We start from the raw sequence: 142175 nt of genomic DNA, 5'->3' as shown, positions 1-142175 counted from the left end.
CTGTCAGAGTGTGTAAGTGTGATGGAAGTAAATATGCTTACAATCACATTTTTTTTTGTCCTGAACTCTGAAAAACTAAGAAAAGGAGGTTAGCCAATGTCTTGATGAGCATAATATGAACCCATGAAACATCTTTTACCTAAAGTAGTTGGAAATGCATCAAGCCACTGCTATAACGACCTAAATAGCTCCATAATGTTTGGGACAAAGACATATTTTTGCTCCGTACTCCACAATTTTAGAGCCAAATCAAGAATATGTCCTTGTACCAAACATACAGTATATACACAGTGAGACCCATAATGCTTGGGACAAACAAAGGCATATTTTTTCCCCTACATTGGCTTTGAGCTACAAAATGTTTGGGACAAAGAGATATTTTGGTCTGTACTCCACAATTTTAGATCAAAAAATTCACGAGCGCTTAAAATGCACACTCAGCTTTTATTAAAGGGTATTTTTATACATTTCGGTTTCACAAGCAAACAAGAGACGAGCCTGACATTTGGTCAGATGATTTATTGAAATGTGTAGACGTGGAGAATATGTGTATCAGCTCTCATATGAGGTAATGTCAGCCGCACATTTCTCCCTGCTTGACTTAGCGCCTTCGTCTTCTCTTTCGCAATGGCGTTCTATAAAAACGTCTCTTCTCGCTGGATTTATTATGATAGTCAAATATCGCACAAATCGTGACCGTGTCTGAAATAGCTTGCTATGAGTCAACTGTATAAAGCAGTTATTCAAACTGTAGATACGTTAAACCCATCCAATTTACTTCACTGAAGCGGCAGTTGCGTTTTTTTAGAACTTTAGCAGTAAAATAAAACGAACTGAACGCATAAACCTAGATTTTCTTTCTTTAGAGGCTAGCTTGCTAGCGGGTGACGTTACCCTGTCTCCAGCCCTCTCTTTGTTTGTATTCAGTAGGAGGGGCAACCTGTGACGGGCATCGTCTGATGCCCACCCATGGACCCTAAGTAGCCGCCTGCTGTAGTCCTTAGTAAAACAGGTACCTGGAGCATGCGCAGTAATTTGGGGCTGTATCTCTGCACTCACTCCAGTCAGAGAGCTGGATGAGAGCTCGTTTTAATCAGGAGGACAGCTACTCTCCTGCAAGCAAAAGTTCAGTTTACGATTGTACGATTGTTCAGTTTTTTCATTGTAGACCAGAACGTGTGTTACAGGCACCAGATTCACAGGTGCTTCATCGACCAATCCGGAGTATGCGTGATCCGAAAACGGCCATGATCCCGTCCCCCGTCGCCCCTGACGACCACCAACTGAACGCGAAAGGAAAGCCAGTGGAGGACCAGCTCCTTCCTGTTGTTCCTCACCAGTTTTGTCAGATTTATCACACATCAGACCCAGCGGGCAACTGTCCTGTTTCCACGAACAGCAGAGAGGTAAAAGATGTGCTTTTACACAGCGTAGGCTGCTGGCAGATGTTTTTTGTCGATATTTCATAAAAACGTCTGAAAACATCCAGAAACAAAAGCATTGTAAAAAGGAGTAACAGCTCTAGAGAGTAGGGAGAGAGAGAGCTGGCTGCAGTGTTTCAGTTGCAGTTCTTCTCTGTCACTCTTGGGACTGTTTACATCACATGGGTGTGTGGGTACATGGGCAGCCTGAGGAGGTTTGAGGGTGAGAGAGAGGGGGACAACAGAGAGAGAGAGATAGGGAAAACAGAGAGAGAGAGAGGACAGACAGAGGGGGAGGGAGAGACAGACAGAGCGGGGGGACTAGACTGGATACCAGCAGGGCTGTCAGGCGGGTGGAGGCGGGGCGGGGGGTTGGGCTCTACCCTGATTGCTTTTTTCCATCTCAGATTTCATTTTCTCACCCTTATACAGACAAATGAAAGAAGGGAAAGAGAGGAGATGGGCTGTGTAAGAGAGAGAGGAGATGACCTGCTAGGGGGCAGAGGTTTCACAGAACCCATGTATGTGTGCACTGGTGGGGTGTACCAGCAGGGGAGGGGGGGGGGGTGGCTGAAACACACTGCTTCTTTGCTTCAGAGCACAGTGGCTCTTTGCTGGAATCACTTTTCATCATAGTCCGATCATTTCTGTTTTCCTGCAGAGCACCCTTATTCTCTCTCTCTCTCTCTCTCTCTCTCTCTCTCACTCTCGCTCGCTCTCTCGCTCTCTCTCGTGATCTTCCCAGGAAACACGTGCAGAGCACTCATGGGCTTGGACAGTAAATATGCTTTTGAACGCTGATGTCACTGGGAGAGATGCACACTTCTTCTGTTTGTCTGCGGTGTGACTTTTGAATGTCGGCTTTTATATTACACTTTACTTCAATCTCGTGGGAAACCAGGTCGGGGTTATCCTTCTGCGGTTTTCTTTACCTTTTACTGTAAAATCATTCATTTCTCTGATGGATTTCTGATATTTTAGGCTCAAAAAATCCGGGGGAAAAAAGTTTTTTGAATTTGTCAAACTAATTTCAGGCATTCAGTTTGAAAAACTTACATTATATGAACAACTAGAGTAATGATGAGGCATTAGGCTGGCTTGTGTTTCTGAGAATATCTCTATTCTCAAGTTGAAGCAGACACAAGGAGACAGCATTTGCATTCAGGCAGTCTAGGCAGTAAGTGCTCCACTATTCACCGTTGTGGCAGTGCTATATGTGGATTGCATTGTTTATTTAAGGACTTTTAGATCTCTCTCTTTTTAAAAATTGTTTTAATGAAAAGATCTCGGCATTATGCTAAGAGGCAGCTTTGAAGTGTCTCTGAAGAGCTGTGGGAGAGGAGAGAATGGGAAGCACTCTGGAGCGCCTGTGCCTCTCTCTCTCTCTCTTTCTCTTTCTCGCTCTGTCTATCCAGCTCTTTCTCTCTCTCTTGCTCTATCTCTCACTCTCTCTCTCTCTTTCGCTTTGTCTCTCACTCTGTCTCTCTCTCTGTCTTTCCAGCTCTCTCTCTCTCTCTCTCCCTCTCAGGCCTGTAAGCTTCTCTCATCTCCTCTCAGGCTGTAAGCGTATTTCAGTGCTGGTTGAAGGCGACACGTGATTTCATGTTTGCCAAAACCTGCATCCTTCATTTTCCCCTGGAGCTGAGCCGCTTGAACACGCAGAGCTTTATGTCTCGGATCGGAGCGAAGCAGCAGCGCTCGCTGTGTGTGCAAATCACCCATCGACATCTTTCCTGGAGTGCAAAGGAAGGCCGTCTCCCTCCCTCTCTCTCTCCCCCTCTCTCTCTCTCGCTCTCCCCCCTCTCCCCTCGAGCCAACAGCAAGTCCTGTTCAGTGCAAATGGATGGACAGGTCCTCTGCTCTGGTGCTTTCTAGCTGAGCCGTCTGAAATGAGGATTAATCTACTGCAAGCCCCTGTAATGACAGCGAGGCGAACTCATCAAGCTCCACTAAGCAGAGAGCGCAGCACCATACTCAGCTTGCCCCTACTTAAGATGTTTCCTCAAGGAGAGGGGGGGGGGGTAAATTTAAGGTTAAGCTGAGTTTCTGTTCCAGGGAGGGGGGGTATTTAGTGTTTCCATGGTGATGCCCCCCTCCCCTACATTTTGGGTCCGATTAGGGCCTTTTAGGTGGTGAGGGTTGATGACTTTGCCAGCCGGTGCAGAAGGATGGCTTAAGCTGCAGTGATCTGAATCCCGGACAGTTAACCTTGCACTGCACGAGATGCGAAGCTACTTGAAACTTAAGTGAAATTTAAGAAATCCGTCAGTCACAATGATTTTTCCAAAAACCTCACCAATTCGACTCATTTAACGTCTCTCCAAACACAAAGCCACGTCTTCTCTTCCATGCTGTACAGTCTTAAATCCAAAGCACAGCCACACAGATGCTCACCAGCTTTACTTAAGGAGACTACAGTTACGCACTGTGGCTGCCGTGGTACCCATGTTGGCATTTGGCTTCAGCAGATAGATATATGCAGCCGCATAAACGCTGTTAGAATGTAAAGTACAAGCCGGCTGGAATCTACTAAAGCCGGTCAACGAGTAATGCGCCAGCTTGCTCACTGACTCTGGGTAGAAGACCTTTAGAAAGGGCATTGGATCCTGAAGAGTTGTGTCACAGCTTCACTGATGGTCCGATGGTGGCCCTAGAGGAAAGGTCATGGGGTCGCCAAAATCAATAGGACCCTCCCTCTTGGGAACATCAACGTGCAGAGCCGATTCCATGGGAATCTGTCTGTTACTTTTTCGATATATGTCAATCACAATTTGAAAGTTTGGCCTAATGGTGGTGCTAGAGGAAAAGCTATGGTGTCACCAAAATCAATAGGTTTCTTCCTCTTGGGAACATGAATGTTCTCTGCAAATTTCATGGCAATTCGTCCTCTGCTTTTCTAAATACGTCTGACACGGACTGAAAGATGGATGGACGGATGGACGGGGGTCATTACATAACCTGCTTGGTGGAGGCAACGATTAGGGTTAAAAAGAAGGTTGGAGATAAACGTGGCTCCTCAGTCTCAGCCCCCCCCCCCCCAACAGCCCTTTGACCTGTGGTATGTAAAGCTGTGTGGTAGTAATATCTGCCTTTCAGGAGCCGGGGTGAAGGAGAGTGTCAGAAGAGTTACCGCACACGACTCTGCCCACTCCCCACCCCGCCCTGGCACGAGCTCTCACCTGCCCATAAACCTGCAGCTCAGACACAAGCTGAGGGTCGCCTCACACCTGTCCGTTCGGCGTGTTCGGGTCTTAGTACCCGCAGCGCACGCAGACAGAGGGGACGGGGACCGTCTGCGGCCGCAGCCTCACCTTGTCTGCCGTGTGCGGTGTGGCTGCTAGGGCACCTGCGGTTATGAAAATCACGTCAGCGAGAGGCTCGTTCAGCCAGCTCTGGGTAGGATAATGGCTTAAAGACTCTGTGTCATTAGGCCATTATCCTACTCTTCTCGGGTCTCATACCTTTTAATACACTACACACTCCACTTTTAGTACACTACACACCCCACCTTTTAGTACACTACACACTCCACTTTTAGTACACTACACACCCCACCTTTTAGTACACTACACACTCCACTTTTAGTACACTACACACTCCACTTTTACTCAAACCTTTTAGTACAACAACTCCACTTTTAGTCCTCCCCCCCTTTTGTGAGTTATCACACTCACTTTTAAGTAACTACAACCCACTTTGAGTACACTAACACATCACTTTAGTACACTACACCCACCTTAGTTCACACTCCCTTTAGTATAATTCCAGTAATTGCCAAACTCAATGGAAGAGTGGCGGTTGGGGGATGCTTCCCCTGTTTGGTGGTGTAGTCGCGTGAGTGTGTGGTAATCAGAGAGGGTGAAACAAGACACAGTACCCCAACAAGTGTGGAGGGGCAGGGCTGGTCACGACGTGTGGTGTGTTGTTTCCTGTGGTAATGAGGATCCTGGCGCAGGTGCGAGTGGGCCGGAGGGGGGGTGTGGCGGTGCTCGCTTCACAATGAGCCCCACTGGGAGGACCCAAACGGGGCTGAGACGGGCTCCCAGGCCCACATAGACTTGTCACTGCCACCAATTAGGGACAGGCACCCTAGCCCTCAGCCCCCACCCCTTTTTTTTTCTGTTCAAATACATCACACATTTCCTGCAGTTTGCTAACAGATGACACTGTAGCCCACAGTGGAAGAACAAACAGTTAATTTTCTGACTGAGAGACAGAACATGTCCGAAAGGTGCTGATCCTGGATCAGCCTTCCGCTGTGTGAATCCAGTAGAATGCAGCTCAGGATAACAGGGAAGCTTATGGCTTGTCCGGGGCAGAATCCAGGAATACATTGATTCCTTTTGGCTGTGATGACAGAGTGCTGGCTAACATGATGCATATTCAGAAAAATCCCATCTCTCTGATGTTACCCCCCCGCCTGACTCCACCTCCCCCCTCCCCCCGTCCCTCTTTTGGGACCGGGGGCTGGGGGGGGGGGGGGAGAGCAGAAGGAACCAGAGAGGCTTCTGGGAGCTGTCACATACCGCATGTGCCACGGAATAATTTGCAAGCTGGCCAATTATTCAGGCAATTCCCCCCTCGCCCATGTAAATGACTGTTGCACACATGTCAACAGCTAATGCATTCACTGCTGGGTATGTACACAGCCCCGCCTGGCTCTGTACAACACCGTCGCCTGTCCTCACGGAGCATGTGTGAACCAGCCACCGCGCCCCCCCCCCCCCCCCAGCTCCTTTACACTCATCGCAAGCGTTCCGCTCCCTCCCTCTCTTCTCCTTTCGTCCTTCTCCTTCTTTCTCTATCACACTGTTTCTCTTTTTTCTTTCACTCATGCCTTCATACCCTCTCTCTCTCTCTCTGTCTTTCTCTCAGTGCCTTTTTTCTTTCTCTCTCCACTCATCCCACTGTCTTGGCGCTTCTCTCAGAAGCGCGCTTTCTCTCCCTCCGTGTCTCTCCTTCTCTCCCCCCCTCTCTTTCTCTTGCTGTCTCTTCTGTGGATAAAGCACTCATCCATCAGTGCAGAAAAGAGAGACACGCGTGCCCTCTAAAACTCCTCCTTTGAGGGGGATAATCGCGGTGGCCGCCTGTGCTCTGCCCTCATTGGTCAGGCAGGTTAGGAGGCAGCCTGTGCTCTGCCCTCATTGGTCAGGCAGGTTAGGAGGCAGCTGCTCATCCATCGATCCTGACGGTGATGAAGCGGCCTGGACAACAGTATTGAACGGTGAATGAAGTCATTTGACCAAAGTGAACATAGTTCGTTTTTTTATTTTTTATTTACGTGTTTTTTTTGCCGGCGAGGGGGGGTTGTCATAGCAACAGAGGAGCGGCAGTTGAAGCCAGACCTGGATCTTGTTCATAATTTCGCCGCTAATTACGTTCTGGTTTCGTGGCAGAAAAGTTTTCATTTTTGGTCTTTGTTATTATTACTGGACCATTCACAGAGTGGTTATAAATGCATGAAGATTGGAACAGCCACACTTTTAGTGTGCGTGTGTGTTAGTAACCAGTGAGTGATGTCAGTCACAATAAGATGCAATGTGCAGCGCAAAGTCGCTGACGAATGGCCCCGTCGTTTTGACGGACATTATTTCTATAAGGCATTGATAACTTACCCTCATTATTAATATGTTTACCTGATGTGGGCCATTAATACCTGTGCCAGGGGGTTATTGATTCGAACTCCCGGGTGAAATAAAGGAATTAGCCCCCTCCCGCCGCATCCATCTCGATGCGGATGGCCGTGGGTAATGAAGACATCGCTCACGCTCTGCGAAATCCCACAAAGCTTAGCTTTAAAGTCCTTTCCATCTTTTAACATGTCAGGGTTTCTTCATCATCAGCGAGCCGTAAATCCGCTCAGAGCTCAGGAATGGAGCCATAATTAATTTTTTGCGTGTAGCGCAGTTTTTCGGGGGGGGTGGGGCGGTGGGTGGGTCTTGCTCACAGAAAAGACTCAGGATAGTTATGGGCGTGTGCTGGACTCTGTAGGCTTCAGGAAAGATAGAGGCTCAGCCGTACAATCAGGAGACCGACCTTTAATGAGCCTTTTGTAACATTGCTGCGTGTGTGTGCGTGTGTATGTGAGTGTGTGCACACTCATGTGTGCGTGTATGTGTGTGCAAGTGTGTGTGTGTGTGTGCAAGTGTGTGTGCGCGAGTGTGCATGTGTGCGTGTGCATGCATGCGTGTTTGTGTGTGTGTGTGTGAGGGTGTGTGTGCGTGTACATACATGCGTGCATGTTTGTGTGTGTGTGAACATTTGTCCTTTAATAAAATTAAATGAAAGTGCTTATTCATTTTTCCTTCACAAGCGCAGTCTGTTGAGTTCCTTTCATTGATTGATAAGCTCACAAAACTGCTGTTCTGAAGAAAGACGATTGAAGAGTGAGGCTAAGTAGGGCTAATGATTGTTGAACTAGGCCTGTGTTAGGGGTCCTGTTATTGTCTGACATGTAACAGAATGAATGATGCTGTAGGCCAGGTCACTCTTCTCAAAGGGAGAGAGACCTTTAGAGTACAACTGAAGTGCAATTTGGATGAAAGCAGGGGCTTGCATGCAAAGCATTCATACATATTCAGATTTTTTTTTATTGCCGAGATCAAAATATGCATATCTGATAACGAAGTGGCGTATGCAGAAATATCTCTCGAAAGGTCGACAGGTTTGCCTTTTAAAATGCAGCAAATCTGGGGTTTGTAAAGAGTCCTCGTTTCCATTTCAGAGTGCTTTGGCTGCATTCATTCTTCCAGTTGCCAACACTGAGATTACACCTGCTCCACAACCAAGGCCAGGTAAGAGTGAGAAGCTGCTGTATGGCATCTTGCCTGCACTTTTTAAATGCTTGTGTGACCACCACGTCTTTGGTTGGGCTCATGATGTCAGTTCCTGTTTGAAAGGGAGTATGGGTAGAAGTCACATTTTTTCATTCGCGGCTGTAAAATCCTGTTAAGTTTGAGTGGGGAAGGCTTCTTCGCACTGAACAGCAATAACAGGCCTGGCACCAGTGACATTTTCATGACATCAGATTTGGCACCTTCATCTGACACTGGCTCTGTGAGAGAGAAGTAAAGGTCTGAATAAGTTCTGTATAGCACTGCATTACTTGTGTATAGTGTATAGTTCTGTATAGCACCACTGCGTTACCTGTGTATGTATATCTGTATAGCACTGCTTATGTGTATAGTATGTCGTATACCATGCATTAGTGTGTATACTGTTTCTGATAGCATGACATTCTGTTATGATGTATAGTTCTGTATAGCACTACTGCGTTACTTGTGTATAGTGTATAGTTCTGTATAGCACTACTGCGTTACTTGTGTATAGTGTATAGTTCTGTATAGCACTACTGCGTTACTTGTGTATAGTGTATAGTTCTGTAAAGCACTACTGCGTTACTTGTGTATATAGTTCTGTATAGCACTACTGCGTTACTCGTGTATAGTGTATAGTTCTGTAAAGCCCTACTGCGTTACTTGTGTATATAGTTCTGTATAGCACTACTGCGTTACTCGTGTATAGTGTATAGTTCTGTAAAGCCCTATGAAGTCGTTACTTTGTGTATGTATAGTTCTGTAAAGCTCTACTGCGTTACTTGTGTATATAGTTCTGTATAGCACTACTGCCTTACTCAGGCACATTTACATCATGACTTGTTCCACTTACATTCATTCATTTATTAATTCTGCAGATGCACATTCCAGTTGATTTTCACAGTTCATATTTGTACATGTTTTCCATTTATGTGTTTTATTACAGTTGGTCAGGGGGAGTGCAGACAAACATAGTGTCCCACTTGGGTCTCAAACCTGTCTCCTCCTGTTTCGCTGTGCCTGTAGGTGTTAGCAGACCTCAGCCCTGTCTGTGGCCGTAGGACAGTGGCTGCCTCACTCTGATGCGAACATAGATTGCAGGAGATAGAGGAGGGTGGATTAGATTGAGCTTCTTTCCATTTGTAGATGGGATGAATAAAGTGGATTTACGGAGGCTATTTCAAGCCGACTTCCGTCAGCAGAACAATAGGGCGTAGGTGGGGATGACTTAAAGGTCAATTCCCCGCTGTTATTGGGCAGTATTTTTCAGAGTTACTCATGCGTCAGATAGCTTTCCAGGATTCTGGTGGAAGCAGATACCCTAGGAGCATTCAAGACCAGGCGCGATACAATTCTGAATACTCTTTGGGCAGCGGGAGAAGCGATGAGCCTGGATGAGCTGTTAAACGACTTTTAAACTTCCGATTTTTGAAAGTGCTTCCCTGCGAGGCCAGCATTTAAATCTTTCTGGCGTTGGACTGCAGAAGGGAGAGGATTTGGAGAGGAGACCAGAAGCTCTGTGGGCTGTGTGATCTGGCCTAGCCATGGGGCAGGTGGGCGGGGAGAGAGGTGGCAAGACCTGTCAGTCACACTGCAGTAATCCAAGACGTCATCACGGCGGCCCTAGTCAGAGGAGGGGGAGGAGCCAGAGCTGTCGATCACACACTGCCAGGCTCTAAGACCTCGCTATAGGCCAACGCGCTCGCTATAAGGATAGTCATTATTATGGCCCTCAAAAGCAGAATCACTCAAGTTCTGCCGTGTTGCGGGAGGTGGCTCCATGTCTCCTGGCCACTGACAGATGAAATTTCCCCTCACATGTACAAATATACACACTCAGAATTGTCCGTACGCACACACAAACATGCACATGCCCACACACACAAGACAGGTAATCTAACAGGTGCAGGCAAGAGGAGGATCACAAAAACGTAAGGTATTCTAAATGCAAGGGTGCTAGAAGTTTTTTTCCTTTCACCAAAGTTTGCAACCTTTCTAGAGTAGCCTTGTTTCAATAAGCACGACATGTTTTGTGATTGTTACATCAGCATTAGAATGCTCAGCTCAGAACATTCTAATCATATATTTGTGGTCTGGCACCTTAAAGGGTTAAACCTGATTGCTCTTTACTCTAAACCAGCTGGGAAGGTCATGCCGACAGTTTCAGCACTGCCTTGTTCCGAGTGCCACTGCGGTCTCTTGCACCTCTTTATTGAGCACGGAATTAAAGGTTTGTTTTCTTCTTTCACAGTGTCTGGCCTGGCATTAAGGAGCAACACCTCCGAAAAAGACCCTTAATTACATCACCTTCAGGCCCGGCTCTACCGTTTCCATGACGATACCGCACGGCGCAGGGCCCGTCCAGAGGACCTCTCCGCACCTGTCGGCCGCCATGTCGCGGCTTTGTTTACCGTCGCCTGGATACCGCCTCTGCGTTTCCCGGCAGGGATCATCAAAGTCATGAGTCATCCGGTCTGAGACTCGTCCCGATCGACCGCCCTCTCTCTCTCTACCGCCAGAACATCACCTTCATCCCCGTTCAGGGCCGGGGAGCGTCCTGTGGGCGTGCCCGCATCCTGCACACCATCCTGCTGGTTCAGCCAATGCCAACGTGCCACGCCTTTCCTGGCCGCACAGCCAAATCCTGTACGCGTCCTCGTGAGTAGTTCACCCAAACTTTATGCCCTTCCCCCGTGAGCTCGGCTAAATGCTACACGCCCTAAATGCACGGCATAGTTCTACGTTTCACATTTACCCAGAATGCTGTGGCATACTCCGGAATGAAAGGCTGGAATAATGTCAGAATGCTGCTTTCATGTTTATCGTATATTTCATTCATGGCATGCACTGGCACCAGTCTTTTTCTCCAAAGCATAAACGAGAGTTTCCTGGGTGAGAACCTGCAGACCTCCCCCCCTCCACCCCCTCCCCCCCGTCTGGCTCCTCCCCCTTCCCCTACTGAATCCCGTACACGATAAGCAAAGTGGTTTTATCACCTCATCTCTCTTGTGCCGAGACAGCTTGCCATCCCTGTGTTGTGTGGTGGGCGTGGTGAGGAACAACCCGTGTCCTGTCAGCCCGAGAAGGAAATATACATTTTTCTTCCCCCACCCCCTCGCTCCCCCATAAATCAGCGGGCGATCAGGCAGGGAGGGAGGGGCAGGAGTAAACGTCGATCCGAGTCCAGAGCCAAATTACGGGAACGACTTTGGGGCGGGGCAAGGATGCGTGTGTTGTCGTGACAGCACTCAGGACAGAGGCGGGAGGAGGGAAGCCAAGGCTGTCAATCACACCGCCGGCATTGTGAGGTCATAAGCACTCTGCTTGGGCCGTCTATCAAAAAAAAAAAAAGAGGCTGTTGTGACCTGGCAGGAGTTCAAACCCAGTCTCTGCTGCGTATACAGAAACTGGGCAGAAACGGCCCAGATTCTCATCTGCCTGTTGTAGTCCTGGGTTTGTGGTTTAGCTGCACTCTCACACTAGCCTGTGCTAAATGGGTTTTTATGACCACTGCTCAGACCCCCCGTGCCCTAGCAGCACTCTTGTTTGACCTCGCTGTTCCTCGTGTTACCATTGGCTGACTCCTGTCCACCTACGCACCCGTTCCTGCCGCTTTCCCGGTTCGATTGGCTAATTCAGTCCAACACTGCCCCCTGGTGTAGGATGCGAGACACGGCATCCAGTGCAGAGTCATGCTGAACAGCCCGGGGTGGAACTGGTCTGGCTTTGTGTGACATGAACGTTTTTGGCTTTCGTTCGTCCCCTCCCTCCCCAGGCTGGGATAGATGGGACGCCCTGTTGGCGGAACACTCCGTCGGCCTGCCATGTTTGGCAAAAGCTCTGCTGAACCCTGAGCTTGTGCCACTGCCTTCCACAGCTGCTGGTGTGTCTCCTTCTCTGTCCCTCCAGTTATTAAAACAGGGGCAGCCCATACAGACTATATGGTATATTTAATTATATGGTGTGAAAAATTCTAAATCTATTTAAATATATTGTGTAATATATGTATGGAAAACATATTTAAATATATTTAATTATATTAAATTATATATCCATCCATCCATCCATTACCCATATACACTTATCATGACCGGGGGGTATTGGAGCCTATCCCAGCATGCATGGGGCGATAGACCCACCTAAACTCTCTCTGCGACCATCTGACTGCATTTCAAAACTTTTGAGTACGTTCTGTGAAATCCTTCATTTTAAGTTGTACGGTGTCAGCGACCTTGCTACCAGTCATCAGAAGCTTTGATTTCCAATAAATACATTTCTCAAGAGGCACCCTGAGTACTGGCTGAAATCAGTGTTTTAGGGCTCCTAGTATGGAGATCAGAGTCCGGGGGAAAACCCCGGCGGGGTCTGAAACCGCTGGGAAGCGAAAGTTGGCTAAGCCTCGTCAAGCGTTTCGGGAAGAACCCTGCAGGTTTTGTTTTTCAGTGGCCTTTTCATTTGAGAAGGACAGGTAGCTAGCTAGCAAGAACGTCAGTGACTCTAAAAGTTAATTCCAGGAGAGTATTTTTATTCATTCATTTGTTTATTTATTTATTTTATTTATTTTTAATTAATTCTTTTTTAATTAAAAAAAAAAAAAAAAACGACAGACCAGAGTGACTCTGATGGATGTAGCTTGCCGTCAGTGTGTCGGTGGATCTTACTAGCCCGAGGAAGAGGAGTCGGGAAAGCCAAAAGCATAAGGAAAAGTTTGAATTATTATTTTGAACAGGCTTTAATGAGCTTGTGAAATAGTAGCTTTTATTGCTTTTTATCACACCATAATTTCAAGGGATAACTCGGCCAGCAAGCTCAGTAGTGAATTCTGAGTTCTGTGTGATATTAGAGACTGCATCTTTATCATTGGTATTTTACTGAAATATCTTGGGTTTTATAAATTTTATTTATTGCTTAACTGATATTGTTTTTATCATAGTTTTCTGTTTGAAAATTAAGAATGAAATGATTGACACCCTTGATAAATATTTCAGAGTGCTGCTGTGAAAGAGCATGCACACTCAGTCAACCTAACCTGTGTAAATAAAGGTTGATAATATAAAACGCTAACCACGAGGCACTTCCTGCAGGGCGCTTGGTTCTTTAACCGTCTCCTCCATGCCTTCAACTTCGATACCGTACTCTGGCTGGTACTCGGTTTAATCCCTGACAGATTATTTACGGATGCCATGTTCACTTTCAGAGCAGGGGTTGTGTGGGCAAGTGATGGGAGGGGCACTCCTGTCATTCTCAGTTAGGTAACCAATCAAGGCAGGGCATAAAAACATGCCAAACATACCCAAAATGACATTTTGAGCTCCAAGGAAGTGAAACTCTCTGGATATGTTTTTTAAAAAATGTTTTGTAATTATTTTTTTTAAACAACATTAACATGTTTGGTAGATATTGTGGAATAATTAAAAATGGCCAAAAAAAATTGGTCCATTAATGCAGGGGTTTTTGTTTTGCTTGATCAAATGAGGATTACGGAGGGAACTGTATATTGGAATGCCTGTTAGAAAGGTATTGTAACTGTTTTTTTCCACTAGACTTGTCTCTAACAATCAATCATTTATCATCTTCTGGGAAAAACTAGGTGTCACTTCTTAAATGTTTTTTTTTTTAATTTTTATAATCCCTTTGAACAGCCTGAATGCATGTCGTATGCAGAAGCCAATGAGTCTTACATTAGTACAATACGGTAGCTGTGCTTGCTGGGATTTGTCATCTGTCTGCTCTGCTGTGGTCGCGCGCTAGCCGTTTGCGCCACCGCGAGCTGCAGTGAACTTATGAACGCTCCCGCCGCGCAGGTTACGGGAATCAGGTAAGCGTGACTCACCGACGTCTACGACCTCACGTTTCCGCGGGGCTGGTTGGAATTCATGTTCCTATCCGCTTAACGCGCTGGTTTTTTCCAGTTGCTTCAGCCAGTCGAGTAAAAATATTATCGGGAGGCGGAATGGCCCTTGGCGGCTGCATCACTGACAGGGCTGGGGAGCGCAAGCTGAGAAAGGTCTGAGGTGAGTCACAGTAAACAGTTTATAAACTGTGTGAAAAGTCACTCTTACCCTCCGTAGTCTGCTGAAACGCGCGCCACTGAATGTCAAACAGAACTGAGCGGAGCCCCAACAACACTTTCACTTAAGTGAATGGAGAAGACCTTTTACATACGGTGACATGTTTGTTAGTTTTGATTTCACGCACCCGTGAGCGGTGCATTTAAATACTGGGAACAGTAGCGGAATACAGAAGCAGCGGTGTGAGTCTAACGGACAATTAGAGGTATCATTTAACCAAAGTGAAACTAGAAGAGAAACGATATCCTAACTACATAATTAATGGTCACTGTCCAAAAGAGCTGCCCCTTCAACTGAACACCATATGTTGACAGGTTTCTGCCCTCTAGAGGATAAAGGTGGCATATAAATTGTAGAGACAAGTTCCATGAGAAAGGACTTCGAGAAATTTTGTGGCAAGCCTGTTTCAAATAAGAAAATTTCTGTTGGCTTATTTAAGCCCCATTTTGTAATAGAATTGTATTGAAGTCATAATTATTATAATTTAAGTCATAACTATTTAGGATGGCATCATTTATATAATCCTAAAATTATGATAATCAGTGTTTTTATTTGGTGTGTAAATTCAGCAAAACCACTGAATTAATTGTTTCACCTCCTTTTCTGATTTTTATCAGTGTCCCCAGCTCTGCTGGTTTTATTGGGAGTGATGAATGTAATTGATACTCTTGACTGTTTTAGACGGTGTAGAGGTGAAGTTTAAAGCTGGATGTGTATTACTGTGGGTGTTGTATTTTGACATATGTGCCAGGATGGGCACTTTCATAAGCAACCGGATACCTTGGGATTATGGGTAATTGCCCACATTAGCCCGGTTATGTGTGTGACTGCAGTGCAATGTGACACAGTACAGTAGGCCTGCTCTCTCTCTGTGCTCTGTATTCAGAAATGCAGGCTCATAACACAGAATACGTTCTTTATTAGTTTTTTTCTTTTTATTTTGTTGCATCATCATCATCATCATCATAATAATAATAATACATATCATTAGCAATGAAAGTATTCTTATTGTCATTATTAACAGTAATATACATTTTCTATTTTATTCACTTTTTAATTGATTTTTTTAAAATTTAGCATACACAATACCTTGGATAATGAACGGGGGGTAGAGGTGGGGATAAGAAAAACAAAAAAACCTAGTATATGATGACAGGGGACATTCAGACAGACAGATAGTTGACTGCGCAGATGGGCAGGCCGGCGGGGGGATAGAGCTGGCTGCGCAGACAGGCAGGCGAATAGAGCTGGCTGCGCAGACACAGTCGAGGGGATAGATCAGGGGTGCTCAACTCCAGTCCTGGAGGGCCGATGTGTGTCCTGGTCTTTGTTCCACCCCCAAAGCTCTATACACCACACTCCAATGCCAGACCACAGAAACATTCTCCCACGGATGCATGGAAAGTCCGCAGCTGTAGTTCATGATCTTACTAAAGACAGGGGGATAGATTTAGCTGCGCAGACAGACAGACAAGGGGATAGAGTTGGCTGCGCAGACAGACAGACAGATGGGGGATAGAGTTGGCTGCGCAGACAGACAGGGGGATAGAGTTAGCTGCGCAGACAGACAGAAAGGGCGATAGAGTTGGCTGCGCAGACAGACAGGGGGATAGAGTTGGCTGCACAGACAGACAGACAGGTGGGGGGATAGAGTTGGCTGTGCAGACAGACAGACAGACGGGGGATAGAGTTGGCTGCGCAGACAGACAGACAGACAGGGGGATAGAGTTGGCTACGCAGACAGACAGGGGGATAGATTTAGCTGCGCAGACAGACAGACAGACAGGGGGATAGAGTTGGCTGCGCAGACAGACAGACAGGGGGATAGAGTTGGCTGCGCAGACAGACAGACAGACAGGGGGATAGGGTTAGCTGCGCAGACAGACAGACAGGGGGATAGAGTTGGCTACACAGACAGACAGGGGGATAGAGTTGGCTGCGCAGACAGACAGGTGGGGGGATAGGGTTGGCACAGAGCTCGCCCACCGCAGGCAGGAAGGCAGTGTCATCATGTCTGTTAAATTTTTAGCAGGTGTGAAGAGACACACACTGTCATTTTTCCTTCATCTGTCCGTCAGTCTGGCTGTCTGTCTGCTGGGGGAGGGTTGTGTATGAGACAGAGAGCACAGTGACTCATAGCCCTGGGAAATGAAGAGTCTGGGTACACGCATGGAACAAACAAAATGAATGACATCATTGTTTGCGAACAAAGGACCGTCATGACCTTTTCACAAGATTTAGACAGTTGTGTTTATGTATTTGTTTTTATTACTTTAATTTGTGAGAGGAAGAGTATGACTGGAGGGGATGATTTCAGTGTTGTCCTAAAATACTTAATAACTGGATAGCTTCTGTCACACACACACACACACACACACACACACACACACACACAAACACACGCACTCACATGCACGCACACACACACTCTCTCTCTCACACACACACCACACACACGCACTCACATGCACACACACACACACACATTCTCACACAATTTCTCTCACACACACACACTCTCTCTCACACAATCTCTCTCTCTTCACACACACATGCACACACAAAATGTGGATGGTTTACACATGCACACACACACAGACACACACTCTCTCTCTCACACACACACCACACACACTCCCTCTCTCTCACACACAAACACGCACACACTTTCTCACACAATTTCTCTCTCTCACACACACACACACACACACACACTCTCTCTCTCTCTCTCTCTCTCTCTCTCTCACACACACAGACACACTCTCTCTCACACACACACCACACACACTCCCTCTCTCTCTCACACACACGCACACACTTTCTCACACAATCTCTCACACACACACACACACACACACTCTCTCACACACACACTCACACAATCTCTCTCTCTCACACACACAAACCCCTCCCTCTGGGTACCTTGTGCCAGCACCTTTCAGCAGCAGAGCTGTCCCTACCTCCAGAGAGGATCAAACGACTCCCCGATTCATAAAAACTACGGAACAGAGGGGAATTCTGGGATGGTGGAAAGTTCATTCATCTCTCTCTTCATTCATCCCTCTCTGTCTCTCTGTCTTCCCTCCTCCCCTGCACAGTACAGTACAGAGATATCAGACCTGTCCAGGGATATCACATAGTACCACTACCAGTGTATGTTAGTGTATGTTCCCCTCCCCTTTACATTCTTAAAGCTTCCTTAAAGGGGAATTACACTTTATTACACTTCTGCTTCTCATGACTGATATTGTCCTTCTAATGAATGTGTCACCCTTCATTTTTCGATGAGTTATATCATTATGTTAATATTTTTATGCTGTTTTGTTGGGTCGTCTGATTACATCCAGCCGTGTCTGGCACAAAGTTGCATCGCGTGGAAAACTATGAAAATGTGCTTTTAAGGTAAGTTTAACGGGGGCATTGTAACAACTGGGTACAATGCACCTCATTATTACACCGATATCGCTTTCAACGCTAAGTTAACGGAATGTTTTGCTTCACTTCTCGATTTTTCCGCGAAACGAAATTGAAGAAGAAGAGAAAACCGGAAACCGTACTACTATGTGGACTTGCGCGGAAAAAAAAAATAGGTCTTTCTTTCTAACGTTAGACATTTAAAATGAAATAACTAATCAAAAAATGAAGGGTGACACATTCATTAGAAGGACAATATCAGTCATGAGAAGCAGAAGGGTTATGAAGTGCAATTCCCCTTTAAAGCTACCATGAGGAGACACCAGTCCTGTCGAGCCATATCAACCAGCAGCGGTGTGCGGTGTGCCCAAAATGTTTAAGAGGGCACGAACTCAAACAAAATGATGGATGGTTAATGTCCTCATACAGGGAGTTAAGATTCCAAGAGCCCTGACTGACAGGAGCCTTGAAGAATACTAGAATACGCTTTTTTTAATCAGTTATTGAAATTGACATTGATAGAACATTTTGCTTAAAATGTACTTATGAAACTAACAGTTTCTTTTGTTTTTCATGTTTTTGGGGGAAAAAGTAACCACCTAGTCAGCCTCTGTGTCGTCCCTCATCTATTCACATTAAACAGTTTAGTCCTGAACTCTAAAACCTTCAACGGAACTTGCTAGTCGGGGACTTGAGAGTTAACACAAAGCATCACGGTGTCTCCTCCTGCTGTGAAATCAGGATTCCTGATATCATTTTTGTTCACAAAGGTAGGTTTATTGGTTCATGAATGGTGCAAATTAACACGTTAGCTAGCCTGATTCCAGTAGTGAAACAGGTCTGCTTGGCTACTTCATGTCTTCATGTCTTTTTTTCTCTTTTAGTCGAAAATGAATCAACACAGGCTATTTTTTTACCAAGTTGTTTGTACTAAATTAGTTGTCCCTGATGCCAGGGCCCAACAGATGCATCATCGGCTTCAGGCTCAGCCCCATACCCCACCCAGTGAACCGGCCCTGCTCCTAACTGACGGAGGTGAGCAGCATCGGATGAGTGCGTGCGTGCGTGCGTGCGTGCGTGCGTGCGTGCGTGCGTGCGTGCGTGCGTGCGTGTGTGTGTGTGTGTGCGTGCGTGTGCGCAGGAGTGTTTTGTGTGTGCGCTTCTTGCCCAACAGCCCTGCTCAGAGCTCAAGTTTTGTAGCTTGTGTTTTTTTTCCTCCATGCACATACACATACTCACATACACACACACACACACACTGCCTGCGCTCACAGAGAGAGGACGGGACTCTCTCACAGCACCAACACACACACACACACTGGCTGCGCTCACAGAGAGAGGACGGGACTCTCTCACAGCACCAACACACACACACACACACACACACTGGCTGCGCTCACAGAGAGAGGACGGGATTCTTTCACAGCACCAACACACACACACACACACACGCGCACACACACACACACACTGGCTGCGCTCACAGAGAGAGGACGGGATTCTCTCACAGCACCAACACACACACACACACACACACACACACACTGCCTGCGCTCACAGAGAGAGGATGGGATTCTCTCACAGCACCAGCATTCCTCAGGCATGAGGGGGGGGGGGAGCTGTACCCGTGCTGTACAAGGCCATAAACACATACCTACACTCAGGTACAGACAAACACGCATGCACGCACACACATGCACATATACACGCACACTGCTATACAGTTACGCACACACACACACACACACAGATCCACAAACACAGGTATACAGTTACACTCTAACACTCAGTTACACATACACACACACACGTGTACGTACACACACAAACACTGGTATACAGTTACACACACACACACACACACACACAGATCCACAAACACAGGTATACAGTTACACTCTAACACTCAGTTACACATATACGCACATACAGATGCACATTGACACACAGGTACACATTTGGTGCATCCCTTCCACACATACACAGCTGACACACACACCTGCACAAATACACACATACACGCTGCCCTTTTTGCATCGTTTGTGTCTTAAAAGATTAAAGGACACTTTAATCTGTTCTGTGAAATATTATCAGTCGTGCAGTAAACAGTTATTTTCATATTTAAAACAAGACCAGGTCAAAATCTAGTATATGGCTGGACCTAACACACTTCATCTGGCCGACCAATGGTGTAACTTCATCACTCAGTCACTCAGTCACTCAGTCACAGACATTCGCGTTTGTATGGTTGGCCCCGCTGTTGCGCTCCAGCCAAAAATCACATTTCAACCTGACGTGAGGCCTTACAGCACTTTATTTATCCTGTTATGTATCCTAATCTGAGCACCGTATTCAGAAACACACAGATAATGCATGGTCTCCAGCTTCTCCTCTTCCTGAGATGATGTTCAGAACATATTCAGAGGATTGCGGAAAAGGTGAACATTAAATGAAACACGAAATGTAGGTAATTTATCGCACACAATAAAACACGTTTTAATGCCTTTACTTGACACATTGACAGATGAATGTGTGAAATAACAGCGTAAAATCAACACACCCCCCCCCCCACTCCACCCCGCAGTCCACAGTTTGACTTTACTTCCCCTCCCCCACTTTTGAATGCAAATACAGATCTTTTTTTTTTTTTTGGTAAAACAAATACAGATAGTTTCTGCACACCTCTACTGGCCACACACACACACACACACATGCACGCATGCACACACACACGCACACACTTTCCATGCATTCGTAAACATGTGTGTTCGCAATAAAACTGCCCACAATGTGAGGAACACAGAAAATCAGTAAATCATTTTCTATAAGTTTGATTGGCCAGTGTTACGTTTGCCTCCAAAAAAAAAAGAAAAAACATGCAATCCCATAACTGACCGGCACAGATTGATGACTAATGGGCATTTTTACCCCCCCCCCCCCCCCTTGTGGGGGTGCGGGTTGTGAGAGTTATTTCATTCATTATGTTCTGCGCTGACAGGCTTGCCTAGAGAACGGAGGAATGTTGCCACCCATGGTAATTACGAGATGAAGGGGAGAGCGGGGCCTGTGCCGTTCCTGGGGGGGGGGGGGGGCGGGGAGGACCGGGGGGGGCGGGGGGTTAAGGTGCTGTGTTGTAACGCACGCATTATTCACACCCCAGAGTGGCAGGAGCAGAACAACCTGTCAGGCGCTCGAGTTACGGGAATAAAAGCTGAGCTTTTCATAACTCCCGATACACAACAACACGCTGGGTGCCCTGCCTCTGTGCAGCAGCAAAATCTCCCCGGAACGGGCTTTAAAGCACCAGTTACAAAAGCAGCATTTATGACTGAGGACTTAGGCTTTCAGCATTTGTCCTTACCTTTGACTTACAAACAACAGGGGCTTCTTTTTTTCTCCAGCATAAAGGCAAATATTGAATAAATTCAGACCTTGTTGAGATTAAAACAAGCTTCTTTTTCTTGATTGTCCACGCTTGCACACAATACCATTTCAAATGCAAGCTGTTTTCTAGAAGTTTGAGCATTTTTCGTGAACTATCCTGCTATAACATAAACATAAAACAACAAAATCTCTGGTGATATTTCAAATGAGGAAAGAAGCTGGCACGTTTCCGTTAAACTTTTTTTACTAGCGTAGCGATGTTTTTTTTAGCTACGATTACTCTTTCAGAACCAGTCATTCAAAATAAAAGAAAAAAAGGAAGGGTCAGGTGTTCTGAGAGAGTGACAGTGCTCCGTGCTGACAGACTCGCGCAGGTGAGCTCCTTTCCCCTCCGGAACGCCGCGGTCTCTGCCCCGCATTCCCGCCTCACCTGCGCCGCTCTCCCCGAGCGTTCCGGCCCGCGTCGTCTCTTTCAAAAGCTGCGCTTGTTTCAGCGCCGCTACCGCGCACGCACAGGAGCGTAAACAGGTCCTCCAGCTCGCGCTGCGGCCCGCTCAAGGCCTTTGATGGTGGCGCTTTCAAGTGTTTCTCTTTCTGTCAGAAGCGGTTTTCAGTTTTTTTATTTTTCTGCTAACCGCTCGGAAGCGGAGCGTAAAAGTGTGACATGCGTTCCTCGCTGTCCCGAGCGTTGAGGCTGCGGGTGCCGTGTGCCGAGCGCGTTCTGTCTCTGTCCCCTGAACAGCCGTGAGAGCGACGCTCACGCTGTCTCGCGGCGCCTGGTGCGCCTGCCTGTCTGGCGTCCTTCCGGAACTCTCCGGAGCACGTGTGGGCCGGCTGTCAGTGCATGCTGAGGGACTGCTGGAACCCGGACCCCCCCTGCAGGTAGCCGAGCTGCCAGGCGAGGGGGGGCAGCGCGGGGTGGCAGTCCGCGAAGGCGTCCATGTGGTTCTGGTGACAGGTGGCCCGGGCCCCGAACTGGTAGCCGGACCCCGGCCCGCCGCCCCCGCCCCCGCCGCCGCCCCCCCCGGCGTAGATGGGGGGGCTGCGGAGCTCAGGGTATCGTTCGTGCGGGCCGAAGAGCGGGGCGTCGGCCGAGGCGCGGGGGCAGCGCGGCGAAGGAGGGCAGGGGGGCCCCGGGTGCCCCGCGGCGTCCGCTGGGTAGAGCTGGGGTTCGCCCGGCAGGATGTGGGCGGGGCCGTGGGCGTGGCCGTGGACGTGCAGGCCGGTCGGCTGGTGCCCGCACAGGTAGGGGTCGGGCAGCGCCCGGAAGCCGCACTCTTCCCGGGGCTCGGACCCGGGTTCGTCGGCGGGGCCGCGGCAGTCGGCACGGACGCAGGGCCGGCGCTGTTGCAGCGGGGGGGCGACGGCGGCGGCGGCGCAGGGGGCGGGCCCGGGGTTGGCGCGCAGGAAGACGGACAGCGAGGCGATGCGGTTGATGGCGCGGCGCAGCGTGGCGATCTTGGAGAGCCGCTTGCCGCTCAGGTCGTGCTTGAGCGCGGCACGCAGGGCGTTGAAGGCCTGGTTGTAGTCCAGGATGCGCTTGCGCTCCCGCACGTTGGCCGCCACCCGCCGGGCCTTGGACCGTGCCGGCCGGCTCCGCCTCTTCCCTTGGCCCTTGGCCCCCCCGGGCTCTCCGGGGGAGGCCCCGCCCGCCAAATCCTCGCTCTCGGGCGGGGGGGACGACCCCTTCCTGCCGCCGCCGCCGTCGTCGCTGCTGCTGTCCTCGAACCCGTCCCCGCATGGCGCGGTCCCGTCCAGCTCCTCCTCGGAGAGCTCCGACTCGGTGAAGCTGCCCCGGCCCGTCATGGATGCGGCCGTCCCGGAGCTCCTGGAATCTCCCAAAAAAATAACAGCCAGAGAGGGCTGTGGGGTGCTGTACTACGTCTGCTGCTTAGGGACGTTCAGAGTGTCCCTGCGCTAAGGCTACACAGTAAGAGCACCCGAAATAACAGCCTGGCCTCCCTGTCCCGTCGTCCCGCGACTCAGTCGCCTGGCGCAGCAGCTCTGACTCCCCCTCGCCAGGTGAGCGGCTTTTTAAAGGCGGCTCCTTGTTGTGTCACATGACCCGGGCCTGCCTCTGAGGGAAAAGTGTGCTCTCTCTCTCTTTTTTTTTTTTTTTTTTTTTACGGTAGCGCCTCGGGGGAAACGCAGACAAGCATCACTCCGCTGCTCGGCCCCGCCCACTTTTTTTTATTTTCCCCCTTGTCTGCTTGAGTGGGTTATTAACGGGATCAGTGTCAAAACCGAGCGCACGTGGGACACACAATGTATGCGCACCAAAGCTCCCCGCGTTCCAAAACCCTGAAAAAAAAACCTTTTATGGGCATGAAACGCACCGTGACTATGACAGCGACCGATTTGTGGCATTATCATGTTTTGTGTCGGTTTGAATGTGTAAAGGTGCCATTTTCTTTGTTCATTTAGGAAAAATATTTAAAACTGCTCCTGATGTGTTGAGAATCTGTGTGAATTCTCCCATATACAACCTTCATAAGAAACGCTGATAGTGAACAATGTTTCATGACTAACTCCTTTTCCCCTGACTCATCAGCTTACCTAATGATGTGTAAATAGTGCAAGAGTGCAAATGTACTTTAACACTGCTAATGTACTTTAGTCAAATTGCACATGTACTTTAGTACCAGTGATAATGTACTTTCATGGTGTACTTTAGTAACAGTGATAATGTACTTTCATAGTGTACTTTAGTAACAGTGCAAAATGTGCTTTAGTAACAGTGCAAAATGTACTTTAGTAACAGTGCAAAATGTTCTTTAGTAACAGTGCAAAATGTACTTTAGTAACAGTGCAAAATGTGCTTTAGTAACAGTGCTAATGTACTATAGGAGCAGTGCAAAATGTGCTTTAGTAACAGTGCTAATGTACTATAGGAGCAGTGCAAAATGTACTTTAGTAACAGTGCAAATGTACTTTAGTAACAGTGCAAAATGTACTTTAGTAACAGTGCAAATGTACTTTAGTAACAGTGCAAATGTACTTTAGTAACAGTGCAAATGTACTTTAGTAACAGTGCTAATGTACCAGTGACAGTGCAAATGTACTTTAATAGTGCAAGTGTACTTTAGTAACAGTGCAAATGTACTTTCATAGTGCAAATGTACTATAGGAACAGTGCAAATGTACTTTAGTACAGTGCAGTACTATAATAACAGTGCTAATGTACTTTAGTAACAGTGCAGATGTACTTTAGTAACAGTGCAAATGTACTTTAATAGTGCAAATGTACTTTAGTAACAGTGCAAATGTACTTTAGTACACATGTACAAAAAGTGTACTTTAGTAACAGTGCAAGTATTCATAGTGCAATGTACTTTAGTAACAGTGCACATGTACTATAACAGTGCTAATATACTATAGTAAAAGTGCAAATGAACTTCAGTAACAGTGCACACGTACTTTAGTAACAGTGCTAATGTACTTTAGTAACAGTGCACATGTACTTTAGGTCTCAGACCTTATGCAGGTGAAGTTACCAATATAAAAATGATAGTGTTCAGGCAGGAAAAGCATTTGTTAATTCAACATAGTGATGCTGCTCTTGCCAGCACAACTTTTTAATGCAATGGCAAGCTGTCGGTTGTAGTTGAGCAAAAGTTTCCAAATGTGGCATTGCCATTGGATCTTTAGGAGAGGAGCTTAAACCAAAATGACTTCAGTAAACGAGTTGTGAAATATGATATATGTCTGTTATAAGCTGTTTAAGCCTCTATGGGTGAAGAGTGTCCTCTAAGCACATGAGCATCATAAATAACCTAAAGACAATTCTGCTCTCTGAAGATGAAAACAAAGTTTTGAAAACTGTCAACTGCCATATATTCAGTTGTTCTTATATTTGCTCCAGGCTTCTGCTTTTTTCCTACTTCTTCTCTGTGGCAGAAAAAGTTTGCATCCTGGATCTTGGGTGTTCTGTGTAAAAAAAATTGGCCGAGGACCTTCATGACAAATTGTGCCTTTATCAGATAACAACCCTTTTATACACATTTCCCTTTACACCTTATCCCTGAGAAAAAAAAAAGAAAAAAAGGACACTTGTCTCCTCTCCATGTAAGCTGAACACATCGCCACGGCTACAATTAGCGGGGGTCCCGTGGGTCGGTTAGCCCTTCCGCGTAGCTGCAGCGAAGGACAGCGTAATTTCGGGTGTCTGCGTCGAGGCCGTGTTATAAATCAGCACCCCCGAACGCCCCCCTCCTCCCCCCCCAGGACAGGAACAGACAAGGGGCCCGGACTTCAAAGACGAGGAAGAGGAACGCAAATGTTTTACAATTATCACCTGCGAATGGTGGCTGTTTGCTGGAGCGCTCAGCTCCCTCCGTGGCCCGAGAGCGGATCCGTTTGTCCAAATTAATGGATCACGGCTCGGCCCCAAATAATAGGAAACTATGCGGCTATGATTTAGCGACCAGCCAGCTTCTGCAAGGTGCCACTTATCTCTCGAAGATCTGTCATCTTCTCTCAGATTCCTGCACTGATACATGCATAAATATGCAGCGTGCATATGTGTGCGTATGGGTACATTGTGTGTGTCGTGCTTTCTTCTCTTTAATATTTCCATGTGCCATCAGAGCTTCGGCATTCTTGCGAGTGACGTTTTTGGCAGATTGCCAAATGATTCGTTTAAAGGAGCGTCAATTTTTTTTTTCCCCTCTCAAGTCAAAAGTGAAAAAAATCTTTTCTGTTCTCATTACTAAGGAAAAAAAGAAAAGCGTGCCAGAGTGGTTTATCTTCTTCTAGCAGAGGGACATTCTTTCATAGGTTAACATTGTAAACATTATCCTGCAGCAAGGATTTGAACCTGCAACCACTCTTTTGCAAGTCTGGTTCCACGCTGCCAAACCACAATACCATTTTTCTCGTGACAACACGGCTCTCATTCTACTGCCATTATCGCATATTATACTGATCCTGGATCAGACATTAACAATAAACAGAGCCTTAGTTTGTTCCACATGCTTTTGTGGTTTTAATACACTTTTACTAACAAAACACAAAAAACAAAACAAAAAAAAAAAAGTCATCTACCTGTCTAACTGACTTATTTCCTCTGTTTTTCTCTTTTTTTCTTTCTTTCACTTCTAAAGCATCGTCATTAAAACTGAGGATTCCTTCTTTCAAGGAGCATTAACGGAAAAAAAAAAATTTATGACCTGACTCCAAAGAGCATAGCTCTGAGCCATTTTTTGGGAAACGGCCCTCCGTCCCCAAGACCGAAGTTTGAAGCGATTATGCTATCTTGGGCTGTTGCTGCCCCCGCCCCTAAGCGCAAAGCACGGCTGATGGTCGTTTTGTAGCGGGCAGCGGTGGACGTGTAGAGCGCAGCAGGCCCTCCAGCCAGTCCTTCCCCATGATGGTATCAGCAGAGAGGGTGGCGGTGTCATTACCATCACACGGTGAATGGGAGGTCATCGTGGCCGTCCTTCTCTTCCTGCCCCGCTTTATGGCACCACTTTCAGCGGTTACAAGGTGTCCGTTCCACTTCTGCCCGTTAGTAAAATCTAAACTGGAAAAAAGGAAAAAAAGGAGGAAAAAAAAACACATCCTGATGACAGATTGTGATCTCCTGACTAAGTCCATTGACCCTTTGAAGAGCGGGTCTTTTGAAATGTTTTTCAAAATTCTAAGTCGGTGTTCTAGAACTCTCCATTGCCTTCAGTTACCAGCAGCAATTGTTGCATCAGCATTAGAATGTTCATGTAAGAACGTTCTAATCACACGTTTGCGATTTTACACCTTAAAGCAGTGATTCTTAAGCTAAGGGTCAGGACTAATTTTTTTTTACAAATGATAATGAGCAAAACCTGCCAACCTGTGTTAACGCAATCTTGGGCTCTTCGTAATCAGCCAAATGAATAGTTTTAGTGGCCATGTGTCCACTCGCCGATGAGGAGCAAGATGATTCACTGCAGTGTTTAATTTGATCTGTTAAAAAATGTACCCCTCTTTGTCTAATCATCTGCAGTATGGCAGAATGTGAATATAGTGCTTTTGTTCTTTACAGCACGCATAGCTATTCCTGACATAATGTACCTCAAGAGGGTGAATCATCTCTCAAAACATGAGAAGTGTCATTAAGAATTTTTAATAGCTTGTTCAAATTCTGGGTTTGCAATTGTGGTTGGAAAGAAAATCAGCATGCACAGGGGTCCCCGGGACCGAGTTTGAGAACCACTGAACTACACTGTGTTAGTATGTGTACTTGACAGGTCCCTGAAAGGTACTAAAACTCTAATTCGGGTCCCAATAAGAACCAGTGCATTAAAGGGTTAGGGTTAAGTATAACCTCACTTTTCACATCTTCCCTTTTCAGCTGACACGTGAACTTGATAAGTTTGAAGGTTTTGTGAAGTTATTTTTCATGGGTGCCAGAGGTGGTGTTATTTTTCGTTTTTTCGTATGAAATAGCATTTTTTTCAGTCTTGTTACACTGGGTCTACTTTCCCATAATTCGTACAATAAGCTCTGTGCGCTTGTCTCGACCACACTTCACATGGTGAGCGGTACCATTCAGCACGTGAAGACCCAGGTCACAGTCCACCATAGCCTGCAAATGCTAAGACTCAGCCATGCCGTAGTGTGGCATTTCCATCCGCAGCTCAGCATTTCTCAATGACACCTGTTCTCCTGTCGCTGTTGTGGGGAGACAAAATGAGGACTTCTTTAAGACTGAGTGATACAATGACCTGTTAAAAAAAATTAAATTGACCAGTACCTGTTAAAGGGGGACACAGAACTTCCAAGTGAAGAGCTCGGACTACCAAGAAGAACGCACCGTTTTGTGATAAATATTGTTACTTTGGTTCTTTACTTCTGGCAAGTGCCACCATCATGTTAAATGCTTCAATGACACAGTCTTTTGGGTTTATATATATATATATATATATATATATATATATAAACAGACGGTTTAGTTTTTGTGACTTTAAGGGGGGTGTCTGACCATGTATGAAAACTAAGAATGCAGCCAGGAATGGGCCTAGATCTTAAAACACAGGCCAGGGGGCTACAGGTTCAAATCCCAAGGAGGATTACTGCTGCAGCCTTGCTTAGAATTGCGGTGTATGAAGGCATAAGGCCAAATTTCCCTGCATGAGGTTGTTTGCTAAGCATGTTTTTAAAAGCCTGAAATTTTAATTTTCTGACACGGTAAGCATTTTATATCCTTTCCATTTTTGCCCAAGGCATTGCCATTTGCATTTCAAAAAGTGATTGTGAACTTTAACAGAGACACAGAATTCACTGTAATGTCCGCAAGATGTTTCTAGGTTAAATTTTATCACATGCTAACGCATTAATGTATGGCTGTGGTCTGTGGAAACAAACACTCTTACTTTGAGTAATGGAAAAGTGTGGTACTTACATGCCTTCATTGAAACAGGCCGGCACCAATCAGAAACAAGGTGTTTTCCACAGTCTAACATGGCAGTAAAAAACAACTGTGTATTCTTTTTTTTTTGGAGGGAAAAAAGGGGCTGTTGCAGTGAACATTGCTACACAATACTGTTCTTCCCCTTTTTTTGTAATGCAATTAGAATGTAATTAGTAGGTTGGTTAAATACAGTTCCCCGCATTCCGTCATAGGGTCTTCTCTCTATAATTTGAAATTAGCTGTAAAAACCATAACCTTTGCTCGCTAATTGCAGGTTGTCTTTTCTGGGGCTGGGGGTGGGGGTGAAGGGTGGGGAGGAACTGGGAAAAAAAATATATAGCTAGAAATAATCAATTTTTCACCACAGGAAATACACCCAAGGAAACAAAACATTCCCATTGCCAAAGCCACTTTAAAATGCACCGTGCTTTCTTTTGCCCTCATTGCGCGACGGTATTTCAGAATGCTAAAGCGTTCAGCTCCTGTGGCACCTCCTTCTCGCCCTGCAGTCTCCAAGCCGTAAACCAAACGAGTCCCCCTGAGGTCAGAAGGAGATGGCCGCGTTGAAAACAAGAGAGACTGGGAGCCGCGTGCAGCTGCATGCAAAGCGGGGCATTGCTGGGGTGGCACAGTTAGGCTCTTTCATGCAGGATGGACAAACCGCCTGTTGGGTGGAATGCTCATGTTCCATTGTTTGTAGGAGAGTATAACTGGGGATGTCTGTGGCGTGCAGGGTGGAACAGTGGGGCTCTGGTGCATGCTGGGTAGTACTGTGAAGTCGTATCACACACAGGGTGGAGCAGTGATGTTCTGTTGCAGGTAGAGTATTACAGTGATTATTGTGCATGCAGAGTGGAGCACAGGTGTACTGCTGCATGCTGGGTGGAGAACTGGCTTAACATCCAGCACAGAAAGGTGATACACTACTGAATGTGGAACAGATGGACTGAACAGACTGTTTTCTGATCAACTCAATGATTCAGGGCCTCGTTGATTATTCATACATTACAAATTATTTCCATACATTATCCATTCACACATCTTTGTGTACATTATCTCCAGAAGCAAGTTTGCTTGAACACCTTATCTGGATGTAGTGACAGTACCCCTAACAGGACCTGAACCTACAACCTTCTGGTGGGTCACCCTACCCCATCCCACCACACACACCACACCATCATTGTTATTTATTTTGTTGTGTTTATACTGCTTGCTGTCAACTGTACCATTTCATCACATTTACTGTTGTATTGCGTTAATAATATATTGTATTCTAATATAACTAATATTTTTATTTGTGTGCTCTTTCTGCATCTCTTATGTCTTTTTTTACTTTCTTCTGTATCCTGCTTTGTCTGCAGGGCAGGTTATCCTTGCTGAAAAGCTGTTTTTAAACCCAATATCATAAACGGCAATATCATAAATAATGACCCATTTTGGTTCATTTCTACCTGCCCCATGATCCAATTGGGGCCCCATGTCCCGCTGCGTGGGTCCCGTCAGTGTCACCCCGTCCTGGGGATCAGGGGGAGCCCGGGCCCAAACCCCAGGTTGGGCGGGGCAGATCAGAGGGGTGCGGTGGCCCCTCGGCCAGCGTGCCTGCGTAATTACCTGTGCTTACCTGTGCTGAAAGCTCTTTTCCTCAGACAGGAGGGGGGCGGGGCCGGGGGAGGGGCCGGGGGCGGGCGCCTGTCTGCGGGCCAGGTACGCTAATTGAGGGCTTCGTTCTTGGGGGGGGACACGAGCGTGGGAACCCCAGGGCCTCGGAGAACCAGGGAGAGTGGGATTCCACAGACACCCCCCACTCCCCGAATCACGCAAAGCACAGGACTGTCCGGGTCCATGAAACGTCCGCTTCATTTTTATCTGCAGAAAGCAGTATCGTCTCTCTGCCACTGTAAGAAACACTCTGCTCTCGGGTGTTGTAAATCTTGTTATAATAGCAGCAGCGACCGCTCAATAATAACTTTGCTGGGATATATTTGAAACTTCCCTCATTTTCCCTTGTAATTAGTTTCACCATAACGGCTTAATTTTGTGAATATTTTGCGCAAATTAAAAGGCACTCCAGGTCAGCAGACCATCACTCTGTGATTCGACACACAGATGCAAGCCCAAGGTTTTCGTTTTCTGAGAAAATGTTTTGCATAAACAGGATGACCCCTGATGGCAAAGTAGCTGTACAGGTGGTGAGCGCTGCAGTATATTACATTACAGGCATTTAGCAGATGCCCTGATCCAGAGAGCGACTTACACAACTTTTACGTTGTATCCATTTATACATACATTTATACATGTATATATACTGAAGCAATGCAGGTTAAGTACCTTGCTCAAGGGTACAACGGCAATGTCCTGCCCAGGAATCGAACCTGTGACCTTTAGGTTACTAGACCAGTTCCTTACCCATTATACTACACTGCTGCACTGCACTGAGTGTGTAAAGCAGGCCGGGAAGGATACATACATGAGCAGCAGCCTCTCGCAGACTCATTTCACATGCATATTTTTATTACAGTTTGATTCATCAGCCAGATGGAGAACCTGTGTATAGAATAAGTGTGAAACGACATGCTTAAACGTGGACTTCAGTTAAAAATTGTGGGGAAAAGCACTAAACCAGTTAGAAAATTATAAGCCAAAATATACCTCTTGCTTAAGATATTCTATCTATAACTACCTTTGTCAAATACGCTTTGCTTTTATTATTTTAATATGTCCACCTTGAGCAGTGCAGTGTGGTGGAGCTGGGGCTAATGCTTTGACCTGCTGACGGACAGGTCAAATGTTAAAATTGCTACCCCCCCCCAGAGAAAGGCACTTTACCTGAAATTAGACCACTTAAAACTAGTGCAGTATAAATGGCTTCCAAACTGAGAGGCAATTTGAATGAAAGCGGCAGTTAAATGAAGGAGGGACAGTAATGGCGGTTCGCCTGATGCGCCAATTCCAAATTAAGGGGCAAAAAAAAAAAAGCAAAATCTATTTGAGTTTACGACAGGAAGTGCAGGTATAATGCTTCGCTTGAAAAGGACAGCCTGAGGTTGAGACGCGCGACTTTTTATTAAGCCGTTTACCGGAGCTGAGGCCTCGGGCGTTACCTCAGCTTCCGCCGACCTGCGGTCGGATCTTCCGCCAACCTGCGGTCGGGTCCCGCGGATCCGGGTCGGGTTCCTGTCCCGGGTGAGGCGTTTCATGTGGGTTTGGCTGCGCGCTGCGTCACTTTGGTTTAATTGCCGTTTTTTATCAGAACCTCGAGCGTTTTTTTTTTTCTGTGTGTGTGTGTCTCTTGCTTGTGTAATCGTAGGCAGGCCTACCAAAGTACGTAGTCCATATAACATTCACAATTTCGACACATGGCTCAGTTCTCACCCGTAAATAGTGGTTAGCGATAACTTCGTCAATTATTTTTTATTTTTTTATTTTTTTATAAATTTGCGTTGCTAACCCATACCGCAGTGTTGAGTAATGCTGTCCGGTGAGCAAGCAGCCTTCGTTCGGGCCGAGCTGATTTGCGACCGGGCTTTGACAGATTTATGGCTCGGCGAAGAAAGCTTGAAGTGTGTTGTTAGGGGCAACGAAGCCCCGGCCTTTTCACAGACAACAAGACACTAGTAATTATCAGTCGCCATGAATAAATCAAGGCCTTTATTGCTCCTTCAGTGACTTCCTTCAAGGTATAACCTTTTTTCTTTCTTTCTTTCTTTTTAAAGGCAGCGCAACTTGCCCAACCACACTTTCCTAAGCTTTTCTAAATCTCCTGTCCGAGCTCCAATAATGAGGGGTTGTTAGCCTGCTTTTATTAGAGGTCTCTGCCGTATTTTATAGATACATATTTCCACGGGGGCAATTAGGGTAATAAGTAAGCAGGGGTTTCGTGCGGTCCAGTACGTCGGCCGTGGCTGTGCAGTGGTATGTTAATACCTGCTCTCCACGCCGGGGGAAAATATGTGGAATCATCTCACCTCTCGGTGGAGCGCCTACAGTAATTAGGGGCTACGGCGTCTCTCGCTCTCTCTCTTTCCGCATATTTACAATCGATAGTGTTTCGCCGGAGCTTTGAAAGTCCCGTCTCGGGTGCGATCTTAACAGACAGGGGGAAATGACGTGTTGCTCAACCATCCGAATTTGTGCGAAAGGAATGTGCTCCTGCGTCGCGAGCCTGTTTTCACAGGCAGGAAGGGAAAGGGAATTACCTTGGTATTGTTGTGAAGTTGCATGTTTTTGTAAATATTCAAATGCTAATCAGACCGCGCATTTTAGAAGTAGATACGCATAGCCACAGAACCACACTGTCTGTTCACAACATTCCACATTGCATTTTACATATACAGCTGGATATTTATACTGATGCACCTGAAGGTTAAGTACCTTGCTCAAGGGTACAACGGCCGTGTCCTACCAAGGAATCGAACCCGTGACCTTTAGGTTACAAGACCAGTTCTTTACCCATTGAACTACACTGTTGAATGACTGTGAGGAGAATAGGAAACTTGTGTGAAACAGTTACCTGATTGGGCAGCAGCTCGGTGGAACCGTGAAGTCACCCCAGCTATGCTTGATGGTAAAGAATTTCCATGTTTCCAGGATTTTGTTGTCTTCATGTTAATGGTAGAGGAGACTGCCTTGCAATCCACAATGTCTTTCTACGCTCTCCATTCATCAGAGCCCACCACAGAGAAAAGAAGGAGACGCCAAAGAAGGAAAGAGTAAAACCAGTGTGCTCCATACACAAGCAGCTCCAGAGAGTGAGAATCAAAGACTCTGAAAGGCAAGTACTAAGTACCCTGCATGGTCTGCCAAGACCATAAACATTGGCTCCACTACTGTCCATGAATATGTCCACTGCGATGGTTGCATGAATCCAGGCAGCAGTACAAACGACTGCCATCACTGACACTCCTGTAACACCTGCAAGGGAAAACATCCTACATGTCTCCATAATGACGATTATATTAAGGAGGACAAACCAGTACCAGTCACAAACCAGAGTAGTACAAATGAAGCAGCTACTACAATGTCTCTTGGTGTGGAGACTGCGAGACCTACCTACCCACTTCACTCTAGTGTGTTTCTTTTGCACCTCTGCACCTTGAACTAATGCACTTGCTGTATGTCGCTCTGGATAAGAGCGACATACTAAATGCCTGCTAAATGCCTGTAATGTAATGTAATACAGCATACAATGACCTTCTACAGAATTGTGGGCTTCCAACTTTGTGAACAGTTTGGGAAGGCCCTTTCCTGTTTTAGCATGACAATGCTCCCGTACACAAAGCAAGTTCCATAAAGAAATGGTTTGCTGAGTTTGGTGGGAAAGAACTTGACTGGCCTGCACAGAGCCCTGACCTTTACCCATCAAACACCTTTGGAATGAACTGGAATGCCGACTGCGAGCCAGGCCTTACACCCAACATCAGTGCCCAACCTCACAACCTGCTCTTGTGGCTGAATGGAAGCGAATTCCCACGGCCATGTTCCAAAGTCTACTGGAAAGCCTTCCCAGAAGAGTGGAGGCTGTTTCAGAAACTAAGGGGAGGTCCAACTCCATATTAATGCCCATGGTTTAGGAATGAGATGTTCAACATACTTTTGGAAATGTAGTGTATATCCGATGTCCGATATTAAGGCACTATACTGAAAATAAGTTGCCAACTTGTCTGTTTAATTGAGCATTTTTCAACTGCAGTGCTTCTGATGAGCCAAGTGGTATCAGGCTGTTTTGTTCTGTGATTAAATAAATGTGGCATCAATCTCAGTCGGCCTTCAATAATTTTCTTTGTTGTATTCAGTGTTTGACGTAGAGACATTATTGCCTGTAGAAACAAAGCAGAAACAATTCCAAAAATGTCTATGAAACCGAAAGATTTTTTCTTGGCCTTTTGTTTACAGGTACTTCTTGGGCGTCAACCCAGAGAAGCGTTCAAAATCAAAGAAGAGGGTGGACTTCAACCAGAGAGTTCTTTTCTGAGAAAACTACTAGATTTTGAGCGGATGTCAGTGTAGACATAATTTTCTGACTGGACTGTATACTGTTTATACATTGGAGGTTTTATAACTGCATTGTTGTTTCACTTCCTCTGCACCAGAACTCATGTGTGGTGAGCGTTCTGGCACAAAATGACTGCCATGCATCACCCGGTTGGGAGCTACACATTGGTGTTGATTGAGATGAGTTTCCCCCTTATCACTGTAAAGTGCTTTGATTGTGAGAAAAGAGCTATAAAAATGCAATGAATAATAATAATTATTATTATTATTATTATTATTATTATATTATTATTATTATTACGAATTGCATTAAATTGTCAAATTTACAGTATTTAATATTTACTGCAATTTTATGGTATATTACTGGCTACTGAGTTTTATTTCTTTTACAGCTGATTTGTGAAAATGTTATTACTGTAATTCAGAAACAGTTGATTATTGGAATTCTACAGTAGTATCACAGTAATTCACAGTAATTAATGGTATTGTTTACTGTGACATCACAGCATAGAGTCATCATTTCATTGTAACTTACTGGGAATAGGTAAACAGTAAATTACTGAGAAGCTTACTGTAAAATTTAGTGTAATTTAAATTTACAGCCAATTGTTTTTTTTACAGTGTATGTGTGAATGAGGAAAACCATTACCTATTCCACATAATTGAACCCAGCAAAGTTGTGGGTTTCATGTGAGAAAGGGGCTTGTCGTATTGTCCAACACAATAAATTACATCATGCACTTTTCAAATTGCTTTTTTACAGAGCAGTCCAAATGATTTCTGAAAATTACTGTAATTCTTCCGGCAACCTGTAAATTCTTCAAAAGTGAGCCTGCTGTCAGTTCTGTATTTTTATGCCTCTAATTTGATTTGCTTCATATGATTTTTATTTTTTTTTAAGAATCATGGTGCATATGGGGCACCAATGGAATTACAGAGTATATCGTCCCCTTGTTCTGAGGAGTCTGTGCCTACCTGTGTCTGGGTCCAGCAGGTGGAGCTGATTGGGGACCTGATTACTGATGATGCGCACCTGTGTTCACCTGAGGGCCCAAATGAATGAGACCCAGAAGACTCTGCAGTTTGAGAGATTCCCTTTTGATTTTAGAGACTCTTTCAAATGGCGCCACGGTGCTGCAGTGGGTAACACCGTCGCCTCACAGCAAGATGGTTCTGGGTTGTGGAGTTTGCGTGTTCTCCCCGTGTCCGCGTGGGTTTTCTCCCACAGTCCAAAGGCATGCAGGCAGGCTAACTGGAGACTCAAAATTGCCCATAGGTATGGGTGGGTGTGTACCCTGCGATAGATGGCCTGTCCGGGGTGTGTTTCTGCCTCTCCCCCAGTGCACGCTGGGATAGGCTGCAGCACCCCCGTGACCCTGCCCTGGATAAGCGGGTGTAGGTAATGGTGGATCTCTGTCCACGCACGTTCTCCCCCGCCCTCTCGGCTCTAGCTCGCATCTCTGGTTTGCACTAGCTGGGCCAGTGATGTCATCATTTGGACCCAGGGCTTGTCTTGTCCGGGCGGGGTAAGGGAACACCCCCCTTGACTCACACCCGCCACCTCCCCCACCCGACGGCTGTCTGAGCTCACGGCTTCTGAAAGAGAGAGTGAGCAAGGCGACATGGAGGTGAGTCAGGATTGGCTAAGGGCATCTCTCGCTCTCTCTTTCTCTCTCTCTCTCGCTCTCTCGCTTTCCTGCGCTCTTGCTCTCTTTCTCTCTCTTGTGCTCTCACTCTCGCTCTCTCTCTCTCATGCTCTCTCTTAATTCAATTCAGTTTGCTTTATTGGCGTTACAGAACACTAAATTTTGTATTACCAAAGCGTACAGTATTGAATAAAACAGTTAACATTGAACAGTACTAAAGATTAGAAACAAATGAACAGTAAGCACACATGAACACAAGAACCTTTTCTTTGATTTGAGATTTTGAAATACTAATGAAAAATAATAAAGTACACGCAAAAAAGTATGATTATAGTAATAATGATGCTGAAGATGGAAAATGAAATCTATCTGACAATCTATCATCTATCTCTATCTTTCTGTCTATCTCACTTTTTTCTCTTTCTCTCTTAGCTCAGTTCAAATAAATCATACTTCCTGGTAAAACTACCAGATCAGTATTGCCAAACCATATACAAGATATGTATAGAAGATATATTAAAGCAGTAACAGTTGGTGCATTTAAAAAATATTTCCTCTTACGCTGAAATTTTGACGTGTTCAAAAAAAAATGTATTGCTTGTATTTTGTATTTGGAGTTTATGGCATTTATCATAAACAAAAGCATGCTAATACTCAACTTAGTCAGAGCTACTTTTACTTACTAGATGACGTAATATGTTTCAGCATAAGAAATGTGAGAACATTTTCTTTTGGAATGTACACATTAGTGCTAAGAAATATTTCATAATAGCTGGGTGGAATGGAATCTTGTATGACAAAAAAGAAATTGTTGAATCGTGCAAACTAGATAATGGTATTCCGTGAATGGACTTAAATGGTGTACTGGTTTTTTTCTCGCATTCATTCTCATCTACTTTTCTCCACTTAAAAGCCTTGTTACTAGGTGAAACTATAACAGATTTGTAGACATCATACAATAAGTGTATGATTGAAAATACATTAGCCAGTGTTAAAGTATTACATAATTAAAGTAGACCTATGCATGGGCAGTCAAAATCTGGACTGCATTATAAATGATGAGACTTTCAATTGATGTGGACTGTTGCAGAGGCTGAATCCAGTCTTAAAGTATTCTCTTTCTTTCTCAGTCTCTTTCTCTTTATTTCATTGTACTGTTAAGAGCCACCCATTTCCCAAATTCCAGATGGTGGCTAAATTGTGCCTAATACCAGTAATAAATAAAAAAAAGAGAGCCAATCTGACTGAACCTGGGTTCAAGAGTGTAATTAAATGTTGCTGCTGTGGGCTACTGTTAGAAAGCAATTTTTTAAATGACTGAACTGTTCTAGAAAGGCGTGATTGGATTGATCTATAGGTGCTTGTGTAGAATTCAAAGTGACCGAACTGTTCTAGAAACGTGCGATGGGATTGATCTCTATTGTGCTTGTGTAGAATTGTTCATCCTCTTTGACTTGCACCACTTATGGACATTGTAGGAACTTGAAGTCCAAATTGAGAAACTGAAGAAAATATATTTTTTGATTGGCAATTTGATTTCAACAAACATATCCATGAGTAGCCTCTAAACATTTTCTAACTTCTTAAATAGTTATTTTCTCAGTGTGTTATATATATATGGATATGTGCCCAATCAACAGTGTTTTTAATGTGAAAAAAAAATCTATTTTATCTGTTCAGTCCGGCCAGTTTTAATGAGTATTTCAGTCCAGGATATTTTGCAAGTTTCTGAAAATCTTTTGGATTTTAAATTTACCAGTATTTTTCCTTTTCTTTTTTCAAAAAACAAATCCTTCAAAAATGATGTATTGCTTGGTGCCTAGCCCCCAGAAAGCACAGAATTGCCTGTGATTAGCCTACATGCGTTGCCTACAATATCAGCGCTGGGTCCATAAAACATAAATGCACAAGTCCCCCAGGCCCCTATAGCAAGGGTGTAATGCTGACAATCTGACTGCCCATGTCTAAATTGTGTCTGTTAATCATCCAGTTGGGTAATGATGACTTCATCTTTCAGCCTGGAGTGGAGGCCATTAAAATAGTTGTTTTTGTGATGTGTTGGTCTCCATGGTGATTGTCCGCACAATCAGTTGGCAGGGGAGAGAATTTTGGTAATTCACATGGTGTTCTTTTGTTTCTCCCGAATGAAATAACGTTGTAAACTACTACAAAAACCGATAATGATTTATCTAGAGTTTCATGTTTTTCTTATTAAAAATGTTGGTGAGGGAATCTTAACCACAATGGCATAGTTTCTCTTAGATGGGCCTTGGGTGGTTCGCCGTAAAGTGATCGCTCTGGTCTATCTAGTGTTAAAGGAAACTCACTTGCTGTCTCTCTGCAGGTGTGTGTGTGTGTCTATTTGAGAAACTTGGTGCAGACCTCTGAGCAAATCACATCAAAGAGATGAGGAAAAAAAGATTGAATCCGAATAATATTGGCCAGACTCGGGAGGAGAAAACATTCTGGGAGAACGCATTATTTGAGTGTTGCCAGTTATATGGTATTTGTATTCGGCACCATCCCTACAATCCACAGAGAACAAGCAGGGAACTGGTGTTATGAGGACCACTACACTGACCTTATTCATATGTCATCATGGCCTTTTATGGAATATTCTGGAACAATGCCCGAGACACTGTTTTTCCTCTTCGGTCAACGAAGTTGCGAGCTGATTGACTTTGTCGCGGAAGAATGTTTACCTGCCTGCAGAATTCCGATACTGATTTCTGACTCTCTGTCATGTGGCACATACAGGCCATACTCACCTTATTCATACGTCCACAATTATTTATCCCCACCCCAAAGGCTTTATCAACTTCATCAGACGATTGCAGTGTATTAATTTTGTGTGATTATGTGTGCAAAGTTAGTTTCGATAGCACTTCATTGGGAAACTCAAATCAAAGTGCTGGTCATTCAGTTGCTATTAACTTACCCCTAATAACTGACTTTACAGTTGTTTCCATTCTTTTTACTACCTCTAAACAGTGACAGATACAGTATTTAAATAATTTCTTAGAATTTCAGCACATTAATTGAAGTGACTCTTAGGCAAATGAATTAATTGAAAAGGCCAGGAAACAAGTATCAACCAGAAGGGAAACAAAGTAGAAAATTATTCCTTGCCAACCAGAAAATTTGGAGAAGAAAACTGCAGGAAAACAGGGAACAGAGAGGGAAGAATGGGACAGAATTAAACATTTTTAATGAAAATTCCATCAGTTCAATACATAAACCCAGTCCAGTGTTTCACACAGCCACTTTCCTGACTGACAGCAGATCTGTTTTTTTTGTGTGTGTGTGTTAATCTGCACGAGCAAACAGCCTTTCCCCTGTCATTGGGCCAGCATGCAGAATTAACTCTTCAAGGCGTGAGATCACGAATATGTGATTTGAATGTTTTTAACTGAACATTCTATTGCTGATGTCACAATCACTCCTGGAGTTCTAGGACGCAGTGAGAGTCTGTCACAGGCGCAGGCCGCGCTCTTTCCGCGCATGCCCTCTCTGAGCAGAGGATCCCGCTGCAGTCACTCGTATCCCGCAGCATTAAGAGACCCGTCGTCCAACATAACCAGGGTCCCGCACCGTGCAATTAAACCCTGCAGCCTTTCGCTCAGAGGACGACAGCGCCAGACCCGCCGGTCGATGATTTACGCGCCCGGCCGACACCGTGGGACTGCGACGCTATGAGACGCATGGGCTGGGGATGCTCGCGGACACACCGCAGGAATCCGAGCTGAGCGCCCCAGCCCGTCCCCCTCAACCCCCACCACGCCCCCACCCCTGCTGCGGACTGCCCCAGATAGTTTGAGCAGGAGAGCTCTGTTTCGCAGGAAAGGAAGAACAATCTGTTTTGGGGCCCGGTAATGATACACACTGACATCTACCCATCTGTTTCTGGGTTTCATACCAGCTTCTGCTATTTAATTAGCCCACGGATTTACATAATCCCACTCCATGTACTTGCAAGCTCACGAATGATTGCTGAAGATCGTTCTCGTGTCCCTGTATGAAATAGTTTGCCATGGTCCAGTGTACGATTGAACCAGCGTCGGCGTACAAAGCCAGTTATTTCACTGAGACGAGGCTCAGTTGTATTCACTGAAGTCAAGCTGAGTTAATGACTTATGAAGGGAGTGAAAAAGCTTATTTATTTTCAGGATGAAGGATCTCTGTCTGCTCGAAGAAATCATTTTGACGTCGGGGCTGCTCATCCCGTGAAGGCACTTCCGTGCGGACAGGGCCCCGCGGTCCGGCATCGAACCCGGGACCGCGCCAGTGCCGACTGTGCCTCGCCGTGGCGTTGCCTGGAGGCTTCAGCCGGTGGGACGTCCATGTCCCTCACCAGCCACCTCCCGTTTGGCCCAATGAGTGCCCACAGTCTGCCCAACTCATTTCCTGTGTAGCTGAACTGGAGAACTCTGAAATGAATAAAAGCGGTGTTTCGTTGCTCCTTTCAGAAGATTACGCGTGCTTGTCCAAACCCTCCGGGGTTGACAAAAGGGGGCGCAGTGATTAATTAAAGTCATAATTAAACACATTCTGCATTAGGAGTGCTTTTTTTAACCACGTGCGTACGAAACGCCTGCAATCTAGCATGAGGCGGTGGAGCCTGGGGAGAAGGTTGGCACCACGAGTCTGCCAGTCTTCATACCATGACCTCTGAAAATTTTTTTAAAAACTCAGCCATTCCCTGCTCAAGAACACATCAGGAAAGCAGAGATTTTTTTTTTACGTATTTTGAGTTGAAAGCCGGCGTCCCCCTCCTTCCAAACGGCAGCGTGGCTCTTTGAAGCCGCATTCCGCTCGTCGGAGAAACCCTAATTACAGAGAGAGGGCGGGCGTCACGGGCCCTAACCGCCCCGCTCAGATCGGTGGTCAAGGTTAGGAGGTCTAGGGTTCGGCGGGCCGGTTCCCACGCGCAGCGCGGTGAGAACGGAGGGCCGCGGCTCCTGTGCAGCGCTGAAACAGCGTGATAACGGGAGACACGGCGGGAGGAGGCTCGCAGTTTCGCATCATGTCTGATTGCACAGCGAGAGTACAACAGAAAAGAAAATTTGTTTTTGTGGATTAGTGGTTCACATGCACATGTATTTGTGGCATAACTTGAAGATTGTCTTTATTATTATTATTATTATTATTATTATTATTATTATTAATAACAATAATTGTGTTGTTGTTACTGTTGTATCTCAAAGCCCAGTTCAATAGACAGTAAAGGGGGACTCACCTCTTCCACCCAATCTGTGTGGGCCCCATTAATGGTTGGGGGGGTGTACTATGAAGGAAGCTGAACATACCCAGAGTTTCTCTTTGCGTTTGCTGGCTTCACGAAACCTAACGACCACAATCGGGTTTAACCGGTATCGGTAGTGGTGGTTTTCCGTTAGCTAAGTGAAGGGACGGGTTTTGTTAATTAAGCTCTGTGTGCGTTCCCAGAAAAGGGGCGGAGTCTGCATCAACGATCCCATAGTGGTGCGGCATGGCGCGCCACCAACAAAGCCAGCTGATCAACCCCATCCAGTCTCCCATCCAAGTACAGTACTAACTGTGGCCCCACTTCGCTTCCGTAGGGACAGGATTTTGCCGATTATAATCAGGAAACGCTGACTTTTATCTCCTAAACGTCTCAGCCGGGGGCAGAGGGTCTGGATGTGCCATAAGCACACGCATCAAGAGCTTCTGTCAGCTCTGAGAGCCAGAGAGAATGTTCAGCAGTGGTGCTATTACTCCCTGGGAAATCAGCAGGGAAATCAGGGGGGAAATGGCTCCCTGTTGAACCATCAGTTAGAAAATGACAATGCCTTCACTGACCCCGACATCCAGCTGATTAGAAAATTAAATTAGAATGACTGGGCGGAACTAAAGCCAGGATGCACACCAACAGTCTAGAAATGGAGTTGGCCGTACTGAATAACTTCCTCGTCCTTTAGCAGCACCCACATACGTGGACGTAAACAAAAGGAAACAGAAAGCATACACTCGCAATACTTGTAACGTTTTAATCTGGGAGGTCAATATTACATTTGAGGCAGGCACTATATTAGCACACCTTGCTCATGAGCACACAGTGAATGGTGAGGCATGTTCAGGAGCACTACCCAGACCACAGTCTGCATGAAACTAGTCCACATAATATGACAATGTTATACTGAACCTGGAGCACCCTCTAGTGGTATGGGACCTTCACTGCAGAGCATTTAATTTGAATTCTTCAGAGGACATGAATTTACATAAATTGTCCTGGCCTGGCCAATGATGTTAATAATCAAGGTTACCAAGTCTGGTATTTTTAAAATAGAATGAATGAAAAGTATCCCAAATTAATTTTCCAGAGCCAGTTATTTTATGAGGAGAGGGCAGAGGTTGAGGTGGGAGGCAGGGCTGGATGTGAAGTAACTGAATCTGGATGATCTAAGAAGGAGAAATTATATGGGCATCTCCAACAGCTCCCTGAGCTGGGCTGCAAATTCTCTGCTTGCTTCCTGGGAAATGCTGCCCTCTATTGGCCAACCAACACTACTTCTAACCAGCACTAGGTTTTCCATCCGAGTACAGTACCAACCAAGCTTAGCTCCACTTCATAGCAGAATATAGTTCTCATGATTAATCAGGATATGCAGACTTTGGACAGTAAATGTCCCTGAATGTCGAGACACACCTTGAAAACCCTGAAAACCCTACTTACTTCCGGAGATCTCTACAGGGCACAGTAAGGTCAGTAAGAAGGGGCACGTGGCTGAAGCATCCTCTGATCCACAAAGCCAACACTGTCAAACAGGCTTTCTACTCACTGATCATCTGTTACCAGCGTGTCTTACATGCCACTTATCCCCATAATGTTGGTGAATCAGTTCAATACTGGGATAAGAGCTGGATTCTCAGATTGGGGTCTTTTTCCGATTTAATGCCAGCCCAACCAGCCAATTTCCACCCAGTTTACCCGAGCACCGCTTTGGGGTTACCCAGTTCCATCCATGTCATTGCTTGTGCCGGGTCCTCTTTACTAGGAGCTGCATTTGCACAGCAAGCCTGGCGAAACAGCACAGCATGCTGTTTCTGTGGCAACAGCGGTCCTGTTTACTTTGCATCTCCTGCACTTTTTTTTCCCTCCAGTGGGTTTTCCCCCAGGCCTACAGGTATATTTCATTCTGGTTTTGAGTGAGGCATAATGTGTGTTCATGAAATTAAAGTGCTTTAGCTAATGACATTCCTTATTACATCACAAAATTCCTTAAGATTGTAAGATTAACTTTTCCAAAAAACGTCCTTATTGAACAGTTTTGTGAATATTCCAGCTCCTTGTATCTGTTCCCCCTCTCCATTTTTCTCACATTTCAGAGCCTCCTCTCTCCTCTCCCAGGTCCTGATGTGCCTGTATCAGGAAAGAAGCTCAACCTAATTAAGCCAAGGTTAGCCGGCTCAGCAAATCCTATCCGTGGCAAGCACAGATAACTGGTATCCCGACACTGGTTATAAACTCGCTCGGTCGACCCTGGAATTCCCTCTCAAGCCAACTGCCAATCACGCAGAGCCGATCACACAGAATCACGGAGAGAGCAAGAGCCATGTATTTCACTGCCGAGGAGCGAGCCGTTCTCGTGTCGAAATATGAAGGTTCGAGAAGCGTCATCAATCAAAAATGCAACACAGCCGCTGCCCTCAAGACCTGGGAGTACTGCTGGAAGAAAACTACAGACAGTGTCTGTACTTAAGGAGTTAATCTCTACTCCATCCCTCTTCATTGATGGTAAAGAATTGCATTTTTTCTTTGGTCTTTTTAACGTAGATTGCATTATCTCCATAAGAAATTATTTACGGCCTCAGCAATACTTCTTTCCATCCATCTAACTGCAACCCCAGCAGTGCCAAGAGGCCTTGGCAGCAGGATAGAACTAAATGCAAGGACATAACTCAAAATGGTAACCGGCTCAAAGACGTCATTGTCCGCTTCACAATAAAAGTGAAACCCTGCCATGGCTTCATGACAAATGCCACCAACCTTGATAGAACAAAGTGACCTAAATCATTTCACTAAAATGTTTTTGTGCATTTGGTCCCAATTTGTGGTTTTACTGGATGCACTGATGGAGCTATAGTGATATATGGATGAGGGATCATTTTGATCAGGCTTTCCCCGGCAGTGGGACTTTGAATCTGTGGCCTAAAGGCAGTAAGTTCAAAGATGGATGAGTCTTTTCTTTTAAAGTATGATCCAGTGATGACCATGGGCTTTTATAGTACTGTACATCTTTCAATGCTTTCAATGCATCTCCCCCCCCCCCCCAAGACTACACCTGTGTTGAGTAGTTGGACCTCTCTGACAACAAGGGGCGGCCCATAATAGAGCCCCCTCCATTGCTCTGATCCTCTAAATAGGGGCCTTTCTTACAGGTGAGGTCTGCTGAACAACTGGCACACATTAAAGTTACTCCTCCCTCACTTACAGCTCAGAGGAATACTGTTGTGCTTTTGGAGCAGGCAGCATAATCTATGTGCTCTGCAGTCTGCTGTGTTTTGGGCCATGTAATGAATTTACTTCATGCAGTACACTCAGATCAGGAGGTGATCTGAGTGTACTGCACTCAGATCAATGATGAGAATGCTGGAAGTACAGCATGGGCAAATGTCCATTATCTAACCCGCTTATTCCTGGTCAGGGTCGCTGGGGGTCCAGCATGCATTGGGGCAAAAGGCAGGAATACGCTCTGAGACAGGTCACCATTCATTCACGATTTAGACTCTTTAATTAACCTAACCTGCATGTCTTTGGTATGTGGAAGGAAACCAAATGCAGGAGGAAACCCACGCAGACACGGGGAAAACATGCAGACTCTACACAGAGAAGATTCGAACCCAGGACCTTCTTGCTGTGAGGCAACAGTGCTGCCCACTGCACGGCCAATAGTAGCATGGTGACACCGGTCATCTCGAGTGACCACTGTATGTTCTGTGAAGGAAGCCATGCCTTTCATTGCTTTGTTGTGCATCGTTTCATAGGGGGATGGACCCCCTCCCCCCCCCCACCAAGACCAGAGACATCCACCTCTCAGCCAAAGAGGGTAAGATTTTTAACTCTTAACAGTGTACGAAATGGCATTTCATATTTAAAAGGACACAATACACAATGCTAAAGGCCACAATACCCCACCAGAAATGTCAAAAGCCTAATTTCCACACCTTAACATCAATGCATGACGTGATGTCATTATAACCGATGCTCAGTATTGACAGGGTCCCACTGATTCTGTCAGGAAACTACAGAAGCTGCCAGTTAAAAAGGCTTACAGCTTGCTGAAGCCAGCTGAAGCCTGAAAATGAAGAACAGAAATATCAGAGGAAGGTACTCTAGTAGGTCAACTATTTTCCATTTTCAAGATATTTTTAAAATTCATATTTTTGTCCTCACCCCCTGCCTATTCCTAGAAACGAGAGATGGAATAAATTAGAAGAAATCAGACTTGTGATTTTTCATTCTGTTCTGGCTGCGGTAAGAGAAGTCTTGTGCAATGTTAGCATCCCTTGTGGCCCTGCCAGTGGGGGTGGTTGAGTGAGGGGGTCCACCACATCCAAGAGGAGGGGTCTGCCCTCTGCAACATTGCGCAGCAACACATGATGCTCCAGGCTGGGTGGCTCACTCTGGGGACTTCCTCAGCCCACTGAGGCAGCCAAAGCGGGCTTTTGCTCTTCTCTTACTGAGGACCCTGTCTAAGGGTCAGGAGGATAGACACGGGGGGGGGGGCGGTCATCAAAAACCTATGGCATCCATAGCCTCTGTCACCAACCAGCATGCCATCAATGAGTCCTGTCAGCAACTGGCAGGAGAGAAAATTGTAAAATTCATCAAAATTCCTAAGCTTGCAGCATACGTGCAACATACCCTCCTCAAACTACCTGCATAAACTCCATTCAGACTCCCGAAATATGCGGGACAGGTCAACCCTTTGTAGCTGGCCCTTTAAATTTAGCGGGACAGGTTGGCCCATTGTAGCTGGCCCTTTAAATTTTGAATGCAATTCACTGTGTGAGCTCGATGCCAGTTGTAGGCAAGCTAGTCTACACTAAGCTATGCGATTGACGAAATAGACGTCTCTGATCAAAAGTTATAGTCAGGGGAGAATGAAGTGAGGTAGCAGCCATCGATAAGAAAATCTCAAGTCTGGACAAACTGGTTTCTGATCAAGCTGCAATCATCAATGGGATCCTCCAGGAATGCAGATGTCTGTTATTTTTCCAGTGAGCTGATTGGTCAGGGGGCAGTGTTTTTATATTGTATATAGTGTCCTCCAAAAGTATGGTAGAGTGAAATGTGTCATTTTTGCTATATACTTAAGGCATTTGAGATCAAAAAATGATAATGAATAAGAGGCAATAGTACATACAGTCAGATTTTATTTCACGGTGTGTATATGTTTTACTGTTTTACAGAAGCAGCTCTTTTTGTTTTGAGTCCCCACATTTTCTGCTGTGTAAAAGTTAACAAAGTTAACGGAGTTAACTGTTACTCAGTTTTTTCCTTCTGCATGGATTGTTCACACATAAAAGAGCAATGAGTGTCTAGTCTTGGTTTTAACCTTTATTTTCATCTGCGGAGACTGCATTCAAAGCCAGAGGCATACACCATCATGAAGACCACAGGACTAACTATGGAAAACAACTAATCTGTAAGCTGAAAGGGCAGAAGAATTCATTAATAGGGATAGCTCAGAAACTGAATATATCAGGTAAAACAGTATGGAAAGTGTGGAAAAATGAAACAAAAAGAAAAACACCGTACAGTTGGCCAAGGAAGACAACAGCAGGTGATGACAGAGGAATCCTACGAGCTGTGAAGAAAACCCCTAAAAGAACAGTCAGTGACATCACCAGCAGTCTCCAGAGGGCAGTGGTGAAAATACCAAAAACCACCATATGCAGAACACTTCAAGAGCAAAACTACTACAGAGGCTACACTGTAAAATTCAAACCTCCAATCAGCAGCAAGAATCAAAAGGCAAGATTAGAATTATGAATACAGAGACAAGCCAGAAGAGTTCAATGGACGGATGAGACCAAAATAAACCTTTACCAACATAATGGAAAAACCGAATGTGTAGAGAAAGGAACAGTCTAAAGAACACCCACCACCACCATCTGTTAAATACGGTGGAGGTTGTGTAGTGTCATGGCTTGGGCATGTATGGCTGCTCCTGGAACAGGCTCACTCATCTTTATAGATGACGTAAAAAAGGATGGCAGTAGTAAGACTAATTCGGAAGTGTGTACACAGATTTTGTTCGTACAAAGAAATTACTCCAACCTCATCCGGCAGCAAGAAAATGACCTCAAACACACGGCCAGTGCTACCAATGTATTCATCAGTGGGCAAAAAGTGGACAGTCAGTCACCTGATTTAAAACCAATTGTGCATGTATTTCACTTGTCGAAGAGGAGACTATGAACAGTAATCCCCCAAAACAAATATCAACGGAAAGCAGCTGCATTGAAGGGCTGGTAAGGCATGTCCAAAGAAGATACCGAGCGATTGGTGATGTCACTGGTTCATAGACTTGATGCAGTTATTGCATACAAAGGCTATTCAACCAAATATTAGACTTCATTGCTTTGATTTACTTTTAAGTTCATTTGTTAACTTACTTTTGCACAGCTGAAAATGGGGGGATTCAACACAAAGACAGTTTCTGTAAAATGGTAAAATATATATGCACACAAATACCACAAAATAAAAGCTTATTGTCTGCTCTTTTGTCTCAATTTCATATCTTTTGTTCTCATATTCAAATGCCTTAAGTACATAGCAAAAATAACAATGTTCAGTCTACTGTTCCCATATTTTTGGTGAGCACTGCAGGTTGAACTCTTAGCCTGAACAAAAACTGCATCAGAGCAGGTTAGCTCTGCAGCATAAGTCACCATGGTGATTTAGCCCGATCAAAAGAGAACGACCTTTGTGATACCAGAAACTCAGGATTAAGCCTAAAGGTATACCGGCTAACCCACTTAGCCTGCTTCATGATACAGGCCCCAGGAAGCTAGTTTAAAATCAGAATATGCACTCTTTCATGTTCCAAAAATGAATTAATTAATTATTCTCGCTCATATTATCTTGGTTTCTCAATAATAATAATTATTATTATTATTATTATTATTATTATTATTATTATTATTATTAAAACATGCTGGAAACGTACCAGTGTTTCTCTCTCACAACAGCGTTTGTTAAATCACAGCCGCCTGAACTGCTATTTCATATTTTACCGCAAGGGGTTTCAACAGAATCAGGCAGGGGTTTTCTGAGCATACTCCTTGCAGACAAGAACTTCACGCTACAATAACATTCAGTCCGAGAATTGTGCTGGATTTAAAGTAGATTTAATGAAACAACTGCTAGTTTTTTTCTGCGAGTTTTTTTTCTTACGAATCTGCAAGAACTCAAATGTGGTGCAGATTTGGAATTTGATGTAGATTTTGATGTAGATACTTATATATAGCCTAATTTATCTAATAATAATAATGTATCATTTCTGCTGTACGTTATTCACGTAAACATAAACGTGCCATGTACTTCGCCTTTTAAAAAATAATTCTCAAGTGTATGACTCAAAATGAACCAAATGTTTACATATCAATGCAGTATTTACAGCTCAGTGTTTTTTTTATTTTAAAAATGACCCATGGAAGGGTCATCATTATATTTTTATTTCACAGACGGCCTCATCCAGGAGTATTTACAATACATATGAATATAACATTACACATTCCGTTGCAGTAATACAGCAATAAATAACGTCTGCCAATAGTCACAGCGATCGAGGTAAACATTGCTCAAGCAACAGTCAGACCTGGAACACTCAGTTTACTATTGACTAAAGTCCATTTAACAGCAATGTATTGCACATACAGTATAACGTTATTAACTTTGTGTTTGTGGACTTTCCGATTAAAGCTGGGTTTTTTCTGCATTCCGTTTCCAGGAAGGACTAACAAGTAGAGGATAGCGCACACCGATGAATCACGAGACCCTGAGTCAGTGTGTGGCATCGTACCAACACGGGATGGGGTGTTATCTGTACTTGTTCCACACGTTGCTCTGTTCTCTACGTGTATGCGTTTTGGCAGTATGGTCGCACTTTCATCGAACTGTAACCGTAATAATTTGAAATGCGTAACCACAGTAGCGAAAAATGAGATAAACAAAAAACAAAGTCCGAGAGACAACGTTTTCAAATTAAAAGTCCATATGGGTTCCCATTCAACGGCAAGCATACGCTGGTGTTCTTTAGCAGCATGCATCGGTGGGGGTTAACTTTGATTAAACAAAAACATCAAACTAATTAATTTATTTAAATGTTTAGTACATGACACTGGGAATGGGAATACTATGCAGTGTGATATGAGCATTGTTGGCCTGTAGTTCAGAGCTATTCAACTTCAGGTCCAGAGGGCCCAGTGTCTGCAGATATTTGCTCCAACCATCCACTATATCACCCAGTTTCACTACCTTCTTGGTCTACCGAGTGAGGTCACCCTCTAGACATAGAAGGTATAAATTTGTTATGGGGGTGGGGGGGTCAAATCCACTCTTGAAAGACTGGTGCACATGGAGGATTTTGGTTCCACAATGACTTGACTCAATTAGCAGAATTATCCGTTTGCACCAAGCCGGTTAGAATTGGGGTGGCAAGATGGTGCACTTTGTAGCACTGTACCTGTATATATACATTGCGTCCCAACAGTTTTTACAGCTCAATGTATGTAAAATAGAATAACATTTGCATTACAATCAGAGTATGATAGCCAACAGCAGTACAAAATGAATTATTTAATAGCCATTTGTAGATGTAAAACACTGAGGAGGGATAATGCCTTAAAAATGTATATCTCTTATTCAAGTGGGAATTTCTTTGGGGCTTACTGAAACAATAAAACGTACTGTAACTAAAAGAAAGAAATGCATTGTCAGAAATGCACAATATCCTCGTCACGGACACTACAGTTCATTATTAATAACTGGTAAAGATCAAGGCTATGCGTTCGCACTAGTACTTTTATTTTAAAAAAGAGAAAATTGGCAGAGAAAAAAACTTCCGGTTTAAATAGTTACTTGCTTCTTGTGGTTTTTTAAAGTAGGCTACGGTTACGATTATTGACAAATGTAAAAAATAAAATTAAAAAAACAATGCAAAAACTCGTGAGTGATCCATGTGAACGCAAAGTGAAAGTTGCAGGCAAAAATGGAGATCTGTATTTGAAAAAAATCTCAGTCTCAGAAATTAGCCAAATATTTTATGAAATGTGTGTAGATCACATACAATCCAGGTTTTACACGTACGTCTGTCCGAATACATGTGTAAATTACGAAACGTTTTGGCAGCTATCTAGTTAACTCCATAAAATGGGCCCTAAGAATCTGGCCACGTATTATAATCCCACACATATCGTTGAACTTAATACAGTAAACAATGCAGTTGTTTAGATAATTTATGGTATACGCAGTTCTGTAAAGTTATCTTTGTATATGCAAACGTTTAAAGAAATTGGGGCTCTCGAACCTAAGATTATTTTGTTTACAAGAACTCTTCTCTATTGCAGTAGCATTGCTTTCTTCACATTTATAATAACATCTCACTATCAGAAGAGTATTTCTTGACGGGCTTGGTCTTCCTGAAAATGTGTGGTGCAACCGAAGCGAATGAAATTACCAATTCTCTTATCACCTATCCTCTTATCCTTTTGAAGTGCTAAACTGACCGAGACCAAAGGAGATGGTTGCACAGTCGGACTGCTGACGTTTCTACTCAACTTTACCTTAGCAGGCGGCGGAACGTACTAACTACAAGTGGCTGTGGGGCCGCGCTGGTTTCCCTGAAATCGCTGGCGTTGATTGGGCGGTACAGCAGTCTCTACATTACTCGTTCAGTGCGCCAGAGTGCACACTGGTTGGAGCCGGAGAGTGTCCCTTATTACACTTAAATGGAGGAACGGCCCAGCGATCGGGCACACGAAAAACGCTATCACCATGGAGGAGAGAGGAGCTCAAGCCGCACAAAAACATCGCTGAAAAATGATCCAAGCCAGTGCCAGCACCAGGAAACGCAGACGAAGAAAACAGGTTGGATTCGTAGACATGACTCTAAAACCTAAAAAGTTCTCCAGTAGCATAGAGGACGGGGCCGAATGGAAGGGGACTCGTAGTAGGGGAAGGTGCCGTTTGATTGGGGTGTGTGTCTCGGCGATGTATGCATGTATGGGTGTCTAGCTGGTCGTGTATGGACATTGACCTTGTGCACCACCGGGTTCCATCCAATTCCTGCTCATTTTTCAGACTCATCTTAGGCTATTTAGCCTCGTCCGACCGAACCATTTGTAATGCAACGATTTTTTCTTGACAGCTCATTTGGGTGAGTTGAAAGAAAAGAGGAGCTTTAATTGACGAAAAACTGAGTTTAGCACACTCGCCTCCCAGCAACACAAGCCGGCTCCGCTGGAATGTTCCTGCTTTTGGTTTGCTCAGTTGCTATTTCCTGTCCGCCATGTTGGAAGTAAAAATCATACTAACTGATTCTTTAGTTAAGTCTTTAAACATGTACAGTGGTTTTACAGCACAGAAAATACTCTACAAACTCTGCTGTTCGCATCAAGTGGCATTGAAACGGTGTCTTTTGTATTTTGTCGGTTTGCCACAGTCGCATTTTGTAGGTGGGCCTGTTGCTCTGAAGTGTGCGTGTCACTGTCATACGGGGAGGGCCTGTTGAGAAAACTCTAGCTGGTAAGCTAGCCAGCTAATTGCTACCAACATGTTTCAAGTGTTTTGCGAACAAGTCTAAAATGTTACTCCACTTGGGGGGAAACTGTCTAGTCCGCATTCAATAGCTTGGAAAAATATGCGTGACAGCGTCTAGATCACTTGTTTGCTAGCTAGCCAATGAAATGAGCAATATAGGCTGTAGCCAGATAATGTTCACTCGTAAGCTAGTAATGTACCGCTTGGCTAGCGAGCTAGTCCACCCAAACGGAGCAATGCTTATTTCCCAGCGACTGAGTTTTATGTTTAAAAGTCTGTATTTTGTATGCATTTAGTAACTACACGTGGTCATATTCAAAATAAGCGAAAACTTCCAAAGATCACGAATTGACAATCATAATTTAATTCAGTCATATTAAATACAGGCCAGCCTGGTTTCTTTAGTGACCCACTTAGTTAGCTATTTAGCTAGCTAGCTAATTTTACTACTTATACAGGCACTTGCCAACTAGCTAATTTGTAATGACAACTTGTTCATTGTGAATATTTTTAATATTGCTCCTTTGTTTATTATTTTCGTTAGTCTATGCTGACAACACATGAATTGTTTAAAAACATTCCCAATTCTACCCCCCCCCCTCCCCCATACCCACTTAAGGTAGCCTGCATAGCGCATTTTTAGCTAGGTGGTATTGCTTAATTTAATCGAACTGTACTGTGCAATCTCGGATAGTAGTAGAATATATATAATTGGCTCTCATGTCTGTAACGTAAATTGTTGTATTAACATGTTTCTGTAATGGGATATGCAAGAAACGCAGGAAGATTAGCCGGGTTCAACTGAAGTAGGTAGCACCAAGCTAGCAAGCTAACGGCATGGGTAGAGTTTAACTAAAGAATGTGCTGTTCGTGCAGTTCTGGCTCGCTAGTTAGAGCGAGTTGAGACGAATGTAGCAGCGGTCCCACTTACAGTGGAAAGGGATGGTCGGTTTTTAGATTAGAACAAACATGGTGATGTTTGGTTGCCAGGCACGCATTGTGTTCGATTTGAAACGGATACCATACACAAAACAATGCAAAACGACTACTTTTTTCTAACGTAAATGTTGGCTACAGATTGGTATGAATGGAAACCCGCAGTTGTGACACGTCATGCGTGAGGTTAAAAATAGGACGTGAGAACGCCTGCCACATGGGCTCGCCTCAGACGGTGAACTGGAGCCCCCCGCTCGACGTCTTTCGATGTCGGATCGTTGCGTTGGATTAACTGATCCGCGGTCAGCAGGGTAAGGTTTGGTAACAACAGTGCATGGATAATTTGTGGAAGGTTAAAGGTCAGGAGCATAACCATTCCTCGTGCCTGTGTTCTTATCTGACAGGCCAATGAACTAAAAAAAAAAAAGTTGTCAAACAGCACTAGCACTACTGGGTAGCGCCTTTTAGCAAAATGTTGTCGTTTTTTTTAATTAAAAAGAACAACTTAAGCGATCAAAGTCTTTGGTATATGTAAACCAACTAGGGATTCCTTACAACCATGCCACTCCATAATTAAATTTATTTTTTGTTGATATTTTTGTTTGTTATTGATAGGCCGGGGTTGTGTTTGCAATGAAGCCTGGTGTAGGGTCATTTAAAATGATCATTTGAGAAATATTTTGGTAATATACTGGCACATGATTAATGGAGAGTGGAGAAGTAGTGTCACTGTACCAGCTGCTTTGGAGTCATTTGGAAATCTATTTTCTTGGCATAGACCAGGGATTTTTTAAAAAACCTTTTTTCTCATCCAGGGAACCCCACCCAGATTCAGAAGCATCATGGGCGCCCCTCATCAATTTAAGAAGGGTTACATTTAATAAAAATAAAAAAGTTTTCTATTTTCAAATATTTTCCCAACATTTATATATGGTCATTGCCTATGGCCAGGTCCGCCTACAGTAGCTTTAAAGAAACTCTGGGTTCTGCTGGCCCCTGCTGAACTCACAGGCCTTAGACCGCAAATATTCTTGCCTGCTCAATAATACAAACGCAATATCCAGCCAATCGTACACGAAAACAGAACCTGAATCTCAAAAAGTCCCCCAAAAGTGAACCTTAAAGGGTCACATGCAGTCGTGTGTGTGTTCACAGAACGGGCATAGGCAGGGTAGGTGATGGCCACCGAAACAGTATCCTGGCCCACCCGTTTATCTTGGATGAACCACCACGCCCTGTTGCCAGTGCTGGGTTTGTTCTGCCCCAGCTAGTTTTATGCAGGCCCAGCTATATTAATATTTGTGGCTGCGCTGCTGGTGAATAGCCTGTTCAAAATGTACATGTCCTCTGACACGGTTTCCGTCAGGATGCTTTCGTGATCTCTGCGGCGGTTCAGTGAGTTGTGATGGGGTTGGATTTTAGGCGGCAGTGCAGTATAATGAGTAAGGAACTGGTCCTGTAACCTAAAGGTCACCGGTTCGGTTCCCAGGTAGGACACTTGCCGTTGTACCCTTGAGCAAGGTACTTATCCAGCATTGTTTCAGTATATATGCAGCTGTATAAATGGATGCAGTGTAAATGTTATGTAAAATCTTGTGTAAGTCGCTCTGTTTAAGAGGGTCTGGTAAATGCCTGTGATGTAATGCAAGGCGCACAGAGACTACCGCAAAAAAAGGTAGAAGGCAGTTGTACATTCCCAGCACAAATCTTTGACTGTTAATTTGAAGATATTTATCAGGCCAGTGCGTTTATATCCCTGTGCAAAATCAAAATATTGTTTTTTGTTCGGTGTGCGTTTTCTGTTGCTTTCCTGGGATACACAGAGTGCGGCAATGTCTCTCCAGGCCTGTTTGCAAATCTATGCAGTTAATCAGTTGCTCGCTGTGCCTCTTTGCCTGTGGATTGGATTGTAGTTTCTCCCATTTTCTGCTTTTTAAACAACCTCTGTTATGGTGTCAAAGGGCGACGCGGTGTCCTCAAAGTTTTGTGCATTGGTGCGTGGGCTGACTGTCGTTACATTCCGCGCACAGCCTAATTTCTGGGTGGCCTTTTTTATTTTTAAACATGTCACCTAATTTATAAAATCACAGCCGGGTTCTAGTTTAGACCCCGTATGTAACGCAACTCTCGCGAGCGATTTTAACGCAATTTTATTTACGAGAAGCCCGGCGAGGGATCGGACGTATAGCGGCGCCTTCAGCCGCGCTTGGCCTGACGCCACGCGGCGGCCTCAGTCTAAACATCCAGTATCGCTCCGCTCCGCACCGCGCCGTGGCGACCTCGCTGCGTCTGCGACCCAGCCAGCCGAAGGCCCGCACCGGAGCCTGTCGCAATCCGAGTGGTGAACCACGCTAAACCACCAGGCAAATAACCTAACATGCCCCCTAACTTTTGTAGTGACTTCCTATTTTTATGTGTCCTGGTTCAGTTTTTATGGCCCCCTTCTCCCTTTTTAAAATGATTAATTTTTGGATTTTCTTATTTAGCTTTTTGTGCCACACGGGTGAGATAAATCAAATGCATACTGCCTTCGTTTGCATTATGATTTTCGCGTGATCACACGCGAGCCCTGGCAGATTTAAAGTTGAAAATGGAAAGGGTGGATTGTCAGAAGACCTGTCAGTCAAAGGACGCGGGCGTTACAGGAGCGGCCGAACAGCATTGGTGGGCTAGCTAGTGATATTTACTTGCTCTCTGAGCGAGGGAATGGATCACAGAACTTTACCAGAACTAGAAAGGGAACTGGATAAGCACTGTTATGACGAGCCATGTATCCTACTGTTAACTAAACCGCTGGTATATTTACTGTTTTTGTTAATCTGGCGTGGTAACTAGGGACATATGCTGTGTGTCAACAGATCTGTCTACACAAAGTCCCCACAAAACCAATGATTAGCTAATTGTATCGTCAGAACACACTGTCATTCTGTCGTTATTTTGATGCCCTGTGGATGCAGGGTCAGAATCAGCCTTATGGCGCTTTACATAGCTATGCTAACCAAAACCGCTAACCGAAGTTTCACATGTGTATGCCTGTACAAATTCAAATAAAAAAGTGGTACCTTGATGTATTTTATCAATCGTTCAATCTGTCTACAAGGGATCATAGTTTATAATAGCCTAACAGTGGCATTCCGTGCTGGTCATACCTGCAAGACCTACCCTTGTCACCTTGGGCATTTAGGCTATATCACGATTTCTAATTCTTTATTAGATGACCATATGTGCAGAGAAACACCGGCCCGCGAAAAGGCTGAGACCCATCAGGGACAGGACCTACAGCCTACCAAATTACGGTGGATTGCTGTGTATGGATGTGTAATTAAATAAAAACATAATTTAAAAAATCATATAGATGCCATTTTGTTTTAACCTGGATGTTACTTAATACCTAGATTATTATGACGGGGAAGATGATCAAGGTTGATGAGATTGAGATGTGGAGCCGCGATGTCCGTCAAAGGAACGTCCTTTAACGATGCTGGAGCGGTGGCTAGCTATCTAGTTTAGAGCTACAATAGCTACATACCCACATTCGGTGGATCGCTAAAGCTAGCCACCAACCCTACATGGCACTGCAAGCAGAGAGGATTATAAATACTGCCTTCCACCAAAGATGCTACTTAACAGTGCTAATGAAACTGGCTTACAGTTACCGAATAGGAACTTTAACAAACGTAAATTATACAGCTTTTTGTCAAAATGCTCTTAACTGGTTGTGTTGGTCAAATTTTATTTTGTAAAGTATGATTGCCTTGCTTCTTTCTTTTAAATGTACGTCAAGTAACCACTGTAAGGTGTGTCAATGGGCTTTAGCTGTGCGTACTTTGCTTATGTTGTTCTCTCTCTCGCCTCCTCAGGCAATGGAAGAATAAACGGAAGTGCTGTGGAGAGGGAGTCTGCCACGCGTCCTGCCAGCGATTCCGTGGGCGTCGCCTATTCCGCCAACGCCAATGGCCACCAGGCGCAGCTAGACGCCGCCTGGAAGCCGAAGCAGTCCGGGAGGGCCCCGCCCGCCATCTCTAAGCCGGGGAGCAGAGGCGGCGTCGGCTACCGGAACGGCATCATGGGCAGCCGGAACGACCGCTCGCCCGACCTCCTCGCCCCCGAGGGCAAGAAGGAGCCCGCGCCTCTCCCGAACGGGGTGTCCGTGCCCCTGGGCTTCTTCACGAACGGTTACCCCGGCAACAAGCCGCCGCCGGCCCCCGACAACGACGGCAGCGGCTCGGAGAGCGGGTACGCCACGCCCAGAAAGCGCAAGCCCCTGCGGAGCGGCGCCGGCGGCAAGGGGGCGGAGTCTGGCGCCCAGCCCCCGCCCGAGGCCCCCGGGTCCCCCGCCCCCGAGCCGCCGGAGAGGCCGCCGGGCCCCGCCTCCAGGGCGGAGGCGCGGACGAACAAGCAGGCGCCTGTCTCCGCGGCGACGCCCGTCACCATGGCGATACCGCCGCCGCCCACGGGGGCGTGCGAGCCGCAGCGAAGGAACTTTGACGGCAAGGCCGCCGGCGCCTTCGGCAGGAAGCAGGACGACCGGCCCGGCAAGGCCAAGTCCGGCCCCGTCGTCACGGCGACGGCCAAGGAGAGGGAGGACTCTTGGACCCTGTTCAAGCCCCCGCCCGTCTTTCCTGTGGACAACAGCAGCGCCAAGATTGTGCCCAAGATCAGTTATGCAAGCAAAGTCAAGGAGAATCTCAACAGGGCCGGAGGGGAGGTCCCGCCTCCGTCCGGCCCCCAGTCGGCCCCGCCCCAGGCCCCCGGGCGGCCCGCGCAGGTCCCCATGTCCGCGATGAAGACCATCACCTCCTCCGGCTTCGCCAACGGCGCGCTCTGCTCCGCGGAGGGCCACGCCTACTCCCTGACCGGGACCCTGTTTGCCAGTACTGTACCCCCGGAGAATGTAGCGCCCCCCGCGGACGAGGGCGGAGGCGTGCTCGACGGCGCGGTGGCCGAGCCGAGGAAGCCCAGTCTTTTCGTTTACCCCCTTGCCCCGTCCTCTTCTAATATGCAACTCGCCCTCCCCAGCGGCAGGCAGGCCGACCCGCCCGTCACCGCCCCCCACCCGGCCCCCGCCCCTGGCTCCGACCCCTCCTCTGCCCCCGCCAATCAGAAAGCCCTGGGGGACATCTTCCAGAACCAATGGGGCCTGTCCTTCATCAACGACCCCAGTGCGGGGCCGGAGGGGGGCGCTGTCGGGGCCGGGGCGGAGCGCGTCCCGGGAACGGGGGCGGTAGCGGAGGTGACCTTCCAGGGGGACTGTCCCGTCGCCCCGCCTGCCCCCCGCGAGGCGTCCGAAGCCGCGCCCCCCCCGCCGAAAGCCCACGAGTCGGAAAAACGGACTAGCCCCCAAACCCATAGCAGTGTTTTAAAAGCGGGCCCTCCCCCGGCCCCGCCCCCTCTGAGGGAGGGCGGGGCCCAGGCGTCCGGGCCGGACGGACAGAGGGACGCCGCCGAGGCTCGGAATCTCGGTGCAATAGTGTTCGCTTCCCCTAAAGACCCCCCCGCCCCGGCTGAGCCCCTCGGGGCGTCGCCCACCAATGGCGCGCCCCTGCTCCGAGGCCCCGCCCACCCCAAGGGCCTGGAGAGGAGGTGTAGCTGGGGGTCCTTTGATCTCAAAGCTGCTGTTAGTTATCACACTAAAGGTAAGCTGGTCGTTCAGGGACGCAAAGTCAACTGCTGGGGAGTCTGGGAAGAATGCTGGGGGGCTGCCATTAAAGGAAAAATTCGCCAAAAATATTTTATTGATTTATTTTTACTGTTTGCAGATGGTAGTTCCCCGAGCATGATATGTGTAATGGTTTGTTTTATAAGATGCTGCTTCTTAATGTTAAACAAAATTGTGATGACGTGGTTAGACACTACAGAAGGCAGATTTTACCAAACATCGTAAAAAAATGTTTACTTTATGTACTTTATGTACACTGTGGTACTAATGTGCATCAAATATCACTGGTGTAGATAACATTTATTTAATGGAAGTTTTTCCTGTATTACTGTATGAAATGAAGGGACACGAAAGGCTACCATTGCCTCGTGAAAGCTAAGTATAACATGGAGAATTTATTAAATCTGTCTCCGTCTATAAGTTTATACCTAAGGCACACCATTTCAGACAGAAAAGAAAGCTGTCGTGCCCAGTGCACACACCACTGAAAGGCCAGACTGGGTTATTGCTTGGCTGATAAAATCACCCAAATGGTGGGTCTTTTTGAGGCCTGTCCGAGGGGAATCTATCCTTGCAGGACTGATTTTATTTATTTATTTATTTTTCCATTTGCTTTTCCTTCAGTCACCATGGTAATTGTCATCTGATTTTTTTTTTATAGCATGTGTTGTGGACAGTTGGACAAGTGTTCATTGTATTTCATTGTGTTTGCCAGGGCTGAAATTCATTTTTGGTTTGAGGGAGATTTCTCCCCCCCCCACCTTAAAGAACAATATTTTAGGGGGGATTGCAAAGGTTTGGGAGGGGGGAGGGGGGAGTTTGAGTGAGGGGTGGGTGCTGGCAGAAGAGGCGGTATAAAAGCATGACGGACAAAAGTAATGCGACATGCTTTTATTTTGTTTTTGTCTTATTGCCATTTTACTTTATGTAGAAGTTTGAAAATCAAAAGCAGCCTAACCTTTTCCCTTTGTTCATGTGCTGCTTTAAAACTACCAAAATAACTTAAGACTATTCAGGAAAACTGTCCAGGATAACACATTTTGTTTAAAAAAAAAAAAAAAAAGAAAGAAACAAATTGACCTTGGCTACTTCTCCACTTTAATTTGCGCTTTGTCATCTGCCTGCACTTCCTCACTGGCCTTGCAAAGTCAGACTTCTCCATTGCAGGACCTCGTTCTGATATTATTTACAGGTTGGTCAGGCTCTCGTTCAATGAGTTCCTGATCTTGGATTTAATTCTGTTTAGGGTGCAGATGGCCAATTCCCCCCGACCCCCTTCCCTCAATCAGAGCTGACAGTTGCTACTGGGATCACCAATCGCCTATGAACTGGCTTCTCTGTCTCTCAAAAGACCCCTTTATGTTTTCATAAAAGTGTCTGTGAAAACTCCTTGAGAGTTGTGTGGGCGTAGTTCTGGTTGAAGGCCCATCGCCCGTTACCCCAGGGTGAACTCCGGTCTGATGGTCTCTGAGCAGCCAGTGGTAGGGAAGTGCTTGAGAACCCTCACAAGCTCATCATGAAGTCTTCATTACTGCCTTGTTTTGCAGTACGGGCTGTCCTTGGCTCCAAGATGCTGACTCATGAAAAGACTTCAATGAAAAGATTGTGTCTGCCGGGAAGTGGTCATTCAATTTCAACTGCAGCAAAAATCAAGCTGTTGACGAACTTCTCTTCAGATTCTCAGAAGCTGGCTTTTGCAGGTGGAAATCGTACAGCTTGTCTCCCTTGTCTTCAGTGCCTTGAAGACGTTCAAAATTCATGCACCAAGACTCCAGGATGTACTAGATGTACATTTCTCAGATTCACGCACTGAGACTCCTGGATGTACTAGATGTACATCTAGTGAATCTAAGAGATGTACATCTCTTATTGCTGCTTCTATTCTTTCCACCAGTGGCCGGACAGAGGAGAAGTCCTCCCTTTGGAAGTGTTTGGGCAGGAGAACAGTGTGTGAAAGTACATCAGTTTGTCACAAAATTTGAATGCCATCTAAAGACATTTTGCTTTGTCTTTATCCAATACCCTGGAGGCAGCCATGTGCTCCAGGACATCTCTGAAAGATCTCAGTGTTCTACACAGTTCTGTCCCTGTGAACAGACTCGGTCACTGTGTGTGAGTAGGTGAAGTTCAGCACAGGCTCCTGGAGTTAGCTTTGTAGCTCGTGCAACTTGCTGCTTTTATTTGCAGACTGGTCTCATTGAAGTTTCTTCACTGGCTCTCGAATGGGCTGCATCTGTAGCACAGAAAACTATGCTGTACAGTGCCCTCCCGTAAGCTCTGGATTGTGCTCTCGAGCCCTCCCCCTCCCCCCCCCCCTTCTCAGTGGCCTGTATATGGCATTGGGAACAACTTGTTTCCTTGCCATTGGAAGTTAGCAGCGCATATAGACAGTCATTTCGACTGAAACTAGTCTTTCTTGCTCGTTGTGTTCCTGCCATTCGTTTCATTACCTGTCAGTGTCGAGTGCATCTTTAGAAGTTGAGCTGCAGAGTTCCTCGTGAGCCAGCGGTTCGTTAGTTGTATGTACATTTACTGTATTAGCCCTGTCTGCTGCTGCTGCACATGCGTTCGGCTTGCCTTCACTCTCCTGGAGCGAGTAGCCTAGCGTACGGCGGACGGCGGGCGATTGGCTTCAGTGTTCGTTTGAATAACGTATCCTCTTTCCTCACATTTCACTGAAGCAGCCTGCACACGCGCGTCTCGTTTACTTGGAAATGGCCTATGCAGCCTAGAGGACGGTGCTCACAATTTTTATATTCGGTGTTGTTGTCCTAGTTAGGCTATTGATGAAAATCAGTTTTCATCCTAAACGTATCGGTGGACTTTTCCTGCTTTATTGCAGACGTGGGATTCATAAAATATCACTATAATTTGCGCAATCCCGCACTGAATTTGCAGCCCTGATTCCAGTCCTCATTTTGTGAATTTCTTCTTGTCTTATGTTGCGGGGCAGCAGGGAGTATTGTCCGTTGAACTAAATATCTTTCTTGTTGGGAACGTTTGGCTTTTTCTCTTGTCTCGCCGCAGGTGAGAGTTTCATGTTGAAATTTTTTGCTTTATGAATTTTCTTGCAATGCAATAAATTTTACACGTCTCCCGTCCCGCCCTTCCTCCGCCACACCCAACAACGTCCCACTGCAGCATCCCCTGGGGGAAACTAGAAAACCGACAGACGTATTCACACTGAATTACACCAAGGAGAGAAGAGGAATGAAAAGACCCATCAGGGATCACCGCCCCCCCTACTTTGCTCCAAGCACTGCACTATTTTTACAGAATTGTCAAAGGACGTGTATATTATGGCTTTCCAGTAGTCATTTAATATCCCGGTTGCGTTTGCCGTTGTCTAAGAAATTTACACCAGGCATCAAGCTCAGAAGCTTAGAAGTGGGTGGCAGGGATTGGCTGTCTTTGCTCTGACTGTCACATTGAGGAGAATAACGTTTTTTTGGTTGGTGTCTGTTACACGGTTGTGTGTTTGTTTGTTTTTTTTGTTGTTATTGCTGGGAATTGATTTCTCTTACTTTCTCTCAACAGAAATGGAGTGTGTCTTGAATCTGCAAAAACAAGGTGAGTAATTTGTTGATTTTATTTAATTAATTGGGTGGGTGGCGATTGTTTTCTGAGAAGGACGAGCACCCTGCCATCTTGGGCTCTGAGAAAGGCATCATGTACGTCACAGTGTCTGTATGCTCTGTGCAGTAAGTGTGCTTACTGTAAGGCAGTGCCCTGTTTTGGTCAGTATTGAAGTTACCTGGGACAGGGTCCCTTTTGCATTCACAGCACTGTGTCCGTGTCCGGGGACACGTAAGAGGAGTGTATTTATAGACCTCTGCTGGTCACTCTCTTTCTGGACCTCAGTGTTTCCAGTGCAGAGGAATACTGCCTATTTCCAGGGCTCCTGATTAAACTACTACGATCATTTGCCAGGCTGAAAAACTCTGTTTATTGTAGATGGTTTATGGACGTGCTATCAAATTGTCCAAAATCAAAACCCGCCGACATTAAAGGTATTTCACTTTGGTATAACAGAAGTAATTTTGTGGAGCTTACCAGATTGTATTTGCGTAGCGTGAATACTAGCAGCATCAGATGTCCCTGTTGACCGTTAACGGTTTCTCTTCACTCCCGTTCATTTTTGCGACTTCGCCGAAATTAAATTAATGGGTTTTAAAACACAAACTAACTAAGGAAGATAATAGGTCGATAAGAGAGTAGTAACATCTTAAGGTCTTGGGTTTTTCGCGGTGATGAGCGAGATGATGTTTTCAGTTTTAGGTTAGCTATAAACAGAAACTATTTCAGATAGAAATTCCGCCAGCCGTAGTTTGATTTTTTTAATGCACGCGCACATATGAATACGTAATCGTGCTCAAGTGTACAGTGCTTAGTTAAAATAACGCAAGTTTTCCCAGACCTTTTTTTAAAGTCAAAATACACCAGATATTCAAAAAACTTTTTATTGAGCGATTAACCTCCGTAGTTGGTTGATTAAAAATATTTAAAAAAACATGATTTACCGGCCTTATATATGTATTATATATATGCACACCAGGTCTACAAAGGGCTATAATTCCTAACCGTTCACCTGATATGGATATAAATATCCTCGAATTAAAGCTGACCGTCTGCATCGTTTCATATAGTTTAATTTCAAATTTAATGTGCTAGTGCACATAGCCAAAATAAAAATCGTGTCACTGTCCAAATACCTAAGGAAGGACTGCACTGTATACTGGAAATGCACTGAAAGCGAGATCATCCAAGAAAGAGAAAGTGAGCTATCCCTTTATGCGCTGAAACACACCAAGAACTGGTACACACAGCGGCCCTCCGGGATAGTAGGTCTAGTGGGATGGTAAAGTATAATTATTTGTCTTGTGCGTATATTGTACGATCTGCTTAACCTGTGTTTCTCTCCCCTCCCCCCCTCCACAGATCCAAAAAGAGTTGTCCTTTACGGGGAGACCAAGGACGGGCCCAATCAATGAAGGCAGGAGTAAGATGGAGGAGTCGCTACACTGTGGGGCGGAGCCATCCTGACAGTCGCTGTTCACTCCTTTCAACAAACCAATCAAAGTCCAATCTTATCGATTTCAGACTCAAATCCAAAGTCCTCGCTCGAGCAGCGGGGCGTCAAAGAGAGCGGTGGCATTAGAGACTGCCCCACTGGGGTTCCAGAGAACCGAAAAGGTATCGGGAGGTTGGCTGGTAGGGAGAGAGAATCCTGTCTGCAGTTTTTTTGAACAGTGGGGGGCCAGGGGCGGTTGTGGATCAGTGGCCAGATCGGCACGACGGCTCTCGGCTTGTCGAAAGACGGCAAAGGCAGTGCCGACGACCTGCCCTGGCGCAGAACAGGACTTGGGCCCCCCCCCCCCCCCCCCCCACACCCCAGACAGTGAGGACGGTGCTTGACTATCGGGACTCCAAACGCCGCACTTCCTGCGAAAACGGACACTGGCCTCCTGGTAGCCGCTGGGGGTGGGACGGGTACGGACTCAGGGGTTAGATAAGTGGGGACGGCCGAGGTCAGTGGGGTGCTAGCTTTGCTCCTGTCTCCAGAGAGGAGGAGGAAGAGGAGGAGGAGATGATGACGAGATCGTGGCCATTATGGGATGCCTCCATCACGTCTTTATGAATTCGAGTTAGCTGTCTATATCCGCGCTTCGCTTCACGCATCGATATACCTGAGCAAATTTGAATCCATAAACGAAAGAGTACATTTGCTATGAACTTCTTATTTTTTTTCCTTGAAAGGTTGCCTTGAAAACTGTACAAATGAGGAGAAATATAAAAAATAACTAATAAAAAAGAAAACTTAAAGACGGACAGAGGAACTGGGAGTTCTGCCTAGGCACAGGTAAACTAGAACACAAGTTATAAATACGACGGACTGTCAGGCCTTGGGGGAACAGTTGTCTTAACTTTATTTCGCGGGGAGAAAAAGAGGATCGTGCTGTACATCAAGAGTTGTGCTGGACGGCGATGCTTCCTGTTTTTTTTTTTTTGGGGGGGGGGGTTTGTTTAGGGGTTTCTTTGACATTTTGTTTTCATTTTGTTGTTTTCCCCCCTCTTCAACGAAAGACACAAAAACCAAACCCAGGAGGGCGGAAGGAGGCGCAGCCAAGTTTGAGCGGGAAGCGGGTCCGTTTGGGGCGGGAAGCCCCTCCCACTCGTCAAACTCATTTCGCTCCAGGGTTGTTCGTGGTGTTATCAAATATATCTTCGCTTTTCTTTTCTTTTTTTTCCATCTTTTGCTTGTTTGCCTGTCTGTCTCCCCTGTCTGTGTTAATTTAAGCCTTTGCCAGCCTCAGCCCAGATAGGTTTCAGTATTTAACTTTCGGCCTACATCTGTGCATGGGTCGCTTGAACGTTTTGCTGCCTCTTATAAATTTCACACCCCCTCGGTTCGCAACATATTGGACAAAGGGGGGGGGTGAGGGTTTCTGAATGGTGGGGTCATGTGTGTGCATGCATTGCTATGTTTGTGGTTGACAGAGTTGACAATGGCTGTCATTATGTAATCCTATTATTTCTTTAAAAACATTTTCTTTACTTTTTGGTTGTAGAATCTTCATACGTGATCTCATACGGGTTTCAAGCCCCCTAATTCGAGCGAATCGCCTGTTTTACTATTAAAGAACCTCGCAGGCACGTGCACACGCAGGTGCACTTCCAAATTTAGCCAGGCTTGCTGCAAAAGCGGAGCCTTCTCGCTTTCGCTAAATTAACGATTTCATCTCTGCGTTTGGACCGCACGGTTTCCGACCGCCCCGTTTCGCCTCTGGTTTTCAGAAATTTCGTAGCTGCTTTTGCCCACCGAGGCGGTGGGTGTGTCAGCCTTCAGGAGCCGCTCTGTGTTAGCGATAGCACCTTCAATCTAAACCAGTCTTAGTGTTTATGCAGTCGAGAGCGAAGCATTGCGACTGGCAGCGTGTAGCCTAGCCTAGCCTCGTCCCCTATCTACGGAGCTCTGTCTGCCGCCATGACGTGAGACCCCAGTCCCTGCTGATCTCGTTAAGTCACCTTGGGCGTGTCCTCTCAACGGGTGAACCGGGGTCAGCTTACGGAGTCCCAGTCTAGGGCTCTGCCAAGTAGAGTGAAATGTAGGACACTGGTCTGGGGTCAGTGATAGCAGGCCGTTCCTTCAAAAAGCAGTAACGGCACGTATCACTTTTACGACGACTGTTTCTCCGTTGTGTTTCAGGTTCACGCGTGAGTTTCGCCCCCACTTCCCATCCGTGTTTTCATAACGCATTATTAGCACTTTAAATATATACAGACATATTTTTTTCTTTTAAAAATAAATATATATGAAATATAATACGTACGGTAAATGAGAGAATAAAACATACTAACCCCAGCAAAAGAAGGCTTTGGGCTGTATTTGTTTGTTGCTTTTAAGCCACAAGGTTTTAAAAAAAATTATAAAAAAAAAAAAATTATATATATATATAAATTATATATATATATATATATATACACACCTCCTGTAGATGGAAGGTATGCCATCAAATTTACATGTTTCAAATTCGGTTTCAGCGGTGTGGAAACGGAGAAATTTGTTTTCACACCCCGTCTGTGTCACGTGATACCAAAACGAGAGTGTGTGTTTGGTCTTTGTTACTGTTCTGTTGTCTCCTCCACGCTCCGTGTGTGATTGTTAAGATCAGCAGAAGACGATCTGGGAGAAGAAGCTTGTTACAGCAGCTCTAATTCGCTTATCACGGTGTCCTTTCTTTTCAGGGCCAGCATGTGTGCTGTGTGTTTCGTATGAACGGTGGCCTTAGTGTTTAACGAAACTGATATTTTTGCACACAAATGGGGAGTTATAATGTTTCCCTAGTTCATGTGTACCCCATCAACAAAGGATGGTTTTTGCAGTGGGCCTACTGTTGTCTTTCAGCAATGCTGTCAGTTTATTTCTAACACGTGCTTGTCTGTCTCTGTCTGTGTGTCTTGTTTTGTATGTCCAGTGGCTTTTACTGTACTCTTAAAAGATGTCGGCACCTTTTTCCACAAGCTTCTCCTAATGGGAACTGCAGCACCCAATATTAGAGTTGTGCTTGGAGGGTTTAAGCAGAAGGCCTAGTCGCTGGTTGGCTGTGGAGACTCACCCAGCCCAGTGTAGAGAATCATAAATGAAAATGACCTCTCTATTTGACTTGGTTGTTCTCTCCCCTTACGCGCGCAAATGCAAGCTCAGCCTCGCAGGATCTCGCTTTAATTCAGGCCTGCACGCGGCTCTCGATCGTTAGCGTGCGGGAGAGTAACACTTAGCGAACCCCTTAGCGGCTGGAGCTATCAATAGGCTTTGCTCGGAATTTTATTGGAATTTTATTGGTTCGGATTGGTGCGTTGTTGATGACGCGGTGGTTTCACCTGATTTGGTGCTGAAGCCTCGCTCCCCCTTCACTAATGGACGTGGGTGTCTAACTCGGACATGAGGAGGGAAAGGGGGGGGGGGGGGTGTACGTTGGTGGGATTAAATACTGTGAAATATTAAGTTTCCGTTTCCTCCTCCACTTTCCCCTTTAAATGTTTTTTTGTTTGTTTTTAAACGACAGCACTTATTAAATTCAAATTTTAAGATTGTTTTATATATATATATATATATATATATATATATATATATATATATATGCGCAGATGGAAGAAAATATATATTTCTCCCTTTCTACCTTTATAGTAGGTTTGTGTAAAAACCAAAAACTGGTCCAGGAGAGTTACTTGGATTTGTGTCTGTGTGTCTGTGTTGGGTGGGGGTTAGGGGTGGGGTGGTGGTTGTGAGAGGGGGGGGGGGTGAAATAAGTTTCATGTGTTGTCTTATTTGAAGAAAATGTCTCGTACCATTTTCTTAGCCTGCGGGGGACGTCCGTTAACCATAGAAGTGTTGGCACCACTCTGTCACCTGAAGATGGGGCCAGTGGCGGTTTGTTCTGGTTTATGGTTCATCTCCCCTTTAGGGTGGACCTGGGCAGTTTACACTGGTTCGTTGTAACCTTTGACCTCCTGAGTACGTGTGGGTTTGATTTCCAAAAATCAGGATGAGCAAGCCCTCCCAGTCTTGTCTTGGGGTGCCTGCGTTTCACGAAACTTTAATGCGACCCGTTTGATAATCACTAGAAAACAAGTGTATATTTATCACTGTCAGTGGCCATTTTATTAGGTACGTCCATCTTGTACTGGGTAGGGACCCGCGTTTGCCTGCAGAACAGCCTGAGGTCTCCAAGCCGTGGATTCAGCCAGACGCTGGAAGCATTCCTTAGAGATTCTGGTCTGTGCTGACTCGATGGCATTGTGTAGTTCCTGCAGATTCTTCAGCCGCACGTTCGTGCAAACCTCTCGCATCCTCGTTCCAAAAGGTGCTCTGTTGAACTGGGATCTGGGGGCTGTGCAGGCCACTGGAGTCACCGTCATGCTTGCGGAACTAGCTTGAGATGATGTGTGATTTGTTACATGGTGTTTTATCCTGCTGGAGGCATCCATTTAAAAAAAGTGTAGACTGTGGCCATAAAGAGGCACGTGGTCAGTAACGGTGCATGCTTTATATACAGAGTTTCAGCTGCATGATTCACTGTTTGGAGGAGCAGGCTTTTCGCATTAACGAGCAGGTGTACCTAATAAAAAGGCCACTGAGTGTATGCGTGTGTGTTTGAGTGTGTTAAAAAAAAAATTATAATTTTTTTTTTTTTTTTGCTTTCTTCTATTGTTTTGCATATTTTCATATTGTGCCATGGTTTTGAAGATTGAATGACATATTTGCTATTGGCTTCGATGTCCAGGTTTTAGATTTTCTGTTTCTCTTTGTTTATTTCTGTGATCCTGGAACAACGGCAACAGCGTTCACCGAAATCTTAAATTGTTTAGCGCTAGAAAAATGTTAGAATTGAATCTGTTTACTTTTATCAGACATGCACCATCACTTTTACGTGAGAACTTTGCGGTTATGTGCAGCCATTGGCTGACGGCCGCGAATCACAGTTATTACATTGAGTTGATTCAACACTTTCATGTTGTTATTAATTTTGTTTTTGTCACATATTAAGGAAGCTTGTGCTTGTAAAATTGTCACTTTTTTTTATTTATATTTGACTTTAGATGCACAATGTAGATTTGAAGTACACAGCTCGAGAGAATATGGGGGAGACTACAGATTTATATTATTTTCACACTTTTTTGATAAAATGTTTAAAATGAAATTATTAACGCTAAATGATTAGTCGGTGTTAATAATAAATAACTGTTAACACAAATTTAAATGCATTTTGTTTTTTTGGTTTGTTTTTTAAACCCATGTTGTTTGTAGCTGTGTTGGTGCCCACTGACCTTGATCTCAGTTTGAGCTCTCTCTCTCTCTCTCTCTCTCTTTCACTCTCTCGCTCTTGCTCACTCTCACTGTCTCTCACACTCTCCTCTCTCTCTTGCTCGCTCTCTCACTCTCTCTTGCTTGCTTTCTGTCTCTCTGTCACTCTCTCTCGCTCGCTCTCTTTCGCTCTCCCTCTCTCTCTAGAGAGGACGGAAGTTTCGTGTGAGCTTTATTCTTGATCCTAAAAATGTTGTAAGGACAGTGATGGATTTATAGAGGTGGAAACATTTGGTGGAGAAGAAAAGGAATTTGGAGTGTGTTGCTGCTGGGGGGGAGGTTTCTTATTTGACTTTCTGTACTACAGTCTTCTGCTGTGTTCCCAGTCAGCTTCTTTAATGGGGGAGGGGGTAATTAGGGCAAACGTTGAATAACATACTTACCTCGGGGGTCATTGGTGTTCTCACCCAGATTTTTTTCCTCTCCCGTATTGTGGACGACGGGACTGCATTTCAGACTTGCCCTTCTCTTCTCCATAGGTCTTTCATCAGTTTGTCAGCAAGTTAACAACTGGATTAGAAATACCAGAGATTGTTTATTATATTGTTTCATGTATTTGCATTTATGTTTTTTTTTTTGGGGGGGGGGGGGGGGCAGGAGGGTTGGGATGCACCCAAGGGTTGTGTTGGCTGGTCACCGTGGATTGGTTTGAGCTAATGGCCTGCTTTCTGTGAATTACAAAAATAAGGAGTGGGTGAGGGCAGACCTATCCAATAATGAGTCAAACCAGGAAAAAAAAAAAATTGATCATGAATGATTTATCAATACCAGAAGTGCTGCTTCTGCATCCCATCGTCGGTTGTTGTCGTCTGCAGTCGGGCGTGTCTGGCCTGAAGTGCGTGTCCCGCGTTCTTCCTGTCCGCCTTCCTGCTGGCTGTGCCTCCTGGGAAAAACTGCTGACATCACCTTATCCAGAAATGACACATCTACCAGGGGAGCTGAATAACTGTTTAACGGACATCCTGTGCAAACTGCCCCCCGTGCCAGGCTGTCCGCCCCCCCACCCCCCCCGGACCCGTGCCTCGGTAGAGACCTGTCATTAGCGCTGATGCGGTTCCCGGCACCAAACTTCATTTTCCCCCCCAGTTCAGAGAAATTCTGTCCTTTTGTGTTCGTAATTCCACAAAATGGCTGCTTGCCCACCTTGTCAACTCACAGGGAGAAGGGCGGGCCTCCTGAAGCATGTAACAGGGGAGCTGCTGAGGTTCTGTCAGTCGAACTACGACCGGCCTATGAGAACACTGCTCTGGCTGGCGGAACGCTATGACTGGTCCAGATTGGAGAGATCTTTGGTGTCACAGGGTAGCTCCTCCCACTTGTGAAACCTCACCACCTTCCATTGCTGAAGATGTGCACAGAATACATTGCTTGTTTTCTGAATTGGAAGAGGCCATGGCTGTAGGCATTTACTTTTTCTTTTTTTCCACCTTAATTTAGCATTAACATGTGTGAGTGTGGAGTCTTGAGATATATATCTTTCATTTTGTCTGCTTTCACAGATGTCAGCACACTAAGCAATGTTCCGTCTTTTTTTTTCTCTTTGTCAAGCATGAAAATGTCCTTTAAAATTCCAAACCAATGTAATAAATTCAAAAGATTCAACTTATTTTTAACAAATTTTGCTTTCTTTTTTTTCATTAAATTGTTAAAACAGTTACTTACAAATAAGAACCAGTATCATGTTATTTTTCTTGGTGATTTCTTTGCAACGACAATACTGTTCTATTCGGTATGTCTCTTTGGGTGAGTTGTGGTGTCGGACCCAGGCAAAAGTTTAACTGTAACTGCTGAGTACTTTGCCCTGTTGGAGTTTTGATGCCACTGAATGAACAGACAGGAGAATGCCGAACTTTTGCTTATGTTCTTGTCTCTGTGTTCTAGACAAAGCCCCCCACTGCAGTCTGATGCATGTCTCGACTTACAGTCTCAAAGACTCGAGTGCTTCAGGTGGGCATTTAACTAAACTACAAGGACAGGGAATGTGCGAGGCCTTCTTTTTTTGTTACAGCATGGAAACTGGTGCATTTACAGTATAGAAACCTGGAGCTGCTAACCTCCGCTATAGATCGGTCAGCCGGACAGGCTGTGAACCCAGAAGTATCAAAAGCTATTATGTCTTTTCACGCTTCTTTATCATATGTGATACACAGATTCTCTGCGTTTTTGTCACCGATGCCAAAAAAATTAATAAAAAAAGTGAGCAATAAATGGAATTGAGGTATACTTTCCATTGATTAAAAATAAATTCATTAAAAGTAGCCTTGCCCTCCATAACTGCATTCTGAGGTAGTAGCATAAAGAAAACGACTACCTTCTCGAATTCAATGTATTTAATTTTTTATGTATTTCTCCACACCCTCACAGACATTCGTCAGTAGTACTAATCTAGGTTTAACTCTGGACCTAGCAGCCAGTTGTGTGTCTGCAAACTGTTGCCCCCTTTCAATGTTTCATTATGGATTTTTAGATATGACTAGAACCATCCTAGCTAGCCAAATTATTGTATTTATTTTTGCTTGCAGTTATTGGTTATTATGTCATGGCTTATGCTGTATCTTTTAGAAAGCTGTGATGAAAAATTAAATTGGCTTAGACTGTATTGATTTATAACTTTAAAATATATAACTTTATAGGCTTAACTTACTTTGCTAGTAAATTAGGGCCTTTTAACTAAGGGTAGACTAATACAAGTAACCATTCCAAAAAATTCTGAAGGGTTTGTATCTAAGATTCTTCTGTATATTTTAGGGGTTTAATGATACTCAAAATCTGCGATTCAATACAACTTTAGATTTTGAGGGCATAATTCAATTTTCTATTTTTAATTTAATTTTTTTAATATACAGACTGCTATGCTATTGCGACAGCAAAGGTCTTCTTTATTCAGCACATTTTTAAAAGCCAAAAAGACAGTTTACACATACAAAAATTGAATAAAAATAAAAACATGCAAGGGAAGTCCAAAAAGCACTCAAGGGGCTTGCCAGGAGGAAGTCTCTGAATTAACATTACAGGAGTCACTATCACTCAGAACTAGAACTGTAAAGAAAACACTTGGCCTATTTCTCAACAACAAAAAATAATAGTAATTTTTGCAACTAGATAATGGAAACCGGTAGACAAATCTTAAATTCATATGATTCAATACCCCAAATCTGGTTGCCCGGGTTCACCCTTTTGGTTGCAGGAACAGGGTTGGTTACCGCTGTTCTAGCATGAAGACAATAAAATAGAAACACAACTTGAAAAAAGAAACTTGTTTATAGCAGTTTATTTGCAAATAATTCATACAAGGCTATTTTTAGACCAAGTGTGTATATACGTATGGCTGATTTGCAGCTTGCTCTGACTAATGTTGTGCAACACTATTTGAAATGCAACATATGTACTCAAAGTGCAGAAATGTGTGTTTCTACGCACTGATTTAATATGAAAGTCCCTGCACAATGGCTTGGATAATACGCATATTTTGTTTTCCTCGATTACACACATGCCTGAGCGTAGTTTTTGGTAAAATATTTCCGGTTACTGAGATTCCGGTTACTGTTACTTTACAGTAGATCTTCTCTGTACATTCCCGTTCAACATTACTATTTTACTGTTACCTTCCAACCACTATAAGAAACCAAGTCAAGGGCCTACTGTGCAGTTATCCAGGGCTTTCTTACCATTTTCAATTTATATACCCTTGACAGTCTTGGGTGGCTGTTTTGGTTTGGTGAACAAATCTTATGCACCCGCATGCTGAATGAATTGCTGAAAATGTGGTTTCAAAGTTCAGGTTGGGAAATGGTAGGCCTGTCATGACTGTCAAAATCTACATGTCACTTCAGTTGTCACTAGAGGGCGCCATTTTGTAAGCAGACAGGGGTCTGACACCCTTGGTTTTGGAGAGCCGTAAGCTCAGCTGGTTTGTGTTTTCACTTTAAACTCAGCACCCAGTTCTGACCCGAGCACCCAGGTGAGTCATCTGTGTAATCAACTCCTCTGATTGATTAATTAGGTGCAGAGTAACAACGAAAACCAGCGGAGCCTGTGGCTCTCCAGGAATACGGTCGCAGACCCCTGCTCTGCAATCATCGGTGAAGACGGCAGGTAAACTAGCGACCTCCATTTTCACTGAGGCAGAATCGTTCATGCCACCTTGAATCGTCACACACTGAAACGTAATCTGCAAACATTGCCTGTTTCTTAAATACCACCTTCATTCAAGTGAGCAATGAAATTGGACTTTCAACAAGTGTGTGGGCCTAGGCGTGAATCAGCCCTATAAACTAGTTGGAATAAACTTAAATATTGTACATCCAAGTGCCTACAAGTGAATGAGGAACACCTGTCTAAAGTGGCCCTTGTCATTGTAAATTTCAGTACGGCATGTACAGCTCACAGGTTTTTGGTCAAGCAGGTTACTTGGTGTCTCAACCTTTCTAGTAGAAATCCGATGTTATTTCTGTGTGTGCAGGTTGGGATATTGTGCCAGTCCAAGGAGGAAGTGACTCAGAAAGATGATCAGTTTGCACCGGTACTGTGGGGGTAGTTTGAGGACAGGAATAGCAAAAAAATATTCTATGTGAAGGGCAACACGGGGGTGGGGGAGTTGCGCTGGTTCTGTTGTATTCACGCTGATATACGTGCAGTTAGAGGAGATGCAGCCACAGTGGACCTGTGCATTGGGAAGCGTAAGTATAGTCCAGTCTTGAGGACGTCATTTTAATCCAAATCTCAACGCGTTACTTTAAAAAGGTAATGGCCACTCTGGCGAATTGTCATTTGTGCGGGTTAATTAGCCCTCAGGATGACTTCCTTCTGTGACAGATTACCGAATCCAAAGAGCGCAGAAGTCGGCCGATGGGGGGGGGGGCTTTAAATCCGTTTCTGGGGTGTGAGCTTGGAGTGCGTTGACGCAAACGGAAGGGATGATGTCACGGATTGGCTGCGCTTTCTTGCGGCGGCCGTGCTAAGAGTGCGAGGGACGCGTTGGTCTCGCGAGCGTCGGATTCTGTTCCACGCAACCCAGAGGACCCCGCCCCCCCTATCCCCCCCATCCCCCCCAGCCCCACCCCCCAGCCATAGCCCTCCCACGCTGCAGGCTCCATTCTTAATTAAATATTTACACCCGGGGGCTCATACTGCGGCTACAGCTCAGCTACCTGCTGACAGCGGGAAAATTAACGGTTTAACCCTTCCTGTGCCAGGCTGTTCAAAGCCCTGTACTGGGGGAGGAGATACCTCTGAAAAGCCAATCCCCCTCCCAACGGAAATTGTCCACTTTGAGAAGCAGGGAGACGTTGGAGTCAGACCAGTAATCGATAAGAACCAGCGGCTGTTCGTCTTGCGACTGGGATCTGTCAGATGTACTGGAGCGAGCTTGGCTGCCTGTGTTTGCTCAGTTGGGGGTGGGGGATGGACGGGCGGGGGGGGGGGGGGGGGTGTTAGGCGCAGGTGGGTTGCGGCCAGGCCTGGCTGTGGATGTTTATCCGGGTGGGAGTGTGGAGAGGGCTCTGCTTTCAGATGTAGCTGCTCTCCATCCTCCGTGGCTGTGATGGATGGCCTGGTAGCAGCCCCTGCTTCTGGGGAGGCCTGTTCTCAAAAGAGAACACTGGAACACTGCTGGACCCTGAGGCCACTGGAGTGTGTGTGTGTGAGCGTGTGTACGTGCATCTGAGTGTTTGTGCATGCATGCATGTGTGTGTGAAAGAGTGTGTGTGTGTGTGTGTATGTGTGTGTGTGAGTGTGTGTCCATGTGAGAGAGGGAGTGTGTGTGTGTGTGTGTGTGTGTGTGTAACGCTGACAGACAAATGCCTCATCTTCCCAACATTTATCTCCCTCTGCTTCTCCTCCTCCTCCTGATAACTTTGTCTCCCTCTTTTTTCCATTTTATTAGCATACAGCAGTTATCTAGTGTTGCCAGAGAATTCTGGACACAGAAAATACAAGGCCACAGAGAAAATAAAAGACAACCATAATATGATGTAGAATAGTATAATATGGTATAACAAGGAAAATGCATAAATGATCAGGTATAAAATAAAAACAATGTCACTTCTCTCAGAATAAATCATCAGCAAACAATGAAAAAGTATACTGGAAAAGAAGTAACAAATATTTAAAAATGTCTCTAAATATCTCACACGAACACACACACACACACACACACACATTCCATGCTCTGGGGAAGCCTAATTAGTAATCAGCAAGCTCTGTATTCTTCACCTTCAATCACAGACACACACCGAAATACACACACACACTCACATTTTACAAATGCTAATCAGATACATTTCTAAAAAAGCAATCAGCATGAACATAGTAAACTAGCTCAAGCTTACAATAAAGCATTCATAAAGGTTATGCCAATCCTAGCTAGGCTCTGAATCATGAATAGCACACACTGTTAGGTTTTTGGTTTTCTCCATAATTTTATATACATATATATAATTTTTTTTTTGCCAACTACAATTTTAGTGACATCGTTGAGTGTATTCAGTGTCTTTCATCTGATTGTTGTCAAATTACTCTTTCGAATGTGCTTTTCAAAGCACAGATTTTAAGATGCAATTAAATTCATATTGTATATCAAGGAGACAAAGAACAGGCAGTGTAGGAACAAAAGGGATTACACGGGCTACATTTTTGTTTTGTTGCATTTTTAAAAAAAAAATGGGCTCCAGTCAATGTTTGGAGAGAGAAAAGACAAATGGTTCTCTGCGATTTGTTAGTCAAATGAGTGGCCTATTATTAATAATGTTATGCAAAACTATTCATGGCTGTAATCTGCATTTTGTATGTAAATCCATTGAAGTTTAATTTTTTCAAGGCATTCTGTGCCCCTGTCCTTCACAGGTGTGTGTTCCATTAACTTTGAATCCATGCTCGTTCATACAAATGCATAAAAACCCCCCATGTTTTTGCATAAATAAATACATTGGAGGATTCGTTTTAAGGATTCATTTTGAAACGGAAAATGCATTGGCCATCTGAGCCTAAAGCACAGCCATGAAATGCAGTCTTGAGAGGGACATATACTATCTATGCCCAGCACACTCCACACAGAGTGCAGATTCAGACGCAAGCAATGTAACCGGAAAAGAGTTTCCTGACCGAACTCGCTCCACATACTCCACGCGCTACACTCACACGTCAGACATTTCCAACCCTGAACGCAACAGATGTGATGGTGACAGCACAGACGGAAAGGGATGCTTCAGGCCTTTTGAGATTGACCTTATAACTAAAGGCACTAACTGCTACTTTCCTGCGTGAGTGCTGGTGTATATAAACCATGGAGGATATACAGGCACTGGAGACAGCTCCGCTTACCGGTTCCATGGATTCCTATGGGTGCTGCTCATTGATGCCTGAAGCCAGTTCATGGAGGCCGCCATGTTTGACAGTGGGGCTTCTGCCACCAGATGTGCTTGTGCACCGGGTACCTGGACGTGAAGGGATGAATAGGAATGAAAAAAATCTTTTATCTTCTGTGATGCTCTGAAAAAAAAAAAAAAGGAAATTGGTCTCTGGAGAGTAAGTAGTGCAGTGTGACGAAACTTTTGAATTTCATGGTTTTGCATAGAGTTCAATAGGAAATTTTGCCTTTTAAGACCTGAGGGTTACTAAACTGCAATACCTCCAATAACCACTGGAGTTTGTGAGTTTGAGGGGGAATGTTAATCCCTGGTCCCCTGGTATAAACCCTGGAAATGTATATTATTTTCTAGTTTTAGGGCATTTTGCAGTTAGAATTTTTGCCTGATTTCATTATAGATTAGAGCAGTTCTGAGTTGCCTGCACCCTTTCTCTCCCCCTTTCTATTTGGTGCCGATTAACAGGATGGTAGTCCTTTTATGATCTCTCTTATTGGTTGAGCAGTTTAAGGTAATTCAGCGAAGACCGAGCTCTTATGCGTTCCTATATAATTCAATGTGAGGTGCTGGCCACGGACCGTATCCGCGCACAGCCATCTGTTATGAGAAACCGGGCCAGATTTTCACGGTCAGATATCCGGTGGTCAGCTGTAGCTGGTTCTCTCTGTTCTCTCCAGGACATAAAGTCCCCACTCGGTTTTATCCCACTCATCTGGTTACTGTAGGTCATAGTGATTGACGCAATTAATAAAAAACTATTTTAAAAAAAACAGCCTTGTACGCGGTAATACGGAGATTCTGTTAAACCGAAAATGTGAATTGGGCTGACGTCACGTCTCATGTCCCCGCTGAAGTGACGCTTTAGACGCGTTTCTAAAAACAGCCCCGGTAACGATCTCCGGCTCTCTAAATAGCACGGCCTCGCGGCGAGAGGGAGGGAGGTCGTGAAACGCGGCGGACTCATTGTGTCATAAGGAATGCACCTCCCTGTGCGCGTGCGAGTTGCACAGAGACGACGCGGATACTTTAGGCTCGACAGATACTCAGAGCCATATAAGTGTAACCATGAAAGTTCTACATCTATGCGGTTTTATCCAAAACATTCAAACGTGCTGAATTTTCTTAGCCTTAAATTCCTTAAGGGACGTAACAAAGTACATTACGAAGCAGTTAAGAAACAGTGTGGATGGAAGGAACGCAGGAGCTAAGTACCTGTAACTGCCTAAAGAATCTGTTCGACAGGCTTCTGTAAACAATAAAAATGCCTCACAGCCGACCTGTTCCCCAAGCTGCTGTACTTCATCTTTTCATGTTTAATGCCCTGGCCTGACAAAGGAAAGCACGGCTACATGATGTTCCTGTTCATGTTTCTCAAAAAAAAAAAAAAATCACAGGAAGTGCGGGAAAGGCCATCAGCCTCTTTGAAGATACTGGCTTATTATACCGACTTGTTTTAACACCAGAATGGTTAATATCTTTTATCTTCGAGCATTCTTATTATTATGGATTTTTGCACTTTTATGGATTCCAACAGTTCACATTTTAAATATTTTTTTCTTATCATTGTCCAATGCTAAATAACATAAGATTTGCTAAATAACAATAATTATCAACATTGTGATACTCATGATCATCATCGTTGTAATTCACAACTGATTTACCACCACCCATATAAAAGTGTCCGGAGATGGATTTGAATGCGGGCATCAGCCCTGACACACACACACACACACACACAGCTTCCTGCACTTGTAGAATATATACGCCTGACAGCCACTAAATCAAACAGATATATTATGCAAGTACAAAAACCCTCCATACTTTAAATGGACCATTTGCATGCCACAGCAGGAAGATGAGAGGCACTTAAATGCACCAGGTTCACAGGAAAGCTCAAGCCACCGGGCGTGTGCATCCTGCCACAGGAGCCCGTCTGCATTAAGAGGACCAAGGCCCATGTTTCCCCCGCTCCACTCTGGACTCCGTACCATCACACAGAGGTCTCTCTGCAGAACTAAGCACTGTGCACATACACTGTGTGCTCGCCCACTGATGTAAATCAGGTCATTCTCTTTGATGCCTATGCAAATGTGTTTGTTTGTGTGTGAAGCGTACTTTGAGTCATGTTTTTGCATGCTAAGTGCACTGCTCACATGTACCAGTTCATTTATGCCCTTTTTTCTGTGCAAACAGCAAACACATTAATTAGGCTGTGTCCTGTTATGTTTTCTGTTCAGTTCTGCCCTGTTTGGTTGTTTTAGATTTATACTATGTTCTATTTTGGACATTTCTCTTCTGCTCTATTTTATTGTATTCCATTACATTCTGTCATATTCAGTTGTATATTACTGTTATCTTCTTTTCATGATATTCTGTCATTCTTTTCTATTTTGCTTCTTCCATTTTTGTCATTTCTATTCTTTTCTATTTATTTTCTATTCCAATATGTTATATTTCTCCAAATTCTGAATACTTCTATTCAGCTTTTTAATATTATCCTCCTTTCTATTTATGCTCTATTCTGTCTCATTATTTCCATTTAGATTATCATCTGTTCTGTTATTTTCTTGCCTGTTTCTATTTTGAGATTTATTTGTATTTGCGCGAGGACTTGTAGGTTGAACACAACATGAGATCCTTGATAAAGATTAACAAAAAAGGCTGTACAATGAGCTATACTATATGCTCAAATGTAAAAATTATACAATATTTTTTTTATTTGACCATAACTCCTGCTTTCAATCGAAGTTGAAGTGCAGCTTCATAACTTTGCTTAAGACGAGGTGTTACGATCAGACGAGGTCATAATTGAGCTTTATGGCTGTGGCGCATTGGCGGGTTTGGCACCAGAATAAGAGAATAAGGACTCTCACATTAAATGTAGTGTAATGTCCATTGTAAGGGACATCGTACCTGCTCTTAAATACGGCGGTGGCTCTTTGATGTCAATGGGGCCGGTTGTTTTGCATCTGCTGGTTCCTCGGGCTCCTGTTAAGGTCAGTGAAATCGTGAATTCCACCAGGTGTATAAATGTACCGTAGCTCTTCCACAAATAAAGGAAAAACTCATTCAAAATTCACCTTACAGAAGAAGACATCTGCAGTTTTAGGAGCTCCTTCTAAGCCAAATCAGCAGTGAAAAGGTTAAATCGCTTTATATTATGTTATCATTTCACAATTGATACCAGCGCTGTTTTCTGCTATTTTATTGTTAGTGCTTTTTTTTTTTCCTCTTAGTGCCTCTAATTAGGTTGCTCAGGGCAGCACTTGTGCTGTAATCTGTAATGATTTTGAATAGCAGTGAAATGGATGGGCCTGTCAGTCTATATCTAAGCAGTTATAGCAGCATCGTCTGATGGGATGGAATTAAATCTGTTCTATACACCGCCTGAGTGGTGCCCAGCGAATACAGCGTTACGTGGTGCTCTTGGCCAGCTGGTGATCAGTTGCTACTTGATCGCTGGTCTCTAATTAATTGCTGATCCCTTTTTTTTAATGAATTACCATCAGGTGGAAAAGGGGGTCGGCAATCTGCTAAACATCGTCTGATTTAAACAGATGCGGCACAAATATGCATCTTAATTTATGCAGTCACTACAGAACTGAAATTTCCTTCGCAGGATAGGTATAATGGTAATTTAATGATTATGATGAGACATTACTTTGCAGAGGTGTAGTGTGATTTCAGCCTCAGGGGTATTTAAAATTGAAAGCTATTTCTGGGGCACATAAACTGACACAAAGGGGGATAGTCTCATCTTTGAGGGGGTGGGGTGGGGTGGATGAATCCCACCTGTCAGACCTGAGGCACCGAACGTGTGCTCTTTATTACATTTTAATATGCCGTATAAATAATGCATTCAACCTAAAATTATCAGCCTGGCTGTGAACTACACAGAATTTCAGGTGCTTTGGAACCAATATTTTCTAACTTTAATTTATATAATTATAAGGGTGGTTATTTGTAAAGGTGAAAGATGCTGCTCCTTTGAGAACGCTGCACGTCAGTCGTTCTTTGTTTTTAGTTGGTGGGGGGGCTTTTAGCCGGCACGAATATGGAGCAAGTCTCAGTAATCCACAGAAAGTAGGCCTGTACTTAAGGAGGGCAACGTTTTTATTTTTAGCACAAGCTGGGGATTCATTATTCCTTCTTAATTTGTGCCAAAATTTAATTAGAAACATAATTTATTTTGGCAGATTCTTTTTTTTTTTTTTTGCTAGTGTTGCGGCCTGCCTAACACCCTTGAAATACTTTTAGACCATACTTATCCTGATTCTGCTTAATAACACTCCTTGGCACAGATATTGCACTGCGCTCTCTGTTAGAGAATTAAAGACATGCTTCCAAGAGGAGTTAACCTTTTTAAAAAAGACATTTTGAGTAGAGGGTGACTTTCACAGATTTTTTTTACAGATTGATTTTTTGTGCAGAACCTGTTACAAGAGCGCTTTTTTCACATTGGCTCACTGTAGATGGAGAGCTTCTCCATCTGAGTATGAAATGTGCACGTATGAGCAAAATTTGTGATGTCACAAATATGTCAAACCTATCATGGTCCACTGTGGGAAGATATGCAAATTACAGGAGAGTGGATGTCATTACATTCCATTATATTACATTACATTACAGGCATTTGGCAGACGCTCTTATCCAGAGCGACGTACAACAAAGTGTATAACCACAACCAGGAACAAGTATGACAAAAACCCTAGAGGGAAGTACCGTTCCGAGTGCAGGGAACAACCGCATAGTTCAACTTGGACCCTGAAGGTTAAACTGATTAACACTAACACAAACAAGAACAGCAACAACGCAGTCTATGGAAAAATACAAACAGTGGTTAACTAAAACCTTAGTGCATGGAAGGCTGACTAGTTAGTGACGTTGTTGGGACAGTTGGTGTGTTGAACACGGCAGACGGGGCAGTTTTATGATGCAGTTCCTAGGTAGGAACTTTGTTCCACTCCTTACCAAAGGAGCCTGTTCTAAAACAAAAAATTGGCGGAATTAGTTTATAAAAATCACGTGGATGCACCTGACAGCACAGAGGGAATCCGTTTTTGCAGCGCACATTTTACATGCGACTGCTTCCAGAACCTCATGCAGAAGCTGATGGGTTTCGCGAAGAAATTGATTTCTAATTCAGATACCGTGCCATACTGTACATCTCAGGGCCACAGCAGTGACTCAGCAATGGACTTTCAGCCAGTCAAGTAAAATGCGGACAACCAGCTGGGGTTGCGTTTGTGTGGAATGTGTGATTGCTGTCAGTGTGTCCACGGTGCCGAAAACTGCTGACATGGTGAAGTCCACCTGGCTGGTGATTAATTATTCCCAAAGGTTTACAAGCACCCAGCAATCCCACCCCATTTTGCTTGGGACACACAAAAATTTAATTCCATTCCACTATATTATATTCCTTTACATTCTGGTAATTTCTATTCTATTCTTCTCTATTTTCCTTTCTATTTTTCTCTATTAATTAATTAATTAAAATATTTTCCCCAGTGTCAAGCTGCTTTCGTTTTCCTGCAGTAATTTGTATTTGAAGATCATTAAAATTGAGGCATCTTGTGAAAAATACAAAATTATTATAAATAATAATATAATTACGTTTTCAGGAGGGGTACACATTTCAACAAGTATAAATTTTGTTTAAATAATTTTATGGGTGATGCACATGCATAGATTTTTATGGTTACTTAAAATTACTTGTTTAAAAACAAATAGTTATGATTTTGTACTGAAACGAACAAATATAATTGCATCGGTAGCAACATGACAAGCTATAAAAATATATATTTTTTTACATTTTTAAACACACACACACAAACTTGGTACCTTGGACCTGATACTCATTTAGCTGGCGCCTTAACATTGCAGAAAACACCAGGGGGCGTAGACACCCCCACCTTAGGTCCGTGACGACTGACTTAAAGACTCGTGCGGGGCGGATCCACTGATCTCTCTATTATCAGATCAATGCGCGCGGGTCACGCCTCTGACACTTGCCAGCTCTCTTTTCTGCACGTCGTAATTAAAGAGCTGTATTGACGATATGATTGCGCTGTGGTGAAAATATGTGCACGATTTAAACGTAGATATACTGTACGTAAGTTACTTCCAAAATCAGCCATGCCGTAATATTTTATGCCAAAAGACAGCGCTTAGCGGCCAGTCACCTTGTCATAACCCTAGCCCTTCACGGTGCGACGTCAGTACTCATTGGTTAGTTGTTAATGACAATCATTTCAGACAGGCAGGGATCACTCCCCCTTTGGCATATACGGATTGGTTTAGTCTTTTGCGAAACCACTGTAGGCAACTGGGCTTCATTGGTGCCATTTTGGATCGAAATGTCCATGCATATGAATGCAGGGCTTTCGGATCTTTAAAACCGTAATGGCGGTAGTTTCGTGTGGCATAAGCCTTAGATCTTTTGGGAAGGACCTTGTTCCAGGCTCTATTTTGATTGGCTTGGCCACTTCAATTGCGTCAATATCTCTATTCTGATTAGTGTAAAAACCTTCCATCACAAGAGGAAAGGGCGGGTACCCATGGGTCTTAGGCTGCGCGTGTCCCTTCCTAGGTGCAGGCAGCACCATCCGGATGAAGGGAGTCGACTCTGTCGCCGCTTGTTTTGTTATTGCAAAGGAGCCGGCCGGGGAGTTTTATTTTAATTTCTTTTAAGTGATCTGTGTTGTGTTGAACGACACATCGACGTGCACGCGGTGGACCAAATGGGGAAAATAAGTTGACTGATCGCTCCTAGGAGAGTTTGTTTTCCACGCTCCCGAAGAGAAAGATTGCTAGTTTTGATAAAAATTCGCTAGGGCTTCTGGAAATAAGCGATACAGGAACGTGGTCATTTCTAAAGCAAGGAAACGAGCGACCTAAATTTCAACCAACCTCGGACTGGTGGAGCTGTGGTGGCGATAATAACAACGACAACAACCACTACGAGAGGAACATCATCATCATCCTCGCGCATTCGGGTTGTGTGGCCCAAACAGTTGCGGTGCTTCATCTTCGTATTTACTCCAAGCGAAACATTTTCACTTTCAGCGTCGCTAGAAGGCTGAAAATAAGCACCCAGCTGGTCAGGCTACTGTATGAGCCGAAAACGACCAATACCATCGGAACTTCTGCAAACTGAATGCTGCACGGGTCGGGTCGAGGCAGCGACGATGCTGGATTTCACAAAATCGCAACCATGAGGAAATTTAAAAGATGAATACCTCGTTTCCTATGTGATATATTTACCTTTGGTTGTAAAAGAAAAGTGGGGAATTCTCCGACTTTTCGCGAGTGGAGAGGGGATCACCACCTGCAACATGAGGGAGGCGTAGGGCCGCTGAGTGTTTATTTATTGTGGGGGGAGCGGGGTTTGATGTCGCAACCACATTATTTTAATTTTCTTTTAAGTCAGTGCGAATCTTACATTTGCGTTATTGCGCTTGCGACAACGGCGTTTGAACTAGGCCTACGATATCAAACGGGAGGAAACTGGTGTCAGCCACAAGAAGTAGGTCAGATCTTTTAAATGATACCACCGGAGTATCAGTGAGAGTAAGCGTTACTCTCCTGTAGTTATGGCAGTCGGTGTCTTTATTTGATTTATTTTCCACTATTTTTTTTATTTTTTATTTATTTTTTTGTTTAGCCTACTGGAGTGTCAGGTTTGCCGTAGCCCGATGACCGTTTGGCAGCCACCTGCCCAAGCCCTAGGACCCTCATCCATCTCTTTTTCACTCTTTTTTAGATCTTGGGAGGAGTTGCCTTTTTTAACGAATATATAGGCTATAGTCTATATATAGGCTATTGTTCGTCTTCCTGGTTTTCTTCTATAGTTCTTTATTTTGCTAACTGTTGTGGAGTTAATGGCTCTGTGCGAAACTACGGCCACCAACGCCGCAAAAATGATGGCTGCGTACAACGGGGGCGCTTCAACGGTGGCGGCACATCATCCGCACCACCATCACCAGTTAGCACATCTCCCGCCTCCTCACCTCCATCACCACCATCACCCAGGCCAACATCACCTGCAGCACCCCGGCTCGGCCGCCGCCGTCCACCCGGTCCAGCAGCACGCGTCCACGGCCGCAGCTGCCGCCGCCGCCGCCGCTGCGGCGGTGATGCTGAACCCGAGCCAGCAGCAGCCGTACTTCCCCTCGCCGGCACCCGGACAAGCCCCCGGGCCCGCGGCCGCTGCAGCGCCGGCCCAAGTTCAAGCAGCGGCGGTCAAAGCCCACCACCAACACTCGCATCACTTACAGCAACAGCTGGACATCGAGCCCGACAGGCCCATCGGATACGGGGCATTCGGAGTGGTCTGGTAAGCGGCTGTTTACGATTGCTGTCTCGCTCACTTCTGATGAAGTAGCCAGCTGTAGCTCACTTTCCTCGGTTGGATGCCTGTGTGCTTATGGTACAACCTGCCTGTGCGGTGTGTGTGTGTGTGTGTGGAGTGGTGGTTTGTTGTTCTGTCTATGCGTATATGTTCAGTTGGGAGGTGTCCTACCAGATCTATTGATGACATCTTTATTAGATATTTACGTACTGCATAAGTTGGACCACGCGGGATTTCAGTCTAAAACGCCAGCGTGGTTCCCGGTAACGTGTTATATAATTACCCCAAGCGCGCGCTCAGTTTGGTGTCAAAGTGCGCGGAGGGATTGAACTTGTACAGAGTGCAGCGTTGTCAACTCTCCCGAGGCAAATAAGCGGCCTCACCTGGAAAAAAAACACGCCCGGAATAAGCCCACCGCTATTATGGCCGCACGTGATTCAGGCGCAGCTCGAGCCTTTTTGCCGCCCTAGGTGTGATTGGATGCCGGGGGTGTGCGAGCGATTGCGGACCGGGGGATGTATGGGAAGGGGAGGGGGGATTGGGCGCGACTGTGGACTGGCCGCCGGTGTCATTACGAGGAACGAGGTCGCTTATTAGTTTCCAAACAAGCAACCGAAATGTTAAACTCGGCTCTAGAAACTGCAACCGAAGACTTTCAATCGGCCACGGTAAAAAAAAAAAAAAAAAAAAAAAACAGGCTCAGAGTTGCGTACAATAACAGTTCTTGGCAGCAGGGACGGAGTACGTGCTGTGCTGTGCTGCGCAAAGGGTTACTTTAGGGTGACATGCTCGTGTCAAAGGTTGGCACAAAATCAATGGCACTTTTTTGGTTTCTGTGGGTGAATGGTTTTGCGTGGAATGGGGAGAGTAAAAAAAAAAAAAAAAAAGTTGCTTTTTGTCTTGTTAATGTGTTCAGCTAAGTTTAAACTCACCGTCTGCCAATTTATCTTGTGCCTTTGCCCCACTGGTGTGTTTTTTTTTGCTTGTTTGTCTGGCCTTCCCTGTCTCTGTGATCTTTCACTTTCCTTGAACCTGTCTGATCGTCCCAAGGCCTGGGTTTACATCGGGGGTCCACAGACCCCTTGGGGGGGGGGGGGGTGCCTGAAGGTACTCTAGGGGGTCCTTACTCAGACTTAAAATGCAATTACTTCATATAAATTTAGGAAAATGTTTTAAAACGTGTAACCATTTTTTAAAAAATTCATCCAGTTTTAACGTATGGTGGGGGTCCCCTTGATGCCTTTGAGCCTGGGTGGGGGGGTCCCTGGATCAGGAAGTTAAAAGCCCCTGTCCTAAGGAGCTTTACTGTGACTTCCTGTGACATTTTAGCAGGGCCCCGAGACAGATTATGAATTGATTGAGGCTGAGCTTTCAGCAAATGGATGCCACGATTGGTGCACCTTTCAAAGGCAACGTCTCTATGCTTAACCTGTAAGGTCTTTGATTAGCTATATAGCCTTTGCTTTTCCATTTACCTTTAGTTTTCCCTCTGCGGTGCACTTGCTCTGGAAGGTAACGTGTTTTAGTGTGTGACGTGCTGTGCCTCAGACCAGCGGCTGACCCTGGAGTTTTCAGTGCGGCGGGGGGGGTCACGGGATTAATCCCCGCAGTGGTCCGCTCGCCCCTCTTTCCGGCGGGCCACCTGCTTTCGGCGCACGTGACGGAGGGGAGCGAACCCCCCCCGCCCCCACCCACCCCGGTCACACGCCTGACTCCATGGGCAGATTGGTCGTCAGAACCTAAAACAGTATTTCCCTTCAGAGACCGACCCTGCAGGGCGTTGAGCTCCGCTCCTGTACGTGCGCCAGGCTCCCAACGCGCGCGCGGTTCTCGGGCCTCGCTGCGGCGGGCGGTTTCCGTGGCGACCTGAGCGTCGCGCGCTGAGGAGGCCCGCGGCCTCGGCCTGCAGGAAGCAGGACGGCCGCTCCGCGCCTCCCTCGGCCCGCTCCTCCCGCGCGCCAGGAAGTCCGTTTCGCTTCTGGAAAAAAACGCCTCCCGAGATTGCGCGGTGTTATTGGCAAACCCGACGGTACGTGCGTGTGTGTGTCGGCGGGCATTGCCGAACAGGAAGCGGAGGGTAATTACACGCGCTCGCCTGCCAGGTCGTTGAGCCGGAACGCATACGGGCTGCGGGAACGGATAAAACTTTCCTCGCGGTCCAGCGGCAGAACAGCCGGCCGTACGCGAACCGCAGTAGCCCGTTAGCGTTTTGATTCATACCTGCGCCGTCGCTTTTTTACGCGTACTATAATTAGAATCCTTCCACTGACTGGTTTTGTCATTTGTGTGTGCATTAGCAGTTTGGCTAATGCCTTTGCTCCGAATGGGAGAATGATATTCAGGCTGTTTAAAACGCACTTCAGTTTAGTTCCCCCCCCCCCCCCCCCCCCCCTCAGCACAGTTCCACTCGCAGCACAGTGAGCCTTTGCTTAGGCATTCCTGCTCGCTCGACCGTGTTTTCTCTCTCAGTGCTTTTGCATAAAATGTTTGTTTTTTTGTTAGTTCCCCCCCCACACTTTTTCAAGGACTAGTCCTTTAAAACCGGAGCCGAAGTTACAGTACAGGACCGTGACTGGCGTCATGTGCTCCTTTTGGTTACGGACGTGCCGCTATTTGAATTATTGGCGGACCGTGATATCTGGGAAGCGCTGGGTGTACAGTTTTATACTTCTGAAAAGTTGCCTGTGTCGCCTGTTTTTGGAACGCATCGTGACTAAGGGTAAGAACTCCGAGAGGCGTGGTCTCTCTTCTCCCTGTGATGTGGGGCCCTGGTCACGTCCGTCGCTTCCCCCCCCCCGGTAGTACGGGCAGGCGCTCTCCGTAGCGCTAGTTTCCGCCTGACCTTTCCTCTGGACGGCTTCCTGTCGCTCTCTCTCCGTGTGCCTGTAATGGACGCCGCTGCCCACCGCCGTGTTCTCGTCCCCGTTTGACGGCAGCGAGGGCGAGATCGCTTCCTCTCAGTCGCCCGCGGTGGAGGGGCCCGTATCCATGGGAACGGCTCCGGGTCACCCTGTGGATTTGCACGGCTGGGGGATTATGGGAGACGGCGCGGTTTCCTGCGCGGTCTCGGTCGTCGGTCTTGGCGGACGGGTTTGTTGCTCCGTGTCTCAGACGTGCTTTTGCCAGGACTCTGTGGAATAACAGAGGCCCCCGCCTGCAAGTGCTTGGGGGTGGAGGGTGTTCCGTGTTGGGGTGGGGCGGGCGTTCAGATTTGAGGTCGAGTCTGAGGGTCGATTTGAGCCTGGTAGACCGCCTGCTCCAGTTTGACCAGAGGGGTCGCTGTTGTGCAAAGATGCGGACAGTTCCTTTTTAAATGAATCCCTCATCGGGAGATACCATGGCCAGATACAGTGCGCCGTGCAGGGCCGCCAGTCGTAGGTGGGACTGAATGGTACGGTCCGATCACAGTGGCAAACCCATGGGGCGTGTGACCGAGAAGCGGTGCTTTTACGGCACAAGCCACTCAGCAGCTTTATGTAGTTTGATTTATAAATGCAGAACTGTGTGGAAATGCAGGAACCGCAATTCTGAACGATTCCTTTTTAAAGCCTGTGGCATATGAAAGAGGCACTGTCCTGCGACGCTGAAATTAAACTGAGGAAATTGTGTGTCTTCCTGTCAGTCACCTTTGTGCTGATTATGAAGGAAATGCTCTTTATGTGTTTCAAGTCCAAGACTGCATGCGCGTGTGTGTGAGTGCGATAGTGAGAGGGACACAGTGCGTTTTCTTTGTGCCTGATTCAGCGAATGAGCGGGCTTCCTGGACTTAGAGTGCGTTTGTCCGGCTGAGCACGAACGTCAGCGCCAGAATAGTGCACTGGACCCAAATTCCTGCTTATCAGTGATTTACCGTGGTATCTATTTGGTATCGATATAAACTTGGCTGAATTGGTGAATGGGATTCTCTCTCTCTCTCTCTCTCTCTCTCTGTGTACATTGATATAATACCCCATTAGTCATGCACCTTCCATGAAATCCCCCCCCCCCCCCCGTCTCTGTGCGTCACGGAACTTCTTGCCAGTGTGAGCTGTCTGAGGCATTGTGGGAATGTGGGTGTGTAGGTGAGTGGGGCAGCTGCATGGGCAGGGGGCTGTAGGGTCCAGGCTGTGGGGGTTTTAAACGCAGGGGTAGGGGGCTGTAGGGGCCAGGCTCTGGTGGTTTTAAATGCTGGGGTAGGGGGCTGTAGGGGCCAGGCTGTGGGGGTTTTAAACGCTGGGGTAGGGGGCTGTAGGGCCCAGGCTCTGGTGGTTTTGAACGCTGGGGTAGGGGGCTGTAGGGCCCAGGCTCTGGTGGTTTTAAACGCAGCCCCTCTGACGCTGATCTCTTTCCTGGGCTGTCCTCACATCCTCCCTTACTCATCGGCCTTTTCTTCCTCCCGTCCCCCTTTCTTCCTCTTTTTTCCTGCCTTTCCTCCTTTCCTGCTCTTTCTCCCTTCCGCTCCTCCTCCTGGTCCTCCTGGAGCGCTTGTCCCGCTCTCCACCTGGAGGAAGAACAGGCTGCAGTCCTCCAGTGGTGGAAGCGCTGTGGGTGTGCCACTGTGTACTCAGGTTGCTGGGCTGGGGCAGGGGGGGCAGGGGGGGCAGAGGGAGGGGGGGGGGGGGGTTTCCTCTGGATATCCGTAACGCGGGCATCATGCAAAACTCGTGCAACGCGACACGCAAAACAGCCTCGTCCGCCCCCGTGGAAGATCCTCCTGTAAATGTTTGTTCTGGAGAAGTAACCGCAGCCCTGTTTGTGTGCGGCTAAAAGCTGCAGGCAGAGGGCCTCGGGTCGAGGCTCCGCGTTCGGTCGATGGCGTGCGTGTGGTGTTATTGAGTTTACAGCGCGGGTGGGGGATTGTGGGAATTCTGCGCTTCGTATCGACTCGCGCCGACGCGGAGACGTAGCTGCTGACGTAGCCACGGTGTGGAGCTTGAGGAGAGAGGGACTGCTCCAGGCTGTGGGATCTGGGCGGGGACTGGGATCAGCACTTTCTCCTCCCCTGGACTGCGGGGTGTGGAGGGCTGGGCGTGGCGGGCTGATCCCAGATCAGGTGTGGAGGCGGGCGGTGCGTCTGACCGGACGGAGAGCCGGGGGTCTAGAGGGGGAGACCCTGGGCCATTGAAAAGAGATTGAAAATTTCGGCGGATTTGCTAAATGTGTGTGAGATCCTTAGCAGGGAACACACCTGTTTCAACTGCCCCGTTTCTGTGTCGACCAGGAAATTTGTGTTTTCTTCTGCTGAGATGATGTCACAGCACTCCAGTCAGGAACCAAAGTAGTTTTCAGGACGTTTTTAGTTTAAGGATGAATTTCCACTTGTCGGAAGTGTACCTCTACAGTGGGAAGCACAGCATCTTTTGTGTGAAAGGAAGGAAAAGATTATTTAAAGTTATTAATAAGGAGTTATTAATAAAATAGTTGGGTCTGTGTACCATTTTTTTTTTAAATGAAAAGATAACCTTGAACTGGATTTTGAAGCTCAGTCCTCGGTCCCTCAGTGTTAAACTTGTTCTCGGACAGACTCTCTGAGGGGTCCCAGTAGAGCTGTGGGGGGGGGGGTGGATATAATGCATCAGTCCCCAATGGGCAAGCGTTGCATCAGTCTAGTAATTGTCTTTTTGTGTGTTACAGAACAATCTCACTCTCACTCTCACTCTCACTCCACTTCAGTAAAACCTTCTCTGATGGCTGAGTGAAAACTTGATTTATTATTTATTTTTTACCTGCTTGAATGATGTAAAGGGGGGGAGGCTTGAAGTCATACCACCTGTGACACAGAGCGAGGTCCCCCCCCCCCCCCGGTGGGCCGGGAGCTGGCCGGGGGTCAGTCTCCTGCTTTTGAGGCAGTTTGGTTTCTCATTTTTAATGGCCAGCCTGCTGACTGTGCTCTGAAGCGTGGTCTGCTGGTGCTGACAGTCTGGGATTCGTGTGTGAGAGAGAGGGGGATTTACACCTGCCTCTGCCCAATGGGGTGCCACCGGGGGGGGGGGGGGGTCACAGGTGCCATTCCCAACCTGGGGGCACTTCCGCGTCGCCCCTGAAGTGCTCTACCTCTCTGTCAGTTGGTGGACGGTCGTGTCTGCACCTTAAGCCAAAGTTATAGGCAGAACGGGCGAACGACGCAGATGGGGTTGACTGCAGATTTCAGCTTGGGGACAGCACGGCCAGCTTCATCAGCTGGACCTAGAGCTTGCCGAGTGCCTTTCGCTCGTTTACGTGTGCCTGTGTGTCAAAGTCAGCTGTGGGAGGTGGCGTGGGTGCTAAGCTAAAAGCACACTGTTGTGTAGTGATGTTATTAACGCTGGCGGTGTGTGATGAAGGAAACCCCTGATTGTACCCCAGGTATCCCATGAGGAAGTCATCGATTAGCAGGCCTGGTTAAGCTTGATTACACTGAGCCCTGCCCTTCCAGCTCACTGCCCCCCCCCTCCCTCTCTGCCTGTACCCCTCTCCCTCTCTCCCTTCTCTCTGTCTCTCTCTCTCTCTCTGCCTCTACCCCTCTCTCCTTCTCCCTTCTCTCTCTCTCTCTCTCTGCCTCTACCCCTCTATCCCTCTCTCCCTCTCCCTTCTCTCTCTCTCTCTCCCTCTCTGCCTCTACCCCTCTACCCCTCTCTCCCTCTCTGCCTCTACCCCTCTATCCCTCTCCCTTCTCTCTCTCTCTCTCTGCCTCTACCCCTCTATCCCTCTCCCTTCCCTCTCTTTCTCTCTCTGCCTCTACCCCTCTATCCCTCTCCCTTCTCTCTCTCTCTCTCTCTCTCTCTCTCTCTCTCTCCCTCTACCACTTTCCCCCCTCTCCCCCTCCTGTCTCCCCCCCCCCATCTGTATGGGGATGAAGTTGTTTTCGGTGACACAGTGCAGACTCTGCTGTGGGCGGAGTCTCTGTGGTGCCGTTACCCGTCCTGTTCAGAGGGGGTTAGTGGGTAATCCCTCCGACTGCCATTACCAGAACCGTGTCCCCATGGCAACGCCTCCAGCAATGCAAGGCTTGTGCCCCCCCCCCACCCCCATCCCCCTCCCCCCACCCATCATGAAACATTATTTAAACAGAAAAGGCTCCACAGAAGAACTGGGAAAACATCCATACTCTGACCATGTTCACACAGGCCTGTGTGAGTGTGTGTGTGTATGGGCATGAGTGTGTGTGTGTGTGTGTGTGTGTGTGTGTGTGTGTGTATGGTGTGTGTGTGTGTGTGTGTGTGTATGTGTATGTGTGTGTGTGTGTGTGAGAGTGTGTGTGTGTGTCTGTGTGTGTGTGTGTGTGTGTGTGTGTGTGTACACGTGTGTGTGTGTGTGTGTGTGTGTGTGTGTGTGTGTGTGTGTGTGTGTGTGTGTGTGTACACGTGTGTGTGTGTGTGTGTGTGTGTGTGTGTATGGCACGTGTGTGTGTGTGTGTGTGTGTGTGTGTGTGTGTGTATGTGTATGTGTGTGTGTGTGTGTGAGAGTGTGTGTGTGTGTATGTGTGTGTGTGTGTGTGAGAGTGTGTGTGTGTGTATGTGTGTGTGTGTGTGTGTGTGTGTGTGTACACGTGTGTGTGTGTGTGTGTGTGTGTGTGTGTGTATGTGTACACGTGTGTGTGTGTGTGTGTGTGTGTGTGTGTGTGTGTGTGTGTGTGTGTGTATGTGTACACGTGTGTGTGTGTGTGTGTGTGTGTGTGTGTATGGGCACGTGTGAGTGTGTGTGTGTATGGGCACGTGTGTGTGTGTGTGTGTGTGTGTGCATGTGTGTGTGGGCACGTGTGTGTGTGTGTGTGTGTGTGTGTGAGTGTGTGAGTGTGTGTGTGGGCACGTGTGTGTGTGTGTGTGTGTGAGTGTGTGAGTGTGTGAGTGTGTGAGTGTGTGTGAGTGTGTGAGTGTGTGAGTGTGTGTGTGTGTGTGTGTGTGAGTGAGTGAGTGAGTGAGTGTGTGTGTGTGTAAATGAGTGAGAGTCTGTGTTTAGGAGTTTGGCGTTCTCCCAGGGGGGTCTGTCTGCGGTACACACGCTCGTTTGGGGCGCAGGTGGTGCCGAAGCACCTGTACCCCAGGTGCTGTTGACGCTTCTGCCGGTTTTGGCAGGTGTGCCAGGTTTAGTGGAAACTCACCGTACACCACAGTCCCATTACCCATCACCCCCCCGTGCGCTCAAGATCTGGGGTTTTTTCTGTGAGGATTTTAACAGGTTATTTTCCCCCTCTGGAAACGACTCTGTCCTGCACAGATGGGGGCCAGACGCACTTTTTTTGGGGAGGGGGGGTTTTCTTCCCCCCCTCCCGCCAGCTTTGATTTGCCTTCTCGTCGCTGCGCGCGCTCCTTGTTGACGCACCGTCATGGCGTCTGTGGAGCGGCGTGTCAAACAAGCTTTTCGGGTCCGCGCGGTGCGTCCAGCTCCGGTTCAGCCGCCCCCGCCGGGGCGGAGTGTTCGGAAGGGTGCGCCTCTCCGTGCGGGACGCGGTCGGCGAGCGTCGCTGCTCCTGAACGACGTCGCTTGTCCTCTGCTGATCCGGATTGAGCGAGCCCTTATTGTGTTCTCTGACTGGAGTGGGGCCTTCTGAAATTCTGTAAAGGGTCCAGAGGGCGCGTCCTGCGAGCCGGAGGAGGAGGAGGATGATGATGATGAAGACGGGGGGGAGATTACGGGACGTGCCGGCCTGCGGGGGACAGATCTGGCGACGCGGCGTTCGAACCCGGGGCGCGGACCCGCCCCTCCCGCACGGTCAGGGGGCATCGGGTTCATTCCCCCGCTCCGCCCCCCCCCTCGCCGCTATCTGCCCCGGACAGCCGCCCCCCGCGGGGGTGACGGGGTTCACTCCGGCCGCCCCGCCTGCGCCTCGCCGATAACGCCAGGGCCCCCGACTCCGCCCCTTTCTGAGCAGGTGCGGAGCCAAGAGAGGGACGGAGAGAGAAGTGCATGACGCAGGATGACTGTTTCTTTTTTTTCCCTTTTCCCTTTTTCTGCTCACTTCTTTATATGTTTTTGTCCCCCCCCCTCCCTCTCCCCCCCTCCCCAGTGGCTGGCGTTGTGCTGACTGCCTGTTTTCTGAGACACTGATCGATCCGTTCGCCACCGCTCGCTCTCGCTAAATGACATCTGCTAGTCATCTGCCTTTCTGTTTCTGTTTTTGTTGTTGCCTCTGTGCTGGTGCGATCCTGTGTTAAACCTGTGCTATCCGTTAGGGGCGGGGGGGTGTGGTCTGTGCTGTGTCTCTAGCACAACCCCCCCCCCCCACCCTCATAATTAGCAGGGCTGTCAGGCTGCCATATGGCTGCCTCTCTGATCCTGTTTGAGAAGGTTTACCTCGGGGCTGAGTGGGGGGGGGGGGTGTGGGGGGGGGGTGTGGAATGTTTTCCTGCTGAAGACACGCATAGCTTTTCCCCTGCAGATCCTCCCTCCCTCAAGTCCGCACGCACGTTATCAAACAATCACACGCATGCACGCACACCCACACACGCCCACACGCACACACACGCAGACACGTACACTCTCTCTCTCTGGTGAGTTGGTGCTGCCAGACAGGGTGCTGGGTGGGGGGGGGGGGAGGTGGTCAACACAGCTGGGAGACTCGCATACTCCCCCCCCCCCCCACCCCCACCCCCCCACAGCAACTCTGCGTGTCCGAGCGGCCTGTGGGCCCCTCCTGGGCTCTGTGTCGCAGACGTCACACTCTCTGCAGGGAACGCAGCGGGGAAGCACACACACATGCGGGACACGCGTGCGATTAAAACAGGAGGAAGAGAGGGAGGGAGAGAGAGAGAGAGAGAAAGAGAGAGAGAGAGAGAGAGAGAGAGGAGTGCAGGTCTTGCACTGTCACTCTGTCTCTCTGTTCTCTGTGAGCTGGGATGAACAGAAGAGGGACAGGATTTCGGTCTGCCGGTGTTGAGCGCTGTGTGACAGTGGCTTTCTTTCAGTTAGCGTTACTCCCCTGGACCTTTACCGCAGCACCCCCCCCCCCCCCCCCCTGCCCCCCGCCCCGTCAGCTGTTTCTGTCTTCAGTGGGAGGGTTGGTAGAGACACTAAACGGCCCAGCTACAGTCCTTTATCTACCATAGCCCCCTCCACTTCCTGTCCCCATCCCTCCACCCCACCTCCACCCCCCTCTCCCCCTCCCCACACTTCTGTACTCACGCGAGAGCGCACGTACGCACGTGCACGTTTGGCCGTCGGTCGTGATTGGCCGGTGATCTTTATCGTCTCAGAGGGAGGATGGGTGGGGCAGCGGCTCACTTCACACTAAACTCACTGGAAACCGAGCGCTTCGTCACGTGGAGTTAATTTGCTTACCTGGAGCGCGGAACGGAAAGAACCCGGAGTACAGAACAGGAAGGCCTCATGCCCCTTTTCACTGGCTGTAACCAGCACGCACTTTCACCCGCTATCTGCAAACACTCTTCTGAAAGGGGAAGTGGCTGATCACTGCTCCCAGGAGAAATGATTTGGGCTGGGGGGTGGATTTTGGGCTGGGGATTGTTTTGGGTCAGGGGGCTTGAATTTGGCCTGGGGTTGATTTTGGGCCAGGGCATTTATTTGGATTGGGCGGTGTATTTGGGCCGGGGGTTTGATTTTGGGCCGGGGGGTGGAGCTGAACTGGTTTTGGGGCGGAGCAGGGCCGGGGGCGGAGCTGAACTGGTTTTGGGGGAGCGGCGGAGCGAGGGCACGGGGGGTGGAGCTGAACTGGTTTTGGGGCGGAGCAGGGCCGGGGGTGGAGCTGAGCTGGTTTTGGGGCGGAGCAGGGCGGGGGGGGGAGCTGAGCTGGTTTTGGGGCGGAGCAGGGCCGGGGAGCGGAGCTGAACTGGTTTTGGGGCGGAGCAGGGCCGGGGGGTGGAGCTGAGCTGGTTTTGGGGCGGAGCAGGGCCGGGGGGCGGAGCTGAACTGGTTTTGGGGCGGGGCAGGGCCGCGTTGGGAAGGCCGTGTGCTGTAGCGCACGGTGACGAAACGGAGCCTCTGACCTTTCGCGCAAACCCCTCGCCCGCCCGTCCTACTGTCCCGCTAAGCCACCTGGATCAGGAACCCTCCGTAAACCTGCCGTTGCCGGGGAGATCGCTCCCCGCCTGGCAACCACCAGCCGGGCCTCCAGCCGAGATCCCATTGGCTGCAGCACAAGCCTCTTACTGTAGTTCTGTTTTTCCGCTGAAGTATTTCTGGTGTTTTGTGAAATCAGAGATAATGCCCTTTACCCAATCCTGCGTGTGAGGAGACTCCACACGTTGTCATTGGATTGGCTGATTTTGACCAAATGCTGAGGTTTGCTGTCGCAACACTTTAATAAAGTCTTTTTTTATTGGTTTTAAGTGCTTAACAGCGCAGTTGCTCCACCTCCTCTGGGATTTGTTGAGTCTTTGTTTTCCCCTCATTAAATTTAGACTTATTTTTCCATAAGCCCTGCACAGGCTCCTGTCCCGTCCACAGCTGGGGGGGGACACGGAGGGTCCTGTCCGTTCCTGGATTTCAGGCCAGCTCCTGCTCGTAATTATTTCATCAGCCCGGTCATTTACACAACCTGACATTTTAGCTGCATTCTGTAATATGAAGAGCAGCTGATTATTGTTCTTGTACCTGTGGGCACTGCTGAAACAGGAAAGGGCCTTCCCCAAACACTTGGAAGCGCGCAGTTCTCTAGAATGTCATTGTGTGCTGTAGCATTTAAGATTTCCCTTCGCTGGAACTAAAGGGGCCAACCCCAAACCATGTAAAAACAGCCCGAGACAATTATCCCTCCTCCATCAAACTTGGCAGTTGGCACTGTGCGTTTGGGCAGATAGTGTTCTCCTGGCATTCGCCAAACACAGATCCGTGTGTCAGGCTACAAGATTATGAAGCGTGATTCATCTCTCCGCAGAATGCATTTCCAGCGCTCCAAAGTCCAACGGTGGAGTTCTTTACGCCACTCCAGCCGACGCTTGGCATTGCGCGTGGTGATCTCGGTCTTGCGTGCAGCTGCTCAGCTATGGACGCCCATTTCACGAAGCTCTTGACGAAAGGTGCTTGTGCCAACTTTGTTTCCAGGCGTAGTTTGTAGTGAGTGTTGCAGCTGAGGACAGATGATTTTTGTGGGCTACACCCTTCAGCACTCTGCAGTCCCATTGCATTACGTTTATTTGGTTTATTTTGACGTTTTTATCCAGAGCGACGTACAAGAAGTGCATAACGAAGATCATTAAGGTACAATAGGTGCATAACGAAGGTCGAATAAGGTACAATACGCATTATGTAGCAGTTATTCATAGCCTTGAACACATTAAGTCCAGTTCACACAGTAAGCATAGGCTAGGTCAGAGAGTAGTGTTAAGTCAAACTGGGAGGCATAACAACAAGGTACAACATCAAGATAACGATACATGCAGTATAAGTGCTGGATGGAGGCACATGTAGCATGAAAAGTGGCACTGGAAGTGTTTGTGTAACATGAAAGTGCTACAGGAACAAAGTGGAAGGATGTAAGTGATAAGAGCGATCCTAGATTGGGAGTGCCCTGCAGAGAAGGCTAGTTGTGGTTAGTCCCGGTATAGTCTTAAGTCAGACCACTGCGGAAGATGGGCAGTGACTGAGTGATCTTGTTCTGTGAGCTTGTGTGGCCCGCCGCTTCATGGCTGGGCTGTTGTTGCTCCTATACGTTTCTCCTACACAGCAACAGCTCTTACTGTTGACTGGGGCAGCTCTGGCAGGGCAGAAATTTGACCTGTTGGAAAGGGGGCATCCTGTGACAACGCCACGTTTGAAAGTCACTGAGAGTCTTCAGTACAGCCCATTAAACTGCCAGTGTTTGTCTGTGATGACTGCATGGCTGTAGGCTTGATTCTATGCACCTGTTAGCAATGGGCGTGGCTGAAGTAGCTGAAACTACCAATTAGAAGGAGTGTCCACACGCATTTGGTCATGTGGTGTATATCCCTTTACCCGTGCGTTTCCTAGAAATGGTACCGTTTCCGCCCTGTATGTGCTGTGGCCTCCGACTTTGTTTAGACTGCTGGTGGTTGTGACCCGAATGGCTTCGGCTGTCTTTGTTGCCTCCACCCTGTGTGTCTGTGCTTATTAAAGTCTTTTTGAATAAGTGCCTGAACGTAAACCGCACCCGTGTGACTGACCCTCTGCGTGCGGGTCATCGAAGAGAAACGCGCGTGGCCAGAGAGGCTCCTCCCCCTCGCGCGACGGGGACGTGCGAGCGCAGGGGGGGCGGTCGCTGAGGCGCTGTTGGACGCTTCCTGGAGAGCAGCTGGGGCTGGCTGCCGTTCGATGGCCGCATTGTTCCCGCTCTTTTTATAGACGCACCTGAAACTGGAGGGCCTTTCAGACCGCACCTGCCCAGGCCTCTGATCTAAAAGTGCAGAGGAAGTGAACGGGCGCACTGATGCGCACACACACACACACACACACACACCCATACGCGCACACACACGCACACACCCATACGCACGCGTGGAGGCGGGGCCAGGGGACTCATTTATAAAATGGTCCTGCCATCGCTTTGCATTTTAAATAGTGGCATGCTCAGAATGCCATGACTAAATCATCATTATTATCATCGTTGTTATTTAAATAAAATCTCGCTCTGCTGGATGTGAGTTAATTGCTGGTTGTGTGGAGGTGCTGTGCGTTTGAGGGCCGCGTGTGAGTCACTGAAGTGCGCTGTGTTTGTGCTTTAAGAATAATATTTAATTGATCATTTTATGCTTGAACAGTGTGGGGGGTAAACATGTTGGATTGCAGCCTTATTTAGAGGAAAATGACTTGCTGGTCGCGTTCATGAGACAGGGTAATAGCAATTATTACGCTTTCATGTTCAAATCAAAGTTCTTTTCAGATTATATAGCACAGGTGCGTAAGACAGACCATTTTACACCACATTTTTTTTTACCAGATTTCATTCCTGGGTTTGCTGCTGCTGGTACTTGGTTTGGTTTGGGTTGTCTGTTGGTTTGGGTTGTCTGTTGGTTTGGGTTTGCTGTTAGATTGGGTTGTCTGTTGGGTTGGTTTTGGTTGTGTGTTGGGTTGGGTTGTTGTGTTGGGTTGGTTTTGGTTGGGTGTTGGGTTGGGTTGTCTGTTGGGTCGGTTTTGGTTGTGTGTTGGATTGGCTGTTGGGTTGGGTTGTGTGTTGGGTTGGGTTGGCTGTTGGGTTGGTTTTGGTTGTGTGTTGGGTCGGTTTGGGTTGTGTGTTGGGTTGGGTTGTCTGTTAGATTGGGTTGTGTGTTGGGTTGGGTTGTCCGTTGGGTCGGTTTGGGTTGGGTGTTGGGTTGGGTTGGTTGTGTTGGGTTGGCTGTTGGGTTGGGTTGTCTGTTGGGTCGGTTTGGGTTGGCTGTTTGACTGTAGTGTGCATACCTGCAGTACGTCTCTCAGGGTGAGTTAGGCTCTCTGCTATGCAGGTGACTAACAGGCTCTGATCGTGGCTTTGATGTGTGAGGTCAGACCTGTCGCGCGAGATGCAGATTCACGCCTGCAGAAAAGAAGCCTCTCCGTTCCTCGTTAGGGTGCGGAGGCTGGCTAAGAGCAAAGGCCAGGCATTCTAATAACGGCAGAATGTTTTCACTGCGGGGATATTTACCGTGCGCGGCTTGTGTTGAGTTTGTGTGTTTGTTTTTTTTTTTCCAGTAAGTCATTTGTTTTTCTTTGTCTTTAGTCATAATTTGGTTTGGTCTAATTCTGTGAAGGATCGTATGGCTGCCTTGAGCCTGGTTGGTGTTGGTAGTGTTAGTGTCTGTAATAAGTGTTGGTATCTCACTCGCACTGTCATTCACATTTTCAATTTGGGCCTGAGCAATGTGCATGCATCTCTCTCTCTCTCTCTCTCTATCTCTCTCTGTCTCTCTCACTCTGTCTCTCCATCTCTCTCTCTCTCTTTCCGTCTCCCTCGCTCTGTCTGTCTCTCCATCTCTCTTTCTCTCTTTCCGTCTTCCTCGCTCTCCCCATCACTTTTTCTCTCTCTCTCTCTCTCTCTCTCTCTCTCTCTCTCTCTCTCCCCCTCCCTCCAGCCCTCCAGCCCTGGGCATGCACAGACTGTTGTGGGGTGTTGATGTGTGTGTGTGTTGTGGTGTGTGTGTGTGCGCGCGCTACCCTTTTTAGTTCCTGAATAAGTAGGCCGTTGACCCAAATCTGCGGAGAGCTCTGAGAGGCCCGAGTGCAGCCGGCGTTTAAACGGGTCTGGGGTTTGTTCCCCCCCCACGCGGATGCCCGCGGCCGTCAGCGCGGCTGGCGTCTCCGTCGCACGCCAGCAGGTACGTCTGCAGGTGCCCGCGGGTTGCCAGGTTTCGCTGGTGAGGAGTGAAGAGCCGCTCCTCCGGTCACTGTGGAGCGCACTGTGGCTGTGAGTGCGTAGAGCTGTCAGCGGTGGGGGAAAAAGGAGGGAAAATGAGGATGTGCTGGAAAGTTCTTTGGGGGGTAGAGTTGATAAAATGCCTCGGTGGCCAGTTCTCCAGACGTGAGGTGAAAAACGTCTCAGAATAACTGGAGGAAAGTGGGTGGCAGCAGGGGGGGTTGGGTTTGCGGGTGGTGGCGGGGGCGGGGGGGGGGTTGGCTTTGAGTTTGGGGGTGGCGGGCGCTCGGTAGATGCCAAACCCGGCCTGCCGGAGGTTCCTCTCTGGCATCCCTCTCAAAGCCCGAGCTGATTACCCTCTCTGTTCCCGCCAAACCGCCAAACCGCCCGCCTCTGCCAGTTCCCCTGCCTCTCGCCCGGTAGCCCGTGCTGTTTCACCCATCTCTGTGCTTCTTTGTGACACGCGCTAGTTGTGTGTGTGTGTGTGTGTTTCACACGCCTGTGTGTGTGTGTGTGTGTGTGTTTCACAGCGCATGAGTGTGTGTGTGTGTGTGTGTGTGTGTGTGTGTGTGTGTTTCACATGCGCATGAGTGTGTGTGTGTGTGTGTGTGTGTTTTCACACGCGCATGAGTGTGTGTGTGTGTGTGTGTGTGTGTTTCACACGCGCATGAGTGTGTGTGTGTGTGTGTGTGTGTTTCACACGCGCATGAGTGTGTGTGTGTGTGTGTGTGTTTCACACGCGCATGAGTGTGTGTGTGTGTGTGTGTGTGTGTTCCACCGCATGGTGTGTGTGTGTGTGTGTGTTTCACACGCGCATGAGTGTGTGTGTGTGTGTGTGTGTTTCACACGCGCATGAGTGTGTGTGTGTGTGTGTGTGTTTGTGTGTTTTTCTTGCTGAACACATTTTTGACATGTGCTGAAGCCCTGTATAAAATAACATAAGAACAGAAAAGGCCTGCCCTCACGATTAGAAATGAATTCATTAATAATTAAAATTCCTGTTTTTGTCCATCTAATTGTAATAGTACTCTTTGGCCTTCGTGTAGTTTCTTTTTGTCTCTGTAGGGTTATCAGAGATGCCTGGCCTGGGTTCAGTGAGATTTTTTTGTCCTTACTTCTAACTCAAATAGATGAACTCACCGGATTGCTTGTGATGAATGAAAATGCTGCTCGTGAATTTCATTGCGAGCAAAAGTTTGAGGCCACATTGAGATTGAATCCAGGCCGCTGTATCAGTTGTACTGAACTATTGATGCTCTCTTCAGATTTACGTTGTGAAATCATTTCCTTTCGAGCACGTCTAGCATGAAAGGTTCTCAGCCAAGCTCACAAATGCTGGTTTGCTTCAAGATTCTAACATATTTGAATGGCCATTTATAATTCATGAATATGCGTGATTTTAATTTCAACAGCCAAATCATTCAGAACAAAATCTATCTTCTGCATGAATATTCATAGGATGCGAGTGTCTGGACAGGGCTTTTCAGAGTCGCCGCTGAGCGCTGTAGCCGGGACAGGAAGGAAGCGCCAGATTCTGGCCCGTCGGAGTCATTAGCGTCTGAAACGCAGGTGCCTCATGAATATTCAGCGGCGGTGCGGCCATCGCTCCTAGTCTCTGCTCCCAGTCGCTGCGCACACACTCGCTGAATTATTGCGACTGGCAGCCATTCAGAATTCAGCACCGGTTCCAGACCTGATTAATATTCATGAGACGGATCGGGTCCTCTTCGACAGGGTCTGAGAGGCACCGGAGAGGTGGCCTTGCCTACATTTCCCAGCAGCCCTTGGGGCCTCGTTCTGAAGTCGTGCACTGATGGCCATAGCCTGTGGATTCAGTGACTTGAGGAGGAATGTTTAATCAAATAAGAGCTGCGGTTTGCATTTTTCTGTTTTATTTTTTTTGTTATAGTTTCACTTTCTTATTTTGCTTCTTTCGTTTATCACTTGGCTTCCCTGAAGAAATGTTCTAATATGACTGGAAGTGGTTTATAATAAGTATAATAAGTTTACCTATTGTGATTTTTACATTTTCTCAACTCGCTCCAAACTAAATGAGATTACCAAATTTAAAAATACTGCGTATGTAATTTCGGCAAGCGGGTCCTTAGGCTCTGTTTGATGGAGCGCTGAACTCAGGGCAGTGTGGGTGGAGAGAGCTCAGCGGTGGGCACCGCGGTGCTTAGATTGAACGCGCCCCTCTCCGCGCGGCTCCGGCAGTGTTTAAGTAAATGAGCTGTTTTTGTCAGGCGCTTAGCGGGTCAGAGCTTATCCCCCGAGGGGCTGTGGCGTGAGCAGACCCGCACGGGACACCGGCCAGTCACGTGACCGTTACCCACAATCCCCCTCTCTCCGAGCCGAGGGGCAAAGGATAACCGGGTCCTGCTGTAAACGACGGCCCTGACCTCTCCACCTGCGCGCTGGTCACGTGTGCGCGGGCGCGCGCGTGTGTGTGCGTACGTGTGTGTGTGCACGTCTGAGGTGGCCTCAGTAGGCTGGGTTTACTTAGTGTTCGTGGGGGGGGAGGGGGGGTGAGGGTCAGAATGCGTGCAGGTCCGTCACCGCTCCCAGTGGACCGCTCGCGGTCACGGTCACAGTCACGGTCACAGCTAGAGCTGCGCGGTTGACAGAAACACAGGGTCCGGCTGGGGAAGCCTGTAAGAGTGTGTGCGTGTGTGTTTGTGTGTGTGCGTGCGTGCGTGCGTATGTGTGTGTGTGTGTGTGTGTTTGTGTGCATGTGTGTGTGCATGCGTGCGTGCGCACACATTGATGTGTTCGTTTGCGAAAGCGCTCGTGAGTGTGCAGGTAGGTCAGGCGCTGGCCTCCTTGCCCGTTGCAGGTAAGAGTTAGCCTAGCATACTGCTGCTCCTGTGTCTGGCAGCAGGAGAGGCTTGAGTTTGGAATGCTGGGTAATCCCATCAGATTCCCCTTGAACCTGAAACAGGCCTGTTTTAAAGAAATGGAGCAGCCTTCCTCTCCCGCTCCATTCGCTCTTTCATTCTGTTTTAGAACGCCGCGAATAAAGTGTGAGAAACGCGTGTGAACCGCGCGCCGGGGGCGAGGCCGTCAGCGCGCCCGCATCGCCACGCCTCCACGTCTCATTCCGCCACTAAAAATAAAACCCCACCGACACCAAAAAAAAAACAAAAAAAACACCACGTCTCTGCTCCGGGCCAGCCGAGGCAGATTTTGCGCGGATGACGCGTGCTGAAAGTTTGACGGGCGCGACGGGATTAGATGAGACAGACACCCTCTCTCTCTCTCTCTCTCTCTCTCTCTCTCTCTCTCTCTCTCTCTCTCTCTCTCTCTCTCTCTCTCTCTCTGTCTCTCTCTCTCTCTCTCTCTCTCTCTCTCTCTCTCTCTCTCTCTCTCTCTCTCTCTCTTTAATCTTCGCCGAGGCCCGTGAAGACCTTGTGACCCTCAGCGTCCGCTCGGCGGGGGTGGGGGGGGGGGCAGTCTGGTGTTGGGCGTGTGGGCCGGGCGGAGGGAGAGGGATTGGCGCTTCTGTGTGCCGTGGCTCCGCTCCCCTGCAGTTCACTCACCAGTCCAGTAGGGGCGTGATGGAGCTCCAAATCCACAGCTCGGGTTAAGCCTCAATATTTCAATTAGCCCCGTTACAGTTAGGTTCTTTTATGGTGGGGTAAGTAGGGTCAGGGTTCAAAGACACCATGACGTGTTCCTCCCCTGCCCATGCCCTGGTGCTGTCTGGAGCTCCAGATCCTTGCTGCTCTGTGAAGTGTCTTTGTGACAGTTCTCTGTAAAAAGCTCTATACAAATAAAATTGAATTGAAAGATAGAAGTATTTTTCCTGTTGTAACAAAATGTGTATTTGTATGAGCTCAAATCTTTTTGATTTGATTAAATAATGTCTACATTTATGCTAGCTGTTATTTCGTTCCTGTTGCTGCCTTGTCTAATTATGAACACACCTGTGTGTGGGGCCTTGTGCAGTGTGAGGGCGATCCTGAAGGATTGGCTGTCCTAGCTTGTGTCGTGTGCTTGTGTCTGTGCGATTTCCCCTGTCTGTCCGTGACTCGGTGTGGAATTTCGATGAAGCTTGAGGAAGCAGTTGTCCCTGTGTGACAAGGACCCATTGAGTAGATTTCGGGCAGTTGGCGTGTGACGGTAGCTCTGTGGGGCGGGGGGGGGGGGGCACAGGCCAGGATGGGATTAGGGAGATGCTGGGTAAAATTTCTGGCTGTTCAGCAGCCTTATAGCCCAGCATGGCTAAGTGCTTTAGGCTCTGTCTGTAGTTTAGGAGTGAAACTGCTTGTTTATATTCCTCTAAATACCTCCCAGTCCTCAGAAAGCTGAGAGAGAGAGAGAGAGCAAAGAGCAGAGAGAGAGAGGGAGGGAAAGGGAGAGGGAGAGAGAGACTTCCGTCTATACTGCAATAAATATACTGAAATTCGCAAGAAGTTCTTTGAAAATAGAAAAGTACTACCTCCAGAAATTTGCAAGTTCTTTGAAAATAGAAAAATAATGCTTCCACACTTCCCGATAAACAAAAAATGACTACTGGCTGAAGGACGCTCAGCCCCACTAGCTGCACTGTATGTGACAACCTGTCATCAACACAGAAGCGCAATGACTGTCAACATCTGCAGTTAATTGTTATTTACATACTGTATATTATATGGCTGTATGTGTAGGCTTATGTTTTTGTTTATGTTGTATGCGCATGTGAGTATATTAGTTTACAGGTTGTAGAGTTGGTTTTATTATAATGTTATTTGTTATTACTGTTGTTCTTTGTAACTCTTGCTTTGGAGAGAGAGAGAGAGAGAGAGAGAGAGTGGTGTTGCAGTGGGTAGCACTGTCGCCTCACAGCAAGAAAGTCCCGGGTTTGAATCCAGCCTGGGCCTTTTTATGTGGAGTTTGCATGTTCTTCCTGTGTCTGCTTGGGTTTCCTCCGGGTACTCCAGTTTCCTCCGGTGAATTTTGATGGATAGTGGAGAAAAGCACTTGTGAATTTATAGTTTCATCAGTAACCAAGAATATGCCTCTCTTGCAGTCTTAACAGCTCTGTAGAGACCCCGTTGGTTCCGTAAGGATTTCATAATCAACCTGTAATTTTTGTTCTCCTCCCATTTGTGTTATACTTTGTGGCCATTGTCAAATTAATCCATTCATCAGTCGGGTCTGGATTTGTAGAGAACTTTTTATCTTTTCTGGGGCCATAATATCCAGAGTAGTCCTCAGCTGGCTGTTTAATCTGTCATGTTTATGAGCATTGAGAGTGTCCGGATACCCAGAGGGAACGTTCACAAGCTCAGAGAAAATTTAAAAAGCACCTTTTGATTTTGTGTTGCATATTAGTTTTTTTTTTTTTTTGTAGCCAGGTGCGTGTATGTGTGCTTGTGTGTGTGTGCTTGTGTGTGTGTGTGTGTTGGTGCTTACAGTGTGCACGTTTTCTCCTTAATGTTATGCTAACCGCTAACTGTATGTACATTCCACCTGTGCTGTGCATGAATGTGTGCTTGTGGTACGTTGTTATTGGCAGGTTATGGTCTTTTCGGTGAGCTTATGCCCAGTTTGGATTGCCCAGTTGGTGACGTTTGGTTGTTCCCGCCCTCCCCCCCCCCCACAGGTCAGTGACGGATCCGCGGGATGGCAAGCGGGTGGCCCTCAAAAAGATGCCCAACGTCTTCCAGAACCTCGTCTCCTGCTAAGAGGGACACTGTGGAGCTGAGATGCTCTGCTGCCTTCAAACACACAACCGTGAGTGAGATGTAACACTCACTCACCATTACCACCGTTTACCACTCCACCACCCTCATTTAGCCACTCCCACGGCAACCACTCAGTTTAGCCACTCCCACGGCAACCACTCAGTTTAGCCACTCCCACGGCAACCACTCAGTTTAGCCACTCCCACAGAAACCCCTCATTTAAACCACTCCCACATCAACCTCTAATTTAAACCACTCCCACAACAACCTCTCATTTAAACCCCTCCCACAGCAACCTCTCATTTAAACCACTCCCACAACAACCCCTCATTTAAACCACTCCCACAGCAACCCCTCATTTAAACCACTCCCACAGCAACCCGTAATTTAAACCACTCCCACAGCAACCGCTCAGTTTTGCCGGCTCAGCTCCCTCTAATTTCTGCTGTCCTAATTGTGTGTAATTGTGTTTGATTGATCATCATTAACAGTCGCAGTTAAAGCTGAGCTGACTGAAACCTCTTTTGACTGCCACTCATTTGGCTAAATATGACTTTGAAAGGTGTTTTAATGTAGGAGTTGTATTTTATCCCTCCTTTTTGGGGGGGGGGCGGGTGAATACTGTTTTTTCTGCTTCCACACTCAGTATAACCAGAGTATGGATCAGAGTATGGATGATTCTGATGAGTGTGATGCTGTGCAGTTATCTTTCCCCCTGTGGTTTGCATGACCTTCTCTGGCAGATTTGACTCTACTGATGTGATGCGATTTGATGGCTGCACACCCACGTACATGTACACACACACGCACACACACATATGCACGCTCATGTACACACACACACACTTCTATACACACATGCGCAGGCACACGCGCACATGTACACACACACACACACGCGCTCATGTACACACACACACACACGTGCACACATGTACACACATTCACACACGCGCACAGATGTACACACACTCTTACACACACACACACACACACTGATATGCACAGAGACGGTCCTCATGCAGTCTTCTCCTCACAGGTTCTCTCCGCCCTGGACATCCTGCAGCCCCCGCACATCGACTACTTTGAGGAAATGTATCCTTCAGCACCGAGCGCTTCCCCAGCATGCACTGGGGCTGATCAGAAAGGGACCTGCTGGGCGGTTTCGCCTTCAGCGGTTCCAGCCTTCTGCAATGACAGCGCGTGCCGGACGGGACGTCCTGTTGATTGGGGGCTGGCATGGTGGGCTAGTGTACAGTACAGTCTCTCAGACGGGACGTCCTGTTGATTGGGGTCTGGCATGGTGGGCTAGTGTACAGTACAGTCTCTCAGATGGGACGTCCTGTTGATTGGGGTCTGGCATGGTGGGCTAGTGTACAGTACAGTCTCTCAGACGGGACGTCCTGTGTATCGGGGTCTGGCATGGTGGGCTAGTGTACAGTACAGTCTCTCAGACGGGACGTCCTGTTGATCGGGGGCTGGCATGGTGGGCTAGTGTACAGTACAGTCTCTCAGATGGGACGTCCTGTTGATCGGGGTCTGGCATGGTGGGCTAGTGTACAGTACAGTCCCTCAGATGGGACGTCCTGTTGATTGGGGTCTGGCATGGCGGGCTAGTGTACAGTACAGTCTCTCAGATGGGACGTCCTGTTGATCGGGGTCTGGCATGGTGGGCTGGTGTACAGTACAGTCTCTCAGACGGGACGTCCTGTTGATTGGTATCTGGCATGGTGGGCTAGTGTACAGTACAGTCTCTCAGACGGGACGTCCTGTTGATCGGGGTCTGGCATGGTGGGCTAGTGTACAGTACAGTCTCTCAGACGGGACGTCCTGTTGATTGGGGTCTGGCATGGTGGGCTAGTGTACAGTACAGTCTCTCAGACGGGACGTCCTGTTGATCGGGGGCTGGCATGGTGGGCTAGTGTACAGTACAGTCTCTCAGATGGGACGTCCTGTTGATGGGGGTCTGGCATGGTGGGCTAGTGTACAGTACAGTCTCTCAGACGGGACGTCCTGTTGATCGGGGGCTGGCATGGTGGGCTAGTGTACAGTACAGTCTCTCAGATGGGACGTCCTGTTGATGGGGGTCTGGCATGGTGGGCTAGTGTACAGTACAGTCCCTCAGATGGGACGTCCTGTTTATCGGGGTCTGGCATGGTGGTGTTATGCCTATCATCCTAAAATGATACTTTTAAAACGGCACCAGTGCCTGAACCGATACCTTCCTTAAAATAATAATAATAATAATCTTTCCTATGTGAGGCGCTGTATCTGCTGATTTTGGGGGGAGATTACTTCAGGGAAGGGGTGGGCGTGATGGTACCCTTGTATGGAAGTTAGGCTGATGGACAGACAGACAGACAGACAGACGGACAAACAGACGGATGAGGAGCAGTCACAGACGGCGTGGCCGTTTTGAGGGCGGGGTTGAGGGCACTTTTGAGGGCGGAGTTGAGGGCGGAGTTGAGGGCGGAGTTGAGGGCAGTTTTGAGGGCGGAGTTGAGGGCGGTTGTCGATCCGGACCGGTCCGCTGCTCGGGCGTCGGACCCTCGTTCTCTCAGTACTGTCAGAGGCAGTCTGGGAAGGCAGAGTGGCGGCCTGTCTCCATCGCACGAGAAAAACCGGTTTGTGCTTTTACCCCCCCCCACCGTACCCCGCCCCCCCGGCAGGCGGTCGCTGCTCACACAGCTTTATCACCCCCCCCCCCCCCAGAGGAACAGCACGTTCAGAACCACTGATCCTCGCTCACTACCCGTTTTTCTGGAATTATCTCCAGAGTTGGGGGGGATGAAATAGCTTGTTCCAAAATTGAAAGGTTTGTTACTGTTAAAATACAGGGTATTATCTTATCACTGAAATGGACATGCTGCTCGGATTTTTAAAAAATTTCCATTAAGTCACTTGATAAGCCTTTCATAAGCCCTTTACTTAATGCCTTTTTTTCTCCTTTTTTTCATACCCTGCGTGTTTCTCTGATTCAGACTAGGCCATTTTTGTGAATTAGGGAAATACTCAGCCCTCGAATAAACGCGAATGAAGAACTTGTCTGCGTTGGCACGGAAGGCTGGTTTGAACGCATTATTTTTAGGTCTTACTCATCCCGCGTGACTCCGCTTTGGCTCAACCTGCACATTTTTTAAAATGCTGCCTTCGCCTTTTCCACTTTTGACATAAATATGTTTCGGAGTTTATCGTTGAAACGCAGGATAGCCTAGCCAACTTTGCGAGCTCTGGCTTTGTTTTTGCGCGTTACGACTTAAGCTATAGTCGTGACAAAAAGGGAGACAACACAACAAGGTATACTTTTAAACAAAGGAATTATTTATTAAGAAGAAAACAATGATACATGTATGAGTGAATGAGTGAAATGTAGGGTATTTATATTAAATGTGTGTGGATGCGCGTGTGCAAATATGGGATGTGAATGTACAACGCAAAACCTGTGAATAAAAGAGGGTGAAGGGAAAAACCCGCGGGCCGTCCAACCGCCCGACCTGGTGCAGGATTACCTGGAACAGAGTGAGAAAGAAAGAGAGAAAAGCGGCCCAGAAAGCACTGGGGGCTTCCTTATTATAGGGTTTACCCCCAGGTGCTCTCAATTAGAAAGGGGTGCACCGCACACACTGGCCGACTCCTGTAACTACGATAAAAATGAGACAATATTAAATGGTAAATGGACTGCATTTATATAGCGCTTTTATCCAAAGCGCTTTACAATTGATGCCTCTCATTCGCCAGAGCAGTTAGGGGTTAGGTGTCTTGCTCAAGGACACTTCGACATGCCCAGGGCGGGGTTTGAACCGACAACCCTCCGACTGCCAGACAATCGGTCTTACCTCCTGAGCTATATCGCCCCATATTAGAGACGGTTGTCACATGTGCGTATCCCAGATGTATGAGATGATGAATGCTGACTAAATTTTGTGCGAAATCCCGTTCATGTGATTCGCAGAAGGAAACAGCCACGAACAAACACAGCTAAGAAAAAAAATAATGAATGCCGAAATGTTCTTGGAAACGTTCTTACGCACAGCGCGCGATCAAATGTGATCGTACGCATGTTTTGTGAATGAGGCCCAATGCACATTTCAGAAAAGTGCCCTTCCTCAGAGAAAATATCTTCCTCAGAGAAATATCCAGTCGTAAAAATAGAAAACGTTTAATAATTTAAAAAAATCTATGTATGGGTTTCCTGCCGGGGTCAAAGTCTACTGCGGAGCTGATTAACGTTGTAATATTAGAACTGTTAGGAAGCGGTATTTTTGGAAGTGCGACAGGTTTTTTTGTTTTTTTTGCAGTCTCCCTACAGAACACCTCACAAAGCGAAAGGAACAGCGAGAGCCGTCACGCGGACTCAAACGGGAGTTTACCGGTGAGACGCCAGCTTCTGATAGCGGAATCGAGCGCGTTCCTCGGGGGGGGGGCGGGTCCTGAGGTCGTAACGAGACGCGCGAAACCGGCCCGGGGACGAAAGCCGTGCGAGGCGTTGGGGCTTATCTTCGAAAAAAAACGCGGAGAGGCCAGCCGCTGGGGGGAAAACCGCGACTGTGAAAAGTGCTGACCGCGTTTCGGGATGACAAACAACAGAGCGGTTTTATTGCTAATGAACAGTTACCGGAACATTCCGCCCCGGCCCCCCTCTCGAGACTACGGGGCTGCGCCGCCGTTCAGAAGCATTAAAACTCCACAGCCTGGGATCCCGAATACTGCCGTTGAGCTGTTATTTTATTATGTAGTCAAATTACCGCTAAATCTTTTATTGTGTGGCCAAGTGTCGCCCCACTGCACACAGCGTCTTCTGCGGAGAGTTATACGGTAACATATTTAGCGGTAATTTCACTTCAACGTTATGGAATAAGGGCTCAAATTCACAGTTATGGAGTGGAGCTGCATGGAATTTGGCCTAGTTCACTTCCATCACGACGTGGAGCTCGCTAGCGGGAGCTATATGCCTGTATAGCAGCTATATGCCTGTATAGCAGCTATATGTCTGTGTAGCAGGAGCTATATGTCTGTGTAGCAGGAGCTATATGTCTGTGTAGCAGGAGCTATATGTATATGTAGCAGGAGCTATATGTCTGTGTAGCAGGAGCTGTATGTGTATGTAGCAGGAGCTATATGCCTGTATAGCAGGAGCTATATGTATATGTAGCAGGAGCTATATGTATATGTAGCAGGAGCTATATGCCTGTATAGCAGGAGCTATATGTATATGTAGCAGGAGCTATATGTTCGGTATGATGTGAAGGCTGGCCTGACGTGAAAGTGTTCTCTATCCATCGAGCATTGTGGGTGAGTCGAATGTAAGACAAAGATATCGAAAAATCTAAACTATCCTCTTAATCGGCAAATTCGCGCAAGTTCACACACTATCCTGGAAAGTCGTTTCTGCCATCGCGCTCTCTGTCGTGGCCCCAGGTGTGTGTGAGTGTGAGTGTGTGTGTGTCTGTGTGTCTGTGTGAGTGTGAGTGTGTGTGAGAGTGTGTCTGTTTGTGTGTGTGTGTGTGTGTTTATTAGAAGCCCTCTGTCTTCCAGTCGGCTCTTATTTCTCTTCTTGGTTGTTGTGGGGAAACCTTCTGACCTGCCGGGGAGAGCGAGCGTCGAGCTGTCAAGCATTTATTTTTAGTCCACACCTGACCCGTGGCAGTGCTCTGCCAGAGAACGTCAGCCGCTTCTCTCTGAACAACCGCACATCTGTTTATTATTGTGTGTGAGTGTGTGTGTGTGCGTTTGAGAGTGTGTGTGTGTGCGTTTGAGAGCGCGTGTGTTCGTTTGAGAGTGAGTGTGTATGTGTTTGTGAGCGAGTGTGTGTGTGTTCGAGAGGATGTGTACGTTGGTTTAAGTGTGTGTGTGCGTTTCAGAGCAAGTGTTTGTACGTGTGTGTGTGTGTGTACGTTTCCAAGTGAGCGGGTGTGTGCATGTGCGTTTGCGTTTGTGTGTGCATGTGTCTGTGAGTGTGCGTGTGCGTTTGTGTGTGCGCATATCGATGTTCGATACAGAGCAGGGTCTCTTCCCCTCCCTTCATATCTGACCTCTCTCATTGGGGGCTTTGCTCTGTAAGTGGTTGCTGGTGAAAAGCTTTCATTGAGTAGTCAGGTTGTTTTTGGAGATGCTTTCCAGGCGCAGGAAGCAGCAGCTTCTTCTTCTTCTGCTTCGTCTGTCCGTTTCAGAGGTGTGAAACAGGCGCTCTTACAAGTGCCTCAAACGCTGCTCGCCCTGTGGCACATCCTGTCCCTTTTTCGGATGTCTCTTTTTTTTGTTGAGCTTTGAAGCAGAATTTGTGAAAGAAAAAAAAGAATGGTTATCAGTCTGTGGGGGAAGCCAGAGCGGGAACTGACTGCTGACTGCCCAGCTTTTTACTGGCCCTTGTGCTGAGCGGTCCTGTGCTCTCACATTGTGTCTGCAGTGTGTGTGTGCCTGTTCTGCAGTGTGTGTGTGTCTATTCTGCAGTGTGTGTGTGCCTGTTCTGCAGTGTGTGTGTGCCTGTTCTGAAGTGTGTGTGTGTCTGTTGTGCAGTGTGTGTGTGTCTATTCTGCAGTGTGTGTGTGCCTGTTCTGAAGTGTGTGTGTGTCTGTTCTGCAGTGTGTGTGTTTGTCTGTTCTGGAGTGTATGTGTCTGTTCTGCAGTGTGTGTGTCTGTTCTGCAGTGTGTTGTGTATCTGTTCTGCAGTGTGTGTGTGTGTGTGATCTGTTCTGCAGTGTGTGTGTGTCTGTTCTGCAGTGTGTGTGTGTCTGTTCTGCAGTGTGTGTGTATCTGTTCTGCAGTGTGTGTGTATCTGTTCTGCAGTGTGTGTGTATCTGTTCTGCAGTTTGTGTGTGTCTGTTCTGCAGTGTGTGTGTGTATCTGTTCTGCAGTGTGTGTGTGTCTGTTCTGCATTGTGTGTGTGTGTATCTGTTCTGCAGTGTGTGTGTGTATCTGTTCTGCAGTGTGTGTGTGTCTGTTCTGGAGTGTGTGTGTGTCTGTTCTGCAGTGTGTGTGTGTCTGTTCTGCAGTGTGTGTGTGTGTGCCCGTTTTCTTGCTGGAGAGAGCTGTGCTCTCCGGGGCATGTGTTCGTAGGGAAGCGTTTTGCATGCTTACCTTACCGCCATTGTGAATGAGCTCTTCTATTCAGCCGGATTCTGAACCACTCACCCGCAGCTCAAATTAGCTGGCGCTGTAGATTTGACTTGTTGGCCTAATTGATTTCAGCAGATGAATTTATTCAGTGTTTAGCTCACTCCAGCCCTCGTCAGAAGCCCGCTCGCTAGGAAAGGAAATCGCGTAACTGGCCTCTGTTGACAGCTTTGTTATTATTTTTTATGCTTATTAAGTGGCCTCAATTTGGGTGACTTTTGCAAATAGAATTTTGGCATAGTCTTTTAAAATGGCTAACCGAGTTTACAGAAGGGATGTGGGGGAGGCAGCGTCCCGCCCAGGATACGAACCCAGCACTGCCTGGATACAGGTGCAGGTCTCTAACTAACGAAAGGACCACAGCTGAAACTTGGTCACGCAAGCCGCCGTGATGACTCATTATCCGTCTCCACGGACACCCCGCGCGCAACGATGAGGGTCGACCCTCTCTCGGATGTGTTCTGTTTTTGTGTGCGAGTGTGTGTGTGTGTGTGTGTGTGAGTGTGTACATGCGCTGCTGTGTTTCCCCTTGACTCTGCCCTGTGCAGCTATGTGGTGACAGAGCTGATGCAGAGCGACCTTCACAAGATCATCGTGTCCCCCCAGCCCCTCAGCTCCGACCACGTCAAAGTGTTCCTCTACCAGATACTGAGAGGTGAGGAAACACACACGCACACACACACACACACACACACACACACATTCTCTCACACAAACACTCTCTCTCACACACACACATGCTCACATATGCACACCCTCACAGACCAGGACAAACATCTCTCACTCACACACAAACACTCCCCAGCTAGATTTTCCTCAAAGGAATTGAAGCAGATACTTTTCAGTGTATGTCAGATCCATACCAGTCAGTCAGTTTAACCAGTCAGTCAGAACGAATGATGTAAGAGCGGATCTTCGGGCCTGCCGGTGGACGCCACAGTGAGCTGACCCGGTTCAGTGGGTATGTGTGTCAGCCGGTGCCCCCAGGGTCAGAGCCACGGGGGGGGGGGACTATGTGCTGATGTGTGTTCCTCTCGTGTGTCTGGTTCGCAGGGCTGAAGTACCTGCACTCTGCCGGAATTCTGCACCGCGACATCAAACCTGGATCTCGTCAACGCAATGCGTGCTGAAGTGGCAACCTATCCCGTGTCTGACACGGTCTCGACCAATCCTACGCTCCCGGTCAGAGCATGGCCTCGACCAATCCCGGCTCGGTCAGAGCATGGTCTCGACCAATCCTGGCCCGGTCAGAGCATGGTCTCGACCGCAAATCTGTACTGGAGCTGACCAATCCCAGCCCGGTTGGAGTTTAGTTTATGCACCACCTTTCAGATGCTTCATATAAGGTTGATTCACGGTGCAAGTACACATGGTTCATCTACTCATTGTGGACCAAACTGGCTGCTCTGTAGTCCAAACTCAGGGCTGGGGTGTCTTGGCGTTGTGTCCTTCTCTAAAGACCGGCTTGTACAGGCTGACTTATCCCTGAATTTAACATTATCAACCGTTCATAAAGGTCAGGCCACCATCGTGCCATCTCTGCGTGTGTGACATTCATCACAACATCGCAATCTGCTGGAAATTAGAACATAGAAACACTAGAACGCATAATGACAAGGACAGACTGTTCTGCCCATCAGTGCTCACAATTTATCTATAAAAAAGAGCATCTAGCGCTACATTAAACCTGGGTGTGAATACCTCTTGGGTCTCTGCCTCTACTGCATGACCTGGCAGTCTAGTCCGTACGTTGACAACTCTGTGTAAATTTGATACTCATGCAGAATTTACCTTTGGTGATCTCTTCCTCTGGTCTCTGGCTCTACTGTCAGAATTCTGCTGGGAAAACATCTGTTGTTGTTAACTTACTACATTTTTATTAACTGGAAAAATTCCAGTCAAAAGTGCCTTCAGTCTTTCCTCATAGCATTCACATTTCACACCAGAAACCAGTTTAGTTGCCCTTCTTTGAACTTTTTCCAGAGCTTTTATATCTTGCTTGTGGTGTGATGTTCATAACTGCACACAGTCCTATAAGTATGGTCTAATAAAGGCATTGTGTAACACCAGGATAACTTCCTTTAGTTTATATACTCAGCACTTTTTTATGTGTATCCCAGCATCCTTTTGGCCTCCTTTACTGCTGCAGTACAATGCTTAGTCTCTGTTTCCAGCAGCTGCTGCTCCAAAGGCCTTTAAAAAAATGAACAGGTTTTATTTTTGCTCCTCCCACAAAGTAGTCCTACCTTAAAGGTTTATTTCCCACATCACCACTTCTCACTTGGGTAAACAAATGTTTGCCTAAAGGTAAAACATTGTTTTGTCCTGAATTTGAAGCATTATAGTTTTGCTTTTAGCCACTCCGCTAACTTTAAGTTTCCTCTGTTTACCTTTCTGGGAAGTCCATATAATGCTTGCTGTGGGTTAGGTGTGCGCGTACATGTGTCTGTGTGCGTCTGTGTGCATGTGTGTGTGTGTGTGCGTGTGTGCGCGTGTGTGTGTGTGTGCATGTGTGCGTGTGTGTGCGTGTGCGTGCGTGCGTGTATGACCTGTGTCCTGTACCTCCTCTCTCAGGAGGCTCTTATCTCCACATTCCTCTCACGGTCGCAGTGTAACCAGCTCTCAAGGCTAATGGCTAACGTTTCAGCGCCCCGGCAACGCCCCCCACCCCTCTCACTACAGCCCCCCCCCCCCACCCCCGGGGCGTGGTCCAAGGCCAAAGGCTCTGCGTACTCAGAGCAGCTAGCCTGCGCCGAGCCCGTCTGACCAATGGCAGCCCGCCGCTCATACAGTCCAATAATCAATGCCGTTTGATCTGCGACAGCCCGGCCGGGTTTTCCGGCTCGTTCTAAAGCAGGACGCGCAGCGCGGGGCGAAGCTGAACCGGCTCGGCGGTAGAGATGGCGATGTGGTGGATCAGGCGGTTAGGAGCCTGGTTTGGAATGAGGGCCTTCTGGTGCTGCTGCTCTCCCTGGCTCCCCCGGGCTGAGTAGCCCCTGCAGGCACCGCGGCCCTGCAGCGAGCTGGTCAGACGAGTTATGTGTGCGTCTGGGTAAAAAAACCGGAGCCATCCGACCCCCAGGGGGTCTGTGGCTCATAGCCAGGGTGTCCATTAAAAATTATAGGCTACATTGTTCTGATAGATTTATTTTTAAATGTATTAAATATATATCATATATCATTTATTATAATCATATATTTTTACATACATTTCATTCACATCGAGCAGTCCATTTCCAGGACCCTCGCCTTCCGTTTAACCTTTTTGCCTGCGTGTGTGTGTGTGTGTGCGTGTGCGCGTGAGAGAGTGATTGGAGTAAAGTGTGGTGGAAAATTACGATGCGGTGTGCAATATTGTGTATATGTAGTTTGTGTGATGCCGATTGTGTCTCTCCCAGTTGTCTTTGTGTGTTTGGTATTGGCTTATTTTCGGGCAGGCCTGGACAGATGCATTTCCATAGAAACGGACAGTAAAGGCAGTGCATTGTATCATGCTCCTGACTCCTCTCCCCCCCCACCCTACCCACAGATCTGCGACTTCGGGCTGGCCAGAGTGGAGGAGCCGGACGAGTCGCGTCACATGACCCAGGAGGTGGTGACGCAGTACTACCGCGCCCCGGAGATCCTGATGGGCAGCCGCCATTACTCCAACGCCATCGACGTCTGGTCCGTGGGCTGCATCTTCGCCGAGCTGCTGGGCCGGAGGATCCTCTTCCAGGCCCTGAGCCCCATCCAGCAGGTATGCCCAGTGTGTGTGTGTGTGTGCTTGTGTGCACGTGCGTGCGCTTGTGTAGTTATGTGCGTGTGGGTCTGTGTGTGTATCTGTTTGCGTGTGTGTGTGTTTTTGGGTGTGTCTGTGTGTATGGTCAATCGGTGTGTGTGGTTAGCTGGAGAAAGAAAGAGACTGAGGAAGGTGGAGGCTGTGGACCCAGAACTGTAAATCTGTGGTCACTACTGGGTTGCCAGATCTTTCTCTGCATTTTGGAAGTGAATGGGTGTTCAGTTCTGGGCTGCCACATCTCGTGTGTCTGTTGGTCAGTTCCACTCCAAATGAGCAGTCTCCACTCGGTTGCCAGATGGGCCTGTGTGTGTTTGTGTATTGCAGCTGGATCTGATCACCGACCTGCTGGGGACCCCCTCTCTGGAGGCCATGAGGACGGCATGCGAGGGAGCCAGAGCCCACATTCTCAGGGGACCCCACAAACAGGTGAGCCCACATTCTCAGGGGACCCCACAAACAGGTGCGACACATTGAGGGGGCGTGCTGGTGCAGCGAGTCCCTCTTTTGGGGGAGGAGGCCGTGTGTAGTCCCGCCTCGGGTTCCTGCCGACGAGCTCGCTCCGCCCCTCCACCGCCGAGCGGCTCGGACGCGTTTCGCCGCTCTGACGTCCACCCCCGTTTTTGACGTCTTGATTAACGACCCGATCGATCGGGCTTGAAGAGGCCAGAGTCGTTTCTTTAAATGAGCTGACGCAGGAGGTTCATTTCTCCCTGCTGCCATTTTGTAAGGGAAGGTTGGGCCGGGTAGCGAGCCTTCCCAGGGGGCTGTGCTGCGGCTGGTTGAGCTGATGCCTGGGCGGGCCGTTTGAGACCCTTATCGGGAGATTCGTCGGAGCCGGTGAGTGACGGGCAGCGGTGTCGTTACGGCAGAAGGGCGAGGGCAAGGTGATCCTGTACGCCGTGCGGCAGGTGGGGGGAGAAGGTGGTAATTGGAGAGAGCGCAGCTGCCTGGACATCGATTGTTGGTCTTCTCTCTTTCTTTCCTCTCTCCCTCTGTCAGTCTCTCTCACCTTCTTGCCCTGTTCCTGCTTTCTCTAATTCTGCCCTTCTTCCCACTTTATCTTTCCCTGTTACCATCCTTTCTTTCACCTCCTGCCATTTGTTGTGAATCCCCCCTCAGTCTCCTCCCTTCCTCTTCCTTCTCCCTCTCTTTTTCTCTGTCTCTCAAACTCTTACGTTTGCTTTTGGAAGAGTTGAGTGTGGGATGAGAGCAGGGTCACGTGCGATAGGTGCTATGAGGGGGCGGTTCGGGCCGCAATCTTTACAAATGCGTTTAACACTGCCATTGGTTTTGCTACTTGCGTTTTCTGATGCTATTAGTTTGGCTGCTTGCTATTGGCTACTTGTGTTGTGCAATGTGATTGGTTTGGAGATTTGCTGAGCTACTTGCTGAATTCTGCCTTTTCGGAGCAGTCAGCAAGTGACTCAGTACTTCTGGTCGCCTTAACGGTGGCTCATGAGTGTATCCATCCCTCATGTTTGTGTGGTAAAACTAATTTGAGCATCGCGGGCCAATATAGAAGGACCCTCTTCAGGTTTTTCGTTTAGTTTTTCCTGTCGATCCTCTGAGCTCCTTGTGAGTAGTCTACTAGTAGCATTAGCTTGAGCTGAGACAAACCGTTCTTGTGACGTCACGGCCAAGCTTGTTCCAAGATGGCCGCTCCCTAGTGCGAGCAGTGGCAGAAAAGCGAAAGTTTTCTTGCAAATACAGGTCACAATATCCGATTTGAATGCAGGAGGGCCATATCTCATCTGTAAAGTGGGTGAAAAGCGAATGAACCAGAGTCATGTTACAGTGAGTGCTTCACTTCCCCTTTAAGAAGGCTGAGGAGCCAGGGAAGAACGTTGGGCGGTCGGCACGCGTGTGGCTCTCTGCGCTGTGCTGTGGAAAGCTCGGTTTCCGGCTAATCGGGCTGTGATTCTGAGCACTGCTGTACAGACGGAGGGCGAGCGGCGGCTGGCGCGTGTGGAGGGGTTTCATGTGTTCGGGGCTGTGTGGACGTGTTGGTTGATCGGGACGGGGGCGATCGGCTTACCTCCTGACATGGCACAGGTGGGCCCCCATTAATCATTAAAAACCTAAGGGGGTGGGGTGGGGGGAGTCTAACCTGGCGTCTGTGGAAGCGGTACAGAAATGCCCCCCCCCCTCCCCCCTTCCCAGTGTGGCTCAGATGTCTGGTGATGTGATAATTAATATTATTATTATGATTATCACTGTTCAGCGTTAGCGAGCCGTGGTCTGGCTTCCATCCGGTTGCTGTTGACTGTCGCGAAGCCGCCCCACACTTATAATTTCCCCCGTCGTAACTCTGACTGGACTGAATCCGTCCCCCCCAGGGCACCTTCGGGCCCGAGCTTGCCTTCTGTAGGACAGGAAATGGGTTTTCTCTCTGTTATTATACGCGCGCGTTCCCGTCTTCCCCCCAGACCCCAGCCTGTTGGCACTCTTCCTGGGGGGGGGGGGGTGCTGTTAAAAGCAGGCTGTCCTCTCCAGGTGCTCTGAGGACGCTGCCCTGTGTCTGAGAAGGACACTGTGGAATGCTGAGCTCTGTTGGGGGGGGGTGCATTTCTCTTCCTTTCTCTCTCCCTCCCTTTTCTCTTTCATGGGCGGGCTTAAGCAAAGGCTTAGAACAGGGGCGGGGCTAAGCAAAGGCTTAGAACAGGGGCGGGCTTAAAGCAAAGGCTTAGAACATGGGGCGGGGCTTAAAGCAAAGGCTTAGAACATGGGGCGGGGCTTAAAGCAAAGGCTTAGAACGTGGGGCGGGGCTTAAAGCAAAGGCTTAGAACATGGGGCGGGGCTTAAAGCAAAGGCTTAGAACAGGGGGCGGGGCTTAGCAAAGGCTTAGAACATGGAGGCTTCAAGCTAGACAGGGGGCGGGCTTAAGCAAAGGCTTAGAACAGGGCGCAGGGCTCAGAGCAAAGGCTTAGAACATGGGGCGGGGCTTAAAGCAAAGGCTTAGAACATGGGGCGGGGCTCAGAGAAAAGGCTTAGAACATGGGGCGGGGCTGCTTGTGATGGGGGACCCTGTCTGAATCACAGTCTTGCTTTCATTTCCTGTAATGCGTCCAGCTTCCTGTTTTTCACATTTCTGGGGTTACAGGCCACGCCTACCTTGGCCTCTTCCGGCCTGGCCAGTTCAGCCAGGAGCTCAGTCATCAGGTCTGTGGTTGGGGAAAAATAATGATATTAGGTCAAGTGTGACAAGTGATGTCTGACTCTGTGTGGGGTTGTGTAACAGCTTGGTTGTGATTGGTGTATATCAGGTAAGGTTGTATGACAGCCTAGTTGTGATTGGTGTATATCAGGTGAGGTTGTATGACAGCCTGATTGTGATTGGTGTATATCAGGTGAGGTTGTATGACAGCCTGATTGTGATTGGTGTATATCAGGTGAGGTGATGCAGCTATTGTGATTGTATATCAGGTGGTTTGTGACAGCTGTGATTGGTGTATATCAGGTGAGGTTGTATGACAGCCTGATTGTGATTGGTGTATATCAGGTGAGGTTGTATGACAGCCTGATTGTGATTGGTGTATATCAGGTGGGGTTGTGTATCAGCTTGCGTGTATATCAGGTGAGGCGCGTGCATGTGCACATGCGTGCTTGCGTGCATAAGCGTTTGCGTCAGATGCGCGTTTCACATCGCGTGCGCACGAGTATTTTTGGCACCGTGGCGTTGGAGGTCTGGGAACCCGACCAGTTCCGTTCGGCACTGAATCACGCGAACAGGAAGGATCCGGAGCGCGCTGCGGTTAGATTGAATCAGGCACTCGAGCCCTGTCTTGAGGGGAATGAGTCACCAGACAGGGAGTGTGTCTGCGCTGAGAAAAAGGGTGGGCTTTTGAACTCAGGTTTCTGTGTGGGGGGGGAGGGTCACTAGAGTAAAAATAGCCCTCAGTGCCCCCCCCCCCCCAGCACTAGCTTTCATTCTGAAATTTGTTATGCTTCACAGAATACGTGTTCCTTTGAGTGGAAATGAATCTGAGAAGTGTGCATCTGTAAGTGTGCATCTGTAAGTGTGCTTCTGTAAGTGTGCTTCTGTTAATGTGGTTGTGGTTGTTTAGCTGTGTTGTTGCTAGTTTTTTTTAACCTTTCATAGAAGGTTATCTTATGACGGTCCTGTCCATGGTAATGCACTGCAGATTGATTATTTTGACAGGCAGAGATGACAGGGGTTCCCACCGTAGGTTGTGTTGGTTAGATGAGCATCCTAAATTGCCTGCCCATTACATTACATTACATTACAGGCATTTGGCAGACGCTCTTATCCAGAGCGACGTACAGCAAAGTGTATAACCATAACCAGGAACAAGTGTGTCGAAAACCCTAGAGAGAAGTACCGTTCCAAGTGCAGGGAACAACCGCATAGTTCAACTTGGACCCTGTAGGTTAAACTGACTAACACTAACACAAACAAGAACAGCAACAACGCAGTCTATGCCTGCCCTCCCCCCCCTCACTGTACATGACCTCTGGCTGACCCCACATCCGAGCCCAACCAGCAAAGACGATTTTCAGCCTCTGTAAGGTGTAGGAGGGTCCTGGTTGAGGATCACAAGGCTGAACTGAAGCGTTGGGGTGACCTTGCGCTTGGCAGATGGACACATTTAAACTTTGAGAGGTTTAGGTCACTTGGAGATAGGTGCAACCCCGTGTCTCTGTCTGTTTGACTTATCCGCATGCACTGAGCGAATCACTTCCTGTCTCCGCAGCCCTCGCTTCCTGTCCTGTACACGTTGTCCAGCCAGGCCACTCACGAAGCCGTGCACCTCCTCTGCCGGATGCTGGTGTTCGACCCGGTGAGTGCTGGGGGGTGAGGGCGTGCCCCGCAGATCGAAGGTTTTCACCAAATGTGTTTTAAGAAAAAAAAAATGTTTTTAACTAACCCTATCACATTTTCAGTAGGCTGTAGCTGAGAGACTGAGTGATTGGATTACATTTGTCATGCGTGCTGTGTGTGGTTGTGAGGCAGTGCAGTATAATGGGTAAGGGGTTGGTCTTGTAACCTAAAGGTCACAGGTTTGATTCCTGGATAGGACACTTCCTTTGTGCCTTTGAGCAAGGTACTTAACCTGCATTGCTTCAGTATATATATCCAGCTGTACAAATGGATGCAATGGAAATGCTGTGTAAAAAAGTTGTGTAAGTCGCTCTGGATAAGTGCCTGTGATGTAATGAGGCACGCCTGGGTGTTTGCGTATACGCGTGTACGAGCGCGTCAGTGACGTCTCTTCTCGCTCGCAGTCGAAGCGGATTTCGGCGAAGGACGCGCTGGCCCACCCGTACCTGGACGAGGGGCGGCTGCGGTACCACACCTGCATGTGCAAGTGCTGCTACACCACCTCGTCCGGGCGCGTCTACACCAGCGACTTCGAGCCCGTCACCAACCCCAAGTTCGACGACGGCTTCGAGAAGAACCTCACGTCCGTGCGGCAAGTGAAGGGTGAGCGCCGCCGCCGCCAAGGGGCACAGCCAGCGGGGGGCGCCGTTTGAGCCCCTGCGCCCCTTAATCTGTCTGCCTCCTCCTGTGTGTTGGACTTCCTGTCTGTTTGACCAAGGCCGCTCAGCAGACCAGGAGAGCCGCTTTTGTTCGTGGTGTGGCTCGGTGTGCTGGCTCTGTGGTCTGGAGTCAGGTGTGTGTGTGTGTGTGGAGGGTGTGTTTGTGTGTGTATGTGTGGAGGGTGTGTGTGTGTGTGTGTATGTGTGTGTTTGTGTGTGTATGTGTGGAGGGTGTGTGTGTGTGTGTGTATGTGTGTGTTTGTGTGTGTATGTGTGGAGGGTGTGTGTGTGTGTGTGTGTATGTGTGTCTGTGGGTGTGTGGAGGGTGTGACTGTGTCTGTGTCTGTGTGTGTGTGTGTGTGTGTGTGTTTGTGTGTGTATGTGTGGAGGGTGTGTGTGTGTGTGTGTATGTGTGTCTGTGGGTGTGTGGAGGGTGTGTGTGTGTGTGTGTGGAGGGTGTTGTGTGTGTGTGTGTGTGTGTGTGGAGGGTGTGTGTCTGTGTGTGTGTGTGTGGGGGTGTGTGTCTGTGTGTGTTTGTGTGTGTGTGTGTGGAGGGTGTGTGTGTGTGTGTGTGTGTGTGTGTGGTGTGTGGGTGTGTGGTGTGTGTGTGTGTGGGGTGTTTGTGTGTGTGTGTGTGTGTGTGTGTGGAGGGTGTGTGACTGTGTCTGTGTCTGTGTGGTGTGTGTGTGTTGTGTGTGTGTGTGTGTGGAGGGTGTGTGTGTGTGTGTGTGTGATGTGTTGTCTGTGTGGTGTGTGTGGAGGGTGTGTGTGTGTGTGTGTGTGGAGGGTGTTTGTGTGTGTGTGTGTGTGTGTGTGGAGGGTGTGTGACTGCGCTGCCTGTGGTTTAGCCGTTTCCCTGCCCTGCTACCCTACACAGTGCTCTTCTGTGTGTAAAGTACATCCACACAGCGCGCATGGTGTGTTCATAGCACAGGGTCAGGACAGGCCTGTTGTATCCTTGCGTTAATGCAAAGCTACTAGTAAACTAACCAAAGCAACATGGACTGGCTTGGTGCCAAGGCATAGATGTTGTAGATCCAAATTTGGGTGGTATTTAACATGCCAAATTTTGAGAAATAATAATAATAATAAATGAAAATAAATTAAAAAGATTGAGCTGTAGTTGAGGTCTGCCTGTGGGGTGTTGGGGACACTTGGTGAAAGGTTGACCTGAGGTGAGCTCTGTGTTGTTTTGGCTGCCAGGTGTTAGCGACACTGTTGGCATAAAAAGAAGGCTTGCCACTGTTGAGGCCAGAAATAAACCCACCCCCTCCCCCCCCTCTTTATTTCCACTAAGCGATTAACCAGGCTTCCAGGTACAGAATGTTTTTCCAGTGTGTGTGTGTGTGTGTGTGATTGATTGCTGCAGTTCCTGGCACGGCCTGTAGAGGGAGCGTGAGCGTGCTTTGGCGGTAGAGGTTTTTTCCAAGTCTGTCTGTTCCCTGCATTTCTGTGGTGGAGGATTTCGGAGCTTTGACTGTGCAAGCTCTGCGCCTCCTCTTAATCTGTTTTTAGATGAAAAGTGTAATGCTGCTGTCCACCCCCCACCCACCCCCCCCCCCGTCCCGCTCCACCCCGTCCCGCCCCTTCTGTGCTCTTTATCCGCAGAGATCATTCACCAGTTCATCCTGGAGCAGCAGAAGGGGAACAGAGTGCCCCTCTGCATCAACCCCCAATCCGCTGCCTTCAAGAGCTTCATCAGGTACAGCCCTGTCTGCCCCAAACACGCTCTGGCAGTCCCACGCACGTACCAGAATATACTGAGTGACTATGAACGTTTCAGACTTTGAGCAGATTAAGTGTTAAATAAGGCATTGTGTTCGTGCCAGGATAATGTTGGCTTTTGCCTTTAATATACTCATTATGTCTGTGTAATGGTCCTCTCTCGGGTGATTGCATGGAGGCTGTTTTTCATTTCATTTCGACATGTTTTTCTGTTTTATTTTGTGGTTGTTGATTGAATGTGATTAATGCGAAAGGATGGTCAATATAGTTGATTTCAGAATTCTAATGCTCTCTTTTGCTCTGTTTTCTGTTCTCTTTCTTCCCATAATTTTCTCTGTTCTCTCTCCCTCCCTGCCATCTTTTCTTTTTTTTCTCTCTTTCTGTGGTCCTCTGTCCCTCCTCTCCTCCCTGCTCAGCTCCACAGTGGCCCAGCCGTCAGAGATGCCCCCCTCCCCTCTGGTATGGGAGTGACCAGCGGAAGCCACGCCCTCCTGCCCCCGCAATAGGCGGGACCAGCGGAGGCCACACACCCCCCCTTCCCTCTGGTTGTGGGCGGGACCAGTGGAGGCCACACCCCCCCTCCCCCTCTGGTGTGGGAGGGACCATCGGAGGCCACACCCTCCTGACCTGCCTGCCAACCGGCGCTCCTGACTACTGAAGGCTCAGCTTCCGAAGCGGGGGGGGGAAACAAGGACTACGTAGCATGTCACTGGAGTCTAGGACTAGCAACGTTCGATTGTGTGTGTACTGTAATCTTAACTAATGAAGTTTTCAAGAACCAACCACTGCTGTAACGGGGTTGGGTGGGGTTAGGTGAGGTGGGGTGGGGTGGGGAGGGAGGGGGAGGGGGGTGCTTCCTTGTCTTCACACGCAGTTCTGCTGACGGGCGTCGAAGTGTGAAAACGTACGTACGCGTGTTAGGGTTAGGTGTAGGCGCTGGGCCCAGCAGCACCTGGCGCACCTGAATGTATCCGTGTGGGCGGGGCTGTCCCTGAAGGTCTTTGGTCCCGCCCCTGTACACCTGCCGCGCCCCATCTCAGCTGCCACCGTGGAGCGGGGGGGGCTTAGGGCTTAATGTGTAGAGCAGGCCAGGTGGCATTTTATTTATTTGTCGTTTACCATTACGCAGAATAGTGCGCGTTATTCTGTAGTCTCTCCCTCTCCCTCTCCCTCCCTCCCTCCCTCCCTCCTTCCCCTCTCTCTCTCCCTCCCTCCTTCCCCTCTGTCTCTCTCTCTCTCTCCCTCTCCTTAGCCTAAGTATTTGTTGACAGTGTGCGCCCGCCCAGTCTGGGTGATTGACGAGCCTGAGCTCCGCCTCCCCCTCCCGAGCAGTTCCAGAGCTGAGGGTGCAGGCGCTGGGCTGTCACGTCAGCGTGGGGCTCCTGTGGCCCGGGCGCGAGCGCTCAGCCAGGATATGGGGGCCCGCATGGGCTGCGGCAGAGCGTGTCATTTCCTTTCTCAGGGTCCGAGGGGAGAACGTTGCCCTAACGAGGACAGGCTGAGGGCTAGGGGCTGTTGGGGCGGGTGCTAGGGGACAGAGGCCCTTTTTTTTTTTTTAAGTCTGTCAAACTGAGCCTGTCTGAGAGTTGGCCATTTGTGTAACTGGCTGTTTGCGCTGTTGGAAACAGCGCCCCCTCTGTGTGTGGAGGCCGCAGCGCACCCATACGCAAAAGGTCAGTTTACCACACTTGAGACTGACCTTCACCGATGATGAACTGAACCAAAAGAATTTATTCTAATGAATTGAATGATTTTTTTCGTAAAAAGGAGGAGGCGGAGGATTGTGAGGACTGCTTCAGGGTTCACGACGCTGAGCCGTTTCCTTGGTTGCGTAATTTATTTCCGAAAACTTGACTGAAGGTTCTGAAGAGGAGTTTGGTCTCCGCGCGACGGCCGCGGTGCACAGCTGGTGTCACAGGACGTGTTGTAATCGCGCCGGTGTTGCGTTGTTTCCGGTCCCCCCCGCTCCCCAATCGTGTGCAGGGGCCGGGGCTGCGCAGTGTGTGCATTTGAAGGCAAAATAATTGGAAACGTCAAGCAGTTCAGCATACTGCATGCTTCCATAGCGCAATGACCTGGTCTGCGTGTACGCTCGAACGCTGATGTGCACACACACACACACACACACACACACACACACACACACACTCTCGCTCACTCTCTCACACACACACACACACACACTCTCGTTCACTCTCTCACACACACACACACTCTCGTTCACTCGCACACACACACACACACACGCACACACACTCTCTCTCACATGCACACACACTTACTCATTCACACACACACACACACACACACTCTCATTCACTCTCTCACACACACACTCACATTCACACTCTCACACACACACACACACTCTCATTCACTCTCTCACACACACACACACACCACACACCCACACACACACTCTCATTCACTCTCTCACACACACACACGACACACACTCTCATTCACTCTCTCTCACACACACACACTCATTCACTCTCACACACACACACACTCTCTCACATGCACACACACTCACTCTTCACACACGCACGCACACACCAGCACACACACTCATTCACGCACACACACACTCACATGCACACACACCACTCTCTTTCCTCACACACACACACACAGCACACACATCTTTACACACACACTCACATGCAGACACTCATTCACACACTCACTCACACACACACACACACACTTGTTTGCAGGTGGAAATAACAAATATTTAACTATTTAATATATTTTTGATTTTTCTATTGCTATTATTTCTTAACATTCTATGGAATGCATTCTCATGGTCCACAGAATATATGTAAATAAGTGAAGAAAAAAATAGATTTAAACTTTTAAAAATCTGAAGAAAAAAAAACATTTTAAAGAAAATCAAGCAAGACTGCTGTATAGAAGGTGCATTAGCCTGCACATTTTTAGGGCTGTGAATTTGATTTTATTTTTGAGACATATATAAATATATATAAATATATAAATAAATGTATAAATATATTTTTTCTTTTTTTCTGGTTCCCTGCACTGGAAAGTGTACAAAAAATTAATTTCATTAACATAAAATCATAAAACCTACATGGAAAAAAGCAAAAAACACATCGCCGATTATGTCAGTTGTCTTGTGTGTACTGCCGAGCTGTGGAAATGGATATTGAAGTAGAAACATTCTGGGATTTTTTTCCTTTCAATTTGTTCCTATTAATAATAATATTATTTGAATTTCTATTTTAGAGAAACACTGAACTCTTGCGTGTGTATATGTATATAATTGATTCACAACGTTAGTCTCTACCTCCCAAGGTCAATGACTTGGTTGTTTACCTCCACATCTTTTTAATTTAAAGTGGAGATTGGAAAAAAACTTGAATGTCCCTTCCAGCTTTTATATATAAGTCAGAAACAAGTTTTTTTTTTCACTGAAAAACAAAATAATTCACTGGATTCAGAAGATTGGGGTGGGGGTTGGGGGGTGGGACGGGTGTGTGTGCGGGGGTTTGTGGCTGAGGGGCGTTCGATCCCAGTATTTTAACGCAGGATACCAAGTCTGTTGGTTTGGACTGTTAATCACCAGAATCAAACATTATCTGTGTTAGGTGCCAGCACTCCTCTAAGAAAGGAAAATGACTTTGGAGAATGACACATCTATGGATTTTTGAAGGTTTTTCTTTTCATTTTTTATTTATTGATTTTTTTTGTTTTGTTTTGTTTTGTTTTGTTTTGTTTTTCTGGAGTGGGGGCGCCAAACAAACCAAACGAATACGCGATGTTTGCTGTGTGAGACTAGCTTGAACTCCCGTTGCACGTAATCCGAACTGGTACTTGCGCTATCAAAGATTTTTTTATAAGACATTTGACGTTTATACTCAAAGTTAAAGTTATTTGGATACATTTTACGATAAAAAAATAAATAAAATCAGAAGCCCTGCTTTGGACGGCCTGAAAGCCAAGGCGGAACGAGAGAGGTTGCCGAAGATGAAGAGTCATCAGATGTCCTCTGTGGCAAAAATGGCGCTCACTTTCTAAAAAAAAGTGTAGATTTGAAGTACAGTGGTGAAACTCATTAAATGTGACATTTAAAGAACAAAAACACTGTTGTGGCTTTGCTTATTATTATTATTATTTTTTTTTTTTAATCTGTTTCTGTTAGGATCTTCAGAGCTACACTGTTTGCGTACTTAAGCATCATGTTATATTATGTGCTGCCACCGTGTGGTTACACTGTGTATTTCCCGCACAGGGCTGTTTTGTGAACACACATTGATCTTCTTTTCATTCCGGACAGGTATAGTTTGTAGTACTGTGGTACTAATTACAAATGACCAGCAATTACGGGAGTTGGAAGATTAAAAAAAACCAGCTGATTATCCACCTTTGAGCAGCTCAGGAGGACTAACTGGTCTTCATGTGAGCAGGTGGAGGTGGGTCATTACTCAGGTCTTAAGTCTGCTTTCTACCCCTTTAAAAAAAACGGAATGGCCCCTTTCAACCAAAATGGGGGTATTCATCTGATCAAATGTAGGTGGGGTGGGGGTGTGCCAAGCAGCCGAAACAACGTGAATCACCCTGCAATGCAGACGGGAGTGGGGACATCGATAGCAATATCGATACAGCAGTCAGCACCTGCCATTTCACAACCAGAGACTGACCGGAGGAACTGCTGGTAAACCAGACTAGGACAGTCCCACCGACTGCAACATCGTTTCCCAGGAGACACGAATGATAATTATTCACCGTCCTGTGATGAATAATTAGCAACTGCTTCCATTCAGTACTTAAAAATGGCTGACATTTCACAAATGTAGGCTTACTGGGCATTACACATCCCCCTAGCTTCGAGAATGAATGTGTCCCTTTTACTAGGAGATCATCCTTTGTTTATGTATCACGCAAAAGAATGGCAGTGCATTCAATGGTTAAAATTCCTCGTCAAATTTTACGGATGTCCTAGGCATTACTCACCAGCTAAAATAATGATAGCATTTTAGACCGGATATTTGTTTATATTTGCTGACATGCAGTAGAATGGAGGTGCATTCCTGGTGGGGGAAAATGCCTAGTCATGTTTCGTAGACGTACGAGGCACTTAATGCCACCCACAGAATTCATTGTTTACCCTGTCACTCTTCTGACTGGGATTCCAACCACAAGCGACAGTGAGTCTAAGTGGAAGGTTCATTTGAAACCAGTCTTGTCTGTACCATTTTGGATTCCAACTGACACAGTTTAACCATTTCTCTCTGGATTTTCCCCTGGCCCTGTACATGCAAATGGCAAAAATATCTGCTGTGACAGAGAGCCTTCTTTACTGTTGTATAGTGTCACATTCTTGCGGTCGCTGCAACCATTGTTTAAATTAGCAATGAATACTTTTTATGGGGTGGGAGGAGGTGTGTAGCAGAGGCTAGCTAAAGTAGCTGGCTAGCTAGTCACTGAAGGGCTACTGACTTTTGCTATGTGTTGTGGTCATTGTTCATAGCACACAAGGTTTCATGTGAGTACATTGGATGTGTTTAACTGCAGGGCCATGCTGCTAGTTTCCCTCTACTAGCTCACCCACCCCAGGGAGACTCGCCACTAAGTCCAAAATTTCAATGGTATCAGGCGTACCTGCCTCGGATCAGCCTTGTTGTGGAAGCAGCGGGCTGGAGCTGACAGGAAAAGGGTGTCATCCTGGCAAAATCCCTGGAAGAGGAGGCGCTGCATTCACCTTAAAGTCAGTGCAGCATTAAGCAAGATGGCTCAGCGAGGCAACCTCTGTCATCGCTCTCGAGGAACAGCTGCACCAATGAAGAGGCGGCATGGTGGGACAGTAGGTCTTTACGAAGCAGACGCTATGCGGCTATAACCCAGCGAGCCTACCCACAGCCCCCTACCCGAGTGAGAAACCGCCCTCGACGTCTTCCTCAGAGGGCTTAGGCCAACAGACTCATGGCGGCAGGTCCAACATCGCTCTCCACGGCGATCTCATTGAAGCGCTGTCCCACCCCGATGACCTGGAGGCCGTTGTAAAATACCGGCACTCTAACGTCTGAATGGATGAGCTGGATGGAGAAAGGAGGCGACCGAGGGACTGTGGCAGCTCCAATCAGGGCAGTGGCGGAGTGATGAGAACTTTGGTGCCGGGGGCAACCACGGGCAGTAGACGTCAGGGAGCAGCCGCTGGGAAATGGAAGCAGGCTGGCCTAGACAGGGCACTGGCAGCCTGCGCCCCAAAATGAAAAGGGTAGTCTGCTTCACACAGGACTGCTGCCACACAGTGCACCCTGGGTTCCCACGGACATTAGGCTGGAGACGGCGACTGGGCGGACGCAGCAGCCCCCATCAACCAGCAGCCAGGGTGGCACGGCGGGACGGGGCAGAGGCTAAGGTCACGGAGGTGGCAGTGGCAGGTATGACTCATCCCTCCGAGAGTCCCTGGGCATCCCCTTAGAAAGCCAGCGCCACCATCAGCCCTGGGGTCCAGTTCCTGCCTGTCCCCACTGCTCCAGAAGTTCTGCCAGCCTTTATTTATTTTTGAGAAATATGAGGTGAAGTATTTTTAAAGGACAAACGCATTTCTAGATTCTTCATTCAGCTTTTCTTTTCAGACTCGTACCATATAGGTGTGCCTATACTGCCATACCGCAAATAAGTAACTTTAGCTGAGTCATGATACACCTGCTTTAGCTCTACCATTGAACGCAGACGAGGTGATAATGGCGTGTAACATAACGTATCGGCTACTCTGTACAAGCTATATATTAGCCGTAGTCGTGTGTACTTGTTTCAAGCAATAGGGCAGCACAATATTGCTGTTTTGGCCACTTTTATGTACTGGAAGCAATTTGTTTGAATTGATCATTCTGACGAAACACAAATGGTCAGGATTATCGGACACATTATCATCCACCACAACATGCTGCCGATTGTTATAGGGGCAGTGTCACAATTAATATTTGTATAAAACATCAGTGGTAGTTTTATGTTGTAGCATTGTTCTTGTATAGCATTTAAAAGAATTGCGATTACAGGAAAGGAGAAACTTCCCCTCTTTTCGCATGGCCACGAAGTCTATGGTAAATAGAACGTTTTTGAGATTTTTGTTGGATTTATTCTTGTAAATAATGTAATTAACTTATAAACATTTTCTCATGAAGTACAAAGGCCTACCGACTAATTTGGCGACTAAAGTAGCACTATTTACTTGCGGTAGTATTTTCCGACAGGGTAGCAAAGATCGACAGACATTACTATCAATTTGCGCTACCGGTAGGGCATTTCGACAACATAGGACAAATCGACTGAACGCCGACTGTTTCCCTCCGTGCCAGTTAACAGATACACAAGGGTTTCACAAGTGTTCTTGGAAGTCTGGGCGGTTATTGGTTACTGGTGGTCTGAGAGTAATTTGTCATGTAAGGTCAATGACTCTTAGCAATTTTATTGGTAATAATCGAACCGCATATTGTTGCTAATTAACATTATGCTTATTGGGCTATGGAATGATGTTAACATACGTGTATTGGTAGGTATGGCTAATGCTATTGCCCATATTGAGAGTTTTGCTTTCTTGTGATAGTGTTCTGTACTTGGACATGCCTCCGTTACCAGGCGCAGAGATGGTTCACACCCCGGTACAGTTGTACCGGTACTTACTTCGGTGCTGCAAAAAACTACCCACTCCGGTCATGCAACAGCACTATCGACATGCAGTAAGACAGGTACCGTTGATTAAAGGTGACTGTACGTCAGGTTTTATATGTTGTAATATGGGCCGTTTTTAAACTAAACGAACACTACATAGGCTACCGTTAATTGTTTTCCCCCATGACCATTGAAATACAAGCTAAGCCTGTTTATGTCTGAAAATGTCATGTTGGACAGATTTGCCCCCGTAGTTTGTTGGCGCGTAGATGACTTCTCCAGGATGGCTCTCTACAGCAAGTTGTGTGTACATATAATGCGTGTAACCGTGAAGGGGACGTTGTACGTGAGAATGGCCTTAAACATTCCTGGTTGCATGGTCTCTTGCCTCGAGTCGATCGCAACAATACTGTATAGACTGGATGTGGGTAATGTAAACTGTAAATTACTTGGTATGTGCCATCATGAAATTTTCACAGTGCAGTAATCTTGTACAAAAATATCTGTTTACAATATTCTCTTGGTAATAATTTTTAAAAAGCTGAAAGTCGCAGACAAATACAAAACTTTGTATACCTCCCATACATCACGAGCTTCCAACTAAAGTCGGACACGCACTCACATTTAACGACAGTCTTTCTAAAACAACACATCGTTGTGTCAGGTACTGTAGGCATTACTCTCGCCAGCTAGCTTTGTGTACATTCAATATGAACAAGATGCATGTATTTAAACATGTTTAAATAGGGAGATCAGTTCGCGATCTTTTTATTTTTGTTTATTTTTTATCAGGGAGAGGGGAGGGGGACCCAGTATTTCTGAAATGGCTCCGTGCAAACCTTCCAGAACCCTCACATTCATTAAATCAGATTAACTCAATTGGCGCCTTCTGGGGAAAATGTGAACAGCGATCTGGTTTGCACGTGTGACTTCCCTGGTGTCTTTCTCACAGGGATACAACAGCCATGCAGATGAAGACGACCCTCACCGGATCCGCCAGATCATTCAGCGGGCCATTCAGGACGCCGACTGGATCCTCGGCAAAGTGGGTAACGGTGTGAGAGAAGGGGCCTTCTGGAACTTTCTCAGCAAAAAGGCTCAAAGGAGTGAATGCTGTGGGGAAATGCATTAGCCTGGGCCCTCAAGAACTTGGCTATGCAGTTAATTTGATTGTTATAATATTGGAAATATCACTTAATAGGTATACAGTGGCAGAACATAAACTGGGGCGGAGCACTTTCCCAGGATTCACCTCCAATTCAAAGCCATTCATTTTCAATGAGACGAAATAAGAGCGAGAATTTAAATACTGAAAAACCTTTGGTTTGAATATATCACCATCTTGATCTGTAATAGTTGTATGTGAGCTCTGCATAAAAGAGAAGCCAGAATTGAAACCATTCTGTGATCCTGTTAATAGTTACTCCTAAGTGATATGAGAGAAGTATCAGTACTTAAAGGAAATGTGTAGTTGGTTATCAATGCTGAAGGAGGTTTTTATTATTATTGCAGTTAAACCTTTATTTAGACAGGCAGCATTTATAACATGTTTGCAGATGGACAATATAAAAACAAAATTATAGACGATAAAGATTATGGAAGACAAGTTTTACCAACAATAACAGGGCGCACTGACTCTTTCCCACAGGAGTATTAAATGTCAGATGATTTCCTGTTGAATAAATAGTGGGAACGTGTGACCATGTAATTTGCTGAATTACAAAACCTCTAATCTGCACTGTTGTTTTTCTTTTCTCAGTATAAGCAAGAATAGAGGAAGTAAGCAAAAGAGGCTTCGGATGGGAAAGAACAATGTCATCGTTCTGCGCTTCTATTGGTCAGGGAAGACCCGCGATGGACTGCTGTTAGCTTGTGGCCAAAGTGCTAATACATGCATCAGACATGCCGGGGATAATGGTGCTGGATGCTTAGAAATGGAATGTCCCGGTACTTGGCACTGAGACTGAGGATTCTGAAACCTCCCAATGCTGACACGTGCTGTCCATCACTTGTGGGAACCAATCAAAACATTTGCTTGCCAAAAATATGCATCATAAGCCGTTCAAATCATTGCTTCAGTAGTAACTTGGAATTGCCCCACCTGTCACTGGCAATACATAATAGCAATACAAAAACAAATTCTTATATTATGTCGGCTGGTCCACTGTTGACTTTTGCATTTAAAAAATCACCTCAGTTCTGAGTTTAGCAGTACTTGAAGGGTGAACTGATTAAAACAAGCTTGAACAGTAGCCTGTCACTGTAATCCATCTAGGAGGTGCACTTAGTAAAGATCTACTCTGTAAATTATTACTTAACATGTAAATACATATTTAAAAAATTGTGTATGTACTTTCTGGTTTACTACAATAAATGCTGAATGTTTGGCATGATTTGGCAGATTTTTTTTCAGAGCCCTTAAACGGCGAGAGGTAAAACTATCTTGTGTGATTTCACATCCCACTGGCGGGAGTTTAACTTTCATAACTGCATGGAAATCGGTTAAGCACGCATAATGGCTTAAATCCAGCGCTCCCAAATAAGGTCAATGCTGCCGAGCTGTGTATAAGGTGACCCGAGCGAAGGGCGGGTTCACAGTCAGACAGGCCAAAGGGTGAGTCCCCATGGTGACAGAGTGAGACTTAAAACTATTGTTTATCGAGTCCTCTTACAGCTGTGTTCGGTAAGAGTGTCAAGGTTTTCCACTCCTCCCTTGTTGCTGTTGTAGTGGTTGGGAATGACTGGATCTGGCGTCATTTGCCACTCATATCCTGATGCCATGTCCCCCTTCTTACTGGGAATGTACTATCTGAAGGGACAACGGCCTCTGAAAGGACCCAGACATGTTGGCCACTGTGACTTCAGGCCCAGGGATGCAGAGGCAAGGGGCAACCGCTCCACCCGCTTATCCCACACAAAATGGCAGCCATTTTGTCTTTCTCGCATTGAGAAGTTGCGGCGTAGGTGGGCCGGCGGAGTGCGATGACGTGGCTGAGTCCTGGGAGGTTTGCAGATCAGACGAGCAGCAGCATTCTGGAGCCGCTGCAGAGGTCTGATAGGGGAGGTGGTGAGGCCAGCGGGGAGGGAGTTAGAGTAGACCAGCTGGGAGATGATCAGTGTCTCTGGAAAAAGAGCAGGTGGAAGGGGCGGAGTCACTCAGCGTTGTACAGGAAGATTGTGCATGCCCAGCAAACTGCCATAATTAGCCATGAGCCTGAGAAAGCATTTTTCGACCTCTGCCAGCCAGCTTTGCCTGTGGTCTGTGGGCTAGCTAAGAGTACCAGCTGTAAAGCAAAGGGTGGAGTACTTCAGAGGTTCCAGTCCTGTGTACAGCTAATTAGCCTGTTGAGCGTGATGAACTGGCAGACACAAATGAGACTTTGTATGTCATTTGGACGAATTGCCATCTTAAAGCCACATTATGCCAGAAGTAATTATGTATGATGTGATGTCATGTATAATTAACATGCTCATATGCATGAAACTGGCATCCTGGTTGGCTATAGTAGTTAAAGCGTTTTAACTACTATAGCCAACCAGGATGCCAGTTTAGACGCGTCCAAAATTTCCCTGTTGACAAGTTTCGTTTGCTGTGTTGAGAGGTTAAAAAAACGAAATTTATAACGATTTGGCTTCGTTCCCAAACCATATTGTATACACCATGCCATACTGATCAAAATTAGGCTTCTGAATATTTAGCCAACTAAACACATTATAAATAAACAAATAAATAAAATTATTTGTGTGTATAAATAACGAGTAGATTTCGGTGCAGTTTGTCTCGGAGGGAAAATGTTTAATTGGGTTATGGACTTTTTAGATGGAAGGACTATTCAGGTGAAGATAGGGTCAGAGTTATCAACCAAATATGTTGTGGAAAACGGGACACCTCAGGGAAGTGTAGTAAGTCCAACTTTATTTTCCATCATGATAAACGACATATTTATGAATATCCCTATGGATATGGGGAAGTCATTGTTTGCAGATGACGGGGCTTTGTGGAAAGGAGGGAGAAATGTTGAACACATAGTGAAGAAAGTGCAAGATGGAATTAATCAAGCTGAAAAGTGGGGAACAAAGTGGGGAGTTAAATTTTCAGTTGAAAAAACAAAATCTATGCTCTTTACAAGAAAGAAACTCAGGGAATGCAATTTGAAATTGTATGGAAATAATTTAGAGAAAGTTGTGAGTTTTCGTTTTTTGGGAGTATATTTTGATATGAGGTTAACATGGAGGGAGCATATTAGATGTTAGTAGATGTAAAAAAGTGATAAATGTCATGAGGTGTCTTGCAGGATTGGAGTGGGGAGCTGATATAGCATTTCTGAAATATATTTATGTAGCCTTAATTAGATCAAGATTAGACTATGGAAGTATTGTATATGGATCAGCAGCAAAATCTGTGCTGGCGGACCTAGATGTTATACAAGCTCGAGCTTTACGAGTGTGTTTAGGAGTAGTTAAAACTTCCCCAGTGTGTGCACTCCAAGTGGAAGCAGGTGAAATGCCACTGTGGTTGCATCGGAAACAGTTGGTGGCTAACTACTGGTTTAATCTAAGGGGGCATGGAGATAGTCATCCAACAAAAAGGGTACTGCAGACAAGCTGGGAGAAGGAGAGGATGGAAAAATCAAGTTTTGGATGGGCAGGAGATCAAGTGGCAAGAGATATGGGAGTATATGATAAAGAGTTTGGCGAAACTGTGGTGTGGCCTGTTAGACCTGTCTGGGAATTAAAAAGTGTGGGGGTAGATCTGGAATTACTTAAGATTAAGCACAGTAATAAGAATGCTGACTTAGTTAGTGAATATTATAACTATAGGAACTGTAAGTATAAAGGCAGTGTTTAGATTTTTACAGATGGATCAAAGGATCCGCAGACAGATGCGACAGGGGCTGCAGTCGCTGTGCCTAGTTACCAAGTGGGAATTAGCAAGAGAACATCGGATTGTTTAAGTGTGTATGCTGTTGAATTGTTTGCCATATTGATGGCATTAGAATGGGCTGAACGGGGTAGGGTTAACAAAATAGTAATATGTAGTGATTCTGTGTCGGCCATTGCAAGTTAAGACAGGTACAGCCAGAAATCACCAGGATCTGCTGTATGAAATCTTCTTTGCCAATTCAAGAGTGGTTAGGCAAGGGAAAAATGTTACATTCATGTGGGTCCCAGCACATTCAGATATGCTGGGAAAAGAGAGAGCAGATACGTTGGCAAAAGAAGCAGTCAAAAAGGGAAGTGTTGAAATCAATATCAAGTTATCAAAATCAGAGGGAAAGGGCATTGTGTGGGGAAATATCAATAAAGAATGGCAGCAGCACTGGGATCAGGAGAGAAGGGGGAGACATTTACATCTGATACAAAATAGAGTAGGCAGTGTAAGAAAGAGGGGAGGAAACAGAAGAGAGGAGGTTGTAATATCAAGATTAAGAATAGGACACAGCAATTTATGCAGCACACTTCATGTTATAGGTAAACATCCAATCTGTCAGGTACCAGAAACGGTAGAACACCTTATCATTAACTGCAATAAATATAGGTCGGAAAGGAAGGATATGATGGAGGAGATGGGAAGATTGGGGATAACAGGAGCAGGATTGAGGAATGTACTGGAGTGTGGTGCTAGTGGGCAGGGGAGGAGATGTTTTATTAACTACCTTCGGGGAACGGGGCTGTTAATGAAAGTGTGACAGTAAATAAGATGTAGGAGTTAACTTACTCCGAAAGATGGCAGTAATGCAACTTTCAAGGATGCAAGCTGCCGGTAAACAACACCGAAGAAGAAGAAGAAGCAGTTTGTCTACATTCGGCTTCCGTACAAGGGACTAACGACCATGCTCGTTTGTAGCTGCAGTTATGCTATTGCTTTTTAGTTATTTCAGTATGTAGCAACACATGGAGGAGTCGTGTCAAAATACATAATTACAACAAAGTTTAAAGTACTTTTACAACTATATAATGGCTGGAAGTCGTCTTGAAAAGTTCGGCACAGTTTTTACACGGTAAGAATAAATTTAGGCTTTCTAGCAAACAATGTCGGACGCCAGAGCGAGTTAGCAAACGCCGGTAGAACCTTTTCAAGGTTAACGTTAGCTTTGTCGAAATAATATTAATAATACATGCTCTGTAGAGATTCGTTGTGGTTGACTTTGCCGTAGATAGCTAGTGAGTTGTAGCAGAGTTGTTAACTAGGTATATTATTCGAGTAGCGAGCTAATGTGTAGCCTGCTATAGCGATAGCATGTATATAGTTAGCAGGGCCTGAGCGTGCTTTCCAAACAAACCCTGTTCCTGGAGATCCACCATCCTGTAGGTTTTTATTTCAGCTAATTTGGCACTTTGATCTCTAGCTGTTGAATGAGGCCTGCTTTCTTAGGGATTGAGTGAAAACATACGGGACGGTAAGGTTAGATCTCCAGGAACACAGGGTTGACCACCACTGTACTGCATAGAATAGAATAGAAACATTACGTGATTATGCTGGATAGCGCTAGGATATCGCTATCTCTGATGCAGTATAATTAGTTGGCTTACAAACATTATGCAGCTTTTGCTCTCGTTTTTGTTAAGGCCCGTTTTGTGGTTAATTGTGTGTTATTAATTTCCCAGTCATTGTTTCAATGAGTAACATCGCATCTCCATTTTGAAGGGTGCGAGACTTGATGCGAGCAGGTGTCTTGAAAGAGAAGGACAAGCCAATTTGGTACGATGTATATGCCGCCTTTCCGCCCAAGAGGGAGCCGCTGTATGTAAAACCTCGGACCAAGGTATATGGAAAACAGGCGGCGGATACCGTGCCCGACATATTTTACAAAGAGGACGCAATCAGAGCGTAAGTATTACGTTATGTCAGATTTATGTGTATTTTATTGAAATTTTTGTCCTTTTTGGTGGGTTTTCTAGGTGATTTTCTGGTTAATCGTTGGTGTGCTCGTGTAGGATTTAAACTGAAATGACGGAGTTTGGTAAGCGTTTCGGGACTCTTGCCCTTTACACAGGGTTTTTTCTCTTAGACTGTGCTGATGGGGGTCTTGACATTGCATTGTGCTTGCGAACGGCGTAATGTAGCTGGATGTTTGAAAACACTCGCTTGGATGAACTGTATATTTACAATCACAGTAGGTGGCGCTGTTTGTTCATCTTTTGTGTACTTTTAATACTTATTACGATATTGGTTAATGCGGGGTGGGGAGAGAAAACACGTGAAGCATATGGATGAACTTTGTATCGGTGTCTAATGTAGTATTTTAAATATTTTTCTCCCAGAAAATTTTTTGAGGTGTACGGGAATGGGCCCAGGGCTTTTGACCTCAGCAAAGGCAACTTTGTGTCAACCTGTCAAAGGTATGGAAGTGGCATTTTTTATGTGTTTGTCTTCTCTTGGCGAATCTTTAAAGAAAGTTGAACAATAACTGTACTTTCCTTAGCTATGGATATGTAGACAAAATTTCTTGGTTTGCCATGACTGATGACTTGATGTCAGGTTATTTTTTGTGATGGTACCAGGACTCACATTTCATGATGGGATGTGGTGTAATTAAAGGGATAGTTCATTTATTTAATACTTCCGTTTGGTGTGTTTTTTATTGACCCAGTCAGTGTTTTTTTTTTGTTTTGTTTTGTTTTGTTTTTGTGAAATTAAGAATATTTGGGACGCAGAGGTTTCTGATGTCTGGCTAGCTTTGTATGGGCATTATGGGGAGTCTGTGGTCTGAATCAAGAAAATGCACTTCAAGTAATTCCAAAGCAGCTTGTAGCAATTCGATAGCATTTAATCACAATTATATTACATTACATTACATTACAGGCATTTAGCAGACGCTCTTATCCAGAGCGACTTACACAACTTTTACATGGCATTTTTTACATTGTATCCATTTATACAGCTGGATATATACTGAAGCAATTTCAGTACCCTTGAGCAAGGTTAAGTACCTTGCTCAAGGGTACAACGGCAGTGTCCTTACCCGGGAATCGAACCTGCGACCTTTCGGTTACAAGCCCAGTTCCTTACCCACTGTGCTACACTCCGTCCTATATAATGTGTGTGTGTAATTATAAACACAGTTGTCAGTTTTTATATTGTGATGTCACTCCTTTCCTCAAGGAACTGGTTCCGACTGGAAATAAGTTAGAATTTTTTATAATAATAATAATCATAGTAATTGGGTAGTGTGCACATACAATCGCCGGAAGCATGATGCCCCTGCACAAGCTGTTTTGGAGCCTGGTTACTTGAAGTGTATTTTCTTTCCTAAGACCCCAGCCCTCCAGATATCCAGCCGATGTGACGTTTAGCAGGTTGTCAGACATCTTTGAAAATGTCCTTCATCGCCAATAGAAACTGTACGGGCCAGTCAATGACATGTACCCAAACTGAATTAATATATAATTTTTAAAACCCAGACAATGAATCATCCTTTTGATTTGTGCACATTTGTCTTCGTGTCTATTTGTGCACATGTGTGCATTTGTGTGGTTGTGTATGTGTGCGTGTATGCTTATAATGTGTGTGTGTGTGTTTGCGCATGTATGTGTGTGTATGTAATGTGCTTGCGTGTCTGCTTGTGTGTGTAATGTGTGTGTGTAATGTTTGCTTGTGCGTGCATGTGTGTCTGTGTGTGTAATATGCTGGTGTGTGCTTGTGTGTGTAATGTGTGTCTGCGTGTGTAATGTTTGCTTGTGTGTGTTTGTGTGTAATGTGTGTGCGTGTGAGTCTGTGTGTTTGCATATTTGTGTGCACGTTGGTGTGTGTGTGTGTAATGTGCTACGTGGGTGTGTATAATGTGTGTGTGTAATGTGCATACGTGTGTGTGTAACGTGCATACGTGGGTGTGTGTAATGTGTGTGTGTAACGTGCATACGTGGGTGTGTGTGTGTGTGTGTGTGTGTATGTAATGTGTGTGTAATGTGCGTGTGTAATGTGTTTGTGTGTGTGTAATGTGCATACGTGTGTGTGTGTAATGTGCATACGTTGGTGTGTGTGTGTATGTAATGTGCGTGTGTGTGTAATGTGTGTGTGTGGGTGTGTGTGTAATGTGTGTGCGTGCGTGTCTGTGTGCGTTTGCGCATTTGTATGTGTGTGTAATGTGCGTACATTGGTGTGTGTGTTTGTGTGTAATGTGTTTGTGTGGGTGTGTGTAATGTGTTTGCGTGTGTGTGTGTGTAATGTGTTTGTGTGGGTGTGTGTAATGTGTTTGTGTGGGCGTGTGTAATGTGTGTGTGTGTGTAATGTGCGTGTGTAATGTGTTTGTATGGATGGGTGTGTGTGTGTAATGTGCGTGTGTAATGTGTTTGTGTGGGTGTGTGTGTGTGTGTAATGTGTTTGTGTGGGTGTGTGTGTGTGTAATGTGTTTGTGTGGGCGTGTGTAATGTGTGTGTGTGCGTAATGTGCGTGTGTAATGTGTTTGTGTGGGTGTGTGTGTGTGTAATGTGCGTGTGTAATGTGTTTGTGTGGGTGTGTGTAGGTTCATTGAGAAATACCAGGAGCTGGAGGCCCAGGGGCTGCAGGACGAGGACGCTCTGTTTGAGGAGACAGGGAGAGCGCTCCTCTCTGAAGGCCTCATTCTGCGACGGAGGGGAGGAGCCACCATCAGCGCCGAATGAGAAATTACGTTAATTATTCCACAACGATGGGCTAGAAACGATATTAATTATTCCATAACGGTGGGTTATGAGTCAGAAATTATATTAATTATTCCATAACGATGGGTTATGAGTCAGAATTTATATGAATTATTCCAAAATGATGGGTTATGAGTCAGTGGGGCAATTCCATCGGTTCTGCTACTCCAGACTCATGATTTGACATTTGGAATCTGAGAGCAGCCGTCGCCAGATGTTTTAAGACTGTAGTTCACGCCAAACAAATTTTCTTCCTAAAAACCTGGGTAAAACATTCTGAAGTGCTGATGGCTTTTTTCATACATCCTGGCTTGTTGTATTCGTAAGGTTAACACTTTGCAGCGTTAGGTTTTGTGAGGGGAGTGTCCAAAACGGTATGAACAGTTGTGGCGCATTTTTTTTAACAAAATATTTTTCTGTGAGATTGTATTAATATCAAATACAATTCTTCCTTTTTTGAACTTGCAGCATAGCTGTACTTGTACCTGCACTGTGCTGTCATCTGTAATAAAGGGGTATAGATCGTTTTGAATGGCATTGCACATTACATGACAATACAGTCTTTTAGTTTCTCCTGTTCTGAGCGACATACGGGAGTGGAGAAGGGTCAGGGTGACTCTGGAATACAAAAATGCCGTATCACCAAGGGTGCACACAGGCCCCCTAAGTGTTATGTTAACCTAACGAGCAACAAGTTGTATTGTCACTGTGAAATCAGCTGGTAGCTTGCTTCCCTGTTTATGCAGGAGGCAGTGAGGCATGTGCGGGTTGGGTGACCACTTTAACAACATTAAAGTTTAATATGTCAAAAACACTTTCTCTGACGGTCGTCAGTTTTTGACAGTTTTTTTTTGACACGCTAATATTTCAGAATCTCCAAATCTCTCCATTTGTCTGTAAATTGCAGTCTTAATTTGCTTGAACACACAGCAGAATTGGTTTAATGAGTAATCCCAGATTGTTCACGTTTCCTGCGTGACGTTAATTGCTCCCGCTCGCTCTCCTGCGGCCGTTCGTGGCCGTTTGCGTGTTTGAGCTGTCAGAATCCTGAAAGCTGGTCGGGTCAGTGTTTTTGCTAATATGTAGGAGATCATGTTTGTGTGACAGGCATGCCTGGAAAAAAATGAATTAAAATGTGTTTCAGTGGAAAATGGGAAAATACATAAAATGCCTAAGACTATTCTTGACTCCATAATATGTTTGAGATCATTTGAAAATAATAAAAATAAAATATTTTTTATTATAAAGTTTTTTTTATGCGTGTTTATAATGTGCATGCATACACATACACCCGCTCTGATGTAAATGTGGGCGATGAAAAGCTACAGGA

At 46.7% G+C, this 142175-nt stretch overlaps 5 protein-coding genes and 2 long non-coding RNA genes across 16 annotated transcripts in view; 5 read left to right on the top strand and 2 right to left on the bottom strand.

The window, feature by feature from the left end:
* Window positions 1-14647, top strand: part of LOC135235914 (uncharacterized) — a 240779-nt gene extending 226132 nt beyond the window's left edge. For 3 of the 4 annotated variants that reach the window (XR_010324464.1, XR_010324462.1, XR_010324460.1), the window contains one exon: window positions 10488-14647. This is a non-coding gene — a long non-coding RNA (uncharacterized LOC135235914). The remainder of the gene's footprint in view (window positions 1-10487) is intronic. The other variant, XR_010324461.1, reaches the window with a different exon arrangement.
* A 7174-nt stretch (window positions 14648-21821) lies between these two features.
* On the bottom strand, window positions 21822-23245 carry LOC135236272 (class A basic helix-loop-helix protein 9). The gene has a single exon (XM_064302540.1). It carries the CDS (start codon window positions 22909-22911, stop codon window positions 21943-21945), a length of 969 nt encoding a protein of 322 aa, XP_064158610.1. The 5' UTR covers window positions 22912-23245; the 3' UTR covers window positions 21822-21942.
* Window positions 23246-50622: 27377 nt separating this feature from the next.
* On the top strand, window positions 50623-70551 carry nufip2 (nuclear FMR1 interacting protein 2). 4 transcript variants are annotated; one of them, XM_064302507.1, is made up of 4 exons: window positions 50623-51247; window positions 56716-58491; window positions 62052-62084; window positions 63453-70551. In XM_064302507.1, exons 1-4 carry the CDS (start codon window positions 51109-51111, stop codon window positions 63503-63505), a joined length of 2001 nt encoding a protein of 666 aa, XP_064158577.1. In that variant the 5' UTR covers window positions 50623-51108; the 3' UTR covers window positions 63506-70551. The 4 variants fall into 4 exon arrangements, with proteins under 4 accessions (XP_064158577.1, XP_064158579.1, XP_064158578.1 ...); XM_064302509.1 differs by lacking the exon at window positions 50623-51247 and adding an exon at window positions 51280-51536; XM_064302508.1 differs by lacking the exon at window positions 50623-51247 and adding an exon at window positions 51567-51904.
* Window positions 70552-82788: 12237 nt separating this feature from the next.
* nlk2 (nemo-like kinase, type 2) lies at window positions 82789-125789 on the top strand. Its single transcript, XM_064303718.1, is given in 12 exon segments — window positions 82789-84579; window positions 105381-105493; window positions 106488-106557; window positions 113124-113230; window positions 113629-113698; window positions 115298-115313; window positions 116105-116314; window positions 116681-116782; window positions 121069-121155; window positions 121601-121799; window positions 123464-123557; window positions 123997-125789. Coding segments are annotated over 12 exon segments (1578 nt in total). The 5' UTR covers window positions 82789-84124; the 3' UTR covers window positions 124052-125789.
* Window positions 125790-125810: 21 nt separating this feature from the next.
* On the bottom strand, window positions 125811-126337 carry LOC135237012 (uncharacterized). Of its 2 annotated transcripts, none has more exons than XR_010324730.1 (3): window positions 126214-126337; window positions 126026-126111; window positions 125811-125891 (listed from the first exon to the last, which is right to left on the bottom strand). It is a non-coding gene; the product is annotated as an uncharacterized LOC135237012 (long non-coding RNA). The 2 variants fall into 2 exon arrangements; XR_010324731.1 differs by having other exon boundaries at window positions 125826-125891; window positions 126022-126111.
* Window positions 126338-130702: 4365 nt separating this feature from the next.
* Window positions 130703-133614, top strand: lyrm9 (LYR motif containing 9). Of its 2 annotated transcripts, XM_064303717.1 has the most exons (4): window positions 130703-130992; window positions 131157-131298; window positions 132174-132266; window positions 132981-133614. In XM_064303717.1, exons 2-4 carry the CDS (start codon window positions 131173-131175, stop codon window positions 132993-132995), a joined length of 234 nt encoding a protein of 77 aa, XP_064159787.1. In that variant the 5' UTR covers window positions 130703-130992; window positions 131157-131172; the 3' UTR covers window positions 132996-133614. The 2 variants fall into 2 exon arrangements, with proteins under 2 accessions (XP_064159787.1, XP_064159785.1); XM_064303715.1 differs by lacking the exon at window positions 130703-130992 and having other exon boundaries at window positions 131109-131298.
* A 3391-nt stretch (window positions 133615-137005) lies between these two features.
* On the top strand, window positions 137006-142092 carry mrps23 (mitochondrial ribosomal protein S23). Of its 2 annotated transcripts, XM_064302125.1 has the most exons (4): window positions 137012-137223; window positions 137871-138053; window positions 138488-138565; window positions 140689-142092. In XM_064302125.1, exons 1-4 carry the CDS (start codon window positions 137180-137182, stop codon window positions 140825-140827), a joined length of 444 nt encoding a protein of 147 aa, XP_064158195.1. In that variant the 5' UTR covers window positions 137012-137179; the 3' UTR covers window positions 140828-142092. The 2 variants fall into 2 exon arrangements, with proteins under 2 accessions (XP_064158196.1, XP_064158195.1); XM_064302126.1 differs by lacking the exon at window positions 138488-138565 and having other exon boundaries at window positions 137006-137223.
* Window positions 142093-142175: the final 83 nt, after the last annotated feature.

This window comes from Anguilla rostrata, chromosome 12 (genome assembly GCF_018555375.3).
Source record: "Anguilla rostrata isolate EN2019 chromosome 12, ASM1855537v3, whole genome shotgun sequence".
Lineage (NCBI taxonomy): Eukaryota > Metazoa > Chordata > Actinopteri > Anguilliformes > Anguillidae > Anguilla > Anguilla rostrata.
Note: the sequence above shows the minus strand (reverse complement) of the source record. Positions and strands in the feature narration are given on the sequence as shown.

Coding starts and splice junctions, on each gene's coding strand:
- LOC135236272 (XM_064302540.1), bottom strand. CDS start 22,911: ATGACGGGCCGGGGCAGCTTCACCGAGTCGGAGCTCTCCGAGGAGGAG.
- nufip2 (XM_064302507.1), top strand. CDS start 51,109: ATGGAGGAACGGCCCAGCGATCGGGCACACGAAAAACGCTATCACCAT. Junction 58,492..62,051: donor TGTTAGTTATCACACTAAAG/GTAAGCTGGTCG, acceptor TTCTCTCAACAG/AAATGGAGTGTGTCTTGAAT. Junction 62,085..63,452: donor CTTGAATCTGCAAAAACAAG/GTGAGTAATTTG, acceptor CCCCCTCCACAG/ATCCAAAAAGAGTTGTCCTT.
- lyrm9 (XM_064303715.1), top strand. CDS start 131,116: ATGCTATTGCCCATATTGAGAGTTTTGCTTTCTTGTGATAGTGTTCTG. Junction 131,299..132,173: donor ATCGACATGCAGTAAGACAG/GTACCGTTGATT, acceptor TCTTTCTCACAG/GGATACAACAGCCATGCAGA.
- mrps23 (XM_064302125.1), top strand. CDS start 137,180: ATGGCTGGAAGTCGTCTTGAAAAGTTCGGCACAGTTTTTACACG. Junction 138,054..138,487: donor AAAGAGGACGCAATCAGAGC/GTAAGTATTACG, acceptor TTTTTCTCCCAG/AAAATTTTTTGAGGTGTACG. Junction 138,566..140,688: donor TTTGTGTCAACCTGTCAAAG/GTATGGAAGTGG, acceptor GGGTGTGTGTAG/GTTCATTGAGAAATACCAGG.